General features: G+C 36.9%; 6 protein-coding genes across 10 annotated transcripts in view; 1 reads left to right on the forward strand and 5 right to left on the reverse strand.

Annotated features, from left to right (window-relative positions):
* On the reverse strand, positions 1108-9254 carry LOC109825924 (probable serine acetyltransferase 2). 3 transcript variants are annotated; one of them, XM_020392841.1, is made up of 10 exons: positions 8880-9254; positions 8215-8412; positions 8065-8124; positions 7854-7949; positions 7636-7660; positions 4723-4817; positions 3597-3763; positions 2554-2627; positions 2396-2455; positions 1108-1428 (listed from the first exon to the last, which is right to left on the reverse strand). In XM_020392841.1, exons 1-10 carry the CDS (start codon positions 9090-9092, stop codon positions 1400-1402), a joined length of 1017 nt encoding a protein of 338 aa, XP_020248430.1. In that variant the 5' UTR covers positions 9093-9254; the 3' UTR covers positions 1108-1399. The 3 variants fall into 3 exon arrangements, with proteins under 3 accessions (XP_020248430.1, XP_020248428.1, XP_020248431.1); XM_020392839.1 differs by lacking the exon at positions 7636-7660 and adding an exon at positions 7689-7713 and having other exon boundaries at positions 8880-9245; XM_020392842.1 differs by lacking the exons at positions 7636-7660; positions 8880-9254 and adding an exon at positions 7689-7713 and having other exon boundaries at positions 8247-8356.
* On the reverse strand, positions 38245-50981 carry LOC109825794 (sorcin-like). Of its 2 annotated transcripts, XM_020392687.1 has the most exons (11): positions 50818-50981; positions 50658-50716; positions 50539-50579; positions 50260-50291; positions 49614-49642; positions 41291-41327; positions 40531-40587; positions 40197-40273; positions 39818-39891; positions 39558-39612; positions 38245-38598 (listed from the first exon to the last, which is right to left on the reverse strand). In XM_020392687.1, exons 1-10 carry the CDS (start codon positions 50899-50901, stop codon positions 39593-39595), a joined length of 510 nt encoding a protein of 169 aa, XP_020248276.1. In that variant the 5' UTR covers positions 50902-50981; the 3' UTR covers positions 38245-38598; positions 39558-39592. The 2 variants fall into 2 exon arrangements, with proteins under 2 accessions (XP_020248276.1, XP_020248274.1); XM_020392685.1 differs by lacking the exon at positions 38245-38598 and having other exon boundaries at positions 39278-39612; positions 50818-50979.
* On the reverse strand, positions 52484-55959 carry LOC109825690 (G2/mitotic-specific cyclin-2-like). Its single transcript, XM_020392559.1, has 12 exons — positions 55821-55959; positions 55663-55728; positions 55485-55575; positions 55334-55390; positions 55212-55257; positions 55007-55120; positions 54757-54900; positions 53941-54030; positions 53646-53867; positions 53454-53552; positions 53060-53238; positions 52484-52965 (listed from the first exon to the last, which is right to left on the reverse strand). The coding sequence occupies exons 2-12, from the start codon at positions 55718-55720 to the stop codon at positions 52821-52823; spliced, it is 1245 nt and encodes a 414-aa protein (XP_020248148.1). The 5' UTR covers positions 55721-55728; positions 55821-55959; the 3' UTR covers positions 52484-52820.
* Positions 70677-80233, forward strand: LOC109826091 (fatty-acid-binding protein 1). The gene is made up of 4 exons (XM_020393057.1): positions 70677-71077; positions 76363-76594; positions 77785-77876; positions 79828-80233. Exons 1-4 carry the CDS (start codon positions 70738-70740, stop codon positions 79965-79967), a joined length of 804 nt encoding a protein of 267 aa, XP_020248646.1. The 5' UTR covers positions 70677-70737; the 3' UTR covers positions 79968-80233.
* LOC109826305 (probable linoleate 9S-lipoxygenase 5) lies at positions 80551-88192 on the reverse strand. Its single transcript, XM_020393327.1, has 9 exons — positions 87948-88192; positions 87381-87670; positions 85653-85896; positions 84883-85221; positions 84246-84331; positions 84041-84148; positions 83217-83524; positions 82533-82796; positions 80551-81780 (listed from the first exon to the last, which is right to left on the reverse strand). Exons 1-9 carry the CDS (start codon positions 88147-88149, stop codon positions 81012-81014), a joined length of 2610 nt encoding a protein of 869 aa, XP_020248916.1. The 5' UTR covers positions 88150-88192; the 3' UTR covers positions 80551-81011.
* The window catches only part of LOC109826359 (ribosome biogenesis protein BMS1 homolog), a 13202-nt gene continuing 850 nt past the window's right edge, over positions 99485-111836 (reverse strand). Inside the window, exons 5-19 of one of the 2 annotated variants that reach the window (XM_020393381.1) lie at positions 111701-111819; positions 110804-110994; positions 110344-110554; positions 109858-110095; positions 107353-107789; positions 105275-105359; positions 104530-104726; positions 104015-104328; positions 103616-103712; positions 103324-103542; positions 101995-102234; positions 100833-101042; positions 100345-100614; positions 100060-100263; positions 99485-99940 (exon numbers count right to left, since the gene is read on the reverse strand). In XM_020393381.1, the coding sequence (XP_020248970.1) occupies positions 99776-99940; positions 100060-100263; positions 100345-100614; positions 100833-101042; positions 101995-102234; positions 103324-103542; positions 103616-103712; positions 104015-104328; positions 104530-104726; positions 105275-105359; positions 107353-107789; positions 109858-110095; positions 110344-110554; positions 110804-110994; positions 111701-111819 (3197 nt within the window). In that variant the 3' untranslated portion in view covers positions 99485-99775. Of the gene's footprint in view, positions 99941-100059; positions 100264-100344; positions 100615-100832; positions 101043-101994; positions 102235-103323; positions 103543-103615; positions 103713-104014; positions 104329-104529; positions 104733-105274; positions 105360-107352; positions 107790-109857; positions 110096-110343; positions 110555-110803; positions 110995-111700; positions 111820-111836 lie in introns of both variants that reach the window. The other variant, XM_020393380.1, reaches the window with a different exon arrangement.

Genomic DNA, 111836 nt, shown 5'->3' on the forward strand with positions numbered 1-111836 from the left:
GCCGAGCCACCTATGGGTGGCTCGGCCCAGTGCCGGCCACCCATAGGTGGCCGACCCAGATCTGTGCGCGGGCACAGTTCAGAGTGCCTATAAATAGGCCAAGTGTTGTTCATTTGAAAAGGTTGGATTTTTTGGAGGCGAAGCCCTGCTGGATTGAAGACTCAGATCTAAAAAAGATTCAAGCTTTAGGACTTCGAGGACTTGCTCATCCAGATCTGGTGCTCGGCGATCGTCAACGCCAAATAAGGTAAGAGTTCGAGAGGACCGGATCTCAGATCTACGCAGGTACACTCCGGATCAAAGCTTGGTCTTTGATCCCGAGATTTGGGCGATTGTTTCCTTGGTGAACCAATCCCCCCGGCTATTATTTCCTTGGTGAAATAATACTCGTCGTACTGCGTAGATCCGACCGGATCTAGATCGCGCGGTGGTCCACGGATTAACCCCGGCGCAGGCGAAGAACCCACAAAGCGAGCGACCGCAAAACAGGAGCTCGCGATTTGTTCGACAAACAAGGAGAAAGTTGTAAATTTTCTTTTATTTTCTTTGATTTTCGTTGTAACCGGATCTTATAAAAAGACCGGATCTTTGTAACTAAAAAAAGCTGTTATTTAAGATGACAATGGAATCAATAATGAAGAAAGACACGATTTTTTCCGCGAACAATGACACGTAAAGCTTAGATTAGGCATATAAAACTTTATACTAGGCTTTAAAAGATTGACAGTAAATATCAGCTAATTATTTGTAGAATCATAGTGATGATTATACTCTGAGGATATACGTAATCACTTTGCTTATTCAATTTCATCAGATAATCTTTCTTTATGTCGCTTATTTTCCTCTTATTTTTGTTCTTTCATCGTTTTGTTATTAGGTTTCCTGGTGCTGCTAACAGTTTAATCAATCAGGAACTTTAACCATAGCATCTACAGGAAGAATTAAAAAGCTTCAAGCAGCAAATAGTTATAAGAAAATTAAAAAATAATTATAATGGATTATAAAATTGGATTCAAAGTCACAAATTTCTTCTCATTTTATAAAATATTTACGGACATTGATATTATATGCTATATCAATAACAGGAAGATAACATCAGGCAGCAACTTACAGAGCCAAGACAAATTATGCCATTTAAATGCAGATAAAAACCATTGACGCGATAGCGTCCATCGTTAGTACATACTCGTCTTGTTTATTAAATGAACGGATAGTTATTCTTACAAAATATTTTCCTATAAATTACATAACAATGGCCTTTCATGAGAAACTTTAACAGGCGTTTTCATGAAAATTGAATGTATTCCCACAAATAATAGTGGGCTAAATCTCCATCGAAGGGGTGTCTATTCATCGGTAGCCCTGACGCTTAGTGAACCAGAACTCCGCCCTCCTCAATTTAGCATTTGTGCTCACAATGAAGGGCCCCTGCGCGCATACAAAGCTAAAGAATTAACATAGGTTATATGCAACAATAGAAATAGCGTAAACATTGCCAGAGTAACTCCATGCATGAAATCACCCCAGCTAAGGAGCGTTATGATGTCCGTCCTATAAGCTCAACTACATTACCCGTGAGATGCCGGGGACTTGGTACTAATATTGTTGCATGCATAGTAGAAATTTTTGGGAAAGAGAGAACAGAAATATGATTTTTGGCGGGGAACAACAAAATAAATGATGCATTGGAAAATCAAAAGAGAAAGAACGGATATTTCCATATATTTGTACAGTGGTTGGTTGATATGAGATGGTGGAATAATTATTAAAGCTCCGAGAAGTGAGAATTAGACAAGTGGCAAAACAGGCAACCAGGCTTCTACTTCATAAGTATAGTCCAGGTAGTAAAAATTCTGATACATCTCAAGGAACGGGGAAAGCCATCAATGCAGTGTCATCTGCCCGTGCATATATCTGACTGCATGATATTCAGTCATCATAATTACAGCAACGGATTGCTGTCAATTGAAGTTAACCGCCTCATTCAGAACACGCCAACATAGTTCTCGTTATTCTTTCCATAATGTAATGTGAGAATTCTAAAGAGACACAATTTGACAATTTTTTGTTATATGACCCTCTACCCAGAACTGAAAATCACCGAAATGTAATAAATAAATAAATTCAAGTGTCAGCACATTGTAGAACACAGTAGTAAGAAATACCCTGTGCACGTGTAGTAGTAAAAATAATGCAGCGCTCTGTTCAGACATGCATGAACTTCCCTACTGCTTATTTTACGAATGAAGGTGTCCCATAAACTGGGCTAATCCGAAAATATTATAAAGAAAAAACTGAGAAGCTACACCCCGCCACAACCCCACAGAAATAACCAATTTCCTCGGCTTGTTTCAGGTGCTATTATACTCTTCAAGAAAAGAAAATAAAAACATACCATTAACTTTTCCTTGAGCAGAACCAAAAATCGTATGCTCAAACAAATCTTTCGCAGCATCTACCATTCACATAGAACAAACATCAATCAAAATGTCAAATCATAGAAGTTAATGGAATTATCCAAACTAAATAAACATTTTGTGCAAAAATACAAACCATGCTTCATCGAGAGGGATGGATCTTCCTCTTCAACACGTCCAACAATCTTTGCAGGATTTCCAGCAACCATGCTTAAGATCAAAGAATAAAAGAATGTCAAAATTGATCCATGCCATAGACATCTCATGTACTTTTTTAACAATGGACGGTAATGAAACATGAGGATATAAACTCAAACGAAAGTAAACTGATCAAATACAGTCTGAGTTAACAACTCAAATATTGGCAAGGGCCTTTCCGTAACTATCTTTGCAGGATTTCCAGCAAGCGTACTCTTAAAGTATCTAACTACACCAAATCTCCAAATTTATTGTGAGGATCTAGTGTTATGAATAGTGATATGGTACTGGTGAAGTTAACCATGATGTCTAAATACACACGATGGGATATACTTATATTCTAGTGTATGTATATGTGACACATGTCAAGTGTTGCACGAGGTTACATCCTGGTTTAAAGAGGCAAGTTCATCAAATTGTTTACATATTTACATAATCAAAGATTACACCTAAGGTAATAGTTCCTGAGAGTTAAGAAGTAGAATATAGATAGGTATAAGTTCTCCAAGCAATTGTGCGACAGTATTCATTCCATCTACTCTAATAACCGTTTGAAGATGCTCAAACCTATACATTCTGGGAGAACAAACAATTCAAACAGTGACAAGCATGTAAAAAGTACTAAGAAGAAGTGATGCGAGGAATCAACATAGAATTATGAAACAAAAGGAGCTAGAAGAGCAAAAGAACCAAAGGGGGTCAAACCCACATATGAGGCAGCATTGTCCTGGTTAAGCCAATGTTTTCTTTAACCTCTATATATGAACAAACTGGACAAACTCCAACGAAAAAATGGCTATATATCTAATGCAGTATATTATTAAGGACTAAAAGTTCTTTTTTCTGAAAAGCCACTAGAACTAATTATCCTTCCAAATAAGATATCTCGCGAGTCTGTAAATTCATTAAAACAAGAAAGATGGATATGATTCTTCAAAATATATGAATAGCTCAAAACAATCAGATGTCAATGTTACTAACCTGTGGGGAGGTATATCCTTTAACACAAGGGAACCCGCGGCAACCATAGCACCTTCACCAACTGATAAATTACCAAGAATTGTAGCACCAGCACCGATAAGAGCGCCATGACCAATTTTAGGGTGTCTATCACCAGTTTCTTTGCCTGTGCCACCTAATGTAATGCCCTGAAATCAGATAACTACAAATATAAGGACACAGTCTTTGTTAATTGCTGAGGTGCTATTGAGCCACATACTTCTGTACAAAGACGTAATTTTACAGAATTTACACATAAGACAGTATCTTTGTGCATGCCTTTAAACAGAATAATATTCACTTATGGTAGTATACTCTTTTGAAGAACATAACAAGCAAAAAGCAGAACTAGATGATACAAAATACAGGGGGGTTACTAAAAAAGCCAGAAAATACAAAGCAGGCTAGAGTAAGGATAACATGGATTTATATGAAATCATTGTATTTCCCTTCAACGTCACCAGCAATTCTTCAATAATATGAAAAGCATGTGTGTCAGAAGTAAAAGCAACATCTAGATAAGCTCAAACTCAAGCAAAAGATATTCAAAACAAAATTTTATTTTGAGAACTTCTGATTAAGAATTTCAGATAATATGAAATTATGATTAAGAATTTCAGATAATATGAAATTATCATAATTACGGAGTAACATAATAGACTACCAATGGAGTTAACGTGAATTAATGCTTCTTGACCTGAAGATAATGGTAAAAATTAAGTGGTCTCCAGTGACAATGGTTTCCCATAGACATTGTTTTTTCCCAACCCATCCCTACCGTGGTAAAGGTACAGAAAGATCACAAATCAATGTTCTTCTGATGAATTTCCAAAAAAGAAAAATATTCTTGTGATGACTACACTAAGTAATACTTCAGTGACACGTACATAAAAAGAGCGAATCAAGTGCAATGATAAATTTCAAAAAAAAAAATTACTATTTCATATTTCAAAACATAAATGAGGTCCAAATAAACTCAATTACCCAGAAAGCTCACTATGAAATAACAGACAAATCTAACACCTAAAAGTAATCACATGTGAACTCAACAAATTGATGGTCAAAATACCCATCACACCATGTGAATTTGGAAAGTAAGTGCACTTGCCTGCATCAAAGAAACCCTGTTCCCAACAACAGCAGTTTCACCAATTACTAGACCTGTTCCATGATCCAACAATATCCCTTCTCCAATTTTTGCAGCTGTATAGTATTTAAATAGGAAAAGGTGTTAGAACGACTAATCATACACTAACTTAATATTCATTATTCATACTGGCAGTTTAGAGGGAAAAAGAAGGCAAAAGAATGAAGTATTGGAGAATAAGGAAAGAGGAACAAAATGACAACACACTGCTCCTGAAGATGTCTTTTGCAACAAATCATTTTAGTTGCAAGATATACTTTCAGATGATAGTATGGAAACTATCTGCTCTTTTCACCAATTCACCTTGCATGTAATTGTTGACTCTAACAGAATTGAATAGTAAAAAAAATGAGCTTGATTCAGTAGCTAAAAACTATGGCTTATAGACATGGAATGAATGTAAAATAATCAATCAAATCTGAATTAAAAAAAAAGGTTATGCAGTCAATATTTACAGAAACAGCCTTAATTTTTTTTTTGTATTCCATTTGCAGCTTCAAACGAAAAATCTGCAAAAGTAGTTCAGTTTTATACTATATATTACACAAAGGTCCTATTAAAGAAACCATGTCTTTGTCGACTGCAGGACATGCCCATTCTGTGATATTTGGAGGTCCTCCTACAACACCTCAATGTGAACTCTTATTTGACACACAATCCTAATTCTGTAACACCAATTTTAACATTAAACTAGAAAATTCCATGCCCCTTTCATATTACCCAATGCTTCGTTGGGTATGCTTCTCCTTGACATATTAAAACATTAGTTCAAACTGTCATTTAACATAAGATGAGAGATATGTTAAGCTTCTCCATTGGAAGTAAGAAGAAACTGCTAGCTAACATCCATACAAACATCACCAATGTTTATTCTTGCCATATTATCCTAATGTGAAAATTGCATTTTTTGTCATAAACATCAAAACCAACTAGATTGATTTAAAGAATAAATTATGTACTAGTATTGATGTAACTAAACTAAGCTGAGTCCTATGTTACGATTTACTGCACCAGCATACCATGTCCTATACTTGAGACGGTGAAGTATCTCCCAAGTTTTTCATAGTATAGTGTATCCATCCTTGGTGCATTCCCAGTAGCCTTTCTATGCAATATAGATTCAATTAAAAGGCGGGAAGGAAAATGAGACAGCCCACCAACAGCTTGGCCAATGTGCGCATCTATTTCCACACAAGTCATCATTTACCCAAATCCTCTCAAATGCTGAAGTTAATGAAGCTAAAACATTTCAAATCATGCACCTTTAACTTTTATAGCAAGTTGTGTACCCAGTTTCATGATGATTTATGCATGCAATTTTATCTTTAAGGATGTATTTCCCTACTTAACACCAACACAAAACTCTTATCAGATGTAGACACATGAAAACCAAAGTTCATTAGTATCAGGTCAATAAATTGGTGAGGACTTGATATTTTAATGCTTCCAGATGAAAATCTAAATAACCAACTGTTGATAACTGAATTATATTAATATTAAAGCTCACCCAATTTTCTACTTACGGGAAAAGCTTATCTATTGCGTTGCATATTTTCAATGAAACAGGGAAGATCAGGATATCAAGAGAAAGATAGTTTTAATGCATCCGATGTCTGGAGGTCCTCAAGCCTCTTTCAAGTGATGGGAGTTTGAATTTTCCAGGCAACTCTGCAGTTCCAGTATGTTGCAATAGAAATCCTGTAGGTTTCGACACAACTCTATCAACAACTATTAAAAATCAAATTATTCCACAGCTGCATGTTCAGTTTCTTGCTTTGTTTATAATGACCTTCAATGAGCATCTAAATCGTCTCTCCTTTCTAGTTCTTGTCTCTCCCACTAAAAGAATAAGCTTTCTAATATCATAACACATGCATTATCATAGTCCATAAATGCTAAGAATTTTTGATCGGCCAAGCTTACCATGAATGGTGGACGCAAACGAGTACATGGAAGGTTCAAGACCCCCTCACTCCACTGTAAACCCAACCAACAGGTGCACACCAAGGTTCCTGCTTACCATTCGTTTGATGGGGTTCAGATGTTTTTGCTTTCTAAATCTTGCCGTAGATCCTCTGAACCCAATACAAACATTTATTTGCTACATGACAAGTTGGAAAACATTGTCATACCCCGGTCTTAATTTCCTCACTACATACAAGTACTTCAAGCAGCATGTGGCACTTAAGAAAAGAAAAAAGAAGTCCAAACAAGGACAACGTGCATCCTTTAAATCAATTCATTAATAAAGAAAACAAAATTGCAATCATGCTTCAAATTATTACTCGCATATCACCTTCATTACAGCCATCCATGCAGTAATTATTATACAAAAGTCACGATTGTGCTAACCACTTGTATTTGATCTTCTTGTGGACTGTGGTTCTACATATGGCATGGAATTATTAGAAAAAAAACTAATCTATGATAATGCAAGAAGTCATTATTGTGCTAACCACTTCTATTTGATTTTCTTGTGGACTGGCCCGCATGGTAAAGAATTGTAAGAAAACACTATTATACGATACGGCCAATAAGACAAGCAGGTGAAACAAACTACGTTTGTTGATACCAACTTTCATGTGTCATATAAGTTCTCTCCAACTACTTCATGGCACAGCCATGTGAAGAACACGAAGCTACATAACAAGGTTAACCATACACATTTCCCTTACAAAGAAGTGAAAAGCATACTAGAAGTTCCATTAATTCAATCTAACTATTAAGTGCTAGTTTGATAACAGAGGGCTGCAACAGCCATAGATTGCCAACGTGTCCATGCAGCAAGCAAATCCACCAGAACAAAATGGATAACACCATAAAGCGGTTTTCTTTAGCTATATCACAAGTTCATAGAAAGGAATGGTGACATACCTGGGTGTATATCAACAGCAAAAACCTATTCATAGAAAGGAATGGTGACATACCTGGGTGTATATCAACAGCAAAAACCTAAAAAAGGAGCACAAGGTCAAACCACAACATGGATAGCAGAACTTAAAAAAGGAGCACAAGGTCAAACCACAACATGGATAGCAGAACTATGTTGAAGTGATGCTATGCATTGTAACAAAAAAAAAAACAATTATCACCTCACTAATTCGACTTTGCAATGCTAATGCCAATACTTTACGTCCCTGATTCCACAATGCATGAGCCACACGATATGACTGAAGTGAATGGTATCCCTGAAGGTAAGCACAAGATCATTTAACAAGAGAATTGAAATCGATTCATCGATGGAACTGATAAAAATCATGGGCTATTATGAGTATGTAATCTTCAAAATGAAAGAAACCACACCTTAAGGTACAACAATGCCCAACTATATGATCCACAAGCAGGATCTCTGTCCTTAAATGCCTTTAACGAGACAAATTGTTAGTAATCCAACTATAGAAAAGAGATAAAAACGAATATATAACGCCTTGACACTCTTGGCAACAGAATCACCTGAACATCCAGGCGAATTGAGCGTTGAATACCTCTATCATTCATCATAACTTTATCAAATATGTCCATTAGCTGCGCCGCTAACAGCGTCGGGTTCTGAAGCCTATTTGCCAGTACAAACCCCAATGCTCGCTCCAAGCAATCATGAGCCAGGACACTTGCGTACAAAAAACTGCTCAAAATTGGCTCCTTCTCAGCCTAAAATAAAGAAAAAGCAGTCAATTTTTATGAATAGTAGCAAAATTCAAGGGTTAATCACCTTCAATTACCTAAAATTTCATCGATTTTTAACTTTGATGCCCTGGGGTTTAAATTTGCCGAAAAAAGAAGTACCCAAAATTTACCATTTTTGACTTCAATACGACCTGTTACATTATCGTTCAGAATTACATTTAAAATGCATCACGTAATTATCATATTACTATTCGTGCTTTTATACTCTGGATTGAAAAGAAATCTCACCAATTCCCTTTCTTCCTCCTTCACCTGACCCTAAATTCACCGAAATTAAAAGCATTAATTCATTTTCTCCACTTTTTAGCTTAAGACGCTAGGGTATTTTTGGGCAAATTTGAACTTCAGGGTATAAAAAGCTTTTAAAAAAAAGGGGTCAACCGACCCAAAAAATAATAAGAAAAGGACCAATTTTTACAGAAACCGCGGACCTCGGACTTGGCTTCAGCTCGAATCGAATCCCAAATAGGATCAGCCGAAGCCTCGAAGTCTGAAATAACTTTCTTCGAACTCGCGCTCAGCTTTAGGTTTCCCATGGCGTAGATTGGGAACACGCGCTCTGATCGCCATTTCAACGGTCCGGACCTCGATTTCACTTCATCCTCCTCCCCAATTTCTTGAATAACCACGCAGCTGCAAGACATTTCGATGAAATTCTATGGTTTTGGTGCGAAAAGCAACTCCTTTTTTTTTAATCGAACGAAGAAGAAGAACGAAAGCGAAATCCCCGTTTTTTATTTAGGAAAAAATGCGTGACCTTGCCTTTGCATTTTGGCTCACACTTAAATACATATCGTATTTGTGTTAAGTCCCCATAGTAGCAGATCACGAGAAAATCCTAGTGGATAACCTTTTTGATTTGACTGAACTCGGTAATTGTGCCCTTTTCTATCCAAGTACCCTCTCTCTTCTACCGTTGAGGAGCCACCGAAGTTTTCGAACCCTAAAAACTCGTCGGATTTCAATCTTGGTTAGGTTTTCGCGGTGCAAATGTCGTCCAAGGAAGCAGCATCCGTTAACGATTACGAAGTCGTTTATCGTGGTTAACGGTAGGACAAAGACGGAGCCAGATCACAGTCTTCAGTCGCGCTACGCGAATCATCTGGGATTGGCAACGCGGAGGAAGCCACTCAAGAGCTTTTGGTCATGCGAAGTGGTGCAGTAGAATGGCGAGGCCGAAAAAAAAGAACATCAACGGCTCGTTCCAACGAACCCAAAACCAAAAAGCAGTAAGTGCTAGGCTAGGTTATCCAATATTTGGGGACTCGACGAAATTTTTCCTAATTCCATTTTCAAGTTAAGTGCTAGGTCTAGAGCAGTGCGTTACAGTCCATGCTAGTTCTAACTGGAGTTCATCTTCTAATTTCGTGTTAGTTCTACAATAGTGCATAAAAGTCCATGTTAGTTCTAATTTGAGTTCATCTTAGAACAGTGCTAGGTCTTAGAATAGTCCATGTTAGCTCTAATTGGAGTCCATGTTAGTTCTATAACAGTTTGTGTTAGTTCTATTAGAAGCTTATTCTTGTTAGGTCTAATTCCAGTTCACGTTAGGTCTAATTTAACTTGAACATTTGATTTTATTTTCAGGAAAAAAGTTGGTGATGCTGATGCTTGTGAAATAAGGCTAACCGCCAATATTGGGGCTTATTGGGAATTTATGAAGCGTCTTGCACCAAAGATTTGTCAGTGGCATAGAGATGCATATTGTGGAACTATATTTGAGCACTATATACTATTTGGAGCTCCTGCACCTGATCGCCCCACACTTGAGCTGGTGCTGAGCTATTATGATGGCGATAGTAACACATTTTCTATCCCTGATTTAAAAACTAGGGGAATAAAAATTGTTAAGTTTGATTTAGAATGGGTCCATAACCATACATCTTCCCCTCTTCATGGGGAAATCTTTTATACCAATCGGGACCTCCAAAAACAGAATCTGGGTGGGATACTTTGCTAAACTTTTCAAATTTGAAGAGGGGAAGAAGTTAAAAGAAGCACCAATTACTCATCGAAAATACCTTGAAGATCAACTAGAAAGTCTTGTGGAATCTACAGAAAAGAAGGATATCCAAGACTTTGTTCTGCTGCAAATTCTTTATCAATGTTCTATGATATGGTGCCCAGAAGCAAGGAAGGTATCCCTAGACCACTACTCAAGTACCTGGATAGCATTGAGAGAGTCAAAGGAGTTGCATGGGCTCAATTATTTCATACAGAGATTATTAGAGGCATTAGAGTTGCTTTGGAGGGCTTGAAGAAGTCAGGGGTTACATATGTCCCAGGTTGCATGTCATTATTGTGTGTAAGTCCATGTTAACTCTACTTTGGTTCTTTCTAGTTCTAATTGGAGTTATGTTAGTTCTAATTTATACCATGTTAGTTCTAATTGCATTCATGTTAGTTTTATTACAGTTCATGTTAGTACTATTTGTTGTTCATACTAGTGAAGGACCCTAGAGGGGGGTGATTAGGGTCAAGAGGCTCTAATATGCAATTTAAAAAACAGTACAAACAAACCACAGTAACAGAAGTGCAATAATAAAGAAAGAGATAAAGTTAGGAATCGTTATCCTTGACGCGCGATGTGTTAACGAGGTTCGGCCCGCTGACCTACGTCCCCGCTCCCCACTCTCGAGGAGAAATCCACTAACACATCCGGTTTGGAAGCCGGAACTTCGTCTACACAATGATCCCACAAGATCTCTCTCTCACTGCACAGTTGATCTCACAGATCACACTCCCTCACAGTCGATCTACACAAGATCTCACTCACAGCAGCAGAAAATAAATGCAAGACACTCTCTTTACACAAGCCCCTATAACAAAGAGAAGAGTACTGAAGCTGGGAAGTGAAACACACACAAGAACTCAGAAGAACAAGTTTGATTTGAAAATTTTCTCAGGAAGAAACAGAGCTCTCTGGTTCTCTTTCAAAACGTTAGGGCTTAGAGAAGAAGAAGCAGGCTTGGGGGTTTTTATAAAAGAGTTTAAATCAATAAAAACAAAAACCCAATCTTCCTATTTAGGAAGATAATCTACTTTGCAGGTTGTGACCTCAGACTGTGCCAATCACTAATAAGTGAAAGCACAAGAGTCGAGGCGAGAAACGACCGTTTAAAAAATCGCGGCTGACCAAATCGGTTGACCGAAGAAATAATCGGTCGACCGAAAATACCGTCGGTCGACCGACCGAAAAATTCGGTCGACCGCGGGCAGCTAAAGAAATTTGGAAAAACAAAGCCTTCCAATAAGCAAAATTAGTGCCGGTGAAGAGAGGTGGTCTAGTTGTGGATTGTCCTTCTAGCATATGCATATTCAAAGAGGCCTCCATTAGATCTTTTCTCTAAGGTTGTTAAACCAAAAACTGATATAGAGACCAAGCTCTGATACCAATTGTTGGACCCTAGAGGGGGGGTGATTAGGGTCAAGAGGCTCTAATATGCAATTTAAAACTCAGCACAAGCAAACCACAAAACAGAAGTGCAATCAAATAGAAAGAGATAGAGTTAGGAATCGTTATCCTTGACGCGCGATGTGTTAACGAGGTTCGGCCCGCTGACCTACGTCCCCGCTCCCCACTCTCGAGGAGAAATCCACTAACACATCCGGTTTGGAAGCCGGAACTTCGTCTACACAGCGATCCCACAAGATCTCTCTCTCACTACACAGTTTGATCTCACAGATCACACTCCCTCACAGTAGATCTCCACAGATCTCAACCACACAGCAGCAGAAGAAAAAACAAGCAAGAACCTCTCTTTACACAAGCCCCTATAGCAAAGAGAAGAGTACTGAAGCTGGGAAGTGAAACACACTTGAAACAGAGAGGAAAAACAGAGTTTTGAAAATTTTCTCAGGAAACAGAAAAAGCTCTCTGGTTTTCAAACGTTAGGGCTTAGAGGAAGAAGAAGAGGTCTGGGGATTTTATAGGAGAGTTTAAATCATTTTAAAACAAAAACAAATCTACCCAAATGAGATAATAATCTCTTCTTCAGACCCTCATCACAGACTGTGCCAATCACTAACAAGTGAAAGCACAGGGTTCGAGGCAAACGACCGTTTTAAAAAAGTCGCGGCTGAACAGAGGCAAAAATCGGTTGACCGAAGAAAATATCGGTCGACCGAAAAATACCTTCGGTCGACCGACCGAAAAAATCGGTCGACCGCCAGCAGCTAAGGAGTTTTGACAAAACATCCAGAGACTCATCGGTCGACCGGCACGGTCGACCGATTAAGGGTTGAGAAATTCGGTCGACCGTATCGGTCGACCGACGACACTCTGGAGACATAGAGAAGAAAGGTCATCGGATCGGTAGACCGGACCGGTCGACCGATTTCTGACATATTCTGAAATCAGGTTATTTGACCAAGTTGAAATATTTCCAAAATATTCATTTGACCTCTGAAAATTCTGAAACTTTGTAAAATGTTTTTAATACTAAAAACAAACTGCTTGGAAAAAGAATTTTGCAGATAGGTACTCAAACTTGTGAAAAATAGTATTTTGTGAAAAACGCTTAAAAGCACAAGTTTAAAAACGTGTGTGTGATTCCCAATAGCTTCAAGTAAACTCAGTAACTCTTTGCCTACATTCTAGCACTAGAGAGAAAAAACAAAAGAAAGCTAATATCCTCATATAGAGAGCAATATACTTGAGCTTTGATATAGCTTGAATCGGATGAAGCTTTTGATTGAATTTGTCGTTCTTGAAATAACGTTGCTTCATCTCTTGGCCTCCTCCTCCTTTGGATATCTTCGTTGTAGCGTATATTCCATCCATCCTCCGTTAATGGCACTAACGAGCTTGACAAATGATTTTACTACATTTACACTCAATAAGCCATTAGTACCGATAATGGTGGTTGTAAGAACATCATCAAAACATAAGGGCTAACAATCTCCCCCTTTTTGATGATGACAACCAACCATTATATAAGAGCAAAAATAAAATAGCTTATAGATAGGTGCTCCCCCTATCTATGAGCTCCCCCTAAATATATGCAACAAATGAGGAGATTTCTCTCCCCCTTTGTCACCATCAAAAATGGGGTAAAGAGAAATGCCAAATGCAAAATGCAACTAATCAAGCAAGCAATGTAGAACTTTCACATAGTGCATAAGCCCAAACCATTTCTTATGCGACAAAAATCATCCTCTCCAAGAGGCTTAGTAAATATATCCGCTAGTTGAGATTTGGTGTCAACAAATACTAGGGATACATCTTGTCTCTCTACATGATCGCGTAAGAAATGATGGCGCACGTCAATATGCTTAGTTCTAGAATGCAAAACCGAATTTTTGGAAATATTTATGGCACTTGTGTTATCACAAAAGATTTTAATATTTTGAAAATTCAAATCATAGTCAACTAAACTTTGTTTCATCCATAAAACTTGAGCACAACATAAGCCGGCGGCAATGTATTCCGCTTCCGTAGTGGACAATGCAACACAATTTTGTTTCTTGGAAGCCCAAGAAACAAGGGAATTTCCTAAGAATTGGCATGTTCCACTAGTACTCTTGCGATCTACCTTACATCCGGCAAAGTCGGCATCACAAAAACCATATAAATCAAAAGTGGTGCTTTTTGGATAAAACAAACCAAGGTTAAAAGTTCCATTAACATACTTAATGATCCTTTTAACCGCAATTAAATGAGATGCTTTTGGAGAAGCTTGAAAACGTGCACATGCACATACACTAAACATGATGTCGGGTCTACTAGCGGTGAGATAAAGAAGACTACCTATCATACCTCGGTATAGTTTTTGGTCCACATCTTCACCACTCTCATCCGCATCAAGCTTAACACTAGTACTCATGGGAGTAGGCGCATGCTTAGAATTCTCCAACTTAAATTTCTTCACCAATTCCTTCGCATACTTGCTTTGTGAAATGAAGATCCCATCCTTAGTTTGCTTGACTTGGAGCCCGAGAAAGAATGTAAGCTCTCCCATCATACTCATCTCAAAGTGATCCTGCATAACTTTAGAAAATTCCTTGCACAAGGATTCATTAGTAGCACCAAAAATAATGTCATCCACATATATTTGAACTAAAATGAAATCATTTTTCCTTTTTCTCACAAAAAGTGTGTTATCAATAGATCCTTTTGAAAAACCATTTTCAACAAGAAAACTAGAGAGGCGAGCATACCAAGCCCTAGGAGCTTGTTTCAACCCATATAAAGCTTTTTGTACCCGGTAAACATGATTAGGAAAAGCATGATCTATAAAACCGGGGGGTTGCTCAACATACACTTCCTCTTCTATAAAACCATTTAAGAAAGCACTTTTGACATCCATTTGAAATAGTTTGAAATTTTTAAAACTAGCAAATGCCAAAAACATCCTAATAGATTCCAACCTTGCAACCGGTGCAAAGGTTTCATCATAGTCTATGCCCTCCTCTTGATTGTATCCTTGGGCAACCAAACGTGCTTTATTTCTAGTTACAATGCCATGTTCATCAAGTTTGTTTCTAAAAACCCATTTTGTACCAATAACACTAGCATTGTTAGGTCTAGGAACTAACTTCCAAACTTCATTTCTTTGAAAATTGTTTAATTCTTCATGCATAGCCAAAACCCAAAACTCATCATTTAAAGCATCATTAACCTTTTTAGGTTCTAGTTGAGATAGAAATGCAACATTACCACATTCACTCAAGGCTTTTGAGCGAGTTATAACTCCTTTTGAAGGGCTCCCAATGATTTGTTCCTTTGGGTGGTTTGATGTGAATTTCCAAGCTTTAGGTTGTTCAACTTGATCTTGAGCATTTGTGCAATCTACATCCTTTTGAGCTTCTATAGAGGGAGTGTCATTGATTTGCAACAAGTCCAATCCTCCCTCAATATCATCATCATCATCCTTCCTAGGCAAAACAACTTGAGAGCCAACATTAGTCTCATCAAAAGTAACGTTTATAGACTCTTCAACAACGAGGCTTCGTTTATTGAAGACCCTATAAGCCTTACTTCGAGGTGCATAACCCAAGAAAATACCAACATCAATTTTGGAATCAAATTTATCATGGTGATCTTTTGTATTTAAAATAAAACATTTGCAACCAAAGACACGAAAATAGCCAATGAAAGGAGTTTTTCCATAATAAAGTTCATAAGGGGTTTTCTTAAGCTTTGGTCTAATCAAAACACGATTTAAAACATGGCAAGCCGTGTTGACGGCTTCCGCCCAAAAATATTTTGGCAAATCAAAAGAATTAAGCATAGTGCGTGCCATCTCTTGTATGGTGCGATTTTTCCGTTCAACAACACCATTTTGTTGTGGTGTTCTAGGAGCGGAAAACATATGAGTAATACCATGATGAGCACAAAAATCATAGAAAAATTCATTTTGAAATTCACCACCATGATCACTTCTTATTTTAACAACTTTCAAATCTTTTTCATTTTCAATCCTTTTAACATGATTAGCAAATTCTTCAAAACAATCATTTTTCTTAGCAAGAAATATTGTCCATGTAAAACGAGAAAAATCATCAATAATCACAAAAACATAGTGTTTGCCTCCAAGAGAGGTAACACGCATAGGACCAAATAAATCAAGATGAAGTAATTGCAAGGGTTTAGAAGTCGATACCTCATGGATGGATTTGAAAGAAGATTTTGTTTGTTTACCTTTGGCACAATCCTCACAAATTGTATCTTTTATGAAGTGCAAGTTAGGTAGCCCTTTCACAAGATTCTTCTTAGACAATTTTGAGATTAGCTCCATATTTGCATGTCCAAGTCTCTTGTGCCAAATCCAAGGATTTTCATCAATTGCCGCAAGACACTTTACATCTTGATTCACTAACTCATTCATCTCAAAAATGTAAACATTAGACTTGCGATTTGCAATGAAAACAATTTTTTTCATCCATACTAATGATGCATTTGTCCGGTTTAAAAGAAATATCAAAACCTTTATCACTCAATTGACTAATACTAAGAAGATTATGATTTAAACCACTTACTAAATAAACATCTTCTATTATGGGTGAGGGTTTCTTACCAATGGAGCCAATACCAACGATTTTGCCTTTCTCACCTCCACCGAAGGAGACATTGCCTCCTTCAATCCTTGATAGGGTTGCAAATAACTCTTTGTTGCCCGTCATATGATGTGAGCAACCACTATCAAGGTACCACATCTCCTTACGTCGTTGCCGCGACGTTCCCTACAAAAGAAGAAGATGAAGGTGTAGTAGCTTTAGGTACCCATGTCTTGGGTCCTTGGTGGTTAGTAGTCTTGGTACCTTTGGGTACCCATATCAAACCATAAAAATCTTCATTGTCTTTGATTCTACAATGAGTAGAAATATGTCCATGTCTCATACAATATGTGCACACAAAATTTCTTTTGTATGCATGAGAGTGAGAGCCATAAAACCTATTTCTACCATGATGATAATTAGCAAAAACATGAGTGGGTCTAGTCCTACAACCCTCAATTTCTAATTTTTCAATCTTTGATCTTAGTTGCTTATTCTCGAAATCGAGATCTCCTAGCAATTCATCTTTTAGAGCAAGAGAGGTTGTTAGTTGCTCTAGCTTAATATCACAAGAGGTATGCAATTTTTTAAAAGAAGAGTATTCTTTAGACATTCTTTTAAATTCAAAGTTCAACTCTTCTAAAGCCATAGCTATGTCACATTGCATATAGAAAGATTCACTTTCGGCCTCGGATATTACCTCATGTTCATTTGCCATGAAACAAACATTTGGGTCATGAAGAGCCAATTTTGCTCCTTCTTCATCACTCTCCGAGTCACTTGGTTCGGATTCTTCCCATCCGGCATACATAGCCTTCTTCTTCTTGTACTTCATGTACTTTTCTTTGAGCTTGGGGCAATCCTTAGCGATGTGACCCGGTTCATTGCATTCAAAACATTTAACTACACGAGATGAAAACTTGTTGTTAGATCGGGGATTAAATTTTTTGTTCATTTTAATAAGTCTAGAGATTCTTCTAGAGAGATGAGCCACTTCTCTAGAAAAATCAACTTCACTATCCGACGACGAAGATGAGTTGTCACTAGCTCCTTTGAGAGCTATGGTCTTCAACTTTGGTGACGGCTCCTCAACTTCACGTGATGGCACTTCCTCCTTCTCCTTCCCCTTTAGCTTCTTCTCATGCACCTTGAGCTTTCCGATAAGGCTATCAAGAGCTAAGGTAGTAAGGTCATGAGCTTCCTCAATGGCCGTAGCTTTGGGCTCCCATGCCGGAGTTAAGGAGCGAAGTATCTTGTAGTTCATCTCTTGAATGGATAGTTGCTTATCTAGACCATGTAATTCATTGATGATATTAGTAAAACGAGAAAACATAGCATCAATGGATTCATTTGGAAGCATTTTAAATAGCTCATAATCATGCATAAGCCCACTAATTTTAGATTCCTTAACTTGGGGGGTTCCTTCATGTGTGACACATAATTTTACCCAAATTTCGTATGCGGTTGCACACGTGGAAACTCTATTATATTCATTAGGGGAAAGACCACAAATTAAGGCGTTCATAGCCTTAGCGTTGAGATTAGCTAGGTGCCTTTCTCCATCGGTCATGTTCCCGACTTTGGACTTTTCCTCATATTTCTCTTCTATGAGCTCTAGAATGTCAAGGTCTATGCAACGAAGGTAAATTCTCATTCTAGCCTTCCAATAGGCGAAATTTGTCCCGGTAAAGAGAGGTGGTCTAGTTGTGGATTGTCCTTCTAACATATGCATATTCAAAGAGGCCTCCATTAGATCTTTTCTCTAAGGTTGTTAAACCAAAAACTGATATAGAGACCAAGCTCTGATACCAATTGAAGGACCCTAGAGGGGGGGTGATTAGGGTCAAGAGGCTCTAATATGCAATTAAAAAACAGTACAAACAAACCACAGTAACAGAAGTGCAATAATAAAGAAAGAGATAAAGTTAGGAATCGTTATCCTTGACGCGCGATGTGTTAACGAGGTTCGGCCCGCTGACCTACGTCCCCGCTCCCCACTCTCGAGGAGAAATCCACTAACACATCCGGTTTGGAAGCCGGAACTTCGTCTACACAATGATCCCACAAGATCTCTCTCTCACTACACAGTTGATCTCACAGATCACACTCCCTCACAGTCGATCTACACAAGATCTCACTCACAGCAGCAGAAGATAAATGCAAGACACTCTCTTTACACAAGCCCCTATAGCAAAGAGAAGAGTACTGAAGCTGGGAAGTGAAACACACACAAGAACTCAGAAGAACAAGTTTGATTTGAAAATTTTCTCAGGAAGAAACAGAGCTCTCTGGTTCTCTTTCAAACGTTAGGGCTTGGGGAAGAAGAAGCAGGCTTGGGGGTTTTTATAAAAGAGTTTAAATCAATAAAAACAAAAACCCAATCTTCCTATTTAGGAAGATAATCTACTTTGCAGGTTGTGACCTCAGACTGTGCCAATCACTAATAAGTGAAAGCACAAGAGTCGAGGCGAGAAACGACCGTTTAAAAAATCGCGGCTGACCAAATCGGTTGACCGAAGAAATAATCGGTCGACCGAAAATACCGTCGGTCGACCGCTGACAGCTAAAGAAATTTGGAAAACCAAGCAGAGCCTCTTCGGTCGACCGGAACGGTCGACCGATTTGAAGATTGAAAATTCGGTCGACCGTATCGGTCGACCGACGACAATCTGGAAAGATACTAAGGAATGGCCATAGGATCGGTCGACCGGGCCGGTCGACCGATTTCTGATATTTTCCAGAAAACAGATTTTTGACCAACTTGAAATATTTGCAAAATATTCATTTGTCCTCTGAAAATTCTGAAACTTTGTAAAATGTTTTTAATACTAAAAACAAACTGTTTGACCGGGCCGGTCGACCGATTTCTGATATTTTCCAGAAAACAGATTTTTGACCAACTTGAAATATTTGCAAAATATTCATTTGTCCTCTGAAAATTCTGAAACTTTGTAAAATGTTTTTAATACTAAAAACAAACTGTTTGGAAAAAGAATTTTGCAGATAGGTACTCATACTTGTGAAAAATAGTGTTTTGTGAAAAACGCTTAAAAGACACAAGTCTAAGAACGTGCGTGTGATTCCCAATAGCTTCAAGTAAACTCAGTAACTCTTTGCCTACATTCTAGCACTAGAGAGAAAAACAAAAGAAGGCTAATATCCTCATATTGAAAGCAATACTTGAGCTTTGATATAGCTTGAATCGGATGAAGCTTTTATATGACTTTGTTGTTCTTGAAATAACGTTACTTCATCTCTTGGCCTCCTCCTCCTTTGGATATCTTCGTTGTAGCATATATTCCATCCATCCTCCGTTAATGGCACTAACGAGCTTGATAAATGATTTTACTACATTTACACTCAATAAGCCATTAGTACCGATAATGGTGGTTGTAAGAACATCATCAAAACATAAGGGCTAACAACTAGTTCTAATTGGAGTCATGTTAGTTTTATTTTATACCATGTTAGTTCTAGTTGCATTCATGTTAGTTCTATTGTATTTCATGTTAGTCCTATTTGCAAGTTGATTCTAGTTCTAATTGGAGTCATGCTAGTTCTAATTGGAGTCATGTTAGTTCCATTGTAGTTCATATTGGTCATATTTGTTGTTCATGCTAGTTCTAATTGGAGTCATGTTAGTTCTATTTCTATTGCAGTTCATATTGGTCATATTTGTTGTTCATGCTAGTTCTAATTGGAGTCATGTTAGTTCTCTTTTATACACTGTTAGTTCTAGTTGTATTCATGTTAATTATATTGCAGTTCATATTAGTCCTATTTGCAAGTTGATTCTAGTTCTAATTCGAGTCAAACTAGTTCTAATTGGAGTCATGTTAGTTCTATTATGGTTCATGTTAGTTCTATTTGCTGATCATGCTAGTTCTAATTCGAGTCATGTTAGTTCTATTTTCATACCATGTTAGTTCTAATTGCATTCATGTTTGTTCTATTTGCAGTTCGTGTTAATTCTAATTTGACATAATGTTAGATCTATTGCATTTCATGTTAGTCCTATTTGCTGTTCATGCTAGTTCTAATTGGAGTTATGTTAGTTCTGTTGTAATTCATGTTAGTTCTATTTGTTGTTCATGCTAGTTCTAATTAGAGTCATGTTAGTTCTAATTGGATTCGTGTTAGTTCTATTGCAATTCATGTTAGTTCTAATTGGATTCGTGTTAGTTCTATTGCAATTCATGTTAGTTCTATTTGTTGTTCATGCTTGTTCTAATAGTTTTAATGTTAATGTTAAATTGAGTTTGGTAAATTTGTAATTGTTGGAATGCTTATTGTATTTATTATAGCTCTGGTACTACGAGATGACTGGCATAAAGAAATATGCCTATATCGACAGATTCAGGCATCCAATGACAAATTGGGCAGTAGAGGGTGAGAAAGTCCAATCTATGAAGATGAGGACAATTACATCAAAGGCAAAGGCAGCTTCAATAACTTTTGTTCATAGGCCTATTGTGGAAGTTGGACATGTTCCCTCAAAATATGCACTTCCCAATAGTGGCATGTTGCCACCCGCAGTACCAAGGGAGGAAGGAGTGCATCATCATAAGCCTAGCTCAAAGAGGAAGGCGAAGGAGGAGGCAACCAAGAAGAATTACTCAATAGGCTATGTAAGTATCCTGTTAAGTCTAACTTATTTCACGTTAAATGTAAACAAGATATATGTTATGTCTAATCCTAATTTCTATTAATCTCTTAATAATCTCAGATCATTGCAAAGAATATTGACGATGCTTTTGAAGATGAAGATGAGGTGAAAGCTCTACCCATTGAGCAGCAATTTATTTTTTGGAGAAATTTTGTTAAATTTTGCAGACGACTTCTTTTTACCACAAAACGCAGGAAGAGTATATATTGTAAAAAATTTATGATTGAGATCAACAAACTGAATAGAATAGTGGAAGATTTTGGAAGACGTGATGAGGTTATAGACCATGTGTGGTGCTGAAGGAAAATATTAAGAATAAAATCGCAAACAATTTGATTTGAAACCACGGGCAGCTGAGGAGGAACAACTTTCCAAAATCAAGCTTTGTACATGAGGAAGACCCCATCATGCATTCCAAATCAAGCTTTGAGGAGAACGTTGTACGTATAAAGAAAGTTGAGGAGGAAGACCCCATGAAGAATAAAGCTAAGGGGGAAGTCCCTATTGAAGGAAAAGTTGTGGAGGATGTTGTACATATGGAGAAAGTTAAGGAGGAACCCCCTGTGAAGAATAAAGCTTTGGGGAAAGTCCTAGATGAAGGGGGAGTTGAGGAGGATGTTGTACATATGGAGAAAGTTGAGAAGGAACCCCCCGTGAAGAATAAAGATGAGGGGAAAGTCCTAGATGAAGGGGGAGTTGAGAAGGATATTGTACATATGGAGAAAGTTGAGAAGGAACCCCCCGTGAAGAGGCGAAGAATAAAGCTGAGGGGGAAGTTGAGGAGGATGTAGATAATAAGGTGTAGAGATTCATCTTGTAAATAGTAAAGGTATAGAGGACTTGCAAGACCAGGAGAAAGTGGCCACCAAAGAACTGAGTGACCAGGTGGATCAGATTGTAGCTTACCTAACGAGTGTTGTGCAACAGGAGGAAAAGAAAGTAGCTACAAAGAAGATCACGTCAAATAAAATTAGGCTCCCAAGCAGAAGGGTTATGAAGAGGTCACGACACGTTAGGACCCCATACACAGGAAAAGAAAAAGAATAAAATAATTATACATATACTTTCAAGCTCTGAACATGTACATACAGTTGAAAAAGTCACCCATTTTTGCCCCGGCAATCAATAAGCCAATTGGGATGTGTTGAGTCTGAACCCAATGACGAAGGAGGAGGATACTCTATTGGATAATTTAAATGCAGGGATTCTAGATCCACCAGGGTTTAACATACGCCTTCTTAATAGCACGGGCACTTTTGTACATAATTATAGGATACCATCTACAGTATCATCCAGACTCAATGAGAAGTTAGAACTAACACGATGAGTTAGAACTAACACGACACCAACTAGAGATAACACGAACTCCATTAGAACTAACGCGAAGTTAGAGCTAACACGAACTACAGATAGAACTAACAATTGTTTAACTAGAGCTAACACGAACTCCATTTAGACCTAACACGAAGTTAGAGCTAACAAGAATTGAATTAGGGCTAACATGACACCAACTAGAACTAACACGAACTCCATTATAACTAACGCGAAGTAAGAGCTAACACGAACTGCAGATAGAACTAACAATTAGCTCTAACTTCGTGTTAGTTCTGATGGAGTTCGTGTTAGCTCTAGTTGGTGTCGTGTTAGTTCTTGTTACAAATACATGCGCATTGTGTCCCTCATAAATTGACGATGTAATTATGATTGTGCTTGTCTGTAACATGTCATTCATCTATAGCAAATCTAATAATCTTCGTTGATCTCGCCTGCATGACACGAGACCCTACAAACTCTTTATTTTTTGGTGTCAATAACGTCACCCACTTTGCTCCATCCTCTCACCGCTTGACAAAATAGTGATTGAGTCTATAAAATGTCCTTGCAATCAACGCCTATATGGGCATTGTTCGAGCCCCCTTAAGTACCACGTTGAAGCTTTCAGAACAATTAGTTATCATCATGCAAAACCGAATCCCTCCATCTTTACTTAGTGCCCATCGGTCAACATATTCACTTCTCAAACTACTCTCAATCCAGTCATGTGCAGCTTGAGATATTGCCTTGATTTGATCATGTATCCGATCATACACACATGTTTCGGGTGTGCAACCTGCTTGCCAAAGAAAGTTTTGCAAATGTATCTGACCAAAGCTCTTTTTAAAATTAGCTCTAATGTGTCTTAAGCAATAGCAGTGATGGTGATGAGAGCCAAATCTCCTGTACAATGCCTTAGGAATAAATTTCATCCTATTAGATATAAAAGTAATTTTTCTAGGAGGCAACACATTAAAAATATAGAATTGAATACATGAAAAACCACTCCTAATTTTTACTGTTCTCGACCTCCACAACTACGAAGGCCAAAGGAAACAAGTCACCATCTGCATCTACTACGTAGCAACAAACAATACACCCTTATATTTACCATATAAATGTGTGCCATCAATACTAAAAATTGCCCGACAAAATTTAAATCCCTCGATTGAAGGACCTAATGCCCAAAATACATAGGTGAATTGATGAACTCCCGGATTAATTTGTTTGGTTATGAGTTTGTATTCAGATCCAGGATTGCTTCTTTTGATCACATCAAGATATTAAGGAAGTGTCGCATAAGACTTCTCCCAATCACCAAATATTTTTACCATCACAATTCTCCTTGCATTCCATGCTTTACTATATGATATTTTAATGAACTTCGTGTAGAACCCCGTATTTTATTAGAAGTATATGTGAATTATTAGTGATAAATAATTCTATTTGTGGTAAATGACTTGAGGTCATGAATATACTTGATAACAAGTCATTAGATATGTATAAGGGTGATTTCATAGATTTTTGTGCGTTGGTTTTGGCTGAATAGCAAAACATGCACGAAATCTGGAATTTGGGTCTGCTCAGTTGACTTATGAGTCGACTCATGAGTCGACTAATGAGTCGACTCATGAGTCGACCAATAAGTCGACCGACGGGCTGATTTCGGGTTTTTCTTTCAGTTGCGGGTTTGGTTGGGTTTTGTTCGGGTTTTAACCGTAATATATATATATTATCTTACCCGAAACCAACCCAAAACCCATCTGAATCCCAGAGAAACCCTAGCCCCTCTCTCCACTCAAATCCTAGTTCGTTTTGGTGATTTTGGAGGAGTTTTTCGGCGGATCTTTGTGGTGCTGTCGAAGGGAATCGTCCTCTTATCGGATTCAGGAGTTTATAGCTCATCAGAAGCGAGTAACATCTTGCCCAATCCTACACCCACTGTTTGTATACTTTTAATTGGTTTTATTTCGATTTTATTAAGCCTAAATCACTATTTGTGTATAAAAAAATAGATCTTTATAGTATATGATGCAAAAATCAAATGTTTTCAGTTTATAAAGCTCACAAACGAATTTGTAAATTTAGATCCAGATCTGGAATTGGTTTAAACATGGGTTTTATTGTGATTTAATGATTTCAATGTTTTTTCAAACATGAATAAATATGTTTAGGATTTTAATATAGAATATTATATGTAAATCTTTCGTTTCTGTTAATATATATGTGCTAGAATCGGAATCATATTGCTGGACATGATTAGAGAGAATTTCATTTAATATTTTTTTGCAGATAAATCATTGAAAAAAGGAAACTGGGGATTTTCTGCTCAGTCGACCAATGAGTCGACTGATGGGAAAAAATCTTAGTTTGTGTGCTTTGTCTGGTCGACTTATGAGTCGACTGATGAGTCGACCAATGAGTCGACTGATGATGAGTTTTCTTCTTTTGTACTTCTTCAGTTGAATCTGTTTGAGTTATTTCAGTTTAACTGAAATTGTTTATGTTTGTTTATTGTTGCTGCGTGCTTAAATATGAACGAGGAGTCGCCTCGAATGATGGGTATTAGAAATTTATGTATAACCTGTATCTTTACATGTGAGATGACACGCGGACACGAGTTTAGGTTTGTGTACCGAGACACGTGAGAAATTAGGGTATATGCACCTGTTCATATAACTCATCTAGTCCATGTGTTGGGCAATTATGATGTGTAGTCCATGTGTTGGACACTTATCACTTTCAGTCCATGTGTTGGACAGTTACATAGGCAGTCCATGTGTTGGACATCCACTACATCAGTTTATACCTTGAGAGTTAACACCTATACTTGCATAGGCTGGACACGACATTTATATGAGTTGTGACACGATATCGTAACCAAGTCTGAGATGATTTGCCTTCTTTTATTAATGTTCTTGTATTAGATTTTGGGTTTGGTATTTAGGGAGGCACAATCTGAGCTACATGATATATACATGAGGGTTTCCTTTTGTTTGGATTATTTCGTTCGACGTACCTATGCTCATGTTGTAACTTCCTAAATACTAGAATTCTCTTATATATAGGTATTTACAATCTGAGCTACATGGTATATACATGAGAGTTTTCTTGTTTGGATTATTTCGCTCGACGTACTTATGCTCACGTTGCAAATACCTAAATAGGAATTGTGATTTTATATATATGTTATATCTGTATTTTCTATATACAACGAGCCCTTTCTCCTTGGGGTTGGTTGTGATGTTGCTCGCTAGCGCTTTGACGTTCGTTGTCCCTCCCCCTTTCAGATAACGAGCCAGGAGCCCGGAGAGTCGCAGGTTGATGGTGAGACACTCTAGCTTCAGCTATTCTATTATAGTTACATTTTACTTTTGAGCTCCATTGTAGGCTTTTGTTAGACATTTTGAGAGTTAGTTCTAGAAGTTGTAAAGGCTGTGTGCCTTATTTCCTTTATTTCAGACATTTTGTATTTGAGGCTTGTTGAGAACTCCAGTTTAGTTATTTTAGACATTGACTTCAGTATGGTAAATGTTGGAACATTAATTTGATCTCTATTAGTTCATCAGTTAACTCTTGTATAATCTTTTACTTGCTTTTATACCTATACCTATTATTGACTCTACTAGAGAGATAGTAATTGTGATGGTGAAACATGTTATTATATGGTGTGGTGCATGACAGGTTTGACATTCTTGGTTTTACCTTGGACTGTAGCCTTGTGTGAACCCAGGGGCGTCACAAATTGCATACTATCAATTGGTACACTATCTTCCTCTTCACATTCAGAGCCGTTGCTTCTTTCACCCTCTTTAATTGTTGCCCCTCTTAATGGCCTCATATTTTCATAAGGGACGTCATTGTTCATGACATTCAATGTTCCCCCGAATGAATGTGTACTTAGATATTAAAATTGAGTCCGTTCTATTTCACTCGAAGAAGAAAGAAAACCATCAGACTCAACTCCCAAATCTAACATGCGTGAGAATTCTCCTGGAGGTTTCAATATTTAGCACGAACTATATGACAACATTTCAATAAACAATTCTACCGTTGGTTGCGACTTGCTTAAATTAAACATAATACTCATATGATGATCGTTTGAGATCTCAACTGCGGACGATCTATCAAAAGTTATGGGCCGATTGCATATTATTTTTAGTCGGTACTCTCATGGGTCAATTTTCGTAACTCGGTGTAATTTCTTAATCAAGTCACAGTAACTATATGATTCCGAGATCATTAACAGCGTCGTTATGAAGGAAATCGTGCTATGTCTACATGCATAATACACAGCGGAAGACATGTATGTACAAAAATACTAAGCATGTAGAGAGCATGAAATATTCATATGGATCGTCTAATTAAATCTAACATGATCCTTAATATTAAGTGAGCATACAAGAGTTAGAAAGTCATACTTTCGTAGCGTGATTCGATGGAAGATCGAATAACCCCTAGCTCTTGCTCCTTGTAGTAGAAAATCTCCTTGTAATGGATCTCCAAGTCTTCAAGTGAGCTTGATAAAATGGGAGTCTTCTTAAGACACAAGGCAAGATATCCACCCCGGGGTTCTTAAAATCCTACTACTTCCTCTTACTCAAAGATTGCTAAAGTTTAGTAAGAGGAGAGCTCTCTTTTATTCTCTTATGGAAAAAAACACTTAGCCAATTTTCCATTAACCTTTCCATAAGAAAAAGAGCTCATATTTATAGAGTGAAATGTGTTCATGATATGAATGACTCATCCTATGAGTCATGCAATGAATCATCAAAAAATAATGATTAATCAAGTGAGTCATGCAATGAATCATCTTATGAATCATTACATTTCAAAACCATGTGCTAATAAACCATGTGCTCAAACCATACCACTAAGTGACTCATCTCATGACTCATTATACATGGTATGTGTATTTCATAAATGAGAATACCAAATTATTATCACTAATACAGTATTTCATAAATACGGTATATAGTATTATTCCAATCTTTAACTAATTAGTCACTATATGACCAAATAAATCAAGAGTTGACCAAAAGTCAACTGTTGACCAAAAAGTCAACTAGTTGACTAAAAGTTAACTTTATGGGAAAAATACTGGAATTCATTTCCTAAGCACATAGCATTCCGATTTTACCGATATACATAACCGTTTATGTGTATCCGGAAGAAATCATATATGCGTATCAATCATACGCATCACTCCATAAATTGTGTTTCATAGGATTCAAGTACGCGCTTGGTGTGACTCTAGGGCCCAACTTAAAAAACTCGGTAGTGGATCATATCCATAAGTACAACAGAGGTGCTAGCTACACATGAAGACCACCCGGGTATAAGTTGTGATAAAGGTCTGCAAGATGCTTATCCAATTTTATCAGGACCACTCAATGATAATACCGTACAGTCCGGTCTCTTCGTCAAACCATGTCAAACTATTGAGCCTAGGGTATGGCAAACTGTCAAACCCTAATAGCTTGATTAGTGTTTATTGATATTAAACTCATAACCTATAAGATCAAACTGACACTCAGTTTATCTTATTCACCTTGGCCAAGGATTTCCAGGCTATAGTTATATCAAACAATCTTATGACATCAACCCCTATACTGGGAGAGACGAATCCCTTCTTGGCATCTCAATATCTACTTATGTCTCGGGATGTACCCAACAAGAACCGTTATGCACAATTCAATAAGAACTGTGGTTAGGTAAAAGTCTAAATACATCTTTACTGACATATAAGATATTGCACTCATGCCTCAGGTCAAGAGACTACTATGTACTATATCACTTGAGAACTTCTATTTGACAGTTAAGTATATTACCAACTAGATGTTCTCGGCGAGTCGTTCAGTCAACTCATTCACTAATGAGTCACCTGTATACTGTATCTTGATGTCTCACATCAATGATCTAAGAGATTGATCATCTCCTTCAAAAGGAGAAATAAAGCATACACTAGTCTAAACCAAAGTGATGATGTCCTATCTCAACACTTCATCAACTAGGAACATTTTAGAATATACGTTACCGACTAATCAGATCTCTTCATTACGATCACTATCCGAAATGTCTGATAGTCTAGTATTTATTCTAAGGACATTATCTGTATATTTAGAACATCAGATAAATCTGACCAAAATAGCATACTATCATTTTGAACAAGGATGTTATATACATATAGGTCCTGTTACAATATACAATAATTGCCTGCAGGGCACCTATATCTAACAAACTCCCACTTGCACTAAGGCCAATTATAGTATCTAATACCCAATAGCTCAACAAGTTTCTCAAATTGTGAACGAGCAATTGCCTTTGTGAATGGATCTGCTATATTATCTTTTGTGTCTACTCTTTCAATCTTGATCTCCCGGCGATCAACTATCTCCCTGATCAAGTGATACTTCCTCAGAATGTGTCTGGACTTATGGTGAGATCGGGGTTCCTTTGTCAGAGCTATTGCAGCATTATTATCACAGTATAAAGGTACTGGATCTTTAATGGTGGGAACAACTTCCAGCTCTAAAAGGAACTTCCTCATCCAGACAGCTTCTTTAGCTGCATCATTAGCTGCAATGTATTCAGCTTCCATAGTCGAGTCTGCTACTGTATCCTGCTTGGAACTTTTCCAGCTGACAGCTCCTCTATTGAGGGTGAAAACATATCCTGATACAGACTTACTATCATCGATATCGCTCTGAAAGCTTGAGTCGGAAAAAGCCTCCATTCGGAGGTCACTTTTACCGTATATCAAAAATAACTCTTTAGTCCTTTTAAGGTACTTAAGTATATTCTTGACCGCTTTCCAGTGCTCTTCTCCATGATCAGATTGGTATCTACTTACCAAACTGAGTGAATAAGCGATATCTGGTCTAGTACATAACATGGCATACATGATCGATCCTACTGCCGAGGCATAAGGAATTAGACTCATGCGTTTCCTCTCTTCATCAGTCCGGGGAGACATCTTTTTAGAGAGGGAGATTCCAGGAGATGCAGGTACAAAACCTTTCTTGGAATTTTCCATGCTAAACCGTTTTAGCACTTTGCCAATGTATCTAGATTGCGATAATCCTAACATCCTTTTAGATCTATCTCTATAGATCTGAATACCCAGTATACAGGATGCTTCACCTAAATCTTTCATGGAAAATCTTTTTGATAGCCAAATTTTAACCGCTTGTAATGACGGTATGTCATTACCGATTAAGAGTATATCGTCTACATATAAAATAAGAAACGATATAATACTCCCAATTATCCTTTTATACACACATGGTTCATCTGGATTTTTGATGAAACCAAACTCTTTGATAGCATCATCAAAACAGATGTTCCATCTCCGTGATGCTTGCTTCAGTCCATAAATAGATTTAAGCAATCTACATGCTTTTCCACTGCTCCCACTAACTACAAAACCCTCTGGTTGCGTCATATATATGCACTCTTCTAAATCACCATTTAGAAATGCAGTTTTAACGTCCATTTGCCAGATCTCATAGTCATAGTGAGCAGCTATAGCAAGTAGGATCCGAATAGACTTGAGCATAGCCACTGGAGAAAAAGTTTCATCGTAGTCCAAACCAGGTCTTTGACGAAAACCTTTAGCTACCAGTCTAGCTTTAAAAGTCTCTACTTTTCCATCTACACCCAACTTTTTCTTAAACAACCATTTGCAACCTATGGGTATCACCCCTTTAGGAGCATTGTCTAATATCCATACTTTGTTGGTGTACATAGAGTCTATTTCAGATTTCATTGCATCATGCCAAGCAACAGAGTCCCTACTCTCAGAGGCTTGCTGATAACTTAAAGGTTCGTCATCATCTATGACGTGATCTAACATGCCACCTTCAACTAAAAAATTATATTGTGTCTTAGGTGCATGAGATCGCCTTGGATATCTGTGGAGTGGTTGAGGTTCTTCTGGTATAACTGAATTTGCTGGTTCCACTAATTTATCAGTAATATTTTGTATCTCTGAAATTTCTTCCAGTTCTACCATGCTCCCACTAATTTCTTTTTCAAGAAATTCCTTCTCTAAGAAGGTGGCATGCCGAGAAACAATTATCTTTTGTTCATCGATGTGGTAGAATTGATATCCAATGGAATTCCTTGGATATCCTACAAATTTGCATAATACTGAGCGTGCCTCTAACTTTTTGGGATCTTGCTTCTTTACATAAGCATGACATCCCCAAATCTTAATATAATTAAGATGTGGTTTCTTCCCACTCCATATCTCATATGGAGGTTTAGGCACTGCTTTAGTTGGAACCCTATTCAGTAAGTGTGTTGCTGTTTCTAATGCATACCCCCAGAATGAAAAAGGTAACTCAGTGTTACTCATCATGGAACGTACCATATCTAATAGGGTACGATTCCTTCTTTCTGACACGCCGTTAAGCTGTGGTGTAAAGGGTGGAGTAACCTGAGAGAGAATCCCATTCTCTTTTAAAATACCTAAGAATTCCGAGCTCAAGTATTCACCTCCTCGATCCGATCGAAGAATTTTAACTTTCTTGCCCGTTTGGTTCTCTACTTCATTTTTGTACTCGATAAATTTCTCAAGTGCTTCAGATTTGTGTTTCATCAAAAACACATGTCCAAACCTTGAAAAATCATCAGTAAAAGTAATAAAGTAGGAGTAGCCACCTCTGGCCATTGTAGACATAGGACCACATACATCACTATGTATCAGTCCTAAGAGTTCTGTAACTCTTACTCCAGTTCCTGTAAATGGAGTCTTGGTCATTTTACCTTTAAGACAAGACTTGCAAGTCTCATAAGACTCAAAGTCAAATGGATCTAAATATCCATGCTTATGAAGCTCGCCAAGTCTTTCTTTATTAATGTGACCAAGTCTGCAATGCCATAAGAAAGCGTCATTCATAACTGAGTGCTTTCTTTTATTAGTGTGATAAGTGTTCAGAATTGTATTTTGATTAAGAATATAGATGCCATTGCACAATGTTCCATAAGCAATCAACTTTTGATTAAATATGATATTCATAACATTGTTCTCCAACTTAAATACATATCCATCTTTATCTAATAAAGATATGGATATTATATTACACATCATAGTTGGTACAAAATAGCAGCTATTTAAAATCAAAACGTTTCCATTTGGTAAAGCTAGATGAAAATCCCCTACTGCAAGTGCTGCAACTATTGCACCATTACCAACTTGCATAGTCATCTCTCCAGCTCCAAGTTTTCTATAACTTTTAAGTCCCTGTAACAAATTACAGATGTGAGATCCTGATCCGGTATCTAATACCCAGGATGTATGATTTATAGAAAAACAATTCTGAGTAACAAACACACCTGTAGATGAAGCAACAACTTGCTTATTCTTGGTGAGTGAGGCTAGGTATTCTGGGCAGTTCCTTTTCCAATGTCCTGACTTATGACAATGGAAGCATTCTGCTGTCATCATTTTTGCCTTTCCTTTATCCTTCTTGACAGCCTTCTTAACACCTTTCCTTGGTTTAGTAGTTTTCTTCATTCCTTTTTTCTTAGCAACCAATTTGCCAGAAGAGGAAGAAGATTGCCCTATAGCCAAGACTGGTGTTTGTCCCTTTTTCAAAGAACTTTCTTCCTGTCTTAACAAATTAAGCAAGGCAGGAAGAGTGGGCTCCAGATCCATCATCAAAAACTGTGATATGAATCGGGAGTATGCTGGTGTCAAGGACTGCAGAATGATATCTGTATATCTATCTGCATCTAGGCCTACGTTCAAAAGTTCAAGCTCATTGACATAGGCGATCATTTTGAGGACATGATCCCCAACAGAAGATCCCACAGTCATTTTCGTCTGGAACAGATTCCTAGACGCCGCGTACTTCATTTGTCGCGGTTGCTCGCCATACAGTTCTTCTGTATTACGAAATATGGATCTGATATCCATATTCTCATGTTGTCTCTGATGGACCAAATCCATAGAGGCAATGGTGAGGCATTGAGCAAGTGAACAATCTTTATCCCATGTATTGCGGATTTCAGTTTCCGCTATAGTGGGTTCTAGGCCTAGAACAGGTTCGGGCGCAGTGAGGACATATGCTACTTTGTCATAAGTTAGGGCAATTTTAACATTCCTCAACCAGTCTTTGTAATTAGGACCGGTTAACTTGTTCTGTTCCAATATGAGTTTTAAACCAGACATAATGGCCTGAAAGAGAGAGAAAAGGTATTTTAGCAGATGTTCAATACATAAAATAGATTTGGTTTATTTTTATCTAAGTTATGCCTCCCACTATTTTTCGAGTCCCTCAAAACCTTATAATAGGTGATCGGAAAACAACTCATTGTTTTCAAGTGGGATCAAGATCCAATTATCATTGAATGCATCAACCTTGGCGTATGTCAACAAATTAACACATTCAATAATTGGTAGACAACTTTTGTCTTTTACACTCTTGTAATTCTTGATATGATTTTACCCCTAGTCTTTTATGACCTTGACGTATGCCAACAAATCATAAAATGCTAGTCAAGTTTGTACCCATCATTTCTTGACTGGCTTAAATTTAACTTATGCAAACTCTTGACGTATGCCAACAAAGTTGCATAACCAACTTAAGCTATCCTTATATCTTATATACAGATGAATACTATTTAGCCATAGAATAGTTATGCCTTGACGTATGCCAACAAACATAGTATTTATAAGCTTAATAGTATTTAACTAAAATGATGGAGGGCTACGGACGATTTCTCAAATCTTTTACCGTAATCGAACTTGATATAGTTTAAAGATGCTCTATATTTATACTTGCAACAATTAAACTAGCCAGGAAAGCGCAAGATTGGTGGGAGGGTTCCGAGCTATTCACCGGGAATATTTATCGGACCTTAATTAAGTAACCACTTCTCTTTAAGACTATAGCGCGAAAGATTGGGCATCACCCCTAATCTTAAGTTGGGCATCACCCCATGAGCTATATCTCATAATTACTTTCCTTGACACTAGTTAAAAGCTCATTCTAAATACATCTCTTTTAACTGCTTTAGGTTTATTTATCTTTCACACTAACACTATGTTAATGTCGATCTCACCACTCTATGGTCAATAAACTCTTATTGCCATGTCTCACAAAGTTTAAAAAATGAGTTTTTATAATAAAAACTATTCTCTAGTGAGATAGAGATATAAACTTTGCAAAAAATAGCACCCAATTGTATTGACATCTACAATTTGGGGCACAACCAACATATCAACATATGTAATGTAAAACTTATATAGAATGGTAGTGGACAACTAAAGAAAATAAAATGCAACTACACTAATTACATTTTAGCAAGCCATATGCAACTCCTTGCGGTGCTTGTTCCCTTGCAAACTCTGTATTATTACAATCATATAAACATAGGACGTGCAAGCCCCATTTATAATGGAAAAACCATCTCGTAGGATGGGTAATAATATTGCATTAAATATAAAGCAAAAGCTATAAATGAAATAACTAAACTAAGCAACCATACCCCCCCACACCCGAACAAGGGCCTATACCCGTAGGCGTAGCCCATGATCGGTGAGCAAGTGCCTAAACCCGTAGGCGTAGCCCATGCTCGGGGAGGGAAGAGGTCGTAAATAATTATTACATTTCTAACTTTATTACATCAATACAAAACATACAAGAGAATAGTTGTCCACTACCATCCATAAACATAACATCCATGCAAGATGATAAATCATATAACTTAATCAACATTAAGAAATATGCATCTATCTAGTTATGCAACATATTGGAAACTAGATAGCATAAGGATTATCCAAACTCAAAAAAGACTAACAAGCTTCTAACATACAACTACACTAGTTGTAATTAATTATTTTATAAAATAACTTGAATTAATTAACTAGTTTCATGTAAACTAGAAATTAGAAGCAAGAACAAGGTCCTCCATGAGTTAGATGTACATGTTAAGATTCAATTAGATAGAACCATAGCTCTGATACCATGAAGGAAATCGTGCTATGTCTACATGCATAATACACAGCGGAAGACATGTATGTACAAAAATACTAAGCATGTAGAGAGCATGAAATATTCATATGGATCGTCTAATTAAATCTAACATGATCCTTATTATTAAGTGAGCATACAAGAGTTAGAAAGTCATACTTTCGTAGCGTGATTCGATGGAAGATCGAATAACCCCTAGCTCTTGCTCCTTGTAGTAGAAAATCTCCTTGTAGTGGATCTCCAAGTCTTCAAGTGAGCTTGATAAAATGGGAGTCTTCTTAAGACACAAGGCAAGATATCCACCCCGGGGTTCTTAAAATCCTACTACTTCCTCTTGCTCAAAGATTGCTAAAGTTTAGTAAGAGGAGAGCTCTCTTTTATTCTCTTATGGAAAAAACACTTAGCCAATTTTTCATTAACCTTTCCATAAGAAAAAGAGCTCATATTTATAGAGTGAAATGTGTTCATGATATGAATGACTCATCCTATGAGTCATGCAATGAATCATCAAAAATTAATGATTAATCAAGTGAGTCATGCAATGAATCATCTTATGAATCATTACATTTCAAAACCATGTGCTAATAAACCATGTGCTCAAACCATACCACTAAGTGACTCATCTCATGACTCATTATACATGGTATGTGTATTTCATAAATGAGAATACCAAATTATTATCACTAATACAGTATTTCATAAATACGGTATATAGTATTATTCCAATCTTTAACTAATTAGTCACTATATGACCAAATAAATCAAGAGTTGACCAAAAGTCAACTGTTGACCAAAAAGTCAACTAGTTGACTAAAAGTTAACTTTATGGGAAAAATACTGGAATTCATTTCCTAAGCACATAGCATTCCGATTTTACCGATATACATAACCGTTTATGTGTATCCGGAAGAAATCATATATGCGTATCAATCATACGCATCACTCCATAAATTGTGTTTCATAGGATTCAAGTACGCGCTTGGTGTGACTCTAGGGCCCAACTTAAAAAACTCGGTAGTGGATCATATCCATAAGTACAACAGAGGTGCTAGCTACACATGAAGACCACCCGGGTATAAGTTGTGATAAAGGTCTGCAAGATGCTTATCCAATTTTATCAGGACCACTCAATGATAATACCGTACAGTCCGGTCTCTTCGTCAAACCATGTCAAACTATTGAGCCTAGGGTATGGCAAACTGTCAAACCCTAATAGCTTGATTAGTGTTTATTGATATTAAACTCATAACCTATAAGATCAAACTGACACTCAGTTTATCTTATTCACCTTGGCCAAGGATTTCCAGGCTATAGTTATATCAAACAATCTTATGACATCAACCCCTATACTGGGAGAGACGAATCCCTTCTTGGCATCTCAATATCTACTTATGTCTCGGGATGTACCCAACAAGAACCGTTATGCACAATTCAATAAGAACTGTGGTTAGGTAAAAGTCTAAATACATCTTTACTGACATATAAGATATTGCACTCATGCCTCAGGTCAAGAGACTACTATGTACTATATCACTTGAGAACTTCTATTTGACAGTTAAGTATATTACCAACTAGATGTTCTCGGCGAGTCGTTCAGTCAACTCATTCACTAATGAGTCACCTGTATACTGTATCTTGATGTCTCACATCAATGATCTAAGAGATTGATCATCTCCTTTAAAAGGAGAAATAAAGCATACACTAGTCTAAACCAAAGTGATGATGTCCTATCTCAACACTTCATCAACTAGGAACATTTTAGAATATACGTTACCGACTAATCAGATCTCTTCATTACGATCACTATCCGAAATGTCTGATAGTCTAGTATTTATTCTAAGGACATTATCTGTATATTTAGAACATCAGATAAATCTGACCAAAATAGCATACTATCATTTTGAACAAGGATGTTATATACATATAGGTCCTGTTACAATATACAATAATTGCCTGCAGGGCACCTATATCTAACATGTTACCCCTCCGATATATATTGGTATATTATTCATTCTATAATTAATTTTTCCACCATAAGAGCAAGCAATAAAAATCATATTGTTCAACCTATGCAAATGAAGATTATATCATTTAAATGCAAAAAAATTAAAAATGTTTATCAAGGCATTGAATAAGAGAGGAAAACCCAATATGCAAATAATCTCATATAATTTTGACAAAAAACCATAAACCCCAAAATGAAAACCCTAAACCCTAAAATTGAGCATTCTATGCGCTAGAAGTTTAATTTCAATTACAACAATCAACACAGAACCACCACAAATATAGTGATTGATAATAAATTTCAAACCCTAGAATTTGGATTTTGATAGAAAACCCTAGATTTGTACATGTTAAAAAAGGAGAGAAGGAAGAGAAATTACCCTAGAGATCTTAAGCAAACTTTCACGACAAATTTCGACCACAAAATAGAGTTGGGAGAAGTGGGAAAGCGGCTGAATGAGGGAGACCGGAGTTGGAGAGGAGAAAAACCACGATATGGGGAAAAAATGGGTTCGGTCAGTATATATAAGGGGGAGGGGACCCACCAAAAATAGTCAGGGTTGGCAACCCCGACTATTTCATGACTTAGTTCCTCCTTTATTTTTGGGTTGGGGGTTGTTGCGAGTCTCTGCTAAATGGTCGGGGTTGAGAACCCCGACCATTTCGACTTCGCGTTTTGAAATGATCGGGGTTTTTGACCCCGACCATTTTGTGCAATCCCCAAATTAGTCGGGATTTCGAACCCCGACTTGTTTAGTCGCCTAACCACGAAAGGGCTGCGGGTGAGGTTCTAATTAGTCGGGGTTGACAATCCTGACTAATTAGGACCGTGATTTTTTTTTTAAATGACCCACTTTCTGGTCACGAAGTTAACGTGACGAGAAAGTGTGTCGATTTTGGTAAAAAAATTTGGAGTAGGACGATTTTTGGGATTAGAATTTTGAATGGGTTTATTTTAAACATTTGTTCCTGACATTCGCGTGAGGTGGGCCACGCGATGAAAGCGGCGATTGGGGGAGCTAAATTTGAGATAAGCCCCTTTTGTCTTGGGCTGCTCTCCGCATCCGACGAAAGCTGCTTTTGTCCTAACCGAATTTTTCTCTTTTTCTAGGAAAAGGGCTGCGTGCCCACCATTTCCACTCGCTCTTTGTTTTCACAACTTACATATTAATTCTCCATACATATTTATAAATCAAATCATGGCTATTTCTTTTAACTCCACCAGAAATGCAGGTATAATTATTAAATCTCCACAGAAATATATGAGTCGAATGTGACTAGTTTTACGATATTTTAAATTTTTCCTTGCTAAGATTTTGATTTTGATAGTAAGTTTGCGATGTTGAACCACCATAAGAGTTGAATAGGATGAAAACAAAAACTATGACCGTGTTAATAAAATGAAATAATAGATTTAGGGTTTTAATGAAAATATGAGATAACACACGGGGGCTTATGATAATTTGAGTTCGTGATTGAAGAGTATAAAAGTTTGTTGATGTGATTTTTGGGCCAACCTTGACCGTTCAATTGCTCAGTTGTAGACTCCACCGAATAAAACAGAGTGACGTAATCAATCACGTAAGAAAAGAGATTCGTTTCTTTCTCTCTCTCTCTCCTCATAATTGAAAAGGCCTTGTGGTAACAATTATTGGTGAAGGCCCGCTGCCTAAAAAAATGAGGCTAGACTTCGTTGAATTTTGGGCCCCATGTTCGTTTCAAGTGGTAGTCGTTGTGCCGAAGGAGCAACAATTGAAGTCCAGTACAGTTTTTGTATGCATCTCAAAAAAAAAAAAAAAAAAAAAAAGCCACCACTCTCAGCTCAACCGTCGATTTGCGTATAATAATTGTAATTCGTATTTCAGTGCAAATTTAAAAATGAGCACAATTTATGAGATTACAGTGAATGTTATATTCATAATAAATCACAATCGCATATTAGACAAGTCAACGATAACAGTAAAAATCGGCGATTTCTTCATTATTTTTTTTGCAGAGCGGATCTAGATTTTCCTGAAAACAGGACGGCTCCTTCGGTGCCCAAGAGACGTTCGAAAATTTAAAAAATTGGTGGGTGTTTCGTCACATCCTTGGTATTCTTTCGTCATACTCCAATAGCACAGTCCCATGTGACGTGCATTTAAAAAATCTTGGGCATGCGGTAGTTTTCATTGGGGGCCGGATTTCCTGTAAAAAAGGTAAATGAAGTAAGATGGGATTTATCTTTCAATGACATTTCAATTAATTGGCGTTTACTATTTAGTTTGGAAGTTTACTATAACGTAGAGAAAGGGAACGCGAGGGAGGAGAAAATAACGGAGAGGAAGTGAAAGAGAGAGAGGAGAGAAAATGTAACATTATATTTGGAAGAAGTTCAATAAAGAAAATAGGAAATTTGTATTTTTGAGTTAAAAATAGGCCGTTGAATTTATATCATAACGGTTGAAATTGTCGCCTCCGCCGCACAGCAATTTGGAGAGGAATGCCTCCCTCCCCCTCAATTTCCCTTTTCGATAAAACTCCCAACCGGGGGTGACCTTCCTCACCTCACTTCCCCTCTCCTCCATTCACCCCCATCCAAACAGACACGAAAATCCGCCGTAAATTTTTTGAAGTTTGGAAGAATTGTGTGGGACGTCGAGCTTAGCGAAGGGTTTGTGAAATTCACACTTTTATCCTTCAAGTAGAAAATCATAGCGAAAGAATCTCTCTTTCTGGGGTAAAAAAAAAAACTGGTTATTTCCTAATAGCCGGGTGAGCTCCTTGCGTACACCCAATGGGTCCAAAATCTCACGCATGCATAAAGCTGAGCCACAGCCTAATGGAGACACAAACACTCATCAACAAAATAGACAGCAAAAAGATCTGAGTGTTACAATTTTGGATGTTATCAGTGACATAGGTCGCATAACGCACTCTGATGTCAGAATAAGAAACAGATCATTGTTTGGCTTTGTTCACGACAATCAAGTTCAGGAAATGATAAGAGAGAAGAGATAAGGAAGCAGATTTGTACGATTATGCACATCAATAAACAAAAAGGCAGGCAGTGGAGAAATTTACATATACAAATATCGCTAAGAAATATAGGCAAACTGATACAAAAGAAGTTAAAAAGAGTATGCAAGTGTAGCCAATGGTTATACCATGAGAGCTGGCTGGTCTCCAAGCAACCGTGAGTTCATATCCTACAGTTTGCAGCTGCAGATAAACAACAGTCAGAAAATAAAACAGTTGCATCTTTATAATATATTTGGGATAAGCATGAGTTACAGTCAACAATTATGCATTAAAAGATTATTTCTGTCAGGAATCAACTATCCCTGGACATTATAAGCAATGAGACGTGACATTTTCCCTGATAGAATATAATTGCATGAAAAACAAAGATGGAAGAACCACTCACAGCAGTAAACAAACTGGTTGAAATCCAGAGTCACCCTTCCCTGCTTAGTGGTATCGAAGGAATTAAACAAATTTCTGTACAGGAAAAAAAGGGTGGTTCATGGATTAGGCGGTATACACAAATTTCTACAATAATTCAAATCACATTGGCACAAAATTAGATTAAACACAAGCAACAAAACACATGTAACTGTTGGTGAATCCAAATAATAGGTTACATAAGAAAAATGCGTCAAGATGTAATAAGAAGCATCCATGTGATTCTAAAGAAAGCAAAGCTTCTGAATTACAAACATACTAATTCTCTTTGGGATTATACAATCATAAGAAAACCACAGATCCTATAGATGACTCAATCCTATATATCAGAGTATGCATACCTTGCTGACTGTACAAATATACATAGGGATATGAAGTCATCCAACTGAACCATTCCTCTCTTGTTCTGATCAAAGCTCTAAAAAAATGCAACAGGAAACATCAATCAATATCTCTCTAGCTCAAGTATATTATATGCACCAACATTTATAGAGGAGCAAATGCATAAAAATATACCGCTAAATTAAAAAATTATCAAACAGAAAGAGAATGTTTCCTCAAGTATGAATAATTATCTAGTTTGAGGTGCTTGATGCTGATGTACAAAGTCATAATTGCTGGAGATGAGAAAACATTGCCTTTTAGTAACTGATAAAAAATAAGGCTAGATTGTACCTCACAGACAGTGTAAAAAGCGGGCGAGTCAAGTGAGAAGCCAAGTTTCAGTAGCGCCTGCAGGCATATTTCAGTAATGCTTCTCAATTTGGAGTATAATATAGAGTATAATAAAGAGAATAATTGAGTATGTCTATTCAAGTGCAAAGAAACAAAGGGCAAAACAGTTAGATGTTTCAATTAGCCAAATTTTCTATTTTCCTTTCAAATTCTTATTGGGTGTGCTATTGAAATGATAGAATCTAAAAAAGTAGGGCATAACTTGCAAAAGGCGCAAGAGTCTTTTAACCAAGCCATTCACTTCTTTCTTGCAAATGGAGCAGATTGTTTTGGAGAGAGACATTTAAATTGTAATAGGCCAGTTCTACAATATACTCCTTCAAAACCCTGTACCATTTGTTTCTTTCCTGCAAACGGAGCAGGTTGTTTGTAAACCCAAAGCCACCCGCCACCCCCACCCCCAACACCAAACACAAACAAACACACACACACACAAAACAAAGGTTTGTAATGTCAAAATGCATGCACCCTTACCCTTTGGTGTTATATACAGATAGTTGATTTGCTATGAAGACTTGCACATGTTCTTAAACGGACGACATGCTATCGCAAGAGAATACTACTCGCAGTGGCTCAGATCATACTCCACTGAATTTCTTTCTTCAGATATAATAACATAGATCATGAGGGCACCCATATGAAACAAATGAAACCTCACGGAAAATGTAAAATATAGAATAATAGAAAAAAATAACAGTACCTCATAGACATCATCAGGTGTGAGATATCCACGGTCTCTGTAGAAGCAAAAATAGGTGAAGTGAGATGACTCATCCATGATGACATTTGATTAGCAGTGAGCACTAGCACTTTCTATGTAAAGATCTAAGAAATAAAACACTCTACGTAATCAAATATGATAAGTATGAGCTTGCAAGTTTATCTTAATGGAAAATCGTCAAACAAGCAAGAAAACACATAGACACAGATCATGAAGTCATATTTCCCTGAACTATATATATGACATTGCTGCATTCCAAACTATCCAAACTCTATATTGAATCTCTTTTTACTATTCACTCACGGATTCATGTTCCCAATAAGTGGAAAGAAAGAAGCAAAGTCCACACTTCATTCAAAAACTTACACATGGAATTTTGCAGCCACATTATCCTTGTATGTCAATTGCACATAATTCTCCTTTACAGTGCTATAAGCAACATGGGTCCATTGTACAATCTGTTAGACCCTACAGGGGCTGATTAGGGTCTTATGCTAATCTAATCCCAATTAAAAGCTAATTAAAATTATGTTGATCAATTTGTTCTTGCAAGAAGAAATATGATATGGATATGAACAATAATGATGAATAAAATATACGCTAAGCAAAACACAAACACACGATATGTTTACGAGGTTCGATCACCACGACCTACGTCCCCGCTCCTCACCTCGAGGAGATATCCACTATCACAATCCGGTTTGGAAACCGGAACTTCTACACACTCGGTCAATCGACGCCACTCCTATTGGATTCGGCCCCGTCTCTCGTCTCACACTTCTCTCGGTGTACAAGTGTATTACAAGTGATTCTTACAAATAAAAGTTAAATACAATGAATTGTTCTCAAATAACAAGTGAGAACACAATGAAGCTCACGCTCACTAAGTCACACCCCACAACCCACACTATATGGTATGAAAATATTAAGCTCAATAAGTGTGTGTGATAATAGTGAATGAAACTCAATAAATATAGCTAAATGAAATAAAAGTGAAATAACAAGCTATATAAGAGTTTAGAAGACTTCTCAAACAAGAAGAACAGTAGATGATGATCCCAGTAGGAATTGAAGGCTACTTCTTGTTGTAGAAAAACTTATCTTGAAAACTGATTGATAAAATCAACTTTAAACACACTTAATATTTTGTTAAAAACAAAACTTGGATTTCATAGTTATATAGAGAAAGAGCAGCAATGGGGTATATATAGCACCCCAATACAACAACAAAAACATAAGTAAAAGACCAAAAACCCAATTTAAAAACAGCTGTAAAAACTAGCCGTTGTAAAAGTTCTGACAGTTCGGCGGTCGACCGGTCCGATCGACCGCGAAGCTCAAAAACTCAGAGTATGAAAAATAAAGCTGACGGTCGACCGCGACGAAAGTCTCTGGATATTTTCACAATCGACTGGTGCGGTCGACCGCGAGCACATAAAAACTATATCAGGGAAAAATTAACATTGGCAGTCGACCGCACCGGTCGACCGGAATCTGATATATGTTATGTGACAGGTTTTTGGGCTGTTTTGTAAATACATTAAAAATATCAAATCAATTCCAAAAATAGTGAAACTTTGGGGAAAGTTTCTAAATGATGAAATAAACATGTTTGAAAAGGAATTATTGGAAAATCAATTTTCGTTTGTGAAAACTCCCTATTTTTGAAAAGTGTTCAGAAAACCTGTTTTTCGTGAACATGAAAATTAACATAAGGTTTGTAAACATGTATATATATATTATGCATTTATATGTATATAATGAAGTATGAAAGAGCTGTAAACATGAGATAAAAGATATTGTAACAACGTTTGATGAAAAATCATTTATATGATAGAAAACGTCAAAAATCGTGTTAAGTGTACATATATTGAGCTTAGATATAATCATACAATATATGTAAGTAAACCAAACATATACCTAGGTAAATCCACACATATGAACTTGAATCTTTAACGCTTGATTGACGTGTGTTGAAATACCTGAAAAGAGAAACATAAACACAAAAACTAAAGAATATATTAACGATAAATTGTTTGACAAATCATCATCAAAACTATAAGGTCAACAATCTCCCCCTTTTTGATGATGACAAACAATTTATACATGAATATGAATTATAAACTGATAACGGTCAACAATCTCCCCCTTTTTGATGATGACAAACAATTTATACATGAATATGAATTATAAACTGATAACCCACATATAAGCCAAACATGAATAAATCATTATACATGAATATGAATTATAAACTGATAACCCACATATAAGCCAAACATGAATAAATCATACATGAATTATCACATAAACCATATATGAATATGATGAATATATAAATCATATGTGGATTTTTCTCCCCCTTTGACAACATCAAAAAGGGGAAAAAAGAAAAATAGGAGCAACAGATAGAAAACCAAATATATGCCAAAAGCTCCCCCTGTCAAATAGAATAAATAACAACTAAAGAGCATATATAGGAGCTAAACAATAATTATCCATAAAAAACAATCATAAACAGTATATAAATCAAAGAACTCATCATTAGCAACTTATTATTCACCAAAAAAACATGAACATTGTTTCAACCATGCATTGATCATAGAAAAAATAAACTAACACAATAAATCACAAATCATCACTTAAGCATTTAGAAACTACATAGTTTTGCATAAACATAGTTTGTTCCACAAGACAGCAAACCATACATAAAAAGTCACATAGTTCCACACTAATATAGAGTTATTACACTCAAACAAAAAAACATAGATATCAAGTTTTACAACTCAAAATGGAACATCACCATAAGCATAGAAATCAATTAAAAGAACTCCAATAATCAGCAAGATCAATCATCACCATCACCATCATCATCACCATCACTATCACCATCAGAAGAGCCTGAGCCATCAGCAGGGCCCTCCTCAGAATCAGACTCAGAACTAGAAGAGGGATCCGAAATCCCGAGAGACTGACGCTGATAGGATAGAATGGTCTTAACATCCCTCTGGATAGTTGAGACTTGCTTCTGAACACTTGAGAACTGAGTCTCAAGACGATCCAGACGGTCATAAATATCAGAGGTGGACGAGAAAGAGGCTCTAGACCGGGAACGAGATGACTGAAGAGGATCAGATAAGGAATAGGAAATCTGCATCCGGGAAAGAGAAACCTTATCAAAGAAATCCTTCTTAGATTCAATTTTAGGTTCCTGGGTGAGATCAACACAGAAATGTTGAAGAATAAGAGTGATGAAGGAGCCAAATGGTAAAAATTTGAAATGCTTCGATGTCATATTTTTGAGAAAAACATTTGCCCAATCTACTTTTATTTTGGCAAATATGGCATATACCGCATTGATCTTGTCAGAAGCAAAATGATCAAAACTACCGGTTTTAGGAATCAAGTTTTGAGCAACGATTCTAGCAATGAGTTTGACATTTGGATTGAGAGAATTGTTGTTCATTGTATAAATGCAACCGGGTTTAAACATGAGATGGTTTACAGCTGGATCATCTAGTTCAATAGACATAAGGTCAACTTTGCAACCGGGTTTAAACATGAGATGGTTTACAGCTGGATCATCTAGTTCAATAGACATAAGGTCAACTTCACCTGTTGGGATTTTTAGAATCCCCGCAAGTTCGTTGGCAGAAAAAAAAAAATGGTATCAGAGCTTATGTCTATTGAACTTGCGGGGATTCTAATAATCACACAATTGGTATCAGAGCTTAGTGCTCTTTGATTTAAGGACTAACCGTCTTGAGTTAAAGATCCAAGTTATTGTATTTGTGCTAATCTAATTTTAATTACATTGTGCTTCTTGTATTTCATCTTTATGGATATGTATGATTCATCTTGTTTAGGATATGCTATTAATATTGCTCCTCGTTTGGATATTTTTTCCTATGCTCAATGACGTATTAGATTCAAACTTTTCGTTCAATCTAAACAATTTAATTTATGGGAAATTATTGAGGATGCCTATGTTGTTCCCATTTTGGAAAAATCCAAATGGTGTGAAAATGATAAAAGATTGTTTAACATGAATAAACTTTTGTTAGAATATTTGATTAACGCTTTTCACTCATCGTTTTCTAACAAATTTCTTTGGGAAAACTTTAGGATTTTTAGAATCCCCGCAAGTTCAATAGACATAAGCTCTGATACCAATTTCTTTTTCTGCCAACGAACTTGCGGGGATTCTAAAAATCCCAACAGGTGAAGTTGACCTTATGTTTTCTGCCAACGAACTTGCGGGGATTCTAAAAATCCCAACAGGTGAAGTTGACCTTATGTCTATTGAACTAGATGATCCAGCTGTAAACCATCTCATGTTTAAACCCGGTTGCACTTATCCAATGAACAACAATTCTCTCAATCCAAATGCCAAACTCATTGCTAGAATCGTTGTTCAAAACTTGATTCCTAAAACCGATAGTTTCGATCATTTTGCTTCTGACAAGATCAATACGGTATATGCCATATTTGCCAAAATAAAAATAGATTGGGCAAATATTTTTCTCAAAAACATAGCATCGAAGCATTTCAAATTTCTACCCTTTGGCTCCTTCATCACTCTTATTCTTTAACATTTATGTGTTGATCTCACCCAGGAACCTAAAATTGAATCTAAGAAGGATTTCTTTGATAATGTTTCTCTTTCCCGGATGCAGATTTCCTATTCCTTATCTGATCCTCTTCAGCCATCTCGTTCCCGGTCTAAAGCCTCTTTCTCATCCACCTCTGATATTTGTGACCGTCTGGATCGTCTTGAGACTCAGTTCTCAAGTGTTCAGAAGCAAGTCTCAACTATCCAGAGGGATGTTAAGACCATTCTATCCTATCAGCGTCAGTCTCTCGGGATTCCGGATCCCTCTTCTAGTTCTAGTCTGATTCTGAGGAGGGCCCTGCTGATGGCTCAGGCTCTTCTGATGGTGATGGTGATGATTGATCTTGCTGATTATTGGAGTTCTTTTAATTGATTTCTATGCTTATGGTGATGTTCCATTTTGAGTTGTAAAACTTGATATCTATGTTTTTTCGTTTGAGTGTAATAACTCTATATTAGTGTGGAACTATGTGACTTTTTATGTATGGTTTGATGTCTTGTGGAACAAACTATGTTTATGCAAAACTATGTAGTTTCTAAATGCTTAAGTGATGATTTGTGATTTATTGTGTTAGTTTATCTTTTCTATGATCAATGCATGGTTGAAACTATGTTCATGTTTTGTTTGTGGAAAATAAGTTGCTAATGATGAGTTCTTTGATTTATATACTGTTTATGATTGTTTTTAATGGATAATTATTGTTTAGCTCCTATATATGCTCTTTAGTTGTCATTTATTCTATTTGACAGGGGGCACTTTTGACATATATTTGGTTTTCTATCTGTTGCTCCTATTTTTCTTTTTTTTCCTTTTTGATGTTGTCAAAGGGGGAGAAAAATCCACATATGATTTATATATTCATTCATATTCATATATGGTTTATGTGATCATTCATGTATGATTTATTCATGTTTGGCTTATATGTGGGTTATCAGTTTATAATTCATATTCATGTATAAATTGTTTGCCATCATCAAAAAGGAGAAGATTGTTAACCCTATAGTTTTGATGATGATTTGTCAAACAATTTATCGCTAATATATTCTCTAGTTTTTGTGTTTATGTTTCTCTTTTCAGGTATTTCAACACACGTCAATCAAACGTTAAAGATTTAAGTTCATATGTGTGGATTTACCTAGGTATATGTTTGGTTTACTTACATATATTGTATGATTATATCTAAGCTCAATATATGTACACTTAACACGATTTTTGACGTTTTCTATCATATAAATGATTTTTCATCAAACGTTGTTACAATAACTTTTATCTCATGTTTACAGCTCTTTCATACTTCATTATATACATATAATACATGCATAATATATATATACATATTTACAAGCCTTATGTCAATTTTCATGTTCACGAAAAATAGGTTTTCTGAACACTTTTCAAAAACAGGGAGTTTTCACAAACGAAAATTGATTTTCCAAAAATTTCTTTTCAAACATGTTTATTTCATCATTTAGAAACTTTCTCCAAAGTTTCACTCATCGCTTTTGTAAATACATTAAAAATATCAAATCAATTCCAAAAATAGTAAAACTTTGGGGAAAGTTTCTAAATGATGAAATAAACATGTTTGAAAAGAAATTTTTGGAAAATCAATTTTCGTTTGTGAAAACTCCCTGTTTTTGAAAAGTGTTCAGAAAACCTATTTTTCGTGAACATGAAAAATTGAGATATGACTTATTGACATAAGGCTTGTAAATATGTATATATATATTATGCATGTATTATATGTATATAATGAAGTATGAAAGAGCTGTAAACATGAGATAAAAGTTATTGTAACAACGTTTGATGAAAAATCATTTATATGATAGAAAACGTCAAAATTCGTGTTAAGTATACTTATATTGAGCTTAGATATAATCATACAATATATGTAAGTAAACCAAACATATACCTAGGTAAATCCACACATATGAACTTGAATCTTTAACGCTTGATTGACGTGTGTTGAAATACCTGAAAAGAGAAACATAAACACAAAAACTAGAGAATATATTAGCGATAAATTGTTTGACAAATCATCATCAAAACTATAGGGTCAACACAATCAAGGATTCAATAGATTCCTTACTTAGATAAGATGCAATGTTAGGCATAGGCAATGAGATAAGATGCAATGCTAGGCATAACCATTGACAATCAATGTTTTAAAAAGCTTTCACCTAGCTCACCTAGGTGTCCGCCTAGGCCTAGGTAGTACCTAGACCGCCCGCTTAGTGCCTATCGCCTAGGCGATACCTAGGCTACCTACCTAGATTTTGCGAGCGTCTAGGGGAGCATGGGCTGCTAACATAAACTGCACCCTTTAAGCCTTGATCGTGATTTCCTCCACTGCACCCTCTCCACGTCCTCCAAACACCTCCAATCTCTAACTATGAACACCTGTCTTTAGCAAAACCTCTCCCACCACCACTACGAAAAAAGAAATCCGCTTCGACCCTAGTTCAACACCTAAGCTTTCTATGACATGACATTTACTATCAATTATAGTAATTAAAAAATAAAAATAGGAAAACTGCCTAGGCTCTAGCGCTTTCTGTAAATATTTATGGCCAACCATACACTTAGTATGTTACACTTTTGAGTGATATCACACTACCTATGAATAAACCTTTGACAGTAGGGCTCTTTTCTGAACTTAGTTCACCAGCATACTCTTGTTGTCCAAAGAATCTCCCATATGATGGCATTTTCAACTGGCATTTGTCCTATAATAATTGTTTTCAAGAGACCCCCACATCATCCCTCATCAATGTTGACTTTTTCTACATGCACTGCTATGCGACTGGGCTACTAGAAATGACTGATAACCATCTTGCCTAAAAATATGTGTTAAACACAAAGCACAGCACTTGGATGATATCAGATTATAGTTTCAAAGTTCAACATATCCTCCATAATCAAGCTGTTAAAGGCCTTTTCAACAATAGAAGAATATATTATTATTTTCCCAATCTCTTTTACGGCAGCTATTGAGGCTAAAGTCTAATATAATATATTTTCATGGATCTGCCTTGTCACCAATATCGCATATCTGTAGTTCTTCATACTAGTAGTTCCATGTGTCTTAAATATTGCTCACTGATATCACACCAGCTTAACTGAAAGACCAATTATAAATTTGCTCTTATATCAACCATACACACAAGTGCTTAATTGCTGATAGTAATAAAATAATAGCAATTTTATTCCTATGGTCATTATAAATTTAACTGCCCAATTGCTTTTTATAAAACTTGGTGTGTATCCACTTTGACATATAAGGAAAGGCTCAAGGAAGAGTTAAGCATATCAGATTACTGTATTTGATATTTTAATTAGAAATTCTACAAGTAGTTTACTTATATATGTGGGTTTACTGTACCCGTTTATGGAATACCTACATTGGGGTAGGTTCAGTATATGCAGCAGCCAACGTCAAACCTTTGCACTGCTGATGAAGTTTGTTATCTAAAGCATCTGCGGAAAGGTTGTGAGCAGATGGTCTAGCATGTCAGAAGAATGTAGGTGCACCTTGCAACTTGGATAGAAAAAATCTTAACTTTTTTCTAGTTCATACGCTAGCCACTATTTAAGGTTTCAATTAGCATCAATATAAGAATAATGAAGCAATCAGATTTAAGGAGACAAGGAATAATATCATAGGCATAAAGGAAGGAACTAGTAGAAACCTTTCTAGTTCTCCAAAGGCATTTTGAACCTACAGAAACGTTAAACATAAGTCAAACACATATCTAAGGAGAAATTAACTGTTATAAATCAAATTATGGCATTTCCTAAATTCCTTGAGAATATATGGTGCTCATCATTGTGAAGACAAAGAAAACTATCACCAAGAACTTAAACAAACACATCTAACGTGATGCATACAAGCAAGAAAATAAATAGAGAATGAAATGTTTAGTACAACCTAGCTCCAAGACAATCTCCAAGCTCTAACTGACCTTGCACCACGTCGATATACCATTTGAACTTTTAGTCTGTTTATTCTGTCTTTAGAACATTCAAGATATTCACATGGTTCCTTCTATCATATTAATGTTAAAATATCAACTCAATATACTTAAGATGAATGATCTGTCTGAGTTCCTTCAATAAAACTAAAATGTCCAAAGCATATCAAATGTTTTACGTAAATATATATTCACAGGTTCTAAGTATATTTGACCTTGTATTAAAAATGTACGGCCCTTCATGTAAGCATATTGTTAAACAAATGAGGCACGATAGAATAACAAGCACATAATGAATGACAAGTGTAACACAGTTTGAAATGTATCATCCCAAACTTACTAAAAACTTAGTAGAAATACTCACCTTAGAAAGGAACTTGTTAAGAGCGACAAATTCTGCAAGAACAGACCAATAAAATTACATAAGCAGGGATAGTTTTCTAGTAGCTTCGACAACAACAGGCATTCATACGTTTTAAGGGTCATGTTCAACAATAGAACACATATAAGTTAATGTAGCAGTAATAAACTTTAACTAATCAAAATTACATAAAGAAGAAGCTAACTAAATGCAAGCAAAGATTATTTTTAAAAAATAACTAAAAACACCAAAATTTTGCGAAGAAAATAAATCTCAACCCACCTTCAAAACTCATAGTCCCGTTCATATCGAAATCATACATCCTGCAAAAACAAAGAGCCATTTTAAAAACACATCAACGCTACAAACCCTACAAAGGACGATCGATCAAGAGACCGAACCTGATCATTTGCTGAACGATCGAGAGGGGGAATCGAAGGTTTCCCACCGCCAGAGCTCTCTGATCGCCAAAATCCAAATCAAATCAGGGCGGAAAAAACAAGATCTTAGGGTTTTAGGATTTAGGGCTAAAAATTGAAGCAAAGAGACAAAGAAGAGGACCTGGAGCTGGGGAGCGGTGATGTTACCGGTGTTGTTTGAGTCAACTCGGTGGAACCATTCTCTCAGAGTGCTCGTGTTCTCCATATTTCCCCCAAATTACTCGGATTCAGATTTTGGTTTGAGTTCAGATGACAGCATTTTATGTAGGGAGATGGGAGGTAATGTTTTTCTTAGCGTGAAACCCAGTTGTTGTTAGAAATTTCGTTTATGCCCAAAACATATCCAATATATAGATTATCTTTTAAACCCAAGTACCTATAAAATATATACATCTGAAGCTTGAAATTGCTAAATTGCGTCTCCTCTCCATAGAAAATCATTAAGCTATACATATTTGTCCCTTAAATCTGACTTATTTTTAATTAAGTCCCCCGGTCCCCACGCCCTCAAATTTTTAACGAAGTCCACCGTATCAGTGTTCTCAAATAAGTTCTCAAAATCTTATATAGTTTTGGCAAAATGGCCAGATTGGCATATTTTTCCGAGGCTTGGTGACATGTTGGTATATTTTTTTTTAGTTTTGTCAGATTGGTATATTTTTAGGCCTTAAATTTGGCTGGAGTTACTGTTCTGACCAGGGCTGATGGGATTTTTGGCCGGAACAGTAATTAAATTTTGGTCGGAACAGTAACTCCAGCCAAATCTAAGGCCTATATGGCGCCGGAGTTGAAAAATATACCAATCTGACAAAACAAAAAGAAAATATACCAACATGTCACCAAGCCTCGAAAAATATATATCAATCTGGCTATTTTGCCATATTTTATATGTCCCTCAAATCTATAGGTTTTCTTAAATGAGTCCCTCGAGATAGAAATTTGTTAACATAACTCTGAATTAATTAAACTACATAACCTTGCTAGTTTCCCTGTCATCTTCTCTAGATACTCATGCCTAATGTATACCTGCAATATAGTGCTATAGAGACTTCTTAACAAATGGAAAACACGGAAAGAGACAGAGAGAAGAGTTTCTGGGGGGAAATATCTAGGGAAGAGCAAGACAACTTCCAAGATTAAAATGAAATTTTGATAGCTTAGACTTTAAGTTAATAGTTTTTTCAACATAGGGGGAGACCTTATAGATACGGTGGACTTATTTAAAACATATGAGTTTTGGGAAACCTATTTAAAAAATTAGATTTGAGGAACTTATTTAAAAAGAAGTAAGATTTGGGGGACTTATTTAAACATAAGTAAGATTTAGGGGAACTTATTTCTAAATCCAAGTATTTCTAAATATTTACATCTCACATCTCCCCTTCATATAAAATCATTCCTCTTCATAGAAAATTATTAGGCTAAATTAAATCATAAACAGAAGTATATAATTGCACTCTTTGTCAAAAAGGATTGCCAACCAACCCATAATTTAATCTGAATTAAGTATCTCTTGATAGAAAATCATTTGCATAGTTAAATTAAAATATACAATTTGGATAACTCAGCTCATGATAATTTAGGAAGGGGAAAAAAACATATAAATACACAGTGAACGAAACCTCTTTGCAATTCTCATCGCAGATACTTCTCACAAATGCAGTCAACACACGAACGAAAGCCAACCACCATTAACAGAAATACTTTTAAAACAGAAGTCACTCATTAACTGGGAAAAGTAATTTCTATGATCAGCTTTCCAAACAGCACAGTATGATATGATTCACAAGGAGGAAAAAAAGAAATCTTTATAAAAGAATACCTCTTATTTCGACCACTTAACGACGACATAATAAACACATTAATGTCACTTTACAAGTGTCGAACATTCACCTCGAGCATATAAACTAAGAAACCCTGATAATATATACTCATCAGCAAACAAGAGACTGTATGAGATTTCGAGAAACATAAAATGCAGTTTCAATGCAACTTCAGTTGCCAAAATTTACGCAACTTACGTTGCACGCCGTTGCGTCATTGATTGTTGCCAGAATATAAGAACCCGTCTTAGGTTAGCCGTCATATGTCAAACCCCCCCTCATGAAAATCTATGTCAAAACACTAGAGTCTTGTATCCAGCAAGAAAAGAGCAGGTTCAGATTTCGCCATGCATCCGAATTTGAAAGTACTGTATTTCCTGTGAACGCCAGTGAGCTTCCCAGCCCCAGCCTTCTGGTGAAAATCCACCATCAGTCTCGAACACTCACTGCAAATAAATTTGTTAAAGTAATGAAGTTGTCAGTCAATAATTTTGTGTGAAAACAAATTTTGAAGTGAATTACGACAAAATAATAACTTACAGAAGTTGATCCTCTGTATACGCAGTGTGTAGCTCGCTGGTCTTCGTCCAATGCTTGAAGCCTTTTAGACTACACTGAGCAGTGTAAATGGCTGCAGCGGCCAACAGTGAAGGCTGGAACTTGAGCATTTGGTATTCGACAAGAGAAAGCTCGATGATGAAGTAGGAAAGGAGCTCCAACTGAAAAACAAAGATAAAAAAAGAAATTTCATTCACGAAATAACACCGAGATTTCCAATAAGCGGTTGGAATAAACTGATCCATTTTATCTATCTCAAAGCATATTTATTTGATTCAACACTGATAATAGGGTTGCGAAAACAAAATCAAGGTATATGAAAGAGTATCAGTAATCTTTGGTGAATCAAATTATGATCTAATAACGAACTTAACACCTTTTTGTCAGATTCAGCTGCTTTCAAGAACCTCCTCATAAAAACATAGGGAGTTGGCACCGACATGTTAAATTGCAAAGTGTTCACCATCAATCTCTCCTGGTTGCACATAACGATATAATTGATTAATTATCAGTACCATAATATTTTGGGCATAGTTATAGTTATAATAAGGAAAACGAAAATTCTCACCATTTCAAGTACTTCTTCCCTCTTGTAAGCTCGGTCAGAGATTAGGATCAAATCCTCGACGACTGGAACCGATACTTCCTCATACTTGCAAGCAAGAAGCATTGCTGTAACTCCAACCAATTGCAGCTTCTTCCTAATGACAGATTGCCTTGCTAGAAATCGGTCTATGATGTTGACAGTGAGATATAGTGTCTCGTCCATAAGCTCAAATTTGTAATGAACCTGAAGGTGGTGATGCAATTAAAGATGGTACAAGTACTCTCGATCGACTACATATTTGAAGAACTTCATGTACCTCTATCAGCCAGTCGATGAGAATAGCTCGCATTTTCTCATTGATGTCAAACTGGTTTGACATGTAATCAGAACTTACACAGCCGGAGACCTGCATGAATTGGAAAATAAAGTAACATTAGGCCATCAAAGAAACTAACGCAGTGATTTAGTTTTAAAAATAAAGTAAACGGGGAGCACAATCTATATGAATGACACTATTTGATAGTCACATTAACATTCCCTCTTCCTATTTTTGCTGGAAACTGAAAGGACAGTCTCGATGATCTACCAGATTATGATATCATAACTTTCAAATTAAAAATTGCAGAGCCCCAGGAAAACTCATCTCCAAAGTGTATTCATTAGGAGTGACCAACATTTTTGTAAATCTACGTCAAACTACAAATATTGTCAATTTTATTTGGACAAATCAAACCCATGTAGATCTTCCCTAACCTAGAACCACCTATGGCTTCCACACTATTTGTAACATTTTGTCAGGTTAAAACCTGAGACATTTTTGCATCAAAATTCACATCAAACCACCTAAATAGTCAATGTGGGACTAGAGGATAACATAAAATCTTAACTCAAAATAAAACTTCTCTATTTATTAACAATATAACACTGATGAATTAGTCGGACAATAATGATACCCGCCTTGTTATGTAAACGTTCAGATCTTTGGTGTCCTACATTCATCTACATCAGATAACACGAATTTGATCGAGTAAATTTTTTACTTTTTGTAGATATTCTAAATTGCAGTAATTTCATTAAAGACATCAATCAACAATGAAGGAAAATATGACAATGAAAGGGACCAAAAGAATACCTCAACTCGCTTATAGTAGTTGTATATATCATCTACGTACTCAACAACAGCCATCGGATTATTTGCATCACATTTGTCAATATCCATCGCACTTTCCGCAACTAAATCCTCCATCACGATCTCCTTGACAATGTTGCAATCCTCCTGAAAACAGAAAGCACACAAAAGTAAATCCATACATGAAGGCTAACACTGAATCAAGACAACTGAGATAAAATTCCATAATAGAATGAAAATAGAAAGCGCGAACCATTTCCTCAGAATCCTCGATCATCGACAAGTCATTGACTGAGCGATCAAACTCCACGTCAGTAGGTTTATTGTGCTTCTCAATCCCAATAATCCCATGCTTATTACTTGCATCCTATACAAATAGAAAAGTTAACTCATTGAGGAAATCAAACAAATTGGTCGGCTACAAGTGATTAGTTCTTTAGAATGAAGAATAATAGTACCTCAAGATTAGGTTGTGGTTTATTTGCCAATGAAGCAGCAAACTTCCTGGGAAAAAAAAGCAAATTTTTAAATAATTTGTGTAAAAGACTAGAAACTAGAAAAAGGGTAAGTTTCTTTAGACCTTGTGATTGGTCGCCGGGTTGCGATGGCCTGGTTCTCGTCAGCAATTACATTCTTACTATACGAAAATAGGAAAAAAAAACCCAAAGATTAAAGAAATTAAGAAAAAAAAAACCGTCAATCAAAACTTAGAAAATTTGTAAAGAAATTACTCTGTCAAAGCCCTTTTAGTAACTGCACAAGGGTAAGGAGGAGCCCCAACCAAATTCTTTATATCCTTCAGGGCTCTCCTAGTCCCCATCTCTGTGGATAAAAAAACCCAAATTTTCAGCCAAGATCAATTCTTGGAACCGATCACTCTACAGAAAAGAACCATTAACAACAAATTACCTCTAAAATTCACCGGCTTAACAATTCCTCTGTTCTCATTAGCTCCTTCCATCGTCATCGACAATCCTAATAAAAAAACAAACAAAACCCCCCGAATTCAGGAACCCATCAAGATTTTAAAAACCCAGAAAAAAATAATCAAAAGAATCGACCAAAACCTCAAATCTCCCAATTTCACTCACTCACTCTCTCCCCTTTGATTGAGAAGTGAGCGAGTAATAATAACAAGGAAAGAGAGAGAAAGAGGAGAATTTTTTTTTTACAAGAAAAAGAATTGAGAACGAAAAGAGCGGAGATGTTGTCTGGAGATGGAGTCCTTTTAAGTTTGAAGGCAACGGCTAGTGAATCGTAGCCGTTGGATCGTAGCTGTAAAGATGGCACTCTAGCCTGCATGGTGTCTCAACGGTTAGTTTGCGCATGTGATTGATTTCAAAAATTTGAGTGTACCATCACTTGCATTCATTCGTGGGTTTTTCGTTACTAAACCCAAAGTTTTAGCCGTATTCGTTTTTAAACCCACCCACTTCCAAATTCATTGAACCCAAATTACCATACTTAATTATTTACATTATGACACCCTGTGATATGATATAATTACACGGAGTTTATGTATCTAATTCTGAGGTCGCTGAGTGATATTACATAGGCAACCTTGAGGAGCCCTTAGATTTCTTTGATTAAGGTTATCCATGTAATCTCAATCAGTAATCTCAACATTATTTGCGTAGATACACAAATACTTGAATCATCCATGTAATTGCACATTTGCACCATACCACAAAGTACCAAGATGTGAATAACCCGTGTTTTTATGAAAATACTAACTTATGTACCAAGATGTAAATAATCCTTATTTTTATGAAAATACTAACTAAGTTACGAATATTACACTGATGCTGCTTATTTACTGTAAGAAATAAAGGTTTGCGATTCGGTATGTAAAAGATATAGCAACATCCCCCCCTAAAAAAAATCAACTTAAACGTAAATATAGCAGATAAAATTATAGCAAAGCACTAACAATGAAATACAGAATCAGGGTCTAAAGTTAATTAAGTATGTCAAATTGGGTTTAAGAATGACTTTGAAAGTTGGTCGATCTAAAAATTAGGGCATTACTTTGGGTTTATAAACAAAGAACCATCATCAGCGGGTGTGGGTTTGGATCAGTCTTTTTTAATGGCTTGGCTTCCATAAAAGCTGACTATATATTCGTGCATCTTAAATAGAACCGTTGAGGTTGTCTTGGGAGAAGATTTATGCACCAGAAGGGGGACCACAAGTTGACCAGTAAGCCATCGGTGCATTGAATTTTATTATGTTTGCGATAAGTGGCAGAATTTTTTTTTTTTTTAGGTTGTGAATCTAATTATGATATAGTTTTGCGAGGGAAAATTCATAGTTTTTTTTTTTTTGCAGGGGCATGTAAGAATCTGACTGAACGCTGATCACTGTCATTTTGTAATGAAATAGCAGGTTTGAAACATTCTCTTAGGGGGGTTATTCATTGGTGTAATTTGGGGGATAATGGGATAATTTTTAGAACATCACTTTTTGGTGTTATTCATTGGGGTAATTGGAATTGGAGTCAACTTTGTGGTGTTATTGATTTGTTGGGGTAATTGGGGGACAAATACTCCACTTTCCCCTAAGGGACTGTTTGGTTCGTTTCCTTCACTTTCTATAGATGACTTTTCTTCACTTTCTTGTGTTTCCTTCACTTTCCTAAAAAATGTTTCTTGTGTTTGTTTCGCCCAAAAATATGTAGTGAAAGTACTTTCCATCATTTTCTAGTGTTTGGTTCAACTTGAAAAAAGAAGAAAATAATTGATGTGTGAATAGATTCCCTCATTTTCTAGTGTTTGGTTCAAATTAAAAAAAATCAAGAAAACTTGATTGTGGTCACCATGGTAAGATTACCACCCATCATCATAGTTGTGCTCAGAAAAGGCCATTTTTTTCATTATCTGTCTCGCCATAAAGTTTATAAATAGCAATGTTGGTTGCAATATATTGCCTCGCCAATATATTGTTGCTATAAACTTTGGCTGCATATCTTAAAAATAGCCCATCATTATAACACAAAATATTCATACCAACCAAAAACCAACCAAGAGCTGAAACCAAGGCCGAGAGCATGTTGAAACAATGCACAAAATTAAAACAAATGCCAAGCATCAACATGAAACCAAAGGCCAACCATAGCTGACCAACAACACATAATAGTACCAAGAGCTGAAACCAAGGCAGAGAGTACAATAAACCTGCACAAATTTGAAATAAAGGCCAAGCTTCAACTGAATCCGAAGGCCAACCATAGCTGACCAACCAAAGGCCAAGCAAGAGCTGAAACCATTGCAACCATGGCCAACCAAAGGCCAACACAAAAATTTAGGGTCCAAGGGCCAAGCAACAAGAGGCTGCAACCAAGGAAAGCACACACCTGAACATGAATCATCACATGGAAACAGCAAACCAAACAACCAACATGAAAACAGCAAACCAACACAACCAAGAGCTGAAACCAAGGCCAACTAGAACACAAACTCAGGCTCACCAAAAGCGAACACAACAACTTAGCTCCAAAGACCAAGCACCTGAAACCAAAGGCCAACTGAAACACAAATTCAGACTCACAGAACTGATCAACCCAGTCACATAAAGCATGAAAATAGGCGAACAAGAGCCAAGCTGAAAATGAGGCCAAGCTGAAACCATTGCAAAAATCCAGGCTCACCATTGCAACATGTCAGGTACACAATGGAAACCACAAAAAAGCACAACTGAAACAAAGTCATAGCACTTTGTTTGGGCCAAAAAGCCAATAAAATGGGAGTATGATATCTGACACAGGAAAATGAGGCCAAGCAACATGTCAGGTAGTATAGCATAAACCACAAGAAAGCACACAACTGAAATGAATCACAAATCTAGACTCACCAAACCAAAGGTCAACCAAAGGCCAACACAACTATTTAGGGTCCAAGGGCCAAGCAACAAGAGGCTGCAACCAACCAAAAAAACACACCTGAACATGAATCATCAACATGGAAACAACAAACCAAACAACCAACATGGAAATAGCAAACCAAAACAACCAAGAGCTGAAACCAAGGCCGAGAGGAGGTTGAAACCATGCTGACCAAGGGCCAAGCAACATGAGGCCAAGCTGAAACCATTGCAACATTATAGGCACACAATAGAAACCACAAAAAAGCACAACTGAGCTCAAGGGCCAACCAACCAAGAGACTGGAAATCAAACCAAAGCTCAAAAGAAATTATAGAAAATGTGCTCAGAAAAGGCTCTTTCTTCATTATATGCCACGTCATGAAGTTTATAATAGCAATGTTGGCTGCATTTACTGCCTCGCCAATTGATCACTAGTATAAACTTTAGCTGCATATCTTCAACATACCCAAACTCAGATTTGAAGTCGTTTTGCAAATCGTAGTGGGAAATGGTGGTCAAAATACCCAAACTCAGACAAATTTTAAACCTGGCATCAAAGGAAGAAGGAAATTGATAAATGAAAGCCATAAAAAATTAAATAAATACAAAAGATTTGATTTTAGGAAGAAGGAAATTGATAAATGAAAGCCATAAAAAATTAAATAAATACAAAAGATTTGATTTTTAGCAATGTACCTCCATAAATCAACCAAGATCTTGTACTGTTTCCCCTTTTGTTCGAAGGTTAGGGTTTCAATCGGCGTCAGACAGCAATCGGAGAGCGGGAGAGAGAGAAGGGCGGGAGCGGGAGAGAGGGGTTTCAATCGGCGTCAGACAGCAATCGGAGAGCGGGAGAGAGAGAAGGGCGGGAGCGGGAGAGAGGGCCGGGAGCGGGAGAGAGGGGTAACCAGAACGAGTGGAAAGGGGAAGAGCAATCGGAGATTTTTGTACGGGAACCAGAACGAGTGGAAAGGGGAAGAGCAATCGGAGATTTTTGTACGGGAGAGAACAAAGAGGCGTTTTTCGCTGTAATCAGGCGTTTTCGAGCGGAAAATGGAAGGGCGAAAAAGCTGTCAGAAAGCCCGCACGTTTCTTCACTTTCTTTTTTCTTTTTAACAAAACAAACACCCGATTGTGAGGGGAAGTAACAAATTTACCCCGTGTCAGTTTTCCCAAAGGCCATTTTCCCTCATTTTCTGCATTTTTTGGCCGAAACAAACATGCCCTAAATTACACCAACTATATAAATATCCCCTCCACCCCTTCCTCATAATTACCCCAAATTTACTCCATCCTCCATATTGGAACAATGTTGTTCCACTTTAAAGGCAATTGGGATAATTTTAAAATATTTTTGTATTACTTAACTAATACATGCTAATTATATTATAAATATATGATATGATATATAAAATATAACATATATTAATATTTTAATAACATAATTTAATAACATAATTTAATAACATATATTAATAATATTATATAATAGTAACTATAATATAATATATTTATTATAATATTATATAATATTTTAATAACATATATTAATAATATTATGTAATATATTATTATATAATATTAATTAGTAATTATAGTATAACGTATTTATTATAATATCATTAATATTTTAATAAATATATTAAAATTTAATAACATATTAATAATATATATAATAACATATATTAGATATTTAATAACATATATAAATATTTTAATAACATTATTAAAGTATATGTTAAATATATTATTATAAATATTAATTAGTAATTATAGTATAACGTATTTATTATAAATATTATATATATTTTAATAAATATATTATTATATAATATATTATTATATAATTATTATTAAAATATTATTATATTATTATATTATGACAACTAATTAAATATATATAATAATTACTAATTATTATAAATATTATGATATAATATAATATAATACTATAGTTTGAAAAATATAATATATTATACTATAACATGATACCTATTAATATATATATTTGTAATTAATGTATGTATATATATTATTGTTAATTTAATATAATATTTTAAAAAATATATCCTTGAAAAATGTAAATATTATAATATTTTATAAAGTACATTATATCCTATGATACTATATTATAATATATTAAATTAAATAATATATTATTAAAGTATTATATTATATATATTATTCATATATTATATCAATTATTATATAATGTAGCATACTAATATAATGTTAATTAGTAATTATTGTATAACATATTATATTTTTGTATAAATAAAATAATGTATTATATTAAATATTATATTATTAAAATATTATATTAAATATATTGATATTATATTATATTAATTATTATATATAGTATAGCATGCTAATATAATATAATACAATATAATAATTAATAATAGTAATATGTAAGTATAGTACAATATATTATATTTTAATATAAAATAAAATAATATTTATATTATAATAATATACTTAATAATATACTAAACCAATTAGATAAGTTAATTTAGAAGTAATTAATAGATAAAATTATATTTTAATAAGGTGCCACATCATCAATTATCCCACATGAATTGTCAAATCAAATGCTGAAATTATCTCATTATCCCATTTTATCTCACTTTATCCCACTCAAAATATCCCAAAGGGGTAAAATTGTTCCATTGGAACACTTTTCCCCCTTGGCCCCAATTTGTCCCAACCAATAACCCCCCCTTACATGAACAATGTTACTCGTATAATTAACATTAATGATGATTTATATGTTAGTTAGTCATTTATCAACTGAGTTTTGGTATTGCTAAGGGCTAGTGTGCACCCCGTGCAAAGCACGGCCCCATTTTTTTAAGCACTGCATTTTGAACTTATTTCCCTCTAAATTTTAATGCATTTGATTTGATTATTGTATGCTTAAAATTAGAAATTATATGTACTCATCTATACTTATAAAAGAATTCAAAGAATCACTATTCACACTTCAGTAAATACTACGTTATCTACTGCATTGTGAACAGTAAATCGACCCCCGGTCCGTCTGTTGTATCGTAAACAGTAAATCAAATCCACCATTTTCTGAAGTAGTTGTTTATGCTACAATATTTTACTATATCATAAACAATAAATTAAATCAAATGTATTAAAACTTGGATCCTCCTTTAAGTATAGAGGAGTAGATATATTTCTAATTTTAAGCATACAATAATCAAATTAAATGTATTAAAATTTAGATAAAGGTAAGTTCAAAATGCAATACTTAAAAAAAAGGAGGCTATGCTTTTCAAGGGGTGCACACTAGTCTATATTTAAAGAAGGATCCAAATGTTAATACCGCGGTGAAAGTATTTTATGTTATGCTACCGTTTTTACTGTAGCATAAATAGTGCTTGAGGGCGATTGATTTATTGTTCATGCAATAGTGATCCATTTCATGCAATAGTAATCCATTGTAGCATGAATAATACTTCCTGAGTTCTCAAGAGTAGATTGTTTTGTATCATGTGGCGTAGACCCATTAATATCCTTCCTTTAAGTTTGTACTGAGCTCTCTATGCACATGTAAGTTTATAAATAGAAGTCCCAATTTGAAAGAGGAGAATTTAAGCTGCCTAACTTGATTCCATATATAGCTCATTAGCACATGGGAATAGAAAGATATATGCTTGTCTTGTAACCAAAATAGAAAAAAGATATGGAAAGAATAAAGACTTTGGACAAATTTTTAAAACCACCCTCTTTAAGTTTTTATTTGCAAAAAACGACCCCTTTTGAAAATATTTACAAAATCCGACCTGTTTTCAGCCCAGCGCTGAAAACAGGTCGGTTTTTGTAAATAATTTTCCGAAACATCACGGGAGTTGAACTCCCATGAAGTTTATCGAGAAATTAAACTTCACGGGAGTTGAACTCCCATGAAGTTTAATTTCTGCTTAAAACTTCACGGGAGTTCAACTCCCGTGGAGTTACAGTCGAAAATTCCCAGAGACCCGATCTCTGGGAAATTGGGACTGCAACTTCACGGGAGTTGAACTCCCGTGAAGTTGCAGGCCGCATTTCCCAATTTCTGCTTAAAACTTCACGGGAGTTCAACTCCCGTGGAGTTACAGTCGAAAATTCCCAGAGACCCGATCTCTGGGAAATTGGGACTGCAACTTCACGGGAGTTGAACTCCTGTGAAGTTGCAGGCAGCATTTCCCAGAGATCGACTCTCTGGGAATTTTCGACTGTAACTCCACGGGAGTTGAACTCCCGTGGAGTTTGGCTCCCCTATAAAACCGCACGTGCCCCCAGACGACCCAGTTCTGAAATCCCTAATCGCGTCGTTGCCCATTCGCCCGCCGCCCCGATGCCGTCGCCACCGCCCAGCCGCCCGCACCGCCGCCGCCCCAGCCTCCGACCCGCCGCGCCGTCAGCATCTCAATTCTCAGTCAAAATTCCAAAAAAAAACAGGTAAAATTTCTTCCTAAAAAAAAACTACTCTCTATTTTTGTATACTCTCACTTATTTGGAGTTGCATAACATGTAAAAATCCTAGATTTAGATTTAATCGTGAATTATTTCGAATTTTGTGAAGAATGGTGAAGAATTAGCAGGGGAATTATCAATTAAATGTGAAAATTATGTGAAATACAATAAAGTGTGAAAGCTTAGGAGGTGGAAATTATCCAATAATTTTGTGAATTTTGCTGAAAGATTAGGTATGAAATTATCAATAATTTGTGAAATTAAGGGAATGATCAATAATTTAGAAAATTAGATTTTTGTCAAAAATTATTGTATTTAGGTTTAGAATTTTAAATTGTGATATTATTTAGAAGTTGCTGAAGAAAAATTAGATTTTACAATATGTATTTGATACTAAATTAGATTTTAGAATTTATGGTGAATTATTTACGAATTTTGAAGATGGTATAAAATAAATTTTGTGTATTTAGAGGTAAATCACCATTAATCGGGAAATTGAGTTACGTACCTAAATGTAAAAATTATAACAATCAATATTTATTTGGCTTTTCGGTGTAATATTGATCTTGAATTTTTCACTCTTCAGAGCTAACGTATGAACGGATTCGAATTGCTAAATTCTCTGCTTCTTAGATGGCGAAATTAATTACCTCGGGAAAATAATATGCCCGTTTATGAAGTAGCCCACGACGGAGACCGTTGTTCATACAAAATCGTGTACTTTCGATGTTGGTAATGAATTCACACAAAACTTACATTAACTAACTCACGGTTGAGTATCCCTCAGTGTGCGGTTTTCAATATCCTTTGTGGGGAACCAGAACAAATTCGCATTCAAATCATCAAGTGACTACGATATGGTCTCATTTCATGTCTTACACGACGGCAAGCGTTCGTCGAATTGTTCATTGCAAAACATCAGAGGAGATTGGGCAAATCGTTGAATCTATGAAGGAATGTTTGCTTTGAAGCGTATTGATACTTTGTTATTTGCTAATATGTTCTGTATGCATACTGTTGTTCATTGCACTCTGTATATATGCTTATAATGTAATCACAGGTCTATTCATTATGCGATCCGGCACCGGAAAATCCCCGACAGTTTTGCTTAACTTCATGGCGCCATCATTGTTCAGACCATATTGTTCTCGGAGAGTAATACGAAATAAATTAGGATTATATATTTCTCGATTAATGTAACTTTTTTATGAATATATTATAACGATTCTCTTTATATGTTGCAGCCCGTACCAGCAGATCACGATGATCGAGCATTCGCAAGAGCCATTCAGGTTGTCATTGAGGATGAGAGGGACTTACTACTGATCGCTCAGGCGTTTTTCGACCGTCGTTCCGACTATTCGTTATATTAGGTTTGATTGGCGCCATCACTTGCCACTTATTAGAGGTGGAGCCAGAAGACCAACACCTATCAATCAATAGTAGGTTGTCCATCCGGCCCGCCCGCCGGGAACCGCGGCCCGCGGCCGCGCAAAACCCAAGCCCGACCCGGCGCGGGTGTCCGGGCCGGCCGGCCCGCGCCTGAGCGAGGCCGGACCACCGGCCGAACCGCGTTTGTTTTTTTTAAATTTTGTTTTTTTTTATTTTTTTAAATTTTAACAAAACCATAAATTATAAATTATTATAAAAAATGTCATAAATTTTATTAATAACTTGAAATGAAATGACATAAATTACAAGTACAAAAAATGATAAAAATAACTTCTTTATTAATAATCGGTAAATCCTTTACAAGTATAAATTTATTTCGAAATTCGTCGCATCACAATAGATGAGTACATCCCAACTAGGTTGGCACCTACTCACCCATATCACTATCATTTGCAACTTTTTTCGAAATAATTTAATTCAAATTTAAAGCTAAGAAATAAAAATTACAATTTTATGAATATTATCTAATCATTATATCTATCTGCTAGTCCCAACTCTTCAAATTTATCTTCAATCATAGCAATCCGTTCGATGCCTTGTGTTCGCTTCTCGTATCTCCACCAATCCTGTAAGCACATCACCGCTTGTACAGTATACGGATCTAAGCATGTCCTGTGGTCGTCGATCAAACGTCCTGCTGTGCTGAAAGCGGATTCCGAGGCTACAGTCGAAACCTGCACTGATAGTAAGTCACGAACCATGGTGGAAAGTATAGGATATGAAACTGATCCATATACTTTCCACCATTGCAAAATATCTAAAGCATTTCCTTGACATTTAACTAAGGAAGCAGATAAATATTCGTCTATTTCAGAAACCTCTAATCCTGATGAAGTTCCAGATCCACCAGTTAGTTCAGCTACCATTGCATACCTATCAAAACTTACACTTTTACCTCGACCTGTGCTCGAAGCTGAAGGTGCCGAAGCTGAAGACTGTTGTGTAGCTACACCATATCTAGCTGCATACTCATCATATAAGGTTTGAAAATAATTTCTAATAGCTACATAATGAGTAGTAGCAGTAAGGGTGGATCCATCATCTAAGTCTATAATCTGTCCACCATATAATGATTGTAACAAACTTCGAAGGCCAATTTCCTTCAAGCATGGATCAATAAGAACACCAATACCAAAAATATGAGGAATAGGCCTAAAATACTTATTAAATTTACTCTCCATTTGAAAAATTATATTTCCAAAAGTATCATCCATACGATATTTTGCAAAAAATTTTTGAATATTTAAAATTTGTAAAGCAGCTAAAGTAATAGTTGGATAATAACAACCAGATAATAACATAGTAGCATCATAAAAAACTTGTAACATCTCATTTAATTTACATATAACTGTCCATTCATCTTCAGTTATTCCATAAGCACTACCAGAGCTAGAACTAGAAGCATAAAAATTTATAAAATCATTTATAATTTCTTTATATTCTATTGCTACAGATAACATTGCATAGGTGGAATTCCACCTATGGTCAACATCTTTTGGAATTAGTCTAGGCTTATAATTTTTTCTTTTACAACATTGTTTCCATCTTTTAATTCTCATTTCAGAAGCATTATGCATATTAGTAACTGTTCTAACTTTTTCTATCATGGGTTTAATTTCAGAAAATGCACTTTGAACAATTAAATTTAAAATATGACAGATACATCTAACATGAAAAAGCTCACCATGACATGGCAATGACAAAGTTATTTTCAGAAAATCAACAGCTACATTATTATTACTTGCATTATCTAGTGAAAGAGTAAATATTCTTTGATCAATTTCTAGTTTCATAAGTTCTTCAACAATTAAATTTGCAACATTAATACCAGTGTGTGACTCTTCAATTGCAATAAAAGAAACAACTCTTTTAAACATTTTCCAACTTTCATCAATCCAGTGTGCTGTTATACATAAATAACCAGTTTGCACTCTAGATGACCAAATATCAGAAGTTAAAGAAAATTTGCAGTTTAAATTTTTAAAATAAGAAATTATTTTTCCCTGTTCCTCAACATAATATTTTAAAATATCACGTTGACAGGTTTGACGAGAAAATTTTGTAAATGCAGGATAAAAACCATCTCTAAATAAATCTTCAAATTCATCATCTTCTACTAATTTAAAAGGAAGGTTTTTAAGAACAATAAACCTGATTACGCATTTCCGGGCTCGGGCAGCGTCATAATTCCAACTGCCGAGGGTACCTGAAGAGGATGATTGGGAAAGCATAGACTGCCGGATATCACCTTGTAGATTTTGGCCTTTGTTGTGTTTTCAATATGCTGTTTGAGATGGTTGGTGCCGCTCTTATGATGAGCTTTGAATATCTGGCCGCACAACGCACATTTCGCATTCTGAGAGATGATCCTACCATGTTCATCCTTGGTGACGTCTATCTTCTCAAAAAAATTCCATACATCAGATCTAGGCCTTTTTGGAGCTCTTGGTGCTGTAGATTCGTCGCCACCAGATTCAGGATTAACACCGGTAGGATGAGGAGTTGTTGTAGTATATTAGTATGAGATAGTATAAGATTGTATAAGAGAGTAGTAGAGAGAGAAATAGATGAGTTTTGTTGTGAGGAAATGAATTGAAACCCCCCCTCTATTTATAGAAGCAGCCCCCTAGGTAAATGACCAAAAATATATTAGTATGAGATAGTATAAGATTGTATAAGAGAGTAGTAGAGAGAGAAATAGATGAGTTTTGTTGTGAGGAAATGAATTGAAACCCCCCCTCTATTTATAGAAGCAGCCCCCTAGGTAAATGACCAAAAAACCCTCGAAAAATAGCCGTTTTTGACCGTTTTAAGGGGCAAAACCGTTTTAAGGGGCAAAACGGTCAAAAGGATTTGACCCGGGCCGGGCCGGGCCAGACCGGCCCGGCCCGACCAAAACGGTCACGAAAGTGACCGTTCGGCCCGGGCCGGGCCGGGCCGGCCCGGCCATTCGAAGCCCCAGTGCCCAATTTGGGCACTGTTCCGGGCCCGGGCCGGGCCCGGACAGGGCTCGTCAACGGCGACCCGGGCCCGGGCCCGGGCCCGGGTTTTGCCCGGGTTTCCGGGCCCGGGCCGGACACCGGGCTTTTTGGACACCCCTACATATAGGGGAGTGCACCATCACCTTACAGGACGTGGCCGTCATACTTGGACTCTGGATCGATGGACCAGCAGTTACGGGCACCGATGATCATAGTTGGCCGGAGGTATGTGCTAGGCTTCTTGGTCAGGTTCCCGACTTGAGGAGTGGTGCGATGAAGCTATCGTGGCTTCGTCAGACATTTCAGGGCGATATACCAGAGGATGCCTCTATTGAGACGCTCCAGTTTCATGCTCGTGCATACATATTGCACATGATAGGGTGCGTACTATTTCCTGATGCGAGCAAGACTCTCGTACATGCACAATGGCTGTCACTGCTGGAGGATTTTGGTGTATGCGGCGCACTATCGTGGGGCAGTGCGGTGTTGGCATATTTGTATCGAGGATTGAGTAGAGTATCTCTGATGCAGAATAAAGAATTCAAGGGATGCTGTACGTTGATACAGATTTGGTCATGAGAGCGCATTCATATTGGACAACCCACTTTACTTATGCACCGTGACTTAGAGGGGCAGTATCCGTTGGCATACATGTATAATTGTACACACACATATTTTATTCGTAACCTGAATATTTGTGCTTATATATCCACTATTCTGCATATAGGTATAACGTGGGATACGCTCAGTACAGATCAGCGACGCGTCACCGTCAGTTTTACCGAAATGAGCTTGATGGCCTCCAGCACGAACAAGTAAATATAAAACTCAAGAAGTATGAATATTATAGTTTTTCTGTATGATACTGATAAATGTTTTATTTTATTTCAGTTCAAGTGGAGACCCTATACACCGCCGGAGCTCGATATGCATTCTCTTGCACCTATCTGCCGAGATAGTCCCGACTTGTGGAGAGCCAGAGTTCCATTGATCTGTTGGGAGATCGTAGAGATGCATGTCCCGGACCGTGTGCTACGGCAGTTTACGCTTTCTCAGCATATTCCAGATCCTGTCGAGCAGATCAATCGTCGGCGGCGCCCTACATCGCACCAGACTGACTGGGCCGTAGTCCGTACGGTCTACATAGACAGGTGGGTTCACAGGTGGGATTGCATACAGGATACGAGGCCCACAGCTGTTGACTATACCGCGTATATGCGTTGGTATTGGGGTATCACACGTAGATGGATCACGCGTGACCCACAGCCCTTAGCTGGACACATGCCACGCCCACCGACAGATAGTTACATCCCTAATGGGATGAATGAGAGAGATTATGTAAGTTTCTAAGCTAAATTATAATATTTTTTATTGAGTTGATACTTAATAAATTGTTTACCACGCAGGTCCGTGTTTTAGATAGCATTGATGTTGATATTGATGCGCACGTGACTGAGATTCAGGATCAGGTGGCGTTAGGCCTCCTCAGCAGGATCAAGAAGAGCATAGCGCAGGTGTTCCATAGGACTCACGTCGATGAGTTCGCAGGCCGTGAGGATAGGTCTCGCTCATTTGGACGGGCGTACGCTCGACGTCGACGGCCGCGTGATGATGACGCCGGCACTTCGCATGCCGATGGAGCCGGCACTTCGCATGCCGATGGAGCCGGAAGGAGGGGAGCTATATTGGGTTGTATATGAACTTATTTTGATAAATTTTGTAACTTTCCTGAATTTTTAAATACTAAACTTTTGAAGATAAATTGTTGTTCATATACATAATCGTGTGTGTTTAATTCATGGTTGAATCATGTATATATTGTTGTTTGCAAATAAATTGGCATATATATGAGTTATAATTCATTGTTGAATCATGTATATATTGTTGTTTGCAAATAAATTGGCATATATATGAGTTATAATTCATTGTTGAATCATGTATATATTGTTGTTTGCAAATAAATTGACATATATATGAGTTACAGGTAAATATACAAAACCTGCACAGCAGCTGTGCATGCTGGGTGACCTGCAACTTCACGGGAGTTGAACTCCCGTGAAGTTGCAGTCACAATTTGCCAGAGACTCGATTCTCTGGAATTGCTGACTGTAACTCCACGGGAGTTCAACTCCCGTGGAGTTTTAAGCAGAAATTAAGCTTCACGGGATTTGAACTCCCGTGAAGTTTAATTTCTCCATAAACTTCACGGGAGTTGAACTCCCGTGATGTTTCGGAGATTTTTTTACAAAAACCGACATGTTTTCAGCGCTGGGCTGAAAACAGGTCGGTTTTTGCAATTATTTTGAAAAGGGGTCGGTTTTTGCAATTAAATGTGTAAAAGGGTTGTTTTTGAAAATTTGTCCAAAAGATTAATTACAACCCGATGCCCTAGGGTATGATGTTATTACACGGATGATCCTGGAGTATGTATATCTAAACTGGTAACAATGATATTACTAATTGTAACTACACTGATGATCCTAAAACATAGAGAAAAGCTAACTCTCAATGTTGTTCATGCAATTACAATCAGAATAGTTAGGGTTGTCCATGTACATACACTATACCAGGATCACCAATGTAGTTACATCATACCTCAGGATACTGGGTTGTAATTAAAAAAAAGCCTAATATTCCCAAAATGAAGGCTAAATTGCACAAAAAAATCATTAAGTTTTCTATTTTGATAATTAAATACCACAAGTTGCATTTTTTATATAAAATATATATATATAAAGTTTTCAAATTTTGCACCTTACTACCATAAAATCATGCAAACATGGACATTTTCACCTGAATATTTCTCTTTGATACTTACATGCTAATTTTAGGGTTTTTTAACTAATGATATTTATTAAATTTTCTATTAAATCAACTAATTTTTTTTCCCAAACGTATCTTAATTCTACTTTAAAATAGAGTTGGGATATTTCTAGTGAAAATTTTAACAAATATTAATAGTTAGAAAGCTTTAAAATTAGAAAGTAAGTATCACAGAGAAATAGTTGGGTTAAAATTTTTATATTTGCATGATCGATGGTAATAACATGTAAATTTTAGAGACTTTATAGTATTTTTTATTGAAATTTTATTTATGATATTTAATTGTCAAAAAGAGAAACTTTATGGTATTTTTGTGTAATTTAACCTGGAATGAACTCCAAGTCTCCAAAGCGTCACGCTTCTCTCTCTCTCTCTCTCTCTCTCTCACAGAATAGTAATGGCTCTCCGTTTCCCCTTCTCCTCCCATCAGCCCCCAAATCAGCCCAATAAACCTAGCGGCCATCGCCATTTCCCTCTCGTCGCGGCCGCTGCCAGCATTGGGCTCGGAGTGGGCCTCTCCCTCTACCTCCAATCATCAAATCAGCCAGGCCCAGTTCGCCAAAATCCATGGGCCTTTGCTTCTCTCTCTTTCGCCGATGGGGCCTCTGCAACCTCGGTGGAGCCCAAGACGGGGGTGAGCTTTCCGTCGGTGTTGGATGGGACCCGGCGACTGTTAGCGGCTGGAGTGAGGAAGAAGAGCGTGTTTGGGCTCAAGAACATTGACGTCTACGCTTTTGGTAATTAACCCATTTCTTTATCTTTAATGTTTTGGTCAATGCAGCTTGAATTGGGTGTAGATGTGATGTTTGTTGTTGATATGCACTTAAGAGAATGCACTTGCAGGGGGGTTTATCTTGAAAATGCATTATATGTTGGAAATTCTATCGTGCATTTGTATTGAAATGTTTACAATTGGTTTGCATTTGTGGTTTTAAATTTTGGAGTAGGCCTTTTCAAATGCTATATTTAAAAGATAGTTAGGAATTCAGTTGTTGTTTCGTAGTTTGACTTACTTGATGTTTTGGGTTTGTTAGTTGTGGTTTTGACAAACGCTAGGATTGATATACACCCAGAGTTGAATGAACATTGTGTATTTATTCTTTTATTGTTGTTGGATCAACCGTAAACAACCTAGTGACCAACCCATAAACTATTTTGGGAGCACACTCCACAATGAGAAATTTGTGTTGGCAGCATTAAAGAACCAAGGGGGGGAAAGTAGTTATGGAGGCTAGATAGGAACCTATTTGGCAATTTTTTAGGTTAGAAACTTGAAATGTTGCGGATCCAGGACTTCATTCTTTAGCTCCACGAAGCAGGGGGAGACTTTTATAGATATTGGGTAGTTGCATAATCTTTATAGTTGGATTCTGAACTCTACACTCCCATGAAGCGAAAATGTTAGAACTCCTGCTTCCTGGCTTTGAATTTCACATCTTACTGTGAAAGTGCATAATAGAAGATTACGACATCACTAACATGTTATTTTTAAACCAAAATATAGGCCAAGATCGTCAATCTCTTCATACTACAGTGTAATTACATATCATAAAAGCATGTTACATATTTATACATATTTTATAATATTAGTTATGATATAATGAGTTTTTCAGCCGTTATGGTCTATAATGAATACTTGCTTACCGTGTTTTAGAAGCATCATGCCTTAGCGCCTCAGGCGCTCAGGTGAGGCGGTTTTGTATCTTAGCGCCTCACAATATGCCAAGCGCTAAATATTGCTAAGGGGAGCGCCTTTTGGTGTCACAAGAGCTCGGTTAGGCACCTCAGGCGCATGGCACTGCTAGGCGCGAAAGGTGTCTGTCTTTGTGTTCAATCTTGGGGTGCTGTTTAGCCCCCTATTTTATGTTGTACTTGACTTTAACCGTAGTCTAATTTTTGCACTTAATTCTAAAAAGTAAAATGCAAGGGTGAATATATCAAGCTAATTCACAACTTATCTAAGGATTATTACTCCTTAATTATCTTTCCTTTTATTTTTCTCCCTTGTCCTTTAGTGGCGACCTTAACCACCTTATAACTTGCCTTGACTACCAACACTAGCCGGCAAAGCAAAATCCCTTTTTTTTTAATTTGTCTTTTTTTTTTCCTTTTTCTCTTGGCTGATTTTTGTTATTTTCATTATGATGTGCCTAATTACCTATCTTGAAAGTTCAAAGTTTATCACGAACTATTTATGTTTGTAGTTACTAGTTAGCGGTACTATCTTGTATTTGTTGCTTACTACTTTATTTATATACTTTATGTCTTGTTAGGTATCACACTTTGTGACTTTTGAAATTTTGGTTGTGATTAATTTATCTTGTGATTTATTGATGTTGTGTTTAATTGCATTGTGGTTGTAACTTTTATAAATTTTTTTAATATGTAGTGTCTTGGTTCACTCAGACTGTTACCTTTTTTGGCATCTCTCACGTCAGCCAATACAGAACCTCATCGTCTTGACTTCACCTTTTACTTTCAAAACACTACTTGCTTAGGCGATTAATTGAGTATCTGCTGTTCTTCATATCTTTTGATTCTTCAACATTTTCGCCATTGTAAGTGTTTCTACTTAATTTGCTAGAATTAATTAGTAAGATGTACTACATCTGACTTGATCACTTTACTGAGTAGATAATCTGGGCTATAACTGTTTGAGAGTGCATTTACAAATTTATCAACAATTCTTCATCTTTTCATTATTGTTTCTGTGTCAACTGAGTGTATCCTAACTAGTACGTGCCTCACCCTGTTGCGTTGTATTATTCTATTCTCACTGGGAGAAATTTTTAAAATAAACCTTTTTTAAACAATATGAGCAAAATTGACCTTTTCAAAAAAAATTAGTAATTTTGACCTTTTTTTTGCCAGCTCATCACTGCTGGGCAAAAAGAGGTCGAAATCGCAAAAGTAAGGTTTGTAATTACACGGGACTACTAGTCTGTGTAATTACAAAACACTAATTAAGCGTGAAAATTATACGAAACTAGTAGTCCTCTGTAATCTCCACCCATTTAACTCTCGTGACTCCCTCTCGCTCTCTTCCTGACCTCTCTCTCTCTCTCTCTCTCTCTCTCTCTCTCTCTCTTTGTGCCTAATCTCTCTTGCCTTTCTCTCGCTCACGACTAGTCTCCACATCGCCTCCCTCTCTTCGACCGCCCGCACCATAGTGTGTCGCCGTCCGCCGACCGCACTCCGCCGCTGTCGAGTCCAACTTGTTCAAGGTGAAGTTTTTCTCTTTGTGGTGCAATTTTTTTTCTATTTGTGAAATGATGAGTGATAGGGTGAAATTGATGAGTAATATGATGAAATTGCTATATGAAAAATATTGTTTGACGATAGATTAGGCAAACCATATTATTGGGATTTAATTTCGATATGGATGGATTAGGGTAGAGTTTAATTTGATGAATGATATGGATGTATTAGGTTAGGGTTTAATTTTGATATGAATATGAATTAGGTTATTTTTAATGCGTTTTATGAAATTTATGGTTAAATTTGTGGTTAACTTTGTATTCATTGATAATTTGATTTCAACTATAATATATTATTTGCATATGATAGAATGTTGATATTTTAGTTTTTTTATGGCGAACTCAATACTCATTATTTGCTTCTTCAATGGAAGCATCGGCGTTAGAGTGAATAATATTCCTATGTATTAGGGAGGTACTAGGAAAATGTTTATGTTATCTAAATCATGCAATTTTGAAGGTTTGAAGAAGGAAATACTTGGAGTTACTAAAATTAATAAAGAAGAATATGCGACTAAGGTGTTCATTGAGAAGTATCTGTTTCTCAAATTTGTCCACATTTCGAAACATCAAGGAGAGTTCTCCCCCATGCTTAACTTAGATAATGAATCGAGCGGGTTTATGACATCTCCAAGTGAAGAGCCATGGGCACATTACAATATTTAAGCGGGCATTCTCTTGGTGGGACATCAAGTATTATATTTAACGACGTTACGGGTCACGTTACGTGTAACTTACCGGCCGGATCAATTATAGAAGAAGAAGCAAATGATGACTCGGAAGATATTGAAGAACATGGCATGCAAATTGATAGCATGCATGTGGCTATTGAAACATGCATATGATGACTCCCGTTGGATGGATCATTTTTATGTTAACAATGATCATGTGGAATTTGAGGATCTGTTGCCCGACGAATTTTAAAATAAGGATTGGATAAATACCTCCTAAGCTGAATTTGTTGATGTTAGTTCATTTTCAACGACCTGAGGACTTCACCTTTAAAAAGAATATATTCGAGAATAAGGAGGCGTTGATCTATGCAATTCGAGGATAGGCCATCAAGAAACGTGTCAATTTCAAGCCAGTAAAATCTAATATAACAAACTACCAAATAAAGTGTTACTTCAATGAGAAGATTCAAGTATAGCATGCAAGTGAGCAGGATAAGAGAAACGCAAAATGTCCTTGATTGTTAAATGCAGCTATGAGAAAATCATCAAATGGGCAATTTATAATCTCTAGATACTGCGGATTTTATACATGTTGTAATCCGTCGGTGGATGTAGATCATAAGGCTACATGTTCCTCTTAGATATGTACGCTAATTATGCCAAGTGAGAGCATAATTTGATTTAAATCCAGGTCAGATATTTCAAAGTATATATGACATGCGGAGCTTTAAGATATCTAAATATAAGGTATATGATGCAATGAGGAAAGCGTTGTCTAAAATAGCTGGAGATTGGGAGAAATCTTATGAATTACTTTTACAATATCTTGAAGCAATCAAGCAAAATAATCCGAAAAGTGAATATGAAATAATGTCTCAGGAGATCGCACCTGGGGTGGAGAAGTTTACTCGAGTATTTTAGGCATTTGGTCCTGCTATCAAGGGTTTCATTTTTTGTCATTCGTTACTGAGCATTGATGGCACACACATATATAGCAAGTACAAAGACGTGCTTCTTGTAGCGACTGATGTAGATGCGAATGACGGTGTAGACACAAATGACATGCTTCTTGTGGCGACCGGATATTAAGCATCGATGGCACATTTATATGAAATAATGAAGCTGGACCTTCGCAACATGTAAACGATGAAGCCGGACCGTTACAACCACAAACGCTACCGAATGACGAACTCATCCAAGTTCAGGATGGTGGAGATGGAAGAGGACGAAGACAATGGAGGAGGAGGAGAGTTCTTGGATGTATGTAAAGTAATCATTATCGTTCTATACTTTACAAACCTATTTTGGGATGTTATTTGTGTCTTTGCTTTATTCCAATATATACTGAGGTAGTATGAGAAGTATACTTGAAACTTCAATATGTGTGGTGTGATAAGAATGGGTATATTATGATATATATCGATGTGAGATGGTTTTCGGATTTGCAAATGAGTTTGTGGTGTGTTTTGTGGTGGGGATTTGTTAGATTTATTAAGATAAGTATCGATGTGAGACGGTTTTTAGATTTGTACAAGAAATACACAAAATTGGAGATTGTTGCAATATTTTTACAAGAAATACACATGCACATAAAACGTGCACAAGAATTGCCCAGGAAATGCAGGAGTCTACTAGTCCCGTGCATTTTGATTTTGACCCAGAAGTGCCAAGAAATGCACAGGACTAGTAGTCTCGTGCATTTCTTGTGCATACCCAAAGTTTCTGCTTAAAACACCACGGGACTGCTATTCCTGTGTTTTAAGCAGAAACTTCCGCAGATGCCGAGGAAATGCATGGGACTACTAGTCCTGTGTATTTCGTGGACAGCTGCAAATATGTTTAGCAGCTACTAATTACACGGGACTACTAGTCCTGTGTAATTAAAAACCCACTTTCAGCAAAATCGATCGTTTTCTGCCCACGTGGGCAAAAAAGGGTCGAAATTGCTAATATTTTTGGGAAAAGGTCGATTTTGCTTATTATGTTTAAAAAACAGTTCATTTTAATATTTTCTCCTTCTCAGTGAGATAATTTCATCATGAAATGCTTCTAAGTCAAGTATCTTCCTTTCTTATCTTTATCATTTAACAGGTGTTTATGCTGATGACAATGATGTCAAGGAGTTGAGTAAGAAATATTCAGAAAGGAAAGAAAATAAGGAGGTTATTTCTGATGTCTTAGATCAGGATGTACGGATGACAGTTAGGCTTCAAATTGTGTATGGTAGATTGAGCATTCGTTCAGTACGCAGTGCCTTTGAAGAATCTGTAGGAAGCAGGCTCCTAAAATTTGGTGGACCAGATAACAAAGAATTGCTTCAGAGGTAGGTTTCACATTCTATTCTCATTTATTTATTTATTGGTAATATATTGTTCTTAAGGTAATACAAAAGTATATATCCATGTCTCCTGAGTCTTGGGGACAAAGTTGAGTTAGTCTGATGGCATTATTATTTTGTGAGTATTCAGTTTGAGGAAATATTGGCCAAGCAGTCTGCATGACTGCAAAGGCGCATATTCTTTTCTGCATTGTGGATGTAACTCCAAGTGCTCTGTTCTTTTTCATCCGGGGAAGTGCTGCTACTTTGGAAAACTCTATTACTACAAAACTTCTTTCTGAAGAATAAGTTCCATTTACCATGCCGGACCCCTATTCATCGAAAGCATTGATTTCAATCTCTCACTTGATTCTTCCACTCACTCTATATTATATATATATGTATGTATGTATATAAATAATGCATATGAGGTGTCAGCTCATTTTACTAAACGAGCTATCAAGAGATATACATGTCATGTGGCCCACCTTGCTTCTCACATTAGAAGGCGTGGAGAAGGTGTGGAGACTGTGGATTACACCACCTTTTATCTCTAAGCAGCTTATTTTGTTAAATGAGAGGAGAGACATGACCTGCACCTACCTGTTTAAAATGAATTCAGTGTTCATTACCTATTAATACACATTTTCAGTTAAATTCTACCTTTTCCTCTGTATTTATAAGTCATGGCTATGAAGTTGTGGAGAGAACCTGCACCAAAGTTGTTTGTCTAGGCGAATCACAATGTTCCTCAAGAGTATTTTTTCTGTGCCTCTAATAGGTACATTCTCATGATTTTAGTGTACAGTCAGTCTCTTCTCTAGTTGTTTCTTTTTAGTTGCCAGTTGCCACTCCATTTATATCCTTATGGTATCAATATTTACTTGATTATTGTTGACCTTCACTCCCTGTTGCTAGATCATTTATTCTGATAATTTTGGTAAGTAAATAGCTCCTATAGTATACATCCTGGCTTAAGAATTAATTTTAGAAATGATCTTCTCTTTTCTTAATCTTAATTTAATACACGAAAGTGGGTACTTTTTCCTAGTTCTTGCATTTTGTTTGCTACTCTATATAAGCTCTGACTGTCGCGCCATGCACAACACGCCCAAGTTCAATATTTGTGCTTTTGGACAATATAAATATGAAAATTTTCATTTGGTAATTGTGAACGAGTAGCCATCTTCTTACAGGTTCACATCCTATTTTAAAGATGAATACCCACTACCACGTGGATCTATAATAGATCTTGCAAAGGAAAAGGATTTCATTCTTCAAGTGAAAAGTAAGTTTGTTTTTGTTAATTTTTCACTTTATATCATTGTATCTTTTAAGGAGTTTCTGAATAGATTTTATTAGTATTTATTACGGCTCATGATCTTTGCCTTCGGATCGCATTATCTCAGTGCGACATGTGTGGGTGTTCGCGTGCAGCATAAAGCAGGAAATAATCTTGTAACCAGCCCATATTTTTTTAAACTTATTAGATTTTAGCAACATGGCATGCTTAGTAAAACGAATCATATTTTAAAGTGATTATATTTATTATATTGCAAGTTGGGATGTTAGGCCTGCATTCGCTGCATCTTGGTGTTTGGTGTCTCATATAACTTTATTATATGAGATACCAAAGTTTTATCAGGAAATTTCTTATACTAAATATGAGTCTGTAGCTAGAGCCTAAACCGGCTATTATGTTGTATGTCTCCTTATGGAATACAGTTCTGGTGTAACTTCCTCAGTTGCTGGCCTGGGTATCAGAGTAACCAGAATCCCACCTTAAATGTGGGTTGAATATAAACAAACTTATTTCCTTCACATTCTCTAACGGAATTGTCAAGTAGCACTTGCCGGTTGCTATCCATTGCTCTTATATCTTAGTCACTATATGATGGCAGAAGTATGCACTTTTGTGGCTCCAATACTTTCGTTAAGGAACTTATTTAACCTCGATGCAACCTTGCTTGGTGCACAAATTATTTTTCCTGTCATTGAGCATTCTTGCACATCTATTGCCAAAATTTTGTTCTTACGGTACTCAAAACATGAAATGGGGCATTATCAAGGCATGTTATATATATATATTGTTAGTCACCTTAGTGACAAGGTCTCAAGAGATTTCATTTCTGTTTTATTTTTAAGAATTGATTTCATTTTTATTTGAGAGTCCGGATCTTCTACTGAGCCCAGGCACATTTTTGTTAGGCTGAGCTCATCAAAAGAGGCCATGATTAGCCTATACAGCACTTACTTAGTGTCATCCTCAGCCACAGTCATCTATCTAATTATTGCTGGAGTCTACGCAAAAAAATAACTTTCAGAAAAAAGAAGAGATAACAAAAACCATACTCTTATTTACAAATTTGCAGATCTTTAGATGGAATATAACAGAAAGTTTGCCACAGCACTAACAGTATCAGTCAAAACTCCTATATTTAGAATAGATAATTGAAGCTCTTGAAAATTTATAAAAAATGATTTACAGTTATGGGATTGTGTTTGCTGGGAAGACGATCGTTTATATCTGTTTTCCTTCCCCTCTTCTTGCCTTCTTTTTCCAGTAACAATGCCTCTTTTTCCTGTGCCTACAAGAATGATGTAATAACTTGTTTTATGTAGTACAAGTGAGTTACGATATAGAAATACTGAGCTTGTATAATTTAGTGAAAAAAGATTGAATCGACTATGCAATTTAACCAAGTTCATTATATAATGTTAGGAATATCCTATCTTTATGTGTGTTTCTTGGACCCTTGCATTTAAACGGTACTTTTCAGTGCATTCACTTTTAGGTTAGTAGACAATTTTTCTTTGAAACTAATAGCTTAAGAATATTGTACCAAAGTTTCTGTATAATACTTGCATATTCATGTGATAAATCATACAACACAGCATGATGGTTACGACAATTAGGGTGAGTTAAGATTTCTTAACGACAGTGTATTCTGCACCATAAAAAATACACTATGATCTAAGGTTTATGCTAATATCCCTCCCTTGTAAAAGCTGAATGCCAGCCTCTTGTAAAAGTTCAATGCAACCTCTTATAATTACTTTCAGAGTATCTTCTGTTAGAGGCAACATCTAATGCTCATGTGTCTGATTGATACAAGGCCACCGTTGTTGTAATAAATATCATGAGCGTCAAGGGAACTAATTTATGTTGATAATATTAATTTTAGCTGTTGTATATTTTGAAACAATAACTCTGACCAGCTTTTCTCTTTTACCTCTAGTTGATGGAAAGGAGGTGGGTAGCATCCAGAGCAAGCTCTTGTGCAAGTCTGTATTAGATCTTTACGTTGGGGATGATCCCTTTGATAAACGTGCTAAAGAAGATTTTGAGCTCGGTTTGGAATCTCTTCTCAAAACATAAGTTTCTTGAACTTCCCAAAGATATGGAAATAAATCAAATGACTTGAATTACTGCCTCCAATTTCTTTTTGGCCCTCTGGTACGAAAATGATTTCTTTTACAGAATTGTAGATGACTATAAACTTCTCTTTTTCAGGAATTTGTGTAGTTATGAAGATTTTTTTTATTCTCTTAGTTGTTATAGATCTACCTTAATTAATGTCCGCAGGAGCAGCACTTCATGCATAAAGTGAGCAGCTGACTATGTATTAACTGTATTCGAGTTAACTTTGTTTTGTTGCTAGAATAATTAAAGTAATTAGAATAATTAAAAAGTGCATGTATTGATTCTTTTACTAGTGCAGATTATTTACAAATGAGAACTTTAAATACAATAATGCCATTCCCTTTTACAAGTTGAGGACCTGTGCTTTATTGGAGTTAACTCACTATAAAGAAAGGTTTGGGAAATTTTCCATTTCAATTTATGACCATACCGACATCACAGAAAATATTTTTGCGCAAATCATTGAAGTAATACTGGTGAATAGAAACTTCATTGCCACTCCTCATGTTCTTTCTTATGTTTAGGATATAAAAAAGTGTCATCAACAACATAAAAAATCATTCCAGAAAATTCTAGATACATATGGAATTCATTTAAAACTCAAATGTATCCATAAAATCCAAATTGTAACATTATAAATTCATAATGATCACAACAGATATGAAACGTGTACATTGGAATATCCTTCTTCTCGACCTTTAATTGAAAGTAACCAGATTAAAGACTTGGAAAACACTTCATGCTCTTGTAGCTAATTGAAGAAGTCATTGTTCAGTGGCAATTGGTATTTGTTTTTTCACACCGTCATTCTTTTAGCTCCTGATAACCGATACACAAGCATATGCTGCCAACCTGCTTCTTTATGAACATTACTTAGACAGGTTTTACATGAAAATAGTCCATTAGATTGCCCCCTCCTGATTTTTATTTATTTACTAACTATATAATTCTTACGTGAAAAGCTCAAACTATCACCCATCACAAACTATAAGAAGTATCTCAAATAGAAGTGCTATTAGGAATTCCCCTACCAGTTAACCCTCCAACCCTCGAAAAATCAGACGTACTCGGATACAGCAATGTATAAGGCAACTTCACTGGCCCATTCCTGTTCTTAAGCCCCACATCTTTATTCATCTCAATTATCCTATTCTCAATCTCAAGCAGTCTATTTCCAAACCTCTTAAACGCCTCCAGTGCATTGTCGTCCGCTGTCCACTCCTTTGTATCCCTTTGCCCTAAATACACCTCATCCGATGAATGCTTTGACAAAATCTCAATAAGTGACACTCCAAGTATCGTCTGTAACTGGCTCGTGATTGTCTTTAGAAAGACCCTATCAGGGTTCCTTTTGAGCTCTTCGTACTCGGCAGAGCTCGGTTCTGGCATGTACTGACGACTTATTGTAGGACGATTAGGGAGGTACCCAGCATAAGGATACTGACCAAAGTTAACAGCTGCATGAAGAGCTGAGGCTACCCATATTATTGTAGTGCATGTATTTGTTAAGTTTGAGAGGCTGTTCATTGATGGCCACCATGGCTCATTCTTCTTATCTCCATGCCCTACCTCTCTAATCTCCGTCCACCATGCTTGGAGCTCATCATCATGTTTTACAGTTTCATCGTTGGTATAATAGATCGAGCAATAGTCTTGGACCCATATCTGGATAGCTGACCATATGGCTAGCCCGTCCACAGCGTAAGGATAGTCTTTGATCAGTAAGCGGATGTTGTTTGGTTGAGTTGAGTCTTCTACAGCCATGCCTCTAAGAAAATGGAAGAAAGAAAAAGAAATTAATCTGAATGTGAGCACTCTAATTTTTTTCAAAAATTAATCTGAATGTGATTAGAGAAACTGTTGTTTGAGATAGGCATAAAATAAAGATCTGGTTTACCATCCAATTTAGTTTTTATTTTATTTTATTTAACCTTTTTAGGTAAATTTAGTACCAGAACTTTGGAGTGCTTTGCATGTAGCCCTCCTATGCTATACATTTGAGAAATACTTTGGTTTTTCAAAGTTATAGTGAAAAAAAACCCTGAACTATTGGAAATTGTCATGAACCGTCATAGTCAACATTAATGTTAAGGGGTAAAAGAATGTGGTAATCTAGGAGATATATTTAAGTGCATAGGGGCAAAGTTATCTTAAAAAAACATGTCATGTGCGAACCACATGACAACTTAGACTATTGCCGTGACTCAATTTATTTTAGCGAAACAAGTTCAGGAAAGTTTTCTCAAGTGGGACTTTTTGCAAGACACCCAAATGTTCAAGGAAATTCTATAAAACTTACCCTTTTTTCTTGGGTGTAGCAGGGAAAGATTGGAATGTAATAATATTGATTCTCACAAAAGGAAAATGTTTTCTTTTGATTTAAACTGGTGTACACATGGGAGGATAGGGATAGAGCAAGAGGGAAATCTTGAAGACTGACCTTCAGTCAATATAAAAATGGGTTTTATTCTATAAGATCAACAAACCCATGAGACTAGAGGAATGACGAAAATGTGATACCTCTTAATGAGATCGGCAGGGAGGGCTTGATCAGTGAACTTCCAGTTCTTGTACATAAAAGAGGAAAGCTCCATAGAATATTTTCCTGGGAAGACCGTAGCCTCGAGAATGCCATTGCCATTGATAAGGATTTGACGAGCTAGTGCATTTATGTTCATAGTATCACGGTAGTGAGGACTCAGAAGCTTGTAAATTGGGTGCAGCGCACTCAGTTGTCGGTTGGTTGCTATCACAAATGGTTCGATCACTGCATGAGTATGCAACCTGTAAACAGCATTCAGTAAAAATGAAAATCGGGAAAAACTTTCAAACTTGATGGCCTTTATGTCTGAATCTAGTGCTAATTGCATACCCACTCCTTGTGTGCAGTCATTAGCGACCTTAAAACCTTTTACTAGCGTTTAGATCCTTTAATGTTCAAACATAATTATTTAATCATTATCTATGTCTCTCAGTGGGTGTCAGATGATGTTAATGTATTGTCCAAAGAGCCCCAAATATTTCAATGTGTTGCGGATAGAACCTATATTCTCTTATTGGTGTTGAACATGCGCCCCCACCATACATTAGGGGTACATACAACAGAGACAACTCTGTTTGGACTTTGAACTCAGCAGGTCTAAGCGCTAATAGAAAGCATAGAGATAATACTATACTGAGTTGTATCTGCAAGTAAATATGTACCAATGTGAGATGAGCTGATGAACCCCAGAATCGTTGACAGCGGCGTAAGCTTTAGCCAGATGCCAGATTGATCCATCGATGCCATCATTGGCTGGCGTGAAAACCTTGTTGATTGCGCCGAGATGTTCACCTTTGGGGTTTGGTAGGCTGAGCTCGATTGCGAGTGGCTTAAGAGTGTCATCATCTTTGAGGAAGAGGAGGGTTCTTGTGGCATAGATCTTGCTTGAAGTGTCGGAGTTGATGCGGTTCAAGTAGGGCATGAGTGTGTCATGGTGGTCCAATATGAATAGTCTGTGGGTGCTAAGGGCCTGTGGACGAGCAATCAAATTCAGACTAATGCCTGAAGCTTATAAATAGGGTACATTTTGCGATTACGCAAATTACACAGGATTAATTTCAAAACTAGCAAGAACTAGTTGTTGAGGACATTTATAATTTTCTTTAAATTACATAAGCATTCGGACATTTTTGTCCTTCTCTAGGCCTCTGCAATGAACTATTTTTTGAGCTGGGAAGTTATAATAGGGGAATTTAAGAGTTTTACTTGTACCTTAACCTCTTAGAGAGTTTCTGTTAATTTCTCTAATAAAAATAGTTTTGAATAGTTTCTTTGTGAAATTCTCTTTGTTTTATTAGAACATACCGGTGTTATTTTTCATTGGTTCTTAACCTCTCATGAGAATATTGGTCAAACGTCCAAGTCTGGTGACCATGTGATTTTTACGAGAGTTCAGCGAAAAAATACAATGACACTAGGCCACCTCTTATGGCAATGGTATAGAGGTGCATTTGTAAATGAACCTTACAAATACATGCAACGTTACCTGATCAACTGTGAGACCTTCTAGGTTCTTCTCAATGTGGGATGCTGTTATGGAGCTTCTTTGATCACCGTACATTTCTGGGTCGAGTTTGCTTGTTGGAGGAAATACCTGTAATACCGAAATTAGATACATCAGGTTCTTCCTCTCGTGTGTGTGTGTACGTGTGTGTTAAACTCTTCAATGTGAATGAGTTGTTTGGTAATACTTGAAGCCGGCTGATGATTACAGGGTTGTCGCCAGCAAGCATTTCCCGACCAAATTCTTCGTCGGTTCTCCAAGCCAACTTATCCTCTGTCATGCAGAAAGGACGTCGTTAGTAAATCAAATTGTCGGCCATGGGACTTCTAGTCACTAGTAGGGGTGCAAATGGATCAAATCTGGATCTGATGTATCATTTTGCCATGTTTGTATTAATTTACTCAATCACGGATATTGATATGGATAGAAGTAATGTTCGATAAGGAAAACGTGGAAGGAAAGCACGGATAAAACTCGAAGTACAGAGATTATGTGATGCAAAAACCGTCTAAATAGAATGTCATAAATTGTACCACCGATTGCTCGACATAACTATACAAAATAAGGTTTCGATTCAATATTAATACCAAAACAGTTTCAACATTTTGATAAATAAAGGTATCTAACCATCTCTAAATGTATTTGTACCTGATCGAAAATAGTGATTCATATTTGCACGGGTCCAACCGAATATGAATATATTTAAAACCAATATCCGTTCTTGATCGAATAAGTATGTGATATATCTAGGAATTAATATTCATTCATACCTGTTTGAGTTATTTGTCCTCTTAGGATTTGTGAAGTGCTTGCAATGTGTTTACCTTCGATAATATCTGGCGTGGGGAGCCTGAAGAGGTGTTCCCCAGAGCTCGGCAAAAGATCCTTTATCAACTCAAGTGGGAACCCATCCTTGATCTCATCGAGTTCAGGGCAATCAGGCAACACGATTCCACGCTCATAAAGGTTCAGAACGTCCTGAAACGTGTCGAACTCCAGAGGCGTTTTATCGAAGAGAGCATTGAGTGCAGGCACAAGGGCTTCAGCAAGGACCTTGATAGCGTTTCCTAAGAAATCAGACAGTTTGAGATGCCCAAATCTTTCATCTCGAGGGACGTAAATGTCAAGACCTATGCCCGGTAATCGACTCTCAGTGTTAGGGTCTGCAATGGACAGTTATAAGATCAACAATGCTATAAAGATCATAATGTTGGAAGAAACAACCGGTGCAGAACACGGGTCTAATAGAAATGAGAGTGTTAAGATGGTTTATTGGATGTACACTCAGATACAGAGTAAGAAGTGATTGCACGTGTAGGATGTTAAGAGGTTGTTATCACTAGATATAAAATGAAAGAGGATTGATTAAAATGATTGAGCGTCAGACGACAACAAAATGCACCGGGCAAAAGAAATTATAAGATTATCGTTAATGAGACAAAAAAAATGACACCTGTCATAAAATAAATAGTTTGGTTAAAAACGATTAAGAATGATACGAATACGATGATAGTCAATGTGATCTTTAAAATGATTAACAAATGGAAGATTATGATTCGTGTAGTCCAACCCAAAAACAGGTTATACTTCTGACCTGTCTTGGTGGGTGGACGACTGGTTCGTCCTCGGCGAGGGTAAGGGTACTCTTGGGACCCGCCAAGAACGGGACGGGCATAAGATGGGCCCTTATCGGGCTCACCGAGATCATTATAGAAAGCATATCCGTAAATCCGATCATGTGTCTGAAGTTCCCCGTGTATTTCATCTCCTCTCAGGTGTAGAAGCTCTTCCTTTCTGTATTGCTTTAGAGTTTTCGGGGTGTTGATGGGGAGGTAAGTCTGCAAGTATATTTTCCATTAATTAAAATAAAGTAACTAATTTTTATTTTGTGCTAATTTTTCTTTGTTTGGTTGAATATGGTACATGTAAACATCATAGATGATTGAAATACAAAATTTTGACTACAGGCACAGCGTTGTTTTTATTATTATTATTTTTTAATATTTTTAGAAGTAAGCCTAGAGTTTGATTCATAAGCTATGCAGTTCTTATCATTTTCATTTTATTTATCTTTTTTGCATTAAACACAAATATTTTTCATTTCTTTACCTATTCAAGAGATAAATAATACACGAAATTTCATCTTATACATGGCTCTCTACGTATTAGCAATATTTAGGTCCCTACATCATTCTCTTGAGCCCAGTTGCAACAGGGAAAAAAAATAGTTCAATTAAATCCACTATATATGACTATGATCATGAATTTATAATTAGCCATTATACTTTAGGACTGGACCTTAGTCCTTCATTCGAGTACCACACAATCTCATCAAACCTAATATCCAATATTAGTTAGACAGCTGATCAAGAACCTAATTCATTCTACTACTAATTTGAAAGTGGCTTAGTTCATAAGGTTCCACTATTTATCAATTTATGGGAAAGGCGGCTTTTAGGTAATTAGCTATAAATAAATAAAAGTGTACAAGAATCATCACCTAAAAGTGGGGGAAAGGGGAAATTCAAAATTATACATGCACGCATGTGATCATAAGATTAGAGTTTGGACTTTGGACCAGTAGCCTATTCCAATGCCCATAAAAAGCAACGTTCACTAACGTAAATCTTCTCAACAAATTTCATTTATTTAAGCTTCCTGTTTTTTCCCCATATGACCATGTCTAGTTGTAGATTATTCATTATTAATGTCACGCCCCGCGCCCGCGGGCCCTTTGGCGAGTGCAAGCCGTGGGGCCCATCGAGAGCAATTTAATGTTGGCTAAAGTTCACTTCCAAAATGCTAGCACTATTTGTTCTTAAGCCTTGGACTTTTCTCTATTTAAAACACTAACACTTCTTCACACTAGTCCATTTGGGACTAAAGCGGGGGTGTCACGATTAATGAAGAAGACCATGTGTGTAGTGCATAATTAAAGAAATAACACTAAGATTATTAATAAACGGGTAGAAGGTTCATATTACAAAAGGTTTTTTTTTTGTGTGTGTGTACATACGTCTGCATATTTGAAAAACTACCCTCAAATTATTAACTTTTGAATAAAATATCCCAAACCAATAAATCATCAACTTTAATATGCTAATTTCTAATGTAAAAATATCAACAAGATGGTCAAATATCTACTCGCTATATGCGACAGAGTTGATGATTTAGGGATATCTTCATAAATAATGAAATCTAACGTAATTGGCTAACATCATCTTCTCACCAAATTTCACTTTCTTATGCATGATGTTTCTTTCATGGTGGGGGCATAGATTTTATCCATTAAATTAAAGAGGGTGAAGGAGAGAGACCACACATTATTAGTGAAGAAGACCCTATCGTAATTGTAGTACTTCACAGGATAAACCCAAGAGTTGCACACAAAGTGAATCCTTCCTTTTCCTGGAAAATTCTCAAGAGTAAGGCTCTTGAGGTAGAACTCAGAATGATGGTTGTTCTTCACTATAACAGCCCCTGGGACTCCTTGCTCCTCCTCCCAACTGAATGTAACAGCGAAAGTCGACTCTCCGGCTGCTATAGAGCTAGGAAACGATATCCAATTTTCGAGATGTGCTTGCTCCCCTACCTTTCCCTTCATCATATCATCTGATTTCTCATGAGAAAAATTATATTAGATCCTTCAATTATATCCAAGAACTCATAGCATCGAAGAGTAAAAAAAAAAAAATTATATAATGATGCATATCCATGTATTAACGTTTTACTCATGACTTGTGTACGTAGCATACTGATCAATACTTTGCGAAATGCCAAAAAATATTAACTAATCATCGATGGACCATAAAACAGGACGGGGCCTACGTAGAAAAAATTAACAAGAAATTATTATAGATTACAAAGGGAAGATGAAGAAATTGCTCACTCGGGTCCGAAACAGTTGCGCTCACGAGCTCGAACGAAACATGCTTCCCCACGAGTTCATATATGTTGTCGAGGATGGAGGCATTGAAATCACTCGAACCCAAGACGTTCTTCTTTATGAGGACAACCGTTCCTTTGATCTTGGCCTTCTCATTCCCCCCCTCAAGCTTCTCCTTGATAGAGTCCACAACGCTGTTCAACATCTTGTAAAAGATGCTGAAGTTAGCAATGAGCAAATGAAAGAGGAGGCAGGGTGAGTTTATATAGATTATAGAGGAGGGGGTGTGATGATGGGGGGATAAAGGTTAGGGTGGGAGTAATTATTTTGCCCGTACTGATTTCTTGAATGGTTTGGGACGAGGCGGTGAGCCCAAGCCATTTTGATCCACACGCTGTGTACCAAACCACAACTACCCAAATTGGACGAGACAAGACAAGCCCACGATCCCCCGCCTCGTCGATGTCTTTGCTTTTTAAGACGAGCCCAAAAGCCTTCTTAATGTCTACCTGTTGTCAATTGTACGTGACGTTTTCGTGAGCGCCGGGGTCATTTGGTTTTGGCTAAAAGAGGGCTGGTGTCTAACTTTAGGCCGTCGGTTTCACTTTTCAATGTTGCGGGTGACGGTGGATAATACTCATAATAGGGTTTTAATGTTGATGTGAAATATGCAGTTATTAGTAGGTGTAGTGGTAGCGGGCAGAAATGAGAGAACAAATTTTAGAAACTCTTCGTGAAAAAATAAACTTTACGATCTATTTTGCTCTTTGCAACTGTAGATATTATGACCGTCGTTGCGTGCTGCTATGATATTTGAACTGACAGCATTTTGTTTCAAAATGTAGTTGTAACCGTAGTTGCAAAAAAAAAAAAAAAAAAAAAAAGAGTACTTGCGGTCAACTAATTATACTTATACGGACTTAACTTTAGTTGTGGTAATAAATTTTTGCGCTGCAAATAATGTTTTATGTTACAATTTCAGTTGCAAGCAATTCTGTAAATAATCCGAGAAAACATGGTATCCCAATATAAACATCTGCAATTGCAACTCTGGATACAAATTAACAAAATTTATAACTGCAACTATGACGGCATGCGACTGTGTTACCGCAGCTGCACTTGCACTGCAACTATAGTGGCAACGGACGTAATTAGATCCTAAGATTGCAGTACTTCCCATATGTGCAGAGGGTTAAAAGTAGCGTGCGAATGTTCTTTAGAATTGGTTGAAATAAAAACTGTATAACCCTATATGAAAGGTTTCTATGTCATTTTACCTAGTTTTCTCCAATCTGTCTAGAGTTCAACTCATTTCATCTTGCCACGACTTAATCTTCAATTTACATACATTATGTGTTCATCATTATAGATACATCATTTTGCAATTAGGCTTTCTCTAGTATGCATGCATTTCCCTATCATCCATGTCTTGCCCTACTCAAGGGCGGAGCTACACAGTTGAAGTTGGTGTTAGGTGACACCGCCCTACACGGAGCATATGTAGACTTATAAACGATCATCAAATCAAGGTGACACCACATAGCCTAATTAGACTATGAGTTTTGCTACAGGGACCCAAAATATGGGACTAATTGGGAGGACAGGTGAGATGTGTACCTCTTCTATTGCATAATGAGCTGGCAATCATTAATGATGGCCAGCTTATTATGCAATAGAAGGGGGAATGATGGCCAGCTCATTATGCAATAGGAGGGGGACACCTCACATGTCCCTCCTGTTTGTCCTATATTTTGGGTCCCTGGAAAAATTTTCTTAGACTATTGGATAGTGACCCAAGTGGGTCAACCCTAAAGTTAAATACTGCATGGCCCAATCTAGTTTAATTGGGCTTGGGCTGGCAGCTCTCCAGAGATATCTAGTTTTGAAGGACGTAGGCGAGGGGGGGGAGCATTTCAATTCACTTCAATGATTCCAACCACTATTCACATTGACTGCCACGTCCAATGCACGTGACGACTCACTTGCCCTCTATATGATTGGAATTTTGGCTCCGGCTAAAAATTAGGGAAAAGAGGAGGCAGGGTGAGTTTATATAGATTATAGAGGAGGGGGTGTGATGATGGGGGGATAAAGGTTAGGGTGGGAGTAATTATTTTGCCCGTACTGATTTCTTGAATGGTTTGGGACGAGGCGGTGAGCCCAAGCCATTTTGATCCACACGCTGTGTACCAAACCACAACTACCCAAATTGGACGAGACAAGACAAGCCCACGATCCCCCGCCTCGTCGATGTCTTTGCTTTTTAAGACGAGCCCAAAAGCCTTCTTAATGTCTACCTGTTGTCAATTGTACGTGACGTTTTCGTGAGCGCCGGGGTCATTTGGTTTTGGCTAAAAGAGGGCTGGTGTCTAACTTTAGGCCGTCGGTTTCACTTTTCAATGTTGCGGGTGACGGTGGATAATACTCATAATAGGGTTTTAATGTTGATGTGAAATATGCAGTTATTAGTAGGTGTAGTGGTAGCGGGCAGAAATGAGAGAACAAATTTTAGAAACTCTTCGTGAAAAAATAAACTTTACGATCTATTTTGCTCTTTGCAACTGTAGATATTATGACCGTCGTTGCGTGCTGCTATGATATTTGAACTGACAGCATTTTGTTTCAAAATGTAGTTGTAACCGTAGTTGCAAAAAAAAAAAAAAAAAAAAAAACGAGTACTTGCGGTCAACTAATTATACTTATACGGACTTAACTTTAGTTGTGGTAATAAATTTTTGCGCTGCAAATAATGTTTTATGTTACAATTTCAGTTGCAAGCAATTCTGTAAATAATCCGAGAAAACATGGTATCCCAATATAAACATCTGCAATTGCAACTCTGGATACAAATTAACAAAATTTATAACTGCAACTATGACGGCATGCGACTGTGTTACCGCAGCTGCACTTGCACTGCAACTATAGTGGCAACGGACGTAATTAGATCCTAAGATTGCAGTACTTCCCATATGTGCAGAGGGTTAAAAGTAGCGTGCGAATGTTCTTTAGAATTGGTTGAAATAAAAACTGTATAACCCTATATGAAAGGTTTCTATGTCATTTTACCTAGTTTTCTCCAATCTGTCTAGAGTTCAACTCATTTCATCTTGCCACGACTTAATCTTCAATTTACATACATTATGTGTTCATCATTATAGATACATCATTTTGCAATTAGGCTTTCTCTAGTATGCATGCATTTCCCTATCATCCATGTCTTGCCCTACTCAAGGGCGGAGCTACACAGTTGAAGTTGGTGTTAGGTGACACCGCCCTACACGGAGCATATGTAGACTTATAAACGATCATCAAATCAAGGTGACACCACATAGCCTAATTAGACTATGAGTTTTGCTACAGGGACCCAAAATATGGGACTAATTGGGAGGACAGGTGAGATGTGTACCTCTTCTATTGCATAATGAGCTGGCAATCATTAATGATGGCCAGCTTATTATGCAATAGAAGGGGGAATGATGGCCAGCTCATTATGCAATAGGAGGGGGACACCTCACATGTCCCTCCTGTTTGTCCTATATTTTGGGTCCCTGGAAAAATTTTCTTAGACTATTGGATAGTGACCCAAGTGGGTCAACCCTAAAGTTAAATACTGCATGGCCCAATCTAGTTTAATTGGGCTTGGGCTGGCAGCTCTCCAGAGATATCTAGTTTTGAAGGACGTAGGCGAGGGGGGGGAGCATTTCAATTCACTTCAATGATTCCAACCACTATTCACATTGACTGCCACGTCCAATGCACGTGACGACTCACTTGCCCTCTATATGATTGGAATTTTGGCTCCGGCTAAAAATTAGGGAAATTTGTCTTCTTGGTCCGTTAAATACACCATATCGTTGCCGGAGGAAGAAACTATACTAATATGTCACATATGATCAACAAAATATAAAAATATATTTTTTTTCATTTAAAATATACTTCAGGTACTTGGTTTTTCCTTTTATTCATAGGCAATTTCTATGTATAATTTTTTTATCTCGAGGTCTTCATTCCGTGGGTAGAGGGGGAAAACCTAAAAAAAAAATGCTACAGACACACCTCCGGCCACACCACCAGCCACACCCCGTGCAGGGCGGGCCCCCTTGCACTGTAGCAGGTGAGGGGGTGTGGCTGGTGGTGTGGCCGGAGGTGTGCCTGTAGCATCACTCAAAGCTAAAATGGAGATCTCACACTTATCCATGTATGTGATCGTTTTAACTGAAAACCATCCTTCATTGTAGGATGATATTTCTTAGAATCGTCTGCGTAAATCGAACGAGAGATCAATGGGTAAGTAATTGCTTAGTAACCAACATTAAAAATAACGTGTTCAGTATATTTTCGAATGAGGAAATTTTAAAATACAGAGATACGCAAGCTCAATTCTAATTGTGCTCATCTCATTAAAGTTCTTGATTGATTATAGTGAACGTGAGTACATTATTAATAATGTCTTTTTATACGTATTGTGACACCTCTATTAAGAATTACTGGCCACATATGTAAACCTAGATATTATTGTTGGCGCCTGTGGTTAAATCTAGAATAGTACAGATATAAAACAATAAAAACTGAACAGAAAATTGAAGTACAGTAATTTAAAATATTCCAACGCAGCTGCTGTGCGTTTGTAAAACGCTGTGCTTAAAGCACTATTTGGCCTACTCCGGTGCAAGGATCCCAAGGCCAAATTGCTTCCAGGAACAGCAGTCTGGTACTCTGGTGTGCACCAACCCAATACTGTCAAGATCTCCTCGATCTATAAAGCAAAGATCTCCTCCATCTATCAGGCAAAGATCTCCTCGATCTCCTCAGGCAAAGATCTCCTCGATCTATAAGACATCGGTCTGGGCACTGTTCCTACTAGCACTAGCTATTCTACAATATATATATCTGTATATATTGATTGTTGTTTTTGAAATGAATTTTCCTTAAGGATTTGAGGTCTATTTATAGCGTTTAGAAAAATACTATGCACTAATAAAATAATATATTTTACTATGCATGTGGGGCCCACGCTCTTATTTTTCTTCGATGGGACCCACCACTTTATTCAAAAATCAAATTTGGCTGCTTCTCTTTCAAAGATGATGGCTGTTTAAAAACTCATGGGCGGCTGTTACTAAAAAACAAAAATATCCAACAATCCCACACAATTTTTTTTAAACTAGTGTCATGTAATAGTACCGTCGTTTCAATCGTTGTGCATAAGGAAGATGTCGCAAGGACTTGAATCCCCTTTAGACCAACTGAATAAAAGATAGATGCATGGTGTCGCAGAGACTTGAACCAACATATGTCTAAAAATCCAGAGATCACACAAGATTAAGCTTATCTGTGGTAGTTTTCGCTTTGAACCACACTTGCATTTGCCTTTGCTTTGCCTTTGTCTTTGCACATTTATGACCCTGTGCATGTCCTGGTTTCTGCTAGGGCTCTAGGTATCTTTCCACAAGATATCATAGGAGACGGCCAAATCTCCACCCATGCATAGGTGAGTTCTTTAGGCATGTTTCCTATCAAACATCCCGCATCCGAAATGCTTTGAACTCATTAAGGCTTAAAAGCCATCCTCTCTCATGATAGGATTCTAGGTGAGTCCTTTAGGTGTGTTTCCTATCTAACACCACGCATCCGAAATGCTTTGGACTCATTAAGGCTTAACAACCATCCTCTTTACATGATAGGATCCATCCCCTTTACATGATAGGATTCTAGGTGAAAAGATCAAAGTTTTACTCGGGTAGTTCAGCCAGGTAAGGATAGTATTAGAGGTTGATCAAAGATCAATTAAGTACCTCGTTCCTTGCGGAGCGCGTTACGCAACCCCCAAACATTGCATTAGACACCGACTAATCCAAGAAAACTTAAACTCTTTTACTTGTAAATCTTACTTGACTTTTGAACCATTTATCTTGTCATTAGTAGCATAAGCTTTGAACTAAACTTTTGAACCATTTATCTTGTCATTAGTAGCATAAGCTTTGAACTAATAACTAGATGTAAATGATAAGTATTTGTAAATCTTGTCATTAGTAGCATAAGCTTTGAACTAATAACTAGATGTAAATGATAAGTATTTGTAAGACTCACCAAACTTTGTAAATTTTACTTAACTTTTGAACCAAATATCTTATCATTAATAGCATAAGCTTTGAACTAAAGACTTGATATAAATGGTAAGTATTTGTAAAACTTGCAAAACTTTGAGACCCATTCCAGCAGACGTCCTTTCGACTATGTTCTTTTTCAGACCCTTAGTCAAAGGATCAGCCACATTCTCTGAAGATCAGACGTTAATCACAGAGATAACTCCTTGACAAATGAGCTCTCTCAAATAGCCATGCTTCAGACGAATGGTCCGCTTCTTTCCATTAAACAACGAGTTCGTTGTCACAACACTCGTCGCTTGATTATCACAATAGATAGTAATTGCACCTTACAATTCCGTCAATGGAAGGTCTCGGAGAATATAACTGAGCCACTCAGCTTCATCTCCTGCAACACACAGTGCGAAGAATTCAGATTCCATCGATGACTGTGCAATCATAGTCTGCTTCTTAGACTTCCATGAGACGGCAGATCCACTCATGGTGAAGACAAATCCTCCAGTAGATCTGCACTCATCAGGTTCTGAGCACCAGCTCGCATCTGAATAGCCTTCGATTACACCTGGATATCCAGTGTAGAATAGGCCCAGACTTGTAGTTCCTTTCAAGTATCTCATAAATCTCTGGACAGCATCCCAATGAAGCTTTCCAGGATTACTTGTGAACCTACTAAGCATTCCTACAGCGAATGCTATATCTGGCCTTGTGCAGCTCATCGCGTACATAAGACTTCCAATGATCTTTGAGTACCTTGCAGCTCATCGCGTACATAAGACTTCCAATGATCTTTGAGTACCTCAGCTGCTCTACTGGTCTTCCAGTGTTCGGTTGAAGCTTCTTATTATAATCGTATGGCACTGACAGTTTTGGCAGGTCGTAGTAGCCATACTTCCTTAGCATGCTCTCGACATAATGAGATTGGGACAATCCAATACCATCTTCGGAGTATATGATTTTGATTCCGAGAATCACGTCCACAGTTCCAATGTCCTTCATGTTGAACTGTGCCGAGAGAAATTTCTTAGTAGATAATACTATCTCCAAATCGCTCCCGATGATGAGCATATCATCCACATAAAGGCAAATAACCACCACATTTCCTTCAGCGACCTTGATGTATAGGCACTTATCAGATTCACTGACTTGATACCCATTGTTGCGGACAACCCATCGAACTTCTCATGTCAGAGTTTTGGTGCCTGTTTAAGTCCATATAATGACTTAACAAGTTTACAAACCTTACCAGGTGGAGCATCAAGTCCTTCTGGTTTCTCCATGTAGATTTCTTCTGTGAGATCTCCATTGAGAAAGGCAGTCTTCACATCCATCTTCTTTCTGAGAGAATCCTTTCGCCACCAGTCTTGCTTTGTACTTTTCAATAGTACCATCAGGACGAATCTTCTTCTTGAAGATCCACTTGCAACTGATAGGCCTTGCACATTCAGGTACATCCACCAGCTCCCAAGTGTGATTTTGGATTAATGAATCCATCTCATCATCTATAGCTTCTTTCCACAGAAGAACGTCTATTGACTGCATTGCTTCTTGAAAAGTCTGTGGATCTCCTTCCACATTATAGGTGATGAAGTCATCTCCAAAATCTTTCTGTCTTCTGACGCGCTTGGAAGATGGTTCGATAACTCCTTCATCATTGACTGGCCCGTCTTGTGCATTTGAAGTATTAGCATTCTCTACTACATCTTTGAGCAATAAGCCTTTATATTTGATAAACTTGTCTTCAAAGAATTCTGCATCCCGAGCTTCAATGATGGAGTTGGTTCCAAGATCCAGGAATCTTCACGCATTGCTATCTCTAGCAAAGCTAAGAAATACACATTTGTTTGCCTTTGGTCCGAGCTTAGGCCTTCTGATATCTGGTATTCGAACGTATGCGAGACACCCCTACACTTTGAGACTATCCAAAGAATCTGGATATCCCAACCATAACTGATGAGGAGTACTATCAGTTTTAGAATAGGGTACTATGTTCAGAATCCAATTTGCCATCAGCAAAGCATCTCCCCAATAGTAGGTAGGTAGACCAGATGTGATCAGCATCGAATTCACCATCTCGGTCAATGTGCGGTTCTTTCTTTCTGCAATCCCATTGGATTGCGGAGAGTACGGAGCAGTAGTTTCAGCAATGATTCCATGCTCCTTGAAGTATGCTTTTGATTCCTTAGATCGGTACTCTCCTCCTCTGTCGCTCCTGAGTCTTTTCACCTGCAGTCCAAGTTGCTTCTCCACTCGAGTCCGAAACTCAACAAATTGGTTAAAGGCTTCATCTTTAGATTTCAGTAGGTAAACATGGCAGAAGCGAGAATGGTCGTCGATGAAGGTGATGAAGTACTTCTTGCCGTCACTCGCCGCCACGAGTGACGAAGCTTTTGAAGTCACAAGTATCTGAATGAATCAGATCCAACAGGTTGGTGCTCCTTGTGACACTTGAAAATGGCTTCCTTGTTAACTTTGCTTGCGCACAAACTTCATATTTCTCAGGTTTGTTACCCCCATATTTTGGAAGTAATCCTAACTTCTCCATGCTGGATAGTTTTCTATAATTTACATGTCCCAGCCTATTGTGCCATAACACAGAGGAGTAAGCAGAAGAGAATACTTCATTTACAACGGGGTTGGGTGCACTCGTACTGATTTTATACATGCCATCAGTACGATATGCATTGTCAAAATACATTTTCTTGAAGGATAATACAGCATTTCCTCCTTGAAAATCCAGCCTCATGCCTGCATCACACAGCATGCTTCCAGAGACTAAGTTTTTGGCAATTGAGGGAACGTGTTTTACATCCTTCAATGTGAGAGTCTTTCCCGAAGAAAGAGTCAGCACCACGGTCCCAGTTCCAAGAACAGAAACCACAGAACGATCAGCCATTGATACGTTCTCTTTGATAGCAACATAAGAAGAGAACATATCTCTATTGGAGCATACATGACAAGTAGCACCCGTATCTAACCACCAACTAGAGATGTTGCTTGGAATTGTTACCTAGAAGAGCATGGCCACACAATCATCAACTTGATTGATATTGTGTGTTGTTTCCTTCTTTGGTGCTTTGCAGTCTTTGGCAAAATGTCCTTGCTTCCCACGGTTGAAGTATTTGCCGCTCCTCTTGAACTCCTTCTTCTGAACGTTCAGATTCTTCGGATTCTGGTTCTTCTTTCTGTTGAAAGACTTTTTTTTCTTGAAATATGAATTATTACCCTTTTCAGAGTTAGCAGCCACCATGTTAGCAGACGCCTTCTGCTTAGCAATGAGCTCAGTCTTCGTGCGAGTCCGAGTCTCGTCCTCGATCCGAATGAACCTCTTCAAATCAGACAGAGTCACCTGTCTTTTTCTTCTTCGAATATCAGTGGAGAATGACATCCAAGATGGAGGAAGCTTGTTGACAATTGCACCAGAAATGAAGGTTTGACAAAGATTGATCTTTTCATCCTTCAGCTTCATAACAAGCTTTTCAAGCTCTTTGACTTGAGGCAAAATCTCAGTATCATCTTCGAACTTCAAGTCCAGAAATTTGTCAATAAGGTGAGATTCGGACAGCTTCTCCTCATCTTTGTACTGGTCCTCCAGAGCATTCCAGATTCCCTTTGCAGAGGGCTTGTTGGTGTAAGCATCTGCCAGATGATCGGCCAGGCAGTTAAGAAGATAACTCCTGCAGAAGTGATCATCTCTAGCCCAAGAGGCTTCAGCTTCAGAGTCTTCTTCAGAGTCAGGTTTTTCTTCAGAAACCACATAGTAGATTTTCAGGAGTTGCATCCCGAAGATTACTTTCCGACGTCATGCGTTGAAGTTAGAACCGTCAAATTTCTCGAACTTAAGACAGTCCACTCCAAGAGTCCTCGCATGATCCATGGTAGATCAAAATAATGCTTTAAGATTGTTGGCGCCTGTGGTTAAATCTAGAATAGTACAGATATAAAACAGTAAAAACTGAACAGAAAATTGAAGTACAGTAATTTAAAATATTCAAACTCAGCTGCTGTGCGTTTGTAAAACGCTGTGCTTAAAGCATTATTTGGCCTACTCCGGTGCAAGGATCCCAAGGCCAAATTGCTTCCAGGAACAGCAGTCCAGTACTCGGTGCAAGGATCCCAAGGCCAAATTGCTTCCAGGAACAGCAGTCCAGTACTCTGGTGTGCACCAACCCAATACTGTCAAGATCTCCTCGATCTATAAGGCAAAGATCTCCTCGATCTATAAGGCAAAGATCTCCTCGATCTCCTCAGGCAAAGATCTCCTCGATCTATAAGACCTTCTCGGTCTGGGCATTGTTCCTACTAACACTAGCTATTCTACAATATATATATCTGTATATATTGATTGTTGTTTTTTGAATGAATTTTCCTTAAGGATTTGAGGTCTATTTATAACGTTTGGGAAAACACTATGCACTAATAAAATAATATATTTTACTATGCATGTGAGGCAACGCTCTTATTTTTCTTCGGTGGGACCCACCACTTTATTCAAAAATCAAATTTGGCCGCTTCTCTTTCAAAGATGATGGCTGTTTAAAAACTCATGGGCGGATGTTACTAAAAAACAAAAATATCCAACAATTATCACACACACAAAAAATAGAAAACATTTGCATTTTTGCACTCTAAATGCTTTACGGAGACCTGTTGCTTTCGCATTGTCACACTTACGTGTTCGAGCTAGTAACGTTGCTTCTCCATAACTGGTATAATGGATTGAAGAGCATACCTCACCTCAGGAACATGCTCATCGTTTTTTTTTTTCTTATTTTGGTTAGAGCGTACCGCCTATTCAACACAAGAAAGGAATAAAAACAAAGAAACAAGCAAGAAAGAAACAATCTTCCTTAGAAAAGTTTTCGAGGATGCCATTCTTGTTCTCTATCTTTCTCTGGGTCATCGAGCGAAGTTTTCCGTGACTGGTTGTTTCCCCTTTATTTCTACGTTTGTGCAACGACTCCTACTTAGTTGCTTGCTTGGTAAACGAAATATGCAATTGAGCAGATTGAAATGTCCAATTTTCGAGAGAAAAAAGAAGGTTCATTTTGCAAGAAAGCTAACCAACCAAATTCTCTCGCAATTATGCATCAATCATATTCAAACAGGACTCGTGATTGGATCAACCAAAACCAACCAGCATCAATCCCCCACGTGATATACCTTTTTTCAGAAGCATAACATGCCAACGGCGCAAGATGAAGTCATATCTTTTCTTCAATAAATACAGCACTAGGAAAGACGAGATCAAAAATACCAAACTGAAGTACTCGAGGTGACGCCATTGTTTCCGCTCATTTGTAGTCGCTACTTCCGCAGCTAATCAGCATACTCCATCATAACTATAGCCCATTTCAGGATTTCCAAGGTTTAGCGTAAATCCTACCAATGCACTAACAGATGTACACGTGTAAAGTTTATTTCAGAAAAAATACATAACTTAAAAGAAAACAGATAAATATAATAATACCCACTGCAAAATTTCATCAAATAATCAAAATTGATACACTATACAACAGTTGCCACCTTGACAACCTTAAATACGCCTGCGAAGAGGAAAACAAGGCCTCCATGATCAGACAACAGGGAAGCCCCCTGGCAATACTTTCCCTTTTTCTTTCTTTTTTTCCATCCTATTTGGCAATTTTGCGAAAAATAGAGTGCAGATTTGTAATCAGCGGTCCACCACTAGTACACAACAAAAGACTCTAAAGACCACCTCATTAATTAATCGTCATGATTCCTTCGAGTTCTCTTCTTCCGTTTATCTTCCTCCCTATACCTAACCCGGCGCTCTTCCCTCTGACGTTTCTTTGTCAACTGCTCGTCCTTAGCCTTCTTCGCTTCATATTGTTTCCGCTTCTCCTGTTCCTTGAGCTTTCTCTTCTTCATCTGCAAAGAAACCAATTTATACAAGATAATGATCCAACAAAATCAAGTGAAGACAATGCAAGATTAATAAAGAGAATAATATGCACTAAAGGAAGATCAAAATAAAGGAAAAGGCATACCTTTTCATTCTTTATCAACTGAAGGTGCTGCACAAGGGCATGAACCTTGCGTTCATGAGGTTCCAACACAACAGCTCTTTTATTTTCAAGAAGTGGTCTCTTGCGTCTAGGCATGTCCTTTGGTTTGGATGCAAAGGGGAGAGCTGCTTGAAGTTTCGGTGGAACCACCAACGGGTTGAACTTTCTTGGTTTCCGCTCAATAGGCTATGCAAATGGAGAAAATTGTAAGCAAACAACCAATTGTTTCTAAAAAATGATCAACAAAGTTCTAAGAGAAAAAGGGACCTTATACACTGAGTCTTTATCGTGTGGAATGGGGAGATTGTTCTCCCACCGGAGTTCAGCTACTGTTTTCATGCCCTTCCAAGCTTGGTCCGGAGCCTGTAGCAATGTTGTGACAGGATTAAAGAAGCGAGGTATGTCCACTTGAGTCCATGCACGCAAGAAAACGATATCGCTCATTAGGATTCTGTCCTCAAATGTGCATCTTGCAATTCCTTCTTTTGTGCTTCCTCCCATTTTCTTCGGTTTATTGCCCAGTTCCGCCTTAGCTGCCTGTTGTAAATGTAAATTACTTTCAACATTAGTTACTTTCAACATTAGGAGTTAATATCTACATGAAATTTAAAATGTTGGGGTTTATTCCATAAAAATATTAGAACCAATCAAGAATATCAGTTATAACCAGATAGCACGAACATCAGCTTTTTGCTAAATGTATCAAGTAAGATACACCGAACCAACATTTAGATTACAGACAGATTAACACATACCTTCTTGACCTGTCCCCGGATGCCACTAACGGTTCGAATTGCTGCACCTTCAAACCTAGCAATCTCAAGGTCTGATGTGAACATGTCCTTAATTAATGCTGTCTTTTTGAAAATCTTGCATGGATAACCAACAAGCTTGATCTTCTTCATTATTCGTGCAGCATGATTAAACTCAAGAATCACACCAGTTGCTCTTATCCGAAACGCTGCCTGAATAAGAAATTTTCACTGAGCAAAATAGTACTGCAGTATTCATGACTATGAAACAAATCTATCTTGTTCAACTTACTATCTCAAATTAACAATACTATACAGCCCAAAAAAAAGATAAACAACAACGTTTTCCAACAATACATATATTTTGCATTAATTGGGTATAAATTACATGGAACATCACAGAAGTTGTTCATTGAATAACAAATCTAGCAGTACTTCTCAAGGCCCTCGCATTACACGTTTGCGCCTTGCGGGCAGGAAAACCGAAAGACACTGCGGAGCCAGAAGCATTTCCACCATCCCAGCCAAGTATGCAGATGCTAAGTTCATTATTTTAGTATGTTGATGATGTGTTAAGTGCCTGTGTTGACAGTAACCATCACAGGAAAGGTCCCAACTAAACAACTAGTCTAGGCCAAGATTGCACTAAGCTTGCTCAAGTGATCATAGCCATGTTGGTGTTATAATTTTAATCAGCTGACCCTAATTGTCATATCAAAAGATGTGAGTCTCACCTCCTCTATATCTTGGTAGCTCATTTTGCTAAATGAGCTGCCACCTCATATAGCACAAGAAGCATGAAAATAGTATACAAATTTAATCATAGAAAAACATGTAAGGTTCGAACACAGTTACACAAACCATAACCAATCACTGAATGTTGTCTCATGGTAAGGGTTTTCACGTGTATCAGTGCATGGTCTTGCAAATGTATCGGGTATGTTTTAGAATTATAACCCTCAACCCTCACAACTTTGGAGTTTTGGTGTAGTGTCAGGGATCTTCGACAGCCTAAATATTATCATTGAAAGCAATTATATTTCGTAAGATTATTGCTTTGAAATACTTTAGTAAGATTATTGAATCCCATACGAGGAAACAAAACCAAAAAAACAGACTATGCAATGCTTAACGTATGAGAGGATAAAGCAAGTATTAAGTTTACTTGATTGTTTGACAATTTCTGAAATGCTACAACTCCAGTCGTCGGAGGTGCAAGAGGACCGTAAAACATCGCCAAACAATGCATATGCTCAGGAGTGTACTTGAGCATACGATGACGTCCATTTTGATCCTCAATGGCATAAATAGGAATTGTCTGGTAACGCCTCCAACCAACCGAAACAATTAACGGGTCTCTAGTCTTCAGTATTTTCTTGTGCCATCTGTGCCGCTTAAAACGAGCCTATAACCAAGGAAACAAGCATGATGAGCATGGAATGGGATGGAAACCCAATTGCATGTGTATTGCATGGATATTACATAAGCCATGTCCTTCAATTAAGTGACTACATGTAATAATGTAATAGCAGAAGGCATCTAAGAACCTTTAAAAGAATTATATCCAAGGCATTAGAAGGTTGAGCTCTATACGAGATAAAATACCAAATGAATACGTCACCACTCCATTTACAAACAGTCATACCAAGATTCACAGAAAGAAAGCATTCCCTTCAGGATTTCTATTGATTGGACAAGTCCCCAGCTCTTGACTGTGTTTGATCCATATAATCTTAATAAAAAGTTCTTAGCTGAATAAGCATGGAAAAAATGTTTAAAATGCCATGGTAACTTCAGTTACTTCGAGAGTTTACAGTCTCAGTCCACTTGGATTGATGTTTTCTAGCCTACTCCATCGCAGGATTTCAAAAAATACAGTCTTCTCATTCCTTCAGGTAATAACTTCAGTCAATCACTTCATCTGGACTCGGTTATGGTAAGAAGCTGTAAGATTGTGAAGTACATTCCATGGTTAGACACTACGTCAAGCTCACACAACCTATATTTGTATCACCATCTACTGGCTCCTATTACTTAAGCTTCACCTGAGGTACAGTTTGTTTAAGTTGATAATGAGGATGTTACAGAGTTTCAACATGTTCGAAGGATGCAAAAAAAACTGGAGACAAAAATCGAAATGCATGTATACTTCAGTGTTGCACTGGTTAGATGGCTAGTGTACTTAAATATATTGCACCACAGCAGCCACATCAATTTGGACAAGAATGGCTTCATTTTTTATATTTTCTTCAAATGTCTTAATGATGTTTCACATTCTTAATCCTCAGTTTTCAGGTGAAACAATTTCAACGTGAAAAGAGGTAAATAATGTAAGCTAAATCAGATGGAAAGTTTCGCCTGCTTTACGACTTCCAATAAAAAAAATTTGCTACTCTATCATATAACGAATACCTGATAGTACACTTAAATGCAAATGATCAATAGCAGTGAAATTTGTCAACAACAAAAAGAAATGTCAAGACAAAAAACCAACCTGCATGTACCCAACATTTTCCTCCCCGAGACTGATACCTCCAACTAGAACAGGATGTCTGGGATCAAAATGTTCAACCATCTCAAAAGGAACGTCATGAACCTCTAACCGCAGGTAAGTTCCAGTTCGGAAGCCCTCCACCTCCACTCGTGTGGCCTCATCAAGTTCATTGAGCTCCGCTATGTTCATCTGTTTGCGAAGCTCGATCTCCTCCTTCATCTGCAAAATTCACGTATTTTAGCAGCTGAATGCTCACAACCAGTTTAGATGAAGATGTAATATGAAAGCATACTTTGTCGAAATATCCACCCTCATGGGATTGATTTTGGTGGAACTTTTTATCGGTTCCCTTGTCTTCGTCCTCATCTGACAACTCCGATCCCTCATATGTAGTTTGTAGTTAAGGCAAACCATTCAAGAAACAGCTATATCAAACAACAAAATCCTAAAATGGTAAAAAATTATAAGATTTGCTTTGAGAATTTATGACTTCAATGGAAGATTTGTAGCTTCGTGATGGTGATGGTGATGGTTTTCTTTTTCCATATAAACTGCAATGCCCAAGCAATCTTTTTAAAAAATTATGTAAGGGTGAAACAATGATAAATAATTTCTGCAATATGCTTTACTTGATGATATGAACCAAAAGAGAATAGCTATGCAGATCAAGAAATAACTGAAAACAGGATATTGAGCATCAAATCTTTCACGAAGTGCAAGCTTTTTGAGCCTCCGCTTCTCCGCTTCAGGGTCATGTTGAGCATTCTCTTCAACGTTATCTGAAAGCTGGCTCTTGAAGACCTTCCCCGTCTCAACATCTTCAAAATCAGCATAATCCGTTGTGCCATCATCGCCATCAGAATCTGCTGCTCCACCTCCAGCCCTAAAACGCTTGCGGATGCTCCTGATAAGGTCTTCATTAGACCAGTCTTTGAATTGAGCATTTAACAATTTCGAACAGTCATCAGCATCAATATCATCATAACCTGGTTTCTCACTCAGTTTCTGCAGGTAAACATTACAAGAAAAAACTTCTCTCAGAATATTTTCAGCTCCTTGGACAATATTGCGTGTACCAAAATAATATAAGGATTGCAAATTCATTATACACGAATATTTCAATCGGCAGGTGATATGCTCCAGCTAAAAGGAAGGTCTAATAACAATACTCAAGAGTCAAGATCAATGGAAGAGTATCAATTGTACCTTCTTTCTCTCCCCTTTTACGTAGAAGAGTTCACCATCACTATCTTCACTATCACTGCTACCTTGTGCATCCTGAACATTGATCATGGAGTTTGATGCAGGATGACTGTACACAAGTTGTGCCAAATTGGTAGTTTGTTTTGACATTCTGGCATTGAGCGTCTCTTTCCATTTTGAATCATGTTCTACCTCATCATCTACACCTGGGTTCAAAAATAAAATAAAATAAAAGATGGAAAGGATTTATTCGATTATCTGCAATTGTAGCAAAAGTGATAAGAAAATGTTGAAAATTTCAATGTTCCCGGAACTGCTCTTTTGATTTATACTGTATTTTTCATGCAATGACTATGTACTAGATTTTGACCACAATAATCTAGAGTCAAGTACACGTGTTGTCTTCAAGATTTATATGAAAGAATCAAGTGCACAGCAACCAAAGAAGCTAGATAAAAATTAATATACAACAAACGATCAACACTATGTACTAGATTTTGACCACAATAATCTAGAGTCAAGTACACGTGTTGTCTTCAAGATTTATATGAAAGAATCAAGTGCACAGCAACCAAAGAAGCTAGATAAAAATTAATATACAACAAACGATCAACACTATGTACTAGATTTTGACCACAATAATCTAGAGTCAAGTACACGTGTTGTCTTCAAGATTTATATGAAAGAATCAAGTGCACAGCAACCAAAGAAGCTAGATAAAAATTAATATACAACAAACGATCAACACCTTCCGAACTGAGGTCCTCCGCACTTTCCCCTGAACTTTCTGAAGTGATATCTAACTGGTTATCCGCATCATCTTCTTCGGAATCCTGCAGAACGGTGATAGGACATGAAACTGGCTCAAGTCATGGTTATAGTTAGAAATGGAAGGAACATAAAAATTCAACAACCAAACATTTCCTAAATTAAGTGTTAAGGAAAGCCATGCTTCAGACCCAATATAGTAAACATGTTTCACGTGGAAACAACTTCATGTAATTGACAACAAGCATGGACAGAATACTTTTGTATGAAATCAGCACCTTAAAAAACATTTCTAGCAACACATAAAGGCAACATATTTTTTAATATTAATGATATCTGTTTTATGTTTTTAATATTAATGATATCTGTTTTATGTAATATATCTCAATTAATGATATATCAGTTTTTAAAAAAACAGGTAAAAGAGAATTGTAACCAACTACATGATGCACTATTTACCAGGCAGGACATGTCTATAATTCTAGGATTATACAAACTAATAGTACAACATAAAAACTGCAGAAATATATTATGGATCCGCAATAAAGAATACACATATCATACATTACCAAAGTAATGGATGGATTAACAGCTGAATATCGAGTGTTTTTTAACACGCTGGGATAATTAAAATAGGACCTTAAGATAATGTAAAACGATAGAATCTTGGTTGGTATTTTGAGGGATCAGAAAGAGATCTCAAGTAATTAAATTTCAGGGAAGTGAAATTGAAATAGTATATAGATAAAGCAACACAAAATATGGTGATAAAATGATTTTTTTTTCATCACTTAGAACTACCAGCTACTTAAGAGGAAACTAACCTCGCCACAGTACGAGAGAATAATAGTAAAAAGAAGGCCATTTGAGAGAACAGTGAATTAAAATTAAAACTAGCATAGTACTAAATCCCAGTATTTTGTGCTTAAGCACCATAAAGTGTTATAGATTATCATATATAACACATAAGATTAAATACATTTAGATGACTCATGGCATGACTCATGAGATGAGTCATGACATATCTCACTCTATATATATGAGCTCCCTCTCTTATGGAAAGGTTAATGAAAAATTGGCTAAGTGATTTTTTTTCCATAAGAGAATAAAAGAGAGCTCTACCTCTAACTAAACTCTAGCAAACTTTGAGTTAAAGGAAGTAGTAGAATTTTATAGTAGCCCGGGGTGGATATCTTGCCTTGTGTCTCAAGAAGACTCTGATTTTATCAAGCTCACTTGAAGACTTGGAGATCCACTACAAGGAGGTTTACAACAATAAGGAGAAAGAGCTAGGGGTTGTTTGATCTACCATCGAATCACGCTACGAAAGTAAATCTTCAAAGCTCTTAGTTGCTCTCTTTTTTCATAGGGATCATGTTAGATTTAATTAGGATGGTCCTAGCTTGTTTTTCATGCTCTCTACATGCTTAGTATTATTTACGTATTCTGCATGTATTTAGCACGAATTTCCAACATGGTGTAGTTATGTACTTTTCCAATAGTTGTGTCAAGTTAGAGATGCGCAATATGTGAAACGGTGTATGAGTGACTGATGTTAAATAGGTAGTGACTCTATATTGCACTGAGATTATTAAGTGACATTGACATTGAATTGCTACTTTTAATAAGGTAATCTGAATGCAACTGTTGTGAGATAAAGAATATAAAGATAAGAAAGAACTAGACTTCGCAACATATTCAAAACACAAGAAGCAACAGAAGCATGTGATAAACGTCATCATATACAAAACTCAGTGATTTTTCTTTTAATTTAATCAAGGGGAGGGAAAGCAAAAGGAAAAGACATCTATGCTACTTGAAAAGTGAACATATTTTCCTCCAGCAATAATGAAACACCCAACGAAGCAGTAAATCACATGGATTCTCCAAAAGAACTAATAAACCTTCATGTTGCATTCCAAACAATTTAAAACGAATAATTGAAACTTTTGAAGGAGAAAACAGCTATCTTCATTGACAAACAACTGCCTTCTTCCAGTTACAATAAAATATCATGAATAATAGGAAGGACAGATAATGATAAAATCTTAAACATACCTCTTCTTCTATGCCATCTTCATATTTTGAGGATATAGCCTTTCTTCTAGACCTTCCATTATGGTACTCGACTTTTTCTTTCAAGTTATAGTCAAGAGGATTTTGTCCATCATTTTCATGCTGGTCATCCAGAGCATCGTCACTTTCTTCATCAGAATCATCAGCATCACTTTGTTCTGTGATGATTTCATAGTCAGCTTTCTCTGAAACTCCTTCACCACCAATTTGATTAATATCCACCTGTTCTGAGACATTAGCCTTCCCCTGATCTTTTTCAACTTCTGATATATTATCCGCCTCATTACCATTATCCTCTGAAACAGCAAGATGTTTTCTACCAAAAAGGTTGATGAAACTTTGTTCCAACTTTTCATCAATGGAATACCTCGTATTCTGCAGTGTTTTTACCAGAACTTCACCGACATCACGATCCTTTCCTGAGGAAAAACGAACATATAAGAGGACTCACAACTCGCTTGAAAAAAAATGAAACACATAACAATAAAATATTAAGCTGTATAGTTCTTTTTTAAAAAAATATTAACACATATTGAACCTTTGTGGGAAAAAGAACACAGCCAAGTTCATTTACAGACAAACACACAAGGCCAACAGAAACTCATACAGGAAAGCCGACTCCTCGTTTTATTTAACCAGATACATAATGGGCGGCATATCTACATTTTTAGTAAAAGCACGAGCACAGTTGTTCATCACAACATGCATATCGAAAAACTAAAAACATGTGTACGATTAAACAGGTTTCAACTATCAAGTTTATGCCACCGCATAATCTTCATTCAGAACCAACCNGCCCCCACCCCCCCCCCCCCCGCTAAAGAAAGGAAATAAAAAGGAAAACCCAAAAATGGTTGTATCACAGTGGTGATGGGGTTTCCCCCTCTTTTACACTTTTTTGTGTGTGGGGTAGTCATGGATGCTTAGGAAATAAATCTGAGGATCAAAACACAAGGTATTGTTAGGAAGGATGGAGGGCCCAAAGAATGAAGGGATGCCAGATTAAGACCGCCAATACTTCAGTGGGATCATTTAGCTCATATTTGGGTGCAAAACCCATACCCTTGTGTTCTCATGAACAAGGAAAACATCTAGAACAAAAGCAAACCTAAAAAAACAAAAGGATTTGCATGGTTTGGCCAAAAAAAGGCCTACATCGATGGAAGAACAATGTCGTATTTGATCTTTCACTATGTATAGGGAGATAACAAATACAAATACAATAGAGTTTTTCCTTCAAAAGGAAGAATGCATAGGCTCAAAAACCTCATCAGGAATTTTTGGGGATGATGGGCACAAGTCAACCCCTACAGGCTCGAAAACCTCATAAGAGTTACGAACTTTTGCGGAAGATGGGCTCAACACCTCCCTTTATTTTCTTTATTTTTTTATTTTTTTTTTGTAGAGTCAAATAGATCAAAAACATCACCAAGAGTCTCTTAACTTTTTGGGAATAAGAGCAAAGAGTCATTTTTTTTTAAACGACAGAACACTCCAACCTACTTCATCCCCTTAGGGCCTCATGAAATGACAGCTCCTGGGCTCTCTCCATATCATCAGCAAAGGGGCATCAGCCGCATCACTTATTACCACTTTGTATCCTACTATCCAAATTAATTTGGGTCAACCACAAAACTTTTCTGTATACTGTAAAATTCCTTTATCAATTATTTTAAATGAAGTAAAATTCTAAGAGATCATACCTTAATAAATAAATATCTAAGGTAGATGACCAACTTTTATGCCTCAAGTCTATCTCCAGACACTAACACTAAAAGACACACACACACACACAAGCGCGGGCGCGCACAAAAATACACAAGAGGGAAGGAGGGGGAGAGATTAGTTTCTGCCCTGAACATCCTCCATGCTGCCACCCTATCCTCAAACAATATTAATCTGTAAAAGTTAGGAAGAACAGTTGTGTGATGCATTTAACATATTATTAGTACCTTACCAAAAAAATCAAAAAAGCATTCCCATCTTCACATAAGTAATCACCTGTTATTTTTGGTTAAGCGTAATGCCACCTGTACAATTAAGTATTATATTTGAAGGTTATATACGTCATTTCCTACCAACTTTTATTCTTGTATGTGTATATGAATGAGTTGACAAATATGAATGTTGATAAATATGTATGTATAAATTTTCAAATAAGAACTCTGTTGTGGGAACTTTGCCAAGAATATCATAATGGATCATCCCATGGATAATTCACACTATTCATTTTGTTCACCATGTCCAATGTTGTGCATTATACCTCCCTGCTAAAAGCTAGATGCAAAAATGAAAAAGACAAGTTTCAATAATAGAGAAAAGATATATCATTTGATGAATGAGACATGTTATCTAACTTCTTGATCTTCCACCAGACTACTTTAGATACGAAGATTAAGATGAAGTTATTACAATGATTAGTTTGCAAACTAGTTCTCAATTGAAGACTCCTTGTATGTGTATATATGTATAACCAACTTGACATACCTTTTCTTGATGGTGCCTCATTTCCATCAACATTTGAAAACTGAACAAAGTGGTCATTTATGTTAATGTAAACAGCATCCTTATCATAAAGAAGATCCCCAAGGCCAGACATGGGTGCATAAAATAGTTTTTCCTTGTCTCGCAGACCCTTTTTCTTCGCAGCTGATGGCAAAGGACATGGATCCACAAGACTTGCCACCCCAGCCAAATTAAAATCACCTGCACCTGCAATATGCACCTGTAAAAAGGTAGAGAATTATGCAGCTCAGTGCAATGTTTCAGAAAGGAAAAACTAAATGTATGCTCATCTACACAATCTTTTAGAAAAGGTAATTAAAATTGTCAGTTCATCATTTTAAGTTTATTTACTATCAAATAGTAGGATTCTATCTCTAAAACATACAAACAAAAATCCAATTGCTACAATATTAGAGAATAGTCAAATAGCACCATCTAAAAAAGCTATATAGACTTAGAAGGAGTTACCTTGGTACCCCTCTTCAAATTACACCCTCGAAGATAACCATATAATGTGATGTTCCGATCACATTTTTTATTCAACCTCATTCTTTCAGGTGGAGTAACATCTTCAAGACGATCAACAAGAAGGTAAGGATGTGAAGCTCTCCATGACAATGGATGGTATTTCATAACTGAAATAAACCTCGCAAGGTTGTGGACTTCACGTTTAGGGTATCTGTCATGGACAAGTCAGCAAGAAAGTTAAAGCAACATCTACAGTAATTGCACCTCAGAAAATTTCTTAATAAAAATGTATAGAAAACAGCTGACAAAAAGCAGCAAATAAATAAAAAAACAAAGTACAAATTAATAAAAAAACATGGTACTATCTGCTCAAACATTACAGATATTTGATGACACCTGCTGGACCTGGAGTCCTAAAATGATCCATATAAGCTATGATAGTATATACTCATGCACTTACTTTCCATGAATGAGGCCAGATAAATAGAACAGCTTTGCCCCTTCTCTTATTTCAGTCCAGAAGCGATGCTTGAGACGCTGCTTAGTTTTTCTTAGTTTCTTAACATCTTTAAATTTGTCAAGATGTGTCAGAACTCCCATTACCTTGGGAAAACCATGGACTTGCAAGATATTGAGAAATTCAAAAGTTTCCTGCAGATGGGAAATACATTAGCGACTTACTGCCAAAAAATGCAGTACCATAATGAATAATGAAATAGCCAAATTGGAAATGAAATAATGTAATAACTTAGAAGCTGATTAAGAATGGTACATCAACACAATCAACCCATCAAGTTGACAAGGAACATATACAGCATTTGATAAAAGCATCGGTCGAAACCTTATTCAATGCCCCTACCATGGCAACTAGTCACATCACCTAGCAGGTAGACCCAAACAGCAGAACATATGTTGATTCCACTAGGTGTCTAGCTATTCTCCATAGTTTATCATCTAAAAGGCTGTATCAATCTAGTGCCTTAATGCGCAACAAGGTTGATTAGGAATTGTCATAAGCATGTAGTTTTGTCCTACTATGACGCTCACCGTCTGATTCCCCTTGTTACCAATGCAATACTAATGCATTTGGAAAACAATATTAAAAGTACATACAAGTAAATATATAAGATCTTCCTGGATCCTGACTGAAATTATATGATGTTAAAGCTCCTATACTAAATGGGTTTGGATAGTGCCAAATTGATATGAGTCAATCCAGAAATCTAATCAGCAAAATAGCAAGCATGATTTTAAATTGCTGAGCAGGGGAAAGCGGGTAACGAGAATATTAAAGTCAAAATGAAAAAAGAAACTCAGCAATTATGAGGGAAGAAGCGTCCACCAATGTTTGTCTCACCATTTCAAAACCGTAACTTCCATCAATTAGCAACAGAACAAGGTCCGCAAACTTTGCAGCATCGATCATACCATTTATATCATTAGGACATTCTACAAACTGCACTCTTCTCTGCTTCCCTACAAACACAAAATTG

Source organism: Asparagus officinalis, chromosome 10 (genome assembly GCF_001876935.1).
Source record: "Asparagus officinalis chromosome 10, Aspof.V1, whole genome shotgun sequence".
In the NCBI taxonomy this organism is placed as follows: Eukaryota; Viridiplantae; Streptophyta; class Magnoliopsida; order Asparagales; family Asparagaceae; genus Asparagus; species Asparagus officinalis.

Excerpts from the sequence above, each read along its gene's own strand:
- LOC109825924 (XM_020392841.1), bottom strand. The coding sequence starts at position 9,092 with ATGTCTTGCAGCTGCGTGGTTATTCAAGAAATTGGGGAGGAGGATGAA. Across the intron at positions 8,125-8,214 it reads CAATTCGCCTGGATGTTCAG|GCATTTAAGGACAGAGATCC; the intron begins GTGATTCTGTTG and ends GTCTCGTTAAAG. Across the intron at positions 7,950-8,064 it reads GGGCATTGTTGTACCTTAAG|GGATACCATTCACTTCAGTC; the intron begins GTGTGGTTTCTT and ends GCTTACCTTCAG.
- LOC109825794 (XM_020392687.1), bottom strand. The coding sequence starts at position 50,901 with ATGGAGAACACGAGCACTCTGAGAGAATGGTTCCACCGAGTTGACTCA. Across the intron at positions 49,643-50,259 it reads TTAACAAGTTCCTTTCTAAG|GTTCAAAATGCCTTTGGAGA; the intron begins GTGAGTATTTCT and ends ACGTTTCTGTAG. Across the intron at positions 40,274-40,530 it reads CTTTTTACACTGTCTGTGAG|AGCTTTGATCAGAACAAGAG; the intron begins GTACAATCTAGC and ends GCATTTTTTTAG.
- LOC109825690 (XM_020392559.1), bottom strand. The coding sequence starts at position 55,720 with ATGACGATGGAAGGAGCTAATGAGAACAGAGGAATTGTTAAGCCGGTG. Across the intron at positions 55,258-55,333 it reads ACCCGGCGACCAATCACAAG|GAAGTTTGCTGCTTCATTGG; the intron begins GTCTAAAGAAAC and ends TTTTTTTCCCAG. Across the intron at positions 55,121-55,211 it reads AACCACAACCTAATCTTGAG|GATGCAAGTAATAAGCATGG; the intron begins GTACTATTATTC and ends CTATTTGTATAG.
- LOC109826091 (XM_020393057.1), top strand. The coding sequence starts at position 70,738 with ATGGCTCTCCGTTTCCCCTTCTCCTCCCATCAGCCCCCAAATCAGCCC. Across the intron at positions 71,078-76,362 it reads CATTGACGTCTACGCTTTTG|GTGTTTATGCTGATGACAAT; the intron begins GTAATTAACCCA and ends ATCATTTAACAG. Across the intron at positions 77,877-79,827 it reads TTTCATTCTTCAAGTGAAAA|TTGATGGAAAGGAGGTGGGT; the intron begins GTAAGTTTGTTT and ends TTTTACCTCTAG.
- LOC109826305 (XM_020393327.1), bottom strand. The coding sequence starts at position 88,149 with ATGTTGAACAGCGTTGTGGACTCTATCAAGGAGAAGCTTGAGGGGGGG. Across the intron at positions 83,525-84,040 it reads AAGGTCTCACAGTTGATCAG|GCCCTTAGCACCCACAGACT; the intron begins GTAACGTTGCAT and ends GCTCGTCCACAG. Across the intron at positions 81,781-82,532 it reads CCTGCCGATCTCATTAAGAG|AGGCATGGCTGTAGAAGACT; the intron begins GTATCACATTTT and ends CCATTTTCTTAG.